This window comes from Pongo abelii, chromosome 23 (assembly GCF_028885655.2).
Source record: "Pongo abelii isolate AG06213 chromosome 23, NHGRI_mPonAbe1-v2.0_pri, whole genome shotgun sequence".
NCBI classification, from domain to species: Eukaryota; Metazoa; Chordata; class Mammalia; order Primates; family Hominidae; genus Pongo; species Pongo abelii.
The window spans coordinates 30758158-30898611 of record NC_085929.1 but is presented as its reverse complement, the minus strand read 5'-3'; the positions used below and the strand labels follow the sequence as shown (position 1 = coordinate 30898611).

The following is a 140454-nucleotide window of genomic DNA, read 5'->3' as shown; positions in this document are numbered from 1 at the left end:
GCTGGGGGAGACCCTGGCCCAGCTCATCCGCCAACAGATCGATGGCCAGGGGGACCACCAGCTCAGCCACTACAGCTTGGCCGAGGCCTGGGGCCACGGGACAGGCACATCCCATGTGTCTGTGCTGGGGGAGGATGGCAGTGCCGTGGCTGCCAACAGCACCATCAACACACTGTGCGTAGGACCTGGGGGAAGGTGGATGGCTTCACTCCTCCTCTCCTAGACCTGCACTCCCCCAGCCCCATGTCCCCTCACTTGTCCCCATGAGGCAGCACCTTGCTTTTGCCCTTTTTCTCCTCTATTTCAAAAGAGGCCCCCACCCCTGACATCTCTGGCTGGAAAGGCTGCTGCTGGGGTGGCCCCGACCCAAGATTTATCTGGGAATGGGAGGCGTTATTCAGAAAGGTACCCTGATGTGGGGGCACAGGTGGGTCTTTGGGGACCCCTCCTGGGTGGTGCCAGGGAGAGAATAGGGGCTCCAGCATGCTTCGGGGCAGCTGTAAAATGAGGGGGTCCTGCAAGGCATGCAGGGCAAGTGGTGTCTGGTGGGAGCCCCGGGTCCTAGCCCAGGCTCTGCCTCCACGGCTGCAGCTTTGGAGCGATGGTGTATTCACCACGGACAGGCATCATCCTCAACAACAAGCTCCTGGATTTATGCGAGCGATGCCCCCGGGGTTTCGGCACCACCCCCTCACCTGGTGAGAACAAGGCTTCCCACCCGGGGTCCACAAGGGCCCCCCGCCAGGGGAGAGGAGGGAGGGGACTGGGCTGGGGCTGCATGCTAACCCCTGGATGGGTCACTGCACTCGCCAAGCCGCTGTTTGCTCAGCAGTGAGTGGAGACAGGGTGGGTGGAGCTCCCAGAAGGTGCTGGCCCCCAGTTCCAGGCGAGCCTTCCCCGTCCTCCGTGGTGCCCTCCATCCTGATCAACAAAGCCCAGGGGTCGAAGCTAGTGATTGGCAGGGCTGGTGGGGAGCTCATCATCTCTGCCGTGGCCCAGGTGAGTCTGGGGGTCTCTTGGCTCGAGTGTCTCCTCTCTGGGCAGCATACTGTCTGACACTCTCTGGAGTGGGGATGTGAGGGCTGATGTGTAGGGTAGCAGGTACCCCCTTTCTCCCTGCAACCCTCATCTCTCCCCCAGGCCATCATGAACAAGCTGTGGCTTGGCTTTGACCTGAGAGCGGCCATCGCAGCCCCCATCCTGCACGTCGACAGCAAGGGCTGTGTGGAGTACAAGCCCAGCTTCAGCCAGGTGAGGCTGAGGTCCGAGCTGGATGCCTAGGGCAGAGCCCAGTCCCCAAGTCCGTGCTGCTCAAAGCTACCTGGGAGGAATTTAGTCACTGAGATTCTTAGGCCAGGTACACTTCAACTTTGGGGGCCATAGGAATTGGGGACCTTGATCGGTGAGGCTGTCAGTGGCCTCCAGATCAGTTCTGTGGCCTCCAAGACAGAGAGCAAGGTGTTGTCTACACTGCTCCCAGGCTGAGGATCTCAGCATCTTGGTCTCTGGTCTGTGGTTGATGCCATTTTTCAGACGTGAGTTTTCCTGGCTGGGGCCTCTCAGACTCTCCCTCATGGTGACTTTTTCCTTGTGTGATTTGTAACTTATATTTGCAACTTTATTTGTGAAAGAGGTTGTTTTTCCTGTGGCAGTCTGTAAAGTGATTTTCTTCTGGGGCACTAGGGCATTGGTGGTAATTTTTACTCTCTCTCTATCTATCTGTGTGTGTGTGTGTGTGTGTATATATATATATATATATATATATAAATATATAATTTTTTTTTTTTGAGACAGCATCTTACTCTGTTGCCCAGGCTGGCGTGCAGTGTGGCGATCACAGCTCACTACAGCCTTGACATCCTGGGCTCAAGTGATCCTTCCTCCTCAGGCTCCCAAGGAGCTAGGACTACAGGTGTGTGCCACCACACCTGGATAGTTTTTATTTTTTTGTTTTTCGTAGAGACAGGGTCTCTCACCATGTTGCCTAGGCTGGTCTTGAACTCCTTAGCTCAAGCAATCTTCCCACCTTGGCCTCCCAAAATGCTGGGATTATAGGCATAAGCCACCATGCCCGGCCTATAAACATTTTTTTGATTCCCCACAGAAGCCCATGGTGCAGCTCCAGGGGCTGAATTCTCCTGGCTGACTCCCTCTCCATCCTTAGACAGAGACTCAGCTTCCTCGGAGCATCTTTGGGTTGATGGATGCCCTTTGTTAGGATCTATTTAAAAGATTGATGGCGGCTGGGCACAGTGGCTCATGCCTGTAATCCCAGCACTTTGGGAGGCAGAGGTGGGTGGATCACGAGGTCAGGAGTTCGAGACCAGCCTGGCCAATATGGTGAAACTTTGTCTCTACTAAAAATACAAAAAAATTGGCTGGGCATGGTGGCGCATGCCTATAGTCCCAGATACTCAGGAGGTTGAGGCAGGAGAATCACTGGAACCCAGGATGCAGAGGGGGCAATGAGCTGAGATTGTGTCACTGACTCTAGCCTGGTCAACAGAACAAGACTCCATCTCAAAAAAAAAAAAAAAAAAAACACAATTTATAAATTGAGAAAGGAGTCTTTTTTTTAATTTCTTCTTTTCTTTCTTTGCTTTTTTTTTTTTTTTTGAGACAGAGTTTGCTCTGTCATTCAGCTGGAGTGCAGTGGTGCAATCACGGCTCACTGCACCCTTAACCTCCTGGGCTCAAGCCATCCTCCTGCCTCAGCCTCCCAAGTAGCTGGGACTACAGGTGTGCAACTTCACACCTGGCCAATTTTTAAAATTTCTTGTAGAGACAGGGTCTCACTATGTTTCCCAGCCTCATCTTGAACTCTTGGTCTCAAGCCATCCTCCCTCCTTGGCCTCCCAAAGTGCTGGGATTACAGGCTTGAGCCACTATCCCTGACAAGATTTATTCATTTTTTTTCCTCCAACTTGTATTTTAAGTTCAGGGGTCCATGTGCAGGATGTGCAGGTTTGTTAAATAGATAAACACGTGCCTTGGTGGTTTGCTGCACAGATTAACCCATCACCTAGGTATTAAGCCCAGTGTCCAGTAGCTATTCTTCCTGAAGCTCTCCCCCATCCCCTGACTTACTTTCCTTCCTTCCTTCCTTCCTTCCTTCCTTTCCTCTCTTTCCTTCCTTCTTTCCTTCTTTTCTTTTCTTCCTTCCTTTCTTTCTTCCTTTCTTTCTTTTCTCTTTTCTTCAGAGTCTCACTCTGTTGCCCAGGCTGCAGTGCAGTGGCATGATCTCAGCTCACTGCAACTTCTGCCTCCCAGATTCAAGCGATTCTCCTGCCTCAGCCTCCCAAGTAGCTAAAATTACAGGGATGTGCCACCACACCTGCCTCATTTTGTGTTTTTAGTAGAGACGGGGTTTCACCGTGTGGCCAGGCTGGTCTTAAAATGCTGACCTCAAGTGATTCGCCTGCCTTGGCCTCCCAAAGTGCTGGGATTACAGGTATGAGCCACAATGGCACTTTTATTTTTTATAAAGGGTTACAGCCTGCAGGGTGGCCATCCGCCACTTTCAAAGGCATAGCTTCTGGCAGAAACCAGAGATAGGCACATCTAAGGAGGAGAGGTTGGGGCAGGAGCTGTATGCTGAAGGGGTTGGCTAAACATAAATATTCAACATATTGCAGAAAGAGCTATGAATATTCATGAAGGCAGAACTGACACATGTATTGAACAAACATGCATGTAACATAGGACCCATGTTCACCCGTAGGTTGGAGACAGTGGAGACTTAACATTAAAATGTATTACAAGGCTGGCCCAGTGGCTCATGCCTGTAATCCCAGCACTCTGGGAGGCCAAGGCAGGTGGATCACCTGTCAGGAGTTCAAGACCAGCCTGGCCAACATGGAGAAACCCCAACCCTACTAAAAATGTAAAAATTAGCCAGGTGCAGTGGTAGGCGCCTGTAATCCCAGCTACTTGGAAAACCAAGGCAGGAGAATTGCTTGAACTCAGGAGGCGGAGGTTGCAGTGAGCCGAGATGGTGCCACTGCACTCTAGCCTGGGTGACAGAGCGAGACTCCATCTAAAAAAAAAAAAAAAACATAAAATAAAATGCATTACAATTAGGCCCCATCTGTCAAAAGATCTTTTCAGGGCCTGAAGGCCTGCAAGTGAGCAGCCTCTGAAAACCAGCCAGAGCCAGTTCATGGTCAATGGTCTCTTATCGGGAGAAAGTTAATTAAATTGGTCTCTTGTCTGGTCAGAGCTGTAGTTATGGCTGGAAGAACAGGGGGTCAATAAGTCGGCATCTGTGAGCTGGATGAGCTGCAAAGTGTATTAATGTTGCTTCAGGCCGGTGCTTGTTCCTGCTGGAGAAAAAGGAAAGCCTCATTGCTGTTAGAACATAGTTTATTCTTTAAGTGCAGGGTGCATGATTAACTCTTGCCTGGCTTGGCCTTGGGTCCTCTTTATAATTTGGTATCTTATTGCTACAGAGTCTGTTCTGTCATTTTTTTGAGACAGGGTCTGGCTCTGTCACCCAGGCTGGAATGCAGTGGCACGATCTTGGCTCACTGCAGCCTTCGCCTCCCTGGCTTAAGCCATCTTCTCAACTCAGCTTCTCAAGTAGCTGGGACTACAGGCACAAACCACCATGCACGCTGCCATGCTCAGCTAATTTTTTTTTTTTTTTTTTTGAGACAGGATCTCAGTTTATCACCCAGGCTGGTGTGAAGTGGTGCAGTCTCAGCCCACTGCAGCCTCAGTCTCCTGGGCTCAAGCAATCCTCCCACCTCAGGCCCCCAAGTAGCTGGAGTACAGGTGTGCGTCACGTCGCCTGGCTGATTTTTTGCTTTTTTTGTAAAGATGGGGTTTCACCATGTTGCCCAGGCTGGTCTCAAACTTCTGGCTTCAAGCAATCCTCCTGCTTCGGCCTCCCAAAGTGCTGGGATTACAGGTGTGAGTCACTGCGCTTGGCCCTCATCCACGTTTTGAATGAAATGATTCTTTGTTTTGCGGGGCTGTCCCCACACTGCAGGATGTTGAGCGGCATCCCGTGCCTCAGCCTGTGTGATGCAGTAGCACTCCCCACCACACACACCCACTCATGACAACCAAAACTGTCTCAAGACAATGCAACCTCCCCCTGGTTGAGAATGGCCGCTCTAAACCAACAGGCCCCTAACTTCCATAAACAGCTTTGCCCCTAACTTCCATAAACAGCTTTGCCAGCTGCAGGGCGGGTACATGGCGCTCTCTGGGGATCTCACTAGAGGGATCTGGAACTTCTGCCCCTCAGCTGGTTCCTGGGAACATCGGCTGTTCCTCCATCACCCCAAATGTGCCACAGAGGTTGTTTTAGTCTGCCTGGGCTGCCGTAACAAAAATACTGGAAAGTGGGGGGCTTATAGCATTTTCCAGAAATTTATTGCTCACAGCTCTGGAGGCTGGGAAGTCCAAGATGAAGGTGCTGGCAGATTTGATGTCCTGTGAGGGCCCGTGTCCTCATATATGGCACCTTCTAACTGACACAGTGGAAGAAGGTAGGAGCTATCTGGGGTCTCTTTTATTTAATTACTTTAGACACAGGGTCTCACTCTGTCACCAAGGCTGTAGTACAATGGCGTGATCATAGCTCACTCCTGTACCCAAGAGATCTTCCTGCCTCAGCCTCCTCAGTAGCTGGGACTATAGGTGCAGCCCACTATGCCTGGCTTCTGGGGTCTCTTTTATAGGGAGCCAATCCCATTCATGAGGGCTCTACCCTCATGACGTAACCACATCCCAAAGGCCTCACCTGCTAATAGTATCACATTGGTGATTAGCTTTCAACCTGTGAATTTTGGGAGCATAGTAGGTCCACCTGGATAGTCCAGGATAATCTCCCCATCTCAAAATCTTTTATTGAATCACATCTTCAAAGTCACTTTTGCCACATAAGGTCTAATCTTGGGTTCCAGGGATTGGGATGTGGATATATTTGGAGGTTGTATGTGGGAGAGGGGCTGGATGGGGCTAATTCCTAATCTGGGCTTGACTGCGTGGCTGGAAGAGGTGGTCTGGCAGACTAGGAGGAAGGTCTGGGAGCAAAACCTGGCTCACTTTGAGATGAGGGGGCCAAGCCGGCCCACCACTTGGGCAGACCTGCCATCATCACCGACTCTCGTGGGCCGCTGCCAGAATCCAGGCAGATTCGAGACCACCAGCTTCTCCTGGGATCTGGCTTTGGGAGGCAGTGGAAAACAGATCTTTGAAAGCAGCAGGGCTGGGTCAGGGGTCCAGGGAGCAGAACTGGTGGGTTTAGAGGGAAAGGAGTCTCTGGAGTACTTCAGTGTGGTGGGATCCAGAGGCCGAACTCACACTGTCAGGGCCCTCCACGTGGTAGCCTCCCGCTAGATAGGCTCCCAGGCCATGATCCCAATGGCTTCAGCTGAACTTCATGCTCTGCAGGGTAACAAAGCTTCTCCCCCTGCAGTTTAACCAAAGTCCCAGATCCAGCTCTCAATGGGGCCCCTCTGAGCAGTCTTCATGGGCAGGGGAGGGCTGAGGAGAAGTGATTGGCTCAGGTCTGTGGGGCCACCTTGAGAGCTGTTGGCAGCAGCCACCTATCCCAAACCTTGTGGGCCAAAAAGGAAAAGGGAACCAAAGGAGGGGGAGGCTGCTAGGCACAAACCTCAGGTGCCCCATGGTGGGAACCTGGCTCTGTGCTCCCAGACCACACCTGCGCCTGGGCTGGGGTGCTGGGACGCTGCCCGGAGCTTGCTTTGGAAGGCCTGGCCAGTCTCTCCCATCAGTGCCTCCCAGCGGCACCCACAGAGCATGATAACTTTGTCCCTGCGTATCGGAGAGAGGAAAAGGGGCTCCTGTTCCCCCCAGCAGGGATGCAACCGTGGCTCCATGGTGACTGATTCTGACTCACCTGCAGAGTGAGGGTGCACTCCCTGGACCCTTGGCCACCTTGGGACTGCCACCCACCCGAGAAGGCTCATTCACCACTTGTGAACTGATGGATCTCCATGTCGGCTTTGGCCCAGCTGTTTGGAGTCTCAGACCCACATACCCGAGCAACCACCTCCAGAGCATCTGGACAAGGTGCACAGGCACCTTGGACTCAACATGCCAAATGGAAGTCAGCCCTGAGGCAGCTGGAAGCTCTGTGGTGCCCGCCTCACCTCCTTCCTGTGCTACTTGTAGAACCCTGCCTCTCCCCTCCAGCTGTATAGTTCAGCCCTGGCTCCACCTCCTTCTCTCCTTCCATCTTTTTGCTGCTGGCACCACCACAGTCTACTCCCCACTCCTAATGCAATAAGCTTTGGAAAATGCACATCTGACCTGCCCGGAGGTAGTGCGGAGACTTCCTTGGTTCCTGGGGTCCTGGAGGAAGCCCATTCCTCTCCCTCCCTGCTCATCCCACCCTGGGGGACTTGCCCAGGCCCTGCCCCCACATCCATTCTGCACCACCAGCAGTGCCAGCCAGTGTGCATTCCCAGCCCAGCCAGAGACTCTTACAGCTGGCTCTTGAAACATCTTGTTACACAGAGGAAATCAACACCAAAAGGGTGGCATCGTCAAGTAACACTAATCAGCACAGGTCAGACCCTACAGGGTACAGCTAATGAAGGGCTCAGAGGAAAATTCATCGCTTAAATAGTTACATAGGAAATAAGAATCAAGGCCGGGCACGGTGGCTCATGCCTGTAATCCCAACACTTTGGGAGGCAGAGGCAGGCAGATCACCTGAGGTCGGGAGTTCGAGACCAGCCTGACCAATATGGAGAAACTATATCTCTACTAAAAATACAAAATTAGCCGGACGTGGTGGTGCGTGCCTGTAATCCCAGCTACTCAGGAGGCTGAGGCAGGAGAATTGCTTGAATCCGGGAGGCAGAGGTTGCAGTGAGCCGAGATCGCACCATTGCACTCCAGCCTAGGCAACAAGAGTGAAACTCTGTCTCAAGAAAAAAAAAAAGAAAAGAAGTATCCAAATAAATAGGCCAGGCACAGTGGCTCACACCTGCAATCCTGCAATCCCAGCACTTTGGGAGGCCAAGGTAGGTGGATTACTTGAGGTCAGGAATTCAAGAGCAGCCTGGCCAACATGGTGAAACCTTGTCTCTACTAAAAATACAAAAAAATTAGCCAGGTGTGGTGGCAGGCGTCTGTGATCTCAGCTGATTGGGAGGCTGAGGCAGGAGAATTGCTTGAACCTGGAAGGCAGAGGTTGTATTGAGCTGAGATCGCACTACTGCACGCCAGCCTGGGTGACAGAGCAAGACTCCATCTCAAAAACAAACAGGCCGGGCGTGGTGGCTCACGCCTGTAATCCTAGCACTTTGGGAGGCTGAGGAAGGCAGATCATGAGGTCAGGAGTTCGAGATCAGTCTGGCCAGCATGGTTAAATCCTGTCTCTACTAAAAATACAGCAACCGAGTGATCAGTTGAGCCAAGGAGTTCGAAACCAACCTGGGCAACATAGTGAGACTCCATCTCCAAAAATAAATAAATAAATAATCAAATAAAATATTAAGCAGTGTTTACAAAAAGAAAGAATATCTTTGTGACTTTAGAGTAGGCAAATGCTTCTCTTTTTTTAATTGTTTTTTTATTTTGTTGCATACCAAAAATTTTTCTTAAACAGGACACAAAAACTACTATAGAAGAAAAAAAATGATAAATTGGACTATATGAAAATTAAGAAATTCTATTCAACAAAAGACATCACTGAAACAGTGAAAAGGCAATTCAGAATGGGTGAATATTTGCAGAATCGCTTGATCCCAGCAGAGGTTTCAGTGAGCTGAGATTGCACCATTACAACTCTAAGACAGAAAATTCTTGTGCCATTTGACCAGCCAATCTACTTGTGTGAATTTCTCCTCCAGGTTAACCTGAATTTATTTACACAGTACAGCAGTGTTTAAAGAAGCAAAAGGCTGAGCACAGCTTCAATGTCCCCCAGCCAGGGGCTAGTTCCCTGAATTGTTTAGATTTTTTTTACCTTGCACACACAGTATTTATTTTCCACACTAATGAAAAAGGTAAGGCCATCTTTTTCTACCTATGCCTCTGTTGTATTGTTACAGGGACTGTCGACCTAAAGAAAGAAACTGAGGCAAAATTAACATAGTTTATTTGGGCCAAGGTTGAGAACAGTTGCCCCAAACACACTTCCAAGTTGCTTGGGGAGTGCTTCATGTGACCTTTGTTACAAGCAGTTTTTTTTTTTTTTTTTTTTTTTTTTAGAGAGATGGTGTTGCCCCATCTCTATGTTGCCCAGTCTGGCCTCCAGTTTCTGAACTCGAGTGATCCTCTCAACTCAGCCTCCTAAAATGCTGGGATTACAGGCATGAGCCACCGTGCCTGGCCCAGAAGCAGGTTTTTTTTTTTCTTTTTTTTTTTTTTTGACATGGAGTTTTGCTCTGTCGCCCAGGCTGGAGTGCAGTGGCGTGATCTCGGCTCACTGCAACCTCTGCCTCTCGGGTTCTAGCAGTTCTCTGCCTCAGCCCCCCGAGTAGGTTACAGGTGCCCACCACCACGTCCAGCTAATTTTTTGTATTTTTTAGTAGAGATGGGGTTTCACCATCTTGGCCAGGCTGATCTTGATCTTCTGACCTTGTGATCCACCTACCTTGGGCTCCCAAACTGCTGGGATTACAGACGTGAGCCACCATGTCCGGCCCCAAAAGCAGTTTTTTTAAAGGCAAAAGAGGATAAGGAGGACGGGCATGGTGGCACACACCTGTAATCCCAGCACTTTAGGAGGCCGAGGCAGGTGGATCACCTGAGGTTGGGAGTTCGAGACCAGCCTGGCCAACATAGTGAAACCCCCAACTCTACTGACATACAAAATCAGTTGAGTGTGGTGGCTCAGCTCTCAGCCTGTCCCCATCAGCTCTCTCCAATTTCCTGCCTGAATGCTGGAGGTGGACTTGTCTACTCATGACTTCTCCAATTTTCTCTCCAAAAATACCACATCTCTCCCTCTGTATCTTTATGAGTTATCTTGTGATACATTTACCATCAAGCCTCTCCTCTTCCCTGGGTACAAGTCAAATAACATGGCCTCCCTCACCACTTCTGGGCTGAAGCCTGGGGACTGTGCTGATGTGTATTGTTTATCACAGGACGGGAACCTTGAGGACTGCATTGTGTGGGGGCCCACGGGGAAATGAGATACAAACCTGTGAGCTCCTCCAACCTATTCACTGCGCTGAGGAATTGCCCAGTGGACCTCTAGGAAGGCATGATGTGGGCTCCTTGTGGACACTATTGGACGTTTGAAGGGGCTCTTAACTAAAGGACCTTTTTAAAGTTGGGAGTACTAACAATGCCCACAAATTCAGTTAAGACTGTTTAGAATTTCTCATTCAACTAATATTGACGTGCAGCCCAATTCTAAAGTATTTTAGGATCTGTTTAATGATAAGCATTACATAGATTGTTAATAGTGAATATAAAGAACAGAGAGTCTAGATATGTTTACTTAACCTCTGATTTCATTTCATAGAGAAACTGATAAAAAGAAGGATGCCTGGAGTAGCTAAAAGATGGTTCACTTACTCATCTTTTCTGCCAACAATCTTTCAAGTCTATGTGGTGATCAGTTAAGGGGACTTTGCACCATTACAGTGTGCATTGACCCCTTGCTGTCATTTCTAGCACAGGAACAGTAATGCCACAACACAACTTCCTTCTGTAGTTTTCCAAAGGCCAACTTTCTCAATGCTGCCTCTAGAGCTCCATCTCCTCCTGTTTCTGCCACTCACCATCATCAGATGTGTGAGGAGAATTAAAAGTTGCATGGGGACACCTATGGAGTTTACTCCCCAGACAGGGTTTGTGATGGGAAAGCTTTAGGTCACAGACGCCTGACCTTAGAGGCCTAATAAGAGATCTAATATGATATCTTTAGTATTAATGGAGGTGAGCTATAAGGAGGAGCGATGATAGAATATTGCAGGTGTTGGTAATAGCATTTGCCAAGAATAGGGACAAAACAGCTGTTCATTTAACTAACTAATATGACTTGTGTTTGGCTTGGGTATGGCAGATCTCAGCGGGGACAGAATTAGGGGAAGTGATTCTAGATGTGTCCAGACGACAGAAACGTATAATGTAAACAGATCATGAAGAGGACAGATCCTGAGAAGTGTGCACATGGCCACAGAGGCCACATGGAGTCACTGTAGATAGTAAATCCTTAGCTGGTATTTATGAGCTCTTCAGGTGCAGAATGGAGAATGGATTGCAAGGTAAACTGAGGCAACACCAGAGACAGGCACACTACTTATGTTTCAGAGGAAATAATTCAGGATGAGATGATGGTGTCTTTTTATAGATTCCTAAGTGAAAAAAAGCAAAAGGAGCAATTTTAGATACAAAATGAAGAAGTAATTGGTAAAAAACGAATGAGATTGAGAGGTTTTTGGGGGCCAGAAAAAGATGAACACCTAAGATGAGCACCACACGTCTGGTTGGGGCTTTGGAAGGATTCTTATCCACCATCTAAAAGATGGGCCCTGGAGTCATAGATTTATGACAAAATATATGCCACTTATGTTTGTGATTTCCTCAGTGTTTCGCATTGGTTCTGTGCTGATTTTTACCATTTAGCACAGGACAGGAACCTTGAGGACTGCATTGTGTGGGAGCCCATAGGGAAACAAGATACAAACCTGTGAACTTCCTCCAACCTATTCAGTGTACTGAGGGACGGTCCAATGGACCTATAGGAAGACATGGTGTGGGCTCCTTGTAGACACTATTAGATGTTGGGGAGGAAAAGTAACTTTGGAGAGTTCTTTCAGGGTAGAAGATGAAAAAAGGAATGTAAAGTTTTTTAAAATTATATGTACTTTTGTGTTATATGGAGTCTTAAAATAACCATGCACTTATAAACTGTAGATAGTAAATTATATATGTATATTTCACCTCAATGAAAATAGATTAAAACATAAAAAATAAAATAAGTATGTACTTGTGCTGTGAAGCTGGTTTTGAAAGGGCAGCCAAGATGGACCAGGCCAGGTGGAGAATCACTCAAGGTTCTCTAGGGCACTGGAGAAAGTGACTGATCACTGCTACGGCACATTCATGAAGCCGTCAACATGTCATTACTGCCCTGTGACCGCACATGTTGCAGCAGAGCCACTGAAATGAGATCCTGGGAGACAGACTCCACAGCACCTTTCCTGTGGCCTGGTTTCATTCTCTCTCACTGTGTCATCTACATAAGCAGGTGGCTGCTGCTGAGGGTGAGCAACGGAGCCATAGCGGGGAACTCCTGATCGAATTTCCCTATTGGTGTGGACAGCTGACTCATTCTCCCTGTCTGGGGCCTTTGTTCAGAAGGTCACTCTGTCTCGCACTGAAGGAATTAGTGTGGATTATTATTATGTTGATGCTTACATCAGTGTCCATCAATGAGAAAACACAAAATCATGCTGAGAAATAAAATGTGACCGTCACGGGACTGAGACCCATCTTAGCCTTCAAGTTCTGTCCATGTGGCCTCTCTCAGGCTCCCCGGGCTGCTGCTTGACTATTACTGTCTCTCATGGTGCAGCAGCATGCTTCTCCCATGTGGATGTAGATCACACCTCTTTCCTTCCTGCCCAGTTCACTGCTCCCCACCATTGCCGTCTCATAGACACTTTTGCCATTGCCCTTGAGGAACTTGGGGGCTTCTCAGATCCACGGACTTCTCCACTAAGTCTCCAAGTTAAGCCAATGCTAATAGAAGCTTTCAGACTGGTTATCTCTGCACAGGACATGCAGATAGTACTGGCTTAGCAGGGACACTCTCTCCAGGGTAAGTGGTGGTGAGAGGAGATTTTGGTTTGTGCTGGAAAGACAATGGTGACTTACAGAGCTATGGGGAGCTGGGAGCCTGCAGTCCTTCCTTTTCGCTTCAATTCAGACATCTGCTCCCCTCCAATTCCCCAATTCTACTTGTCTAAGTACCTCCAACGTTTACACATAACCAGTCCTTCGGTCCCGTCTCAAGCTGATGAAGCCAGGCTTTGTCCAGGGAGGGCAGGATGGTCCCTCCTGTTCCTCAGAGTGGAACACCCACAAGATGAACTGGGATCTTTCCCTATTGATGAGTGCTTCTCCCTCAACACCTCCCTATTGCTGGATCATTATCCCATAATGAACTGGCATCTCTCCCTATTGCTCGATCGTCATGACGAAGGTGGATGAAGGAGGGTTGAGGCCAGGAGCACCTGGCCTCATGGTAGAACGTTGGCAGAAGAGAGGAAAGCCAGGATTCTAGACCAGTTCAACTAAGAGCTCTTGGCTGGCTGTCACTGTTCCTTCCTTCCTTCCTTCCTTCCTTCTTCCTTTTCTTTTCTTTTCTTTCTTTTTCTCTTTCTTTCTTTCTCTCTCTCTCTCTTTTTCTTACTTTTCTTCTTTTTCTTCTTAGTGTGGAGCCAATGAGAAGCAGATGACAAGAGGGGATTACATACAGAAGTTATTTTGGGGGAGACAAAGTATACTGGTGAAAGACACATGGGAAAGGAACTGGCATAGGAAGGGTGCTTCACAGCTCTGACCCCTGTGCAAGCAGAGGGTGGGGGAAGGGTGGGTATGAAGAGCCCCAGACCACAGGCAGGTCAGAAAAAGCCTCAGCAGACTGAGTAGATCTTCACATGGGGGTGCCCATTAGAGCATCCCTGCTTCCTGTGGGAAGACCTGGCTGTGGCCACCCCTTGGCTCCTCATTGCCTGGATCCAGCCTAGGGGCAGGAGGACATCAGTCACCTCTGCTCCTCCTGCAGGTTCTCCTGGAGGGGCATCTGATTGGGAAACTTCCATGACCACCATCACCAGCTGCTGTATCCTCAACTGGGACAGGGGCTGTGCCCTTCTCCCCAGTGCCTGCTCTTCCACCTGGGACCCATGTGAGGTCAGAACCAAGGTGTCTTGGAGCTTTTGCCACCCATAGGCCCTGCAGCCACTGAGATGCCCCTTCAGCCCAAGCTGCATGCTGGGGAGGGAAAGATCTTTGAATAACTCTTACTCTAAATTAGAGTCAATTCTTCTAGGGGACATTAGAAACTTTTCAATCCTGGGGTGTGCTCTGGGGTCATCTCCATTCCCATTCCGTGCCCAGCTCCTCCTGCTCCAGTGACCAGGGCTTTGTCCCCAAACCTCTGTTACATCCCCAGTGTCTGAAATGTCAGGCCTTCCTTAAATAAGTGTTTAAAGAATGAATGAATGACTTTTCCAAGTCCTCTGTCTGGTGGGTGACACCTGCATTACACTTTTAGAGACAAAAACAAGCCTGTGGCCCTGATTGTCTCTAAATTGTGCTAACCTGTTTCCACACTGTTGTGTCATGACCACAATGTGACAAAAGTACAACCAGACCCACTGCAGCCCCTCAGATATGCTCTCCACCTGCCTCATCCCTGTCAGCGGTAGCTTCACAGCCTCTCTCAAAGTCACCCTCCACCTACCACACACTCTGGGCCATCTCCTCCTCTGCCACAGCCTGCGGTTCAGTTGTCCCTGTCCCTGTCTGCCACCTCTGAGACACGTACCACTCCATTCCTTCCCTAATTCCTCTGCTGTCGTCTTCCTCCAGGTGCCCAGGAATGTCCCTTGCAAGGGCTCCTGTCTCAAGTTCTAGAAGTTGTCCTGGAACTTTGCCAGAGCTGAGTCTCTCATAGGAGAACTGAGAATAGACACAGCATCTCCCTAGCAGATGGAGGAGGATCACCCGAGGGCCCCGTACATCCTCCCTGAGGGAGGCCTGGGACACACACCCACCTCTACACCTGCAGCTGCCACTTCAGTGCCCACAATCTCAATGCCTTGCCCTGGAAGGGGCTGAGCATCCCCATGGCCTGTTTTCCCTTGTATGAAGATCTGTTTCACTCTCGGTGAACTCCTAGTCACACTAAGCAGCCTGAGCAAGCGCCTCCTCCTCTGAGCTGTCCCTGTGGAGAGAGCCCGTCTGCACTCAGCTCAGGCACTGTGTGCCCAGTTTGCAGCAGATCAAGCTTTCTCCTGGGGGTTTTGTAGCCTATAATATCAGTGGACCTGATATTATAATGCCCACTTCCTATGATGAAAAGGAACTGAATGAGTGTGGAATCTCTAGGACCACGCTGGCATATAATGGGCCCTTGGGGTTTAGTTTAGTAGCAAATTAAAAGGTGCCCATTCCTCAAAACCTTCTATAGACAGCTTTCAGGAAACTGCCATGGATAAATATCTGCAAATCAAAGCAAAACTTTAGGGACAAACTACATCAGTCTTCACCCGTGAATTTTGCATCTGTGATGCAAATGACACCCCTCTAAGGTGTTACCCTTCTGCAGTGCACTACCTGTGCAACTGTCCTCAGCAAAGAGGGAGTAATCTGCAGTAACTGAGTGGTGGCTGCCCCCTTTACAGAGGCATAAGTTCTCAACTTGCCACAGTCTGCACCATTCCGCTTTGTGCTGTGCCTGGTCCATTTTACTGACTGATATTACCCAACCTCTGAAGGTGTTTAAGTTTGACCATTGACCTCTCATTTCACAGTGAACCTCAGAGAGGTGAAAGGATTCACCCAAGATCACTCAGCAAGTGTGCAGTGTCAGCAAGTTAGCAGTAAGTCAACACTAGGCCTTAAGGCTCTTGTCATTTCAGAGCAGGACTCTTACTGCCATGCAGCTACCTCTCTCACCAGATGGTCCAAGGCATTTGGTTGTCTCTGGCTTTGGTGGTTGTGGGAGGGGTGGATCAGAGATGCCCTGGGCCATGTTATGGCTCTAGGCCACACGCAAGCAAGCTGGAAACTGAATTGCCTCTGCAGCTGCAGAAGACTAATTTCTATATTGATATTTGGAAAAACTAACAGCTAGAAAACACCATTCTACTCATTTTTAAAAGTAAGATCATATTAAATGACGTTACATGCATCATTTATATATTGCTCACAGCACCAGCATCCTCAAATATGGTTTTAATTTTGGTAGATATCTTGCTAGGGGGAGCACATTTCTAAGTTATCCAGATATAGGGCCCTCTTTCCTTCTCTTTCTGTCCACATGCAACCAGATATTTTGTGGAGTTAAAGTTGACATTTATTTAAATGCTACTTGGTGTCTGTTTTTTTCACCTTTAATTTAGGGTTTTCTATCTGGGATGTAAAAGAATCACTTGGAGGGATTTTTCAAAATACCAATGGCCAGGCCACTAGCCAGTCAATCAGAAGCAAAATCTCCTTGGGTGGGACCTAGAAGTCTTTACAGTTTTCCAGCATTTTAATGAACATCCCTGATTAAGAACCACTGGGTCTTAAGAGTGTGGTATATGTATTTTTCAAGTTCCTAGAGGCTCTCCAAAACAGAAAAAAAAAAGAAATCTGCTTTATTCTCTGCTTGGTGTTGATGGATCAGTCTCTTTAGCTGTTAGTCTGATCCTGGAAATTTATGGTCATAATTTGATGAGCAACGTTGGGAATGGCTTCTTCTTTTTCTTTTTTCGTTTTGAGACAGAGTCTCACTCTGTCGACCAGGCTGCAGTGTAGTGGCGCGATCTCCGCTCACTGCAACCTCCACCCCAATACTTTCATTTTTAAATATTATTTATGGAATCCAGGTTTGCATAAGATGGACTGGGTCAATGGCCATGCCCTTTATAAATCAATATTCTTAAGTTCTGCAAATTCAGTTTCCTAAAGAGCCAAATCACATCCTACTCATCAGCAAGGCAGGTAGACATCATCTTCACAATCACTTCTAATTTTTGACCATTGTAAAAAAAAAAGAAATATGTAATCACTTTCTTATTGTAAAATAAACAATTTACTTTTGCAGGACCTACTGCCTCCCTGCTCCCTTTTTTTTTATTTCAAACAATCTTGAACCCTTTGTCATGGGTCAGTTGGCAAGAGAAGCCTGTTTGTGGGTTTGAGAGCAGTTCATGCAGACACAGACCACTTCCTCTGAGAATTCATTTGCTTCCCCAGGATGGAATCCGGCTGGGCCCCTGACCTTGCTGGTCACGTGGGCCGGGGCCTCCATCAGTCATACCCTGGACTCCTATCTGTGTCTAAACACCACGCCCCACCCCCAACTGCATGGCAGCCACTTGCATAGCACTCTGGGAGGGCTCTGGGCATGAGCAGCGAGGACTCCATCAGCAGCTCCTCCAAATAAGCCCTGCTAATGAGGGTGGCTTGAGAAGCGGCTTTGATGTGCTCCTAAATCCAGTTGCAAAACAGAACTAAAGTTAAGGCCTCAGCACAGCACTAACTTTGAAGTATTCTTACTCTAGTGTCCTGTGTGGTGGTATTGGAATTGTCCATTGCTAAGACTCAGAGGAGAAAAGCACTTAGCATCACAGGACTTGGAGCACTGGTGCTGAGGCAACCCTTCATTCATTCGTCAGATGTTTGTTAAGGCCTAGGCCTAGGGCAGGGGTCAGGGATTCTCCTCTCACACAGCACATAGGTGGCAGGACCAATACTGGGTCTGATCTCCCAGCTGGGGGCACAGGCTGCTAACCTCAGGCCTGGAATCTGTCAGATGCCCTTCCTGTGCTGACTTGACTTAGACAGGCCTCCTGACCTTCCCGCAAAGATCATGTGTGATTCACAGGGGTTCTGGCCGCTTGAAAGGTTCCTGAGAAAGTACATGCAATGAGGACAGAGCTTGCAGAGGGAGGACAGGCATGCAGAAGGCTCTGTGTGCAGCCCCAGACCTGGGTACCTTCGTCACCGTCCTCACCCCGCCTCCGGGTGTGCAGATAGGGAGCAGGTCTCCTGTGTTATGGCCCAAGCAGGGCTGTTGGGATACTGAGAACATTCCCTCCTCCCACAGGAGAGAGAGGTCCAAGGTGCCCTACATCACGCGCCAGTGTGTGGAGGAGATCGAGCGCCGAGGCATGGAGGAGGTGGGCATCTACCGCGTGTCCGGAGTGGCCGCAGACATCCAGGCACTGAAGGCAGCCTTCGACGTCAGTGAGTGTCGGCCTGCGCAGGACGGGATGGAGGTGTGGGCAGTGGTGTCCGCGATGAGACCTCAGAGCGCTCCATGGCCCAGGCATGTCACATCCTTCTCTTGTCTTTTCTTCATTTACTGTTTTATTATTTTTAAAAAAGAGAAAACAAGAGTTGTACAAACAGCTTCTACAGAAGGCAGTTTTTCCGCCTCCATCTCACCAACCCTCACAGGCTTTGAAGGACCCGGATGTGCCTCAAATGCCAGGGGAGGGCACTGAGACCCCAGAGGGTCCTTCCCAGCATCTTCAAAGCAACAGGATTTTGTGCCTGCAGACCCTTCTTTGCAGCACACACCACCCACCCTGACCAGGACCCCTAGAATGCCCAGCATCCCTGGGAGGGCCCTGTGGTAGTTTCAGCTCCCTCTGGGGGCCCAGAATGGACCTGGCCTGTGGTAGGGAGGTAAGTACCAATGGCCAATTGGGTCCAAAGGAAGACACCGGTTCAAACACTGAAACCAGTCAGATTCTCCCCCGGCCTTCCTGCTATGGGAAGACACTGGTGCAGGGGTGGTTGCTGTGTACAGGGCAGAGCCACCCAATCCCCACACAGGCGCTGTGTCCTGCCACACTGGCCTCCTCCTGGCCATCACATCGGGCCAAGCAGGGGAGAGGAATGGGAATGCCCACGCACCCCTATCAATTCTGCAGACACAGAACCATGCACAGCTCTTGGGAGGAGTCACGTGAGCTGCTCAAAGCCTGGGAGGGACCACACAGTGGTCAGCGTGGCAGGGACGGTGCTTTAGCCAAGGCAGGGATGGCGGGCGACTCACTCGGGATCCTCAAGGAGGCCGCAGCATTTCCCTGCTCTTTCCACATAACGAGGACGTGTCGGTGATGATGAGCGAGATGGACGTGAACGCCATTGCAGGCACGCTGAAGCTATACTTCCGTGAGCTGCCCGGGCCCCTCTTCACTGACGAGTTCTACCCCAACTTCGCAGAGGGCATCGGTGAGCACTAGAGGCCTTGGCCTCGTGGGAGACGTCTCCTCCACGTGCACTGCTGCCCTTGGAGGCTGTGAAAAGTGAGGTGTGGGAAACCGAGCTATGCCCCCTCTGGCATGGTCGGGTACCCTGCTGCTGCTGACCCCTGCGAGGTAGAGAAAAGGTGATCAGGTGGTTCACACCTCACACAGGTGCCCCTCACAGGGTCCTCACTGGTGGCCAGAGCTGTGGGTGTGATGATGATGACGAGCCTAAACTGCGCAAGGACTCGTGTCCCGGGCGCTCCATGTGACCACCTCGGGAGAGGTCTCCGGCTTGTTGTAACCCAGAGGAGTAACCCACTGCCTCCTGCAGCTCTTTCAGACCCAGTTGCAAAGAAGAGCTGCATGCTCAACCTGCTGTTGTCCCTGCCGGAGGCCAACCTGCTCACCTTCCTTTTCCTTCTAGACCACCTGGAAAGGTAGCCCAGCTCTCTTGTGGCTGCCCAGGACTCCAGGTCTCCAGGCTGTGGGGTGCCCCTCTGCTCCCACCAGACCCCCAGCACCAAGGACCTTTTCCCCCGACCCCCATCTGCAATAACTCACTGCTTCTAAGGACTAGCACCGCTGCCACCCCCACCCCTGCCTCTCCTCTTTGCCACCCTCCTCCCTCTGCACTGTGGCCTTAACAAAGAGCTCAGAGCTTTGGCCATGGCCAGCAGTGCACTTGGACCCCCCTCTTCCCTCCCAGTCACATCAAGGTGGAGACCTCCCCACCAGCCCAGAGTTGGCCCCTTGTCCTGGGCCACTGAGATGCAGAAGTACCAAGGCTGGAGTCAGCTTGCAGCACAGCCAGGGTCGAGGTCACTCCCTCCCTGAGGACTCTAGCACAGCACAGCCCCTCTGCCTCTCTCCTGGTGGTGGTGTTGAAACAGCACCCTCTGCTTCAGTCCTCTACAGGGTGGCAGAGAAGGAGGCAGTCAATGAGGTGTCCCTGCACAACCTTGCCACTGTCTTTGGCCCCACGCTGCTCCAGCCCTCCGAGAAAGAGAGCAAGCTCCCTGCCAATCCAAGCCATCACCATGACTGACAGCAGGTCCTTGGAGGTCATGTCCCAGGTATGGGAAGAGAGTCTCTAGCCAATGCCACCCCAGCCTGACAGAGGTGGCCTCTGCCTGCCCCACCCCCAGTCCTGCCCATCTTTCCAACTTGCATTGTATGTGGTGGTGGCTGAGATTCAGAGAGAGGGACTTGCCTAGGTTTTCATGGATGGGAGTGATAGGGGGTGCACAGGCCACCTCCTGGTTCTGCTGGTGCACCTTGCTGGGGGCTTAAGATCACCCCAAGTGTTCGGGTGTGGTGGCTCATGCCTGTAATCGCAGCACTTTGGGAGGCCGAGGCAGGACAACCGAACCCAGGGGTTTGAGACCAGTCTGGGCAATGTAGCAAACCCCATCTCTAGAAAAAAATACAAAGCAAAATTAGTCAGGCATTGTGGCACACACCTGTAATCCTAGGTATCTGGGAGGCTGACACAGGAGGATTGCTTGAGCCCAGGAGTTAGAGGCTGCAGTGATCCATGATGGAGCCACTGTACTCCAGCCTGGGGGACAGAGCAAGGCCCTGGGCATCTCTAAAATAAATAACCACCCCCCACCCAACAAGTCATGCCTTGTCAGGACCCCACCCCACCCCCATCTCCCTGTAAGGGGTTCATGACACTAGCAGGGGTTTCTAGCACCTGAGGTGGACTTGGGGGCTTGGGCCCCAAAGACCTCCCCACCAGCAGCTGTGAGCCCCCCTCTGAGCCACTCTCCTCTTCCCCACTCTGCCCAGGCAGGTCCAGGTGCTTCCTGTGGCTGGAGGCCATCCCTGCCCTGGACAGCAAGAGACAGAGTATCCTGTTCTCCACCAATGTCTAAAGGTCCCAGTCCATCTCCTGGAGGCGGACAGGCAGCCTGGAAACCTCTGGCTAATCGGGCCATCTGTAGAGTGGGAATCAAGATTTTCTGAGGCATCCTTGGCCACTCCCAAGTGTCAGGCCATCTGCCAAGAGACAGCGGCCCAAAGCAGAAGGACAGGTGGCCTGGGCAGATCCCGCCCAGGTCTGAAAGCCCCAGGCTGGCCTCAGACTGTGGGTTTTTATGTGGCCACCTGAGGGCGCCCCAAGCCAGTTCATCTCGGAGTCCAGGCCTGGCCCTGGGAGACAGGGTGAAAGGAGTGGTTTTTATGAACTGAATTTATAGAGTCTAAAAGATTTCTACTGAATGGCTTGTCAAGAAGCGCCCTCTCTGGGGAGAAGGGAACGTGACCTGATTCCCTCACTGTTGTATCTTGAATAAACGCTGCTGCTTCATCCTGTGGGGGCCATGGCCTGTGTGGGTGGGGCCTCTTCCCTTTCCCTGACTTAGAAACCACACTCCACTTAGAACAGGGTTTGAGAGGCTTAGTCAGCACTGGGTAGCATTTTGACTCCATTCTTGGCTTTCTTCTTTTTCTTTCCAGAAGGATTTTTGTGCAGAAATGGGTCTTTTGTTGCCGTGTTTGTCCTCCTTGGAAGGCAGCTCAGAAGGCCTGTGAAATGTCGGGGGACAGGACCCCCAGGGAGGGAATCCCAGGCTACACACTTTAGGGTTCCTTCTCTAGGGAGAGCGACCTCGTCCCCCGATCCTGACCGCCCTTCCAGCCCACGCTCTCCTGTTTGGCTTCCACAGGCCTGGACTTCTCTGGCTTCTCTGCCCACACACTCCCTGCCCCAAGTGTCCCTGCCCCTGCCGCAGCACAGGTGACTTCATTTCTGTCCTCTCAGCTCAGTGGACTTGCTCAGCTTTTGTGTAAGTCTCCACTTGGTGGTAGCAGCTTGCTGATGACTTGTTTTAAAACTTTCATCCTAAATAACCTTTTGATACTTGAATATTTTTAAGTTTTATACATACTTTCTAATTTTTTTCCCAACAGATCCAGATACCTAATAAGATGCTGGAATGTAATCCCTGGACAATCCGTGTCCTGGCAGCATTTGGTCTTCCTCTAAGCACCTGGCTCCGCTGTTCTCAGGAGTGGGTTCCGAGGTCTCTGGAGAACAGGATACGTGGAGGGTTAGGAAGGCGCCAGGCCTAGAGACGGGAGACTCCCTCCCAGAGCAGGTGGAGGCACAGGACCATTTGCTACCCCATCTGCTGGCACCTGCGGGGGAGCCCAGGCATTCTTTGTAAACCATCCTGACCACCTGGCTCAAAGAAAACAGAAGCGTGGAGGCCGCCAAGTATTTTCAAGAAATAACCCCATGAACATTGCATCACTTTTTTAGAAAGAGGGGCTTGGGGCAGGCAGAGGAGAGAAGGGAGAGCAAACTGAGAGCCAAGTTTCCAGACGGTCCTGCAGGAGGAGATGATGCAGCTGCCCAGAGGGAAGCAGGATCACATTTATGGAAGTGTGTGGGGTCCCTGGATGACACCAGCACCCAGTGCGGCTCTGTCTGGCAACCGCTCCCAAGGTGGGAAGAGTGGGTTTCCCCTGTGTGTCAGTGGGCAGCTCCTGCTGAGCCCTCAGCTCACTGGGGAGCGTGACAGCGGGGCCATGCGCCTGACACTCCTCTCTGCTTGTGGACCTGGTGAGGCGGGGAGCAGAAAACAGAGCCACTTGAAGGCTTTCTGTCTGCGTCTGTGTGTGGTGTGGATTTAGTTGTGCTTTTTTCTTGCTGGGAGAGCAGAGCCACCATTTACAAGCAGTGTCACCCTCATGGGTGGCGAGGACAGAACAGGAGCCTCTGCTCTCTGTACCTATCTGGGCCAGGTGGGCTCCCATGCCCTGGCTTCCATCTCTGTCTCAGCGACCATTCAGCCCTGCGCAGGAACACATGTTGCTTAGAAAAGCCAAATCCAGCCCTTGTCTCGGTCTCCTCTGGTCTCATGATGTGCATCTGTTACCTGGAAACTGGAAACCAGTCTATCAATGTCTGTGCCAATTTTTTATTCCCTCCCCAACCTCCTTCCCCATACGACTTTTTATTTATGTAGGATGTGTGCTGTCTAATGATGGGATGACCACACTTTTCCATGTTCTAAAAGTGCTCCTCTCCCACAGGGTCCCAGGGCTGATGGTTGCTTTGGGCCTACAGCTACGTCTTACCCGCCTCCTGCCTCAAAAGCCTGTGTGGTGGCAAAGCCGGTGTGGGGCTGGGGAATGCAGCGTTCTCCAGGAGGGGGACCCAGCTCTCCTTCTGCAATGCAGGCGAAGGCCTAGATGCCAGTGTGACCTCCCACAAGGCATGGCTTCCAGACTCCCCGACCAGAAATGATGCTTTTTTGCCTCGGGCCCGGGGTTTGAAGCAGCCTGGCTTTCTCTCGGTAAGTGGCTGGTGTCTTAGCAGCTGCAATCTGAGCTCAGCCACTTACACACCACCGTGGGGGAAAGAACTGCTGAGACTTTCATTAAAAAGTTTCCTGAGACGACTTGCGTGCGTGTTGATTTCATGATCAGCGCCACTGGGAAGAACCCCTGAGCCGGTGAGGTGGGGCTAGAAGCAGCAGGTGCAGTGATGGGGCTGGGTGCCCAGGAGGCCTCAGTGCTCAATCAGGCCAAGGTGGCCAAGCCCAGGCTGCAGGGAAGGCCGGCCTGGGGGGTGTGGGTGAGCACAGGCAGGCGCCAGCTGGGCAGTGTTAGGATGCTGGAGCAGCATCCATAACTCCACTGAGTCGGGTAGTCTGGTTGGGGCAGGGACCACTGTTGCTTTGGCAGAGAGAGATGATCCCCACTGGGGAGAGGCTGTTCTGACTCTGCAGGTGGGACAGGGACAGATGGCCACCAGGGTGACCCGGCTGGTCTTCCTTTGCTATGCTAAGCCCTGGGACATGGAGGATTCCCTCCACACACAGCCTGGGCCCGGGTTCTTACCTGTGGCCACCGCTCTGGCACGAGCCCCTCAGTCTTGGGTGGTTTCTGTCTGGTCCGGGATTTGGTGTTGCTGCTGAGTCCAGCCTTTCCATCACCTCCGCATGGGCCGTGGGTGTGGTCAGCCGCCTCCCGCCTTGGCTTCAGTAGCTCACCCAGCTTACAGGGGAGCTGCCCTGGGCTGGAGATGGGCGTGCACCCTGGGTCCTAGTTGAATGAATGCAGCTTGAGGAGACCCAGCCATATCCACTGGGCCACAGGTTACCCTCGGCAATGCCCACATCAGCCGTCAGCCTGAGCTTCCCCAGGAGAGCAAGGCTCACACGACAAAGGCTGCCCGTGGCCAGTGAGGTGGCCGAGCCCAGCCGGGACCTTTCTCGGACTTCCAGGATGTGGCTCTGCTCATGAGCTGCCTGGTCAGCTCTCTCGGGGTGAGAGGGGCTTGTCACACGGGCCCCTGCCTGCAGTGTGACTCTTCTCAGCTTCTCTCAGCAGCCCTGCCTGCGGAGTGTCACCGTCACCATGATCATTTCCCTGACACTGCGAGGGTGTTGGGACGTCCTGGGTAGAGACAGGGCCCATGGCAACAGCAGGCTCAGGGGTGCCCTGCACTGGTGGGCTGGGGACCTGGTGGAGACCACGCCAAGGGCTGGACAAGGGGACGAGCCTCCATCCTGGCCTCCGCAGGCCTCAGCAGCCCCTCCCACAGGCAGAAGGGTTCATGCTGGGTTCTGCCCTCACTGCAAGAGCTGCCAGTGCCACGTGCTGTTCTGCCCAATCTGGTGTCTGCAGGTGAGGAAAGGGCTGCCGCTGGCCCATTTCTGAGTGTTCAGCACCTAAGGGTGACAGCACTGTCTGTCCCTACCCTCCGGGTCCTGTTTGAAAATCAAACCCATGCTTGCAGGCCGATTTTTTTTTTTTCTTTTAGAGACAGGGTCTCACTTTGTCACCCAAGCTGGAGTGCCGTTGTGCAGACCCGGGGCAGGGGTGTTGGAGCCTGGTTGGCCTCACTGGAACAGAAGAGAGCTGCTTCATGATGCTCAGCTGACAGGCAGAGCCTCACATAACCCAAGTTCTCACAGTTCAGAGAGGCCAGCCAGCGCGGGGACAAAGACAGGCACGCACTGAAATGGTTTCCTGGAAGACAGGGCCCAGTTGCATCTCTCAAATGGGGCCAGATTGGAAGGGAAACCAGCTGCTTTGGGCAAATGAGGCCACTTCTGAATAAGCTCCCAAATTAGATGGTGCCGAGGGCCCTGGACCTGGCAGCTGGGCTGGACATCGCATGGCCCTGTATTCCAGGAAATGGCATCTCAGTGCTTGTCTGGCCATTTCTCCAAAAGAACCATCCACAGGCCATTTTTCCATTCCCCTCCTATGCACAGACGGGGCCGGGCCTGACCAGAAACTCTCCCTTAGCGTTTTCAGTCACTGCCAAAACTTGAGCGCAGCAGTGAGGATGTGATGTTAAAATGTGACTCTGGGCCAGGCAGTGGCTCGTGCTCGTCAACCCAGTGCTTTTGGGAGGCTGAGTTGGGAGGATCAGTTGAGATCAACAGTTCAAGGCCAACCTGAGGAACATAGATCTTTACAAAAAATAAAAACTAGCCAACTCTGGTGACATGCACTGGTAGTCTCAGCTACTCAGAAGGCTGAAGTGGCTTCAGCCCAGGAGTTCAAAGCTGCAGCTATGATCTTGCCACTGTATTCCAACACGAAATAGAGTGAGACCATGTCTTGAAAAAAGGAACAAATAAACTAGGTATAGAAGAAACATACCTGAAAATGGCAGGGCTGTCTGCAGTGGCTCATGCGTGTAATCCCAGCACTTTGGGAAGCTGAGGTGGGTGGATCACTTGATGTCAGGAGTTCGAGACCAGCCTGGCCAACATGGTGAAACCCTATCTCTACTAAAAGTACAAAAATTAGCCAGGTGTGGCGGCAGGCACCTGTAATCCCAGCTACTCAGGAGGCTGAGGCAGGAGAATCGCTTGAACCCAGGAGGCGGAGGTAGCAGTGAGCCAAGATCACAACATTGCACTCCAGCCTGGGTGGCAAGAGCAAGACTCTCTCTCAAAAAACACAAACAAACAAAACAACATTACTGAAAATAATAAAAGCTGATACAACAAAGCCATAGCTAACCTATTATAGAATAGGGGAAAGTTGAAAGCATTTCCTCTGTAAACAGGAACAAGACGAGGATGCCCATTCTCACCACTCCTATTCCACATCACACAATCAGGCAAGAGAAAACAATAAAAGGCATCCACACTGGAAAAGAGGACATCAAATTATCCTTGTCTGATGAAGATGTGATCTTGGATCTAGAAACATGTCAAGGCTCCACCAGAAAACCCCTAGATTTGATAAATAAATCAATACAGTCATTTGCAGGATACAGAATCAAAAACAACAACAAAAAAAATCAGCAGCATTTCTATACGCCAATAATGGTCTGGTTGGGAAAGAAATTAAGAAGGCAATCCCATTTACAATAGCAACAACATGGAAAGATGTATGCCACAGAAGAAATTTTACCAAGGAGGTGAAAGATTTCTACAAGGAAAACTACAAAACACTGATGAAAATGTTTAAGAGGACAGAAAGAAATGGACAATCATTTCATGCTCGTGGAAGGAATTCATAGCATTAAAATGACCATACTGCCCGAAGCAGTCTAGAGATTCAATACAACCCCTACCAAAATACCAATGTCATCACTCACAGAACTGGAAAGTCCTAAAATTCATAAAAAAGAACCAAAAAAGAGCTCAAAGGCCCAAAGTCATGCTCAGCAAAAACAACAAAACTAGAGGCATCCCATTTCACTGCAAATTAGACTACAAAATTTTTGACAAGTGCATAGTAACCAAAATAGTATAATCCTAGCATAAAACTAGACACTTAGATCAATGGGACAGATGAGAGAACCCAGAAAGACAGACACATATTCACAGCCAATTGGTCTTTGACAGAGCCGACAGAAACACACACTGGGGAAAGGACACCCTCTTCAATGAATGGTACTGGGAGGGTTGGATAGCCACATGCAGAAGAATGAAACTGGACCCTTATCTCTCAGCATATAGAAAAATCACCTCGAGATAGATTCAAGACGGAAATGTGAATGTTAAGATACGAAACTACAAAAATATTGGAAGGAAACATAGACACAACTCTTCTGGACCTCACTCTAGGAATTTATGATGGGCTCAAAAGCCCGACGTGGAGAAGGATGAGCTGGAGGATGGCGCATTGGACTTGTGTCCAGCAGAACTCCTGACAGCGCATGAGGGAGCCTTAGAAGCCAGGTTCCTCCTTGCTGTGCCCACGCGAGAAGTGGAGTTGCTAGGGTCAGAGGCCGGCCCAGACTTGCAAGTGAAGCCTGCCTTGTTTGCAGTGGCACTGGATCCCCGACTTGCAATTGCAGGCATCGGTTTAAATGGTCCCCCAGGGATGTGATGGAAAGTAAAGACAGAGGTGCCACCCAACAGAGTTGCTCCCCATGCCAGGTCCCATGGTCACCATGGAAGTGCTCTGCCTTGGGGGGCCCCCTGGGTGTTCAGGCCCCCTCATGCCCTATTTCCTTTGGTCCTTTCTCTTAAAAGATTTTCTTCTGACGGAATGCAGACGTGGATCCGACTCTACTCCGAATTACCGTGGGTGCAGCTGTAGGGCTAGAACTGGCTCCAGAAGTGCCAGGCTGTGGGCTTCTCATGCTTCTGTCGATGCTTGCAGCTGGGAAGGGGGCAGGAATCTGCCACATGACCTGGGCTGAGTACCAGAAGTACCATTAGTAGGAAAAGGTGGTAGGAGGGTGATCTGAGGAGGAGAATGTGAGGGGGCCTGGTGGTCTGTGCTCCGTGCCAAACACGGGAGCTGTAGAGGGGGCCCCTGCAGCAGAAGCCCGGGGGGCCACTGGGCCCAGGCGGTCTTGGGACTTGTGTCTCTCCTGCTGTGCATCCATACTGGGTGCTTTACAGACAGCAGGCACACCAGAAGCCCCTGTTGCAAGTGAGGACAAAGTGTGGGAAGGCCATGAGGGTGTACAGTCCGAGATGGCCTTGGCCTCAGCCCGCAGTTCACTGTTGATGCGCTGGAATGCCGCCTCTTTCTCCAGGTCCAGGTCTTCAGCAGTGACCCGGAACCCCAGCTCCAAAGGAGGTGGCAGCATCAAAGTCTCCCCTCGCCTGCGTGGCAGCAGGGGAAACTTGCGTCTACGGGGCCTATTGGCCTGGGATCTGGGGGAGCCATTCCTGGGGGCGAGTGTCTGCCCTGGTGCTATACCTGCCGTCTTTTCACACTGGGTGTGACCCGAAGAGACAGCCTGAGGTCTGTCCTCACTCACTGTCTTTGAGGAACTGAGGGTCAGCTGGCACTGGGAGGAAGCTGGCCCCCTTCTCCGCTTTAGCCCCGGGAGACCTCCCGTAGAGCTGTAGGAACTCGAGATGGCATTTCGCTTGGTGCACGAGCTCGTCCAGGAGGTCTGGGATCTCTGGTTATATCTGACTTCTGACCTCTGGGCACCTGCTGCAGCTGTGGCTGCGGCCCAGAAATGTGAAGGGCCTCCATCCACTCCATTCAGTAGTGACCCCGACGTGGGGTTCAATGTGGAGGGGGGAGGGGCTGCTGAGGCAGCTGCAGGAGCAGAAGTGCCAGGCCTTGTTCTTCTGATGCCCGCATCCATCCTTGCAGCTGGGAAGGGGGCAGGAATCAGTGAGGTGACCTGGGCTGAGTCCCGGGAGTGGGAAGAGGTGGCAGGAAGGGGATCTGAGGAGGAGAACAGGGGGCCTGGTTGTCTGGGCTTCTTCCCAGACACAGGAGCTGTAGAGGGGACCTCTGCAGCAGAAGCTAGAGGGGCCACTGGGCCCAGGCAGTCTTGGGACTTGTGTCTCTCCTGCTGTGCATCCATACTGGGTGCTTTAGAGAGAGCGGGCACACCAGAAGCCCCTGTTGCAAGTGAGGACACAGTGTGGGAAGGCCGTGAGGGTGTACAGTACGAGATGGCCTTGGCCTCAGCCCGCACTTCACTGTTGATGCGCTGGAATGCCGCCTCCTTCTCCAGGTCCAGGTCTTCGGCAGTGACCCGGAACCCCAGCTCTAAGGGAGGTGGCAGCATCAGAGGATCCCCTTGCCTGTGTGGCAGCAGGGGAAGCTTGCGTTTACGGGGCCTAGAGGCCTGGGATCTGGGGGAGCCATTCCTGAGGGCCAGTGTCTGCGCTGGTGCTATATCTGCCATCTTTTCACACTGGGTGTGACCCGAAGAGACAGCCTGAGGTCTGTCCTCACTCACTGTCTTTGAGGAACTGAGGGTCAACTGACAGTGGGATGAGGTTGGCCCCCACCTCCGCTTTCGCCCCGGGAGGCCTCCCGTAGAGCTGTAGGAGCTCGAGATGGCATTTTGTTCGGGGCACGAACTCATCCAGGAGGTCTGGGATCTCTGGTTATATCTGACTTCTGACCTCTGGGCACCTGCTGCAGCTGTGGCTGCGGCCCAGAAATGTGAAGGGCCTCCATCCACTCCATTCAGTAGTGACCCCGACGTGGGGTTCAATGTGGAGGGGGGAGGGGCTGCTGCGGCAGCTGCAGGAGCAGAAGTGCCAGGCCTTGTTCTTCTGATGCCCGCATCCATGCTTGCAGCTGGGAAGGGGGCAGGAATCAGCGAGGTGACCTGGGCTGAGTCCCGGGAGTGGGAAGAGGTGGCAGGAAGGGGATCTGAGGAGGAGAACAGGGGGCCTGGTTGTCTGGGCTTCTTCCCAGACACAGGAGCTGTAGAGGGGACCTCTGCAGCAGAAGCTAGGGGCGCCAATGGGCCCAGGCAGTCTTGGGACTTGTGTCTCTCCTGCTGTGCATCCATACTGGGTGCTTTAGAGACAGCGGGAACACCAGAAGTCCCTGTTGCAAGTGAGGACAAAATGTGGGAAGGCCGTGAGGGTGTACAGTCTGAGATGGCCTTGGCCTCAGCCCGCAGTTCACTGTTGATGCGCTGGAATGCCGCCTCCTTCTCCAGGTCCAGGTCTTTGGCAGTGACCCGGAACCCCAGCTCTAAGGGAGGTGGCAGCATCAGAGGATCCCCTTGCCTGTGTGGCAGCAGGGGAAGCTTGCGTTTACGGGGCCTAGAGGCCTGGGATCTGGGGGAGCCATTCCTGAGGGCCAGTGTCTGCCCTGGTGCTATATCTGCTGTCTTTTCACACTGGGTGTGACCCGAAGAGACAGTCTGAGGTCCGTCCTCACTCACTGTCTTTGAGGAACTGAAGGTCAGCTGGCAGTGGGATGAGGCTGGCCCCCTCCTCTGCTTTATCCCCAGGAGGCCTCCCGTAGAGCTCTGGGAGCTCGAGATGGCATTTTGTTCGGGGCACGAGCTCGTCCAGGAGGTCTGGGATCTCTGGTTATATCTGACTGCTGACCTCTGGGCACCTGCTGCAGCTGTGGCTGTGGCCCAGAAATGTGAAGGGCCTCCATCCACTCCATTCAGTAGTGACCCCGACGTGGGGTTCAATGTGGAGGGGGGAGGGGCTGCTGAGGCAGCTGCAGGAGCAGAAGTGCCAGGCCTTGTTCTTCTGATGCCCGCATCCATGCTTGCAGCTGGGAAGGGGGCAGGAATCAGTGAGGTGACCTGGGCTGAGTCCCAGGAGTGGGAAGAAGTGGCAGGATGGGGATCTGAGGAGTACAACAGGGGGCCTGGTGGTCTGTGCTTCTTCCCAGACACAGGAGCTGTAGAGGGGACCTCTGCAGCAGAAGCTAGGGGGGCCACTGGGCCCAGGCAGTCTTGGAACTTGTGTCTCTCCTGCTGTGCATCCATACTGGGTGCTTTAGAGAGAGCGGGCACACCAGAAGCCCCTGTTGCAAGTGAGGACACAGTGTGGGAAGGCCGTGACAGTGTACAGTCCGAGATGGCCTTGGCCTCAGCCCGCAGTTCACTGTTGATGCGCTGGAATGCCGCCTCCTTCTCCAGGTCCAGGTCTTTGGCAGTGACCCGGAACCCCAGCTCTAAGGGAGGTGGCAGCATCAGAGGATCCCCTTGCCTGTGTGGCGGCAGGGGAAGCTTGCGTTTACGGGGCCTAGAGGCCTGGGATCTGGGGGAGCCATTCCTGAGGGCCAGTGTCTGCCCTGGTGCTATATCTGCCATCTTTTCACACTGGGTGTGACCCAAAGAGACAGCCTGAGGTCTGTCCTCACTCACTGTCTTTGAGGAACTGAGGGTCAACTGACAGTGGGATGAGGCTGGCCCCCACCTCCGCTTTCACCCCGGGAGGCCTCCCGTAGAGCTGTAGGAGCTCGAGATGGCATTTTGTTCGGGGCACGAGCTCATCCAGGAGGTCTGGGATCTCTGGTTATACCTGACTTCTGACCTCTGGGCATGGAGGTCTCTCTGCAGAGTCCCGGGACTGGGCACAAAGGGAGAGAGTCCTCCGTTGTCCCGCAGGGGCCGAAATGCAGACCGTGCATCCCCGGTGACCTTGGGGACCCTTCTCTGATCATCAAGATTCTCTTGGACTCTAGGGTCTTTGTCCTGCTCAGGCATCCCTGCCCCACTCTCCTTGAGAGCGCTCAATACTATCTTCCCTGGCCACAAGTCTGGGGACCGCCGGCTGTTGTGGTCCTCAAAGGGGTGACTACCTGCTCCTGGGTCCCACAGAGAGTCCTTGTGTTCAGTGGAGTGGCTGAGCTGGAGGACCCCCTGGAATTCGGCGCACACAGCACTGGCTTGCTGTGGTACCTGTGCAATCAAATTGAAGGCAGAATCACCGGGAAGGAACACAGGTCTTGCAGGATCACAGAAAACCTTCTTAGAGTTGTCTTGACACCACTGATGCCAAGTGTCCGGGTGCTTGTAGGATGGCCTGCCACTCAGTCCAGGGGCAGGAGCAACGGGGAGATCCCACAAGCAAAGTGAACTGGGGGATGGGCTGAACGGACTCCAGGCAACTGAGCCCTACTAGCAGGTCCTCAGCCTGGGCCCCGACAGGAATGAGGGGCACAGAGTGCCCAGGTAACCGCTCCTGGGAGGAGTGGGGAACCGTCAGATGCTTGAACGCTGGAGAGCTGGACTCTGAGCGTCCTCGTGGAGCTGCCAACTCAGCCAAAGTCTAAGCCAGCAGTTCCTTCTGTTGCCAGGCAACGCACCTTCTAAACCTGAGGGAGTGGGTGCGTGAGCTCATAATGGCCCCAGTGACGGAACGACCTTAAGGGTTCCGTTGAGATGGAGTTTCGCTCTTGTCCCCCAGGCTGGAGTGCAATGGCGCGATCTCAGCACGTGCTGAGACCCGGGCACAAAGGTCGCGGGAAGAACAGGTGCCCACAATGGCTGCAGATCTGCCCGTGGATCACTGAAGATTCCTGCTCTCCCGCAGAGGTGGAGATTGCAGTGAGCTGAGATCGCACCATTGCACTCCAGCCAGGGCAAGAAGACGAAAACTCCGTCTCAAAATAAAAAAAAAAGAAAAAGAAAAAAAAGCGGCCGGGCGTGGTGGCTTATGCCTATAATCCTAGCACTTTGGGAGGTCGGGGCGGACGGATCAGGAGATCAGGGGTTGGAGACCAGCCTGGCCAACATAGCAAAACCCCGTCTCTACTAAAACTACAAAAAATTAGCCGGGTGTGGTGGCGGGCGCCTGTAGTCCCAGCTACTCCGGAGGCTGAGGCAGGAGAATGGCGTGAACTTGGGAGGTGAAGCTTGCAGTGACCCGAGATCTCGCCACTGCACTCCAGCTGGGGTGACAGTGCGAACCTCCATCTCAAGAAGAGAGAGAAAGAGAGAGAGAGACAGAGAGAAAAGATTTATTAATTTAATGCACTTTTATGCCCGTGTTCTTCAATTTGCTTAGGAAACACCCACAAGTGAGCTGGGACTGTGGCCCTGATTGTGGACATGAAATATATGGTTTCTTGCGAAAAATAGACACTGAATAATTACGATTTAGTTGAGCTAGAAATCCATTTGGTTTCTTCCATATATTTCCAAAATTTTCATCCTTTTCTTTTAATTTTGAGATGGAGTTTCGCTCTTGTCCCCCAGGCTGGAGTGCAATGGCGCGATCACAGCACCTGCTGGCAATGGCGGGAGGCTGGGGGACGCTCGCGGGATAGGTACTGGAAGGATAGGCACCCACACAAAAGTCATGGGAAGACCAGGAGCCCACAATGGCTGCAGATCCGCCAGTGGATCGCTGAAGATTTCTGCTCTCCTGCTGAGGCAGGGGTTGTAGTGAACTGAGATCGCACCATTGCACTCTAGCCTGGGCAACAAGAGCGAAACTCCATCTCACACACACACACACCAAAAAAAACCACACACACACAAAGAAAAGGAAAAGTAGTGGCCAGGCGTGGGGGCTCACGCATCCCAGCACTTTGGGAGGTCGGGGCAGGCGAATCACGAGATCAGGAGCTGGAGACCAGCCTGGCCAACATAGTGAAATCCTGTCTGTACTAAAAATACAAAAATTAGCCAGATATGGTGGCTCACGCCTGTAGTCCCAGCTACTCGTGTGGCCGAGGCAGGAGAATCACTTGAACCCAGGAGGCGGCGGTTGTGGTGGGCCGAGATGGCACCACTGCACTCCAGACTGGGCAACAGAGTGAGACTCTGTCTTAAAACAAATTTTAAAAAAGAGGGTTATTAATTTAATGCACTTTTATGACTGTGTCTTCAATTTGCTTAGGAACTAGAAATCCATTTGGTTTCTTCCATATTTTTCCAAGTTTTTCATCTTTTTTTCTTTTTTTGAGACAGAGTTTCCCTCTTCTCCCCCAGGCTGGAGTGCAATGGCACGATCTCAGCTCACTGCAACCTCCGCCTCCTGGGTTCAAGTGATTCTCCTGCCTCAGCCTCCTTAGTAGCTGGGATTTCAGGCATGAGCCACCAGGTCTGGCTAATTTTTGTGTTTTTAATACAGACAGGGTTTCGCCATCTTGCACAGGCTGGCCTCGGACTCCTAACGTCAAGACGGAGTTTAGTAGAAACTCCGTCTCTACTACAAATACAAAAATGGCCAGGTGTGGTGGCTCACCTCTGTAATCCCAGCACTTTGGGAGGCTGAGGCAGGTGGATCACCTGAGGTCGGGAGTTCGAGACCAGCGTGACCAACATGGAGAAACCCCATCTCTACTAAAAATACAAAATCAGCCTGGCCTAGTGGTGCATGCCTGTAATCCCAGCCACTCAGGAGGCTGAGGCAGGAGAATTGCTTGAACCCAGGAGTTGGAAGTTGTGCTGAGCTGAGATTGCGCCATTGTACTCCAAGCTGGGCAACAAGAGTGGAACTCCGTCTCAAAACAAAACAAAACAAAAATTAGCTGGGTGTGGTGGCAGGTGCCTGTAATCCCAGCTATTGGGGAGGCTGAGGCATGAGAATCGCTTGAACCCGGGATGTGGAGGTCACAGTGAGCCAAGATCAGGCCACTGTACTCCAGCCTGGGCGACAGAGTGAGACTCAATCTCAATAAATAAATAAATACACAATATTAAGACAAAAATCACAAGGACACTACATAAACCATGTTATGCCAGTGATTTTTTAAAATATCAAAACAGTTTTATAGAAAAATATAACTCAGGCCAGGTGGGGTGGCTATCGCCTATAATCCCAGCACTTTGGGAGGCCGAGGTTGGCAAATCACCTGACGTCAGGAGTTCGAGACCAGCCTGGCCAATATAGTAAAACCCCAACTCTACTAAAAATACGAAAATTAGCTGGGTGTGGTGGCACACGCCTGTAAACCCAGCTGCTCGGGAGCCTGAGGCGGGAGAATCACTTGAACCTGGGAGGCGGAGATTGCGGTGAGCCGAGATGGGGTGACTGCAGTCTAGCCTGGGCAACAGAAATTTCGTCTCAAAAGAAAAATATAACTTCATAAAAACGAAGTAGGAAGAAAGAGAAAAGTTTGTCTAGATCTAGAACCGTTAAAGGAATTGAATGTTTATTTTAAAATCTGTATCCCATCCCGTCAAAAATCTCACAAAAAACAAAACCAAAGAAAATGGCCCAGATGGCCCATGCATCTGGCCCAGATGATTTTATAGATAAGTCCAGGAAACATTAAAAAGATCAGAAAGTCTTTATCTTCTACAGAATTTTTTAAATATAATTTATTTATTTATTTATTTTTGAGAGGAAGTCTCCCTCTGTAGCCCAGACTGGAGCGCAGTGGTGTGATCTCTGCTCACCGCAACCTCCGCCTCCCAGGTTCAAGCAGTTCTCCTGCCTCAGCCTCCACAGTAGCTAGGATTACAGGTGTGCCTGGCTAATTTTTTGTATTTTTAGTAGAGACGGGATTTCACCACGTTAGCCAGGGTGTTCTCGTACTCCTGACCTCAGGTAATCTGCCCGCCTCGGCCTCCCAATGTGCTAGGATTACAAGCACGACCCACAGTACCTGGCCTACATAATCTTTTTTTTTGGTGATGGAGTCTCGCTCTGTCGTCCAGGCTGGAGTGCAGTGGCGCGATCTCGGCTCACTGCAAGCTCCGCCTCCCGAGTTCACGCCATTCTGCTGCCTCAGCCTCCCGAGTAGCTGAGACTACAGGCACCCGCCACCACGCTCAGCTAATTTTTTGTATTTTTAGTAGAGACGGGGTTTCACCGTGTTAGCCAGGGTGGTCTCAACCCCTGTCCTCATGATTCGCCCACCTTGGCCTCCTAAAGTGCTGGGATTACAGACATAAGGCACCACACACGACCCCAGCCTACATAATCTTCCAGAAAAAGAAGCAAATGGAATTCTCCCCAACTCACTGTGAATTTAGTATAGGCTTAAAACCAAACCAGACATAAATAGTACAAGGAGGCAAAAGTATAGACTAACTTCTTATGGACATATATGCAAAAATGCTAAATAAAATATTAGCAAATAATCCAGCAATGGATTAAATATGTATCATGACCAAGTTGGGGTTTTCCTAGGAGACTAAGATGATGTAATAAAAGAAAAAACTATTAAAGTAGTACAAACTATCAAAGGAAAAAACCTGTATGATCATTGCAACGGGTTCATTTGTGACATAATACAATTTTTTTCTTTTTTTTAAAGTCTTTTTGGCTGTAAGTTCATTTAATGCAAAATAATCCTCTCCAATTTTACTGAGGTTGCTGACGGCGTCCACGACCACATCTGCCTCTAAACTGGAATTCGGTTGCTGACCCAGCCCCAGCCTCGGCTTTCTTGTCGGCACCAGGGGGCACAGCACTCCCTCTGTAGGTATCTCTGTCGGCTTCCCCTCTTGTGAGTCTTGCAGGTCGCTCACCCTCCAGAACTTTAGACCGAGGCCTGCCAGTCCCTGGACGGCTGTGGCGTAGAGTGGCAGGCACAATCTCCAGGGGCAGATGAAGGTAATCATGGAGATACTGGATACCCTCATTGGTAAGGTACCAGTGGAAAAGTCTCCAGGCAAACTGTTCCTTCACGTAGTAGCCTCGGGACTACACGACATGAAGGCGGGGCACATTCTTTTTTTTTTTTTTTTTGAGATGAGTCTCACTCTGTCACCCAGACTGGAGTGCAGGGGCGCGATCTCGTCTCACTGCAACCTCCGCCCCCTGGGTTCAAGCAATTCTCCTGCCTTGGCCTCCCGACTAGCTGGGATTACAGGTGTCTGCCACCGCGCCTGGCTAATATTTTTGTATTTTTAGTAGACACGGGGTTTCACCATCTTGGCCAGGCTGGTCTTGAACTCCTGACCTCGTGATCCGCCCGCCTCGGCCTCCCAAAGTGCTGGGATTACAGGCGTAAGCCACCGCGCCTGGCCCGGCACATTCTTGTCTGCCAGCTCCAGGTGCTTAGGCATGTGGACATCCTTCTTGACCACTGTGACTTCCTCTTTAAAACGGAGTTCATAAATGGCAATCCGGTTTTTCTTGGGCATCAGCATTCTGGGGAGGAGCAGCCACTAAGGCGGCAGGGTGGCCCGGATGGGGGCCGATGGAACTCGAACTCCACCAGAATTTCTTTAATATTTTATATATATACATATATACACACACAGATATCTATATACACACATATGTATATATGTATATACATCTACATATGTGTACATAGGTGTGTATATACATCTACATATGTGTACATAGGTGTGTATATACATCTACATATGTGTACATAGGTGTGTATATACATCTACATATGTGTACATAGGTGTGTATATACATCTACATATGTGTACATAGGTGTGTATCTACATCTACATATGTGTACATAGGTGTGTATATACATCTACATATGTGTATATAGGTGTGTATATACATATACATATACGTATATGTATATACGTGTGTATACATATACGTATACGTACATACGTGTGCATACATATACATATATGTATATGTGTGTGTATACACATACACATATGTGTATATATGTGTATGTATATACATACACATATGTGTATATATGTGTGTATATACGTATACATATGTGTATATATGTATATACGTATACATATGTGTATATATGTATATACGTATACATATGTGTATATATGTATATACGTATACATATGTGTATATATGTATATACGTATACATATGTGTATATATGTATATACGTATACATATGTGTATATATGTATATATGTATATACGTATACATATGTGTATATATGTGTATATACATATACATATGTGTATATACATATACATAGGTGTATATATGTGTATATACATATACATAGGTGTATATATGTGTATATACACATATGTATATGTGTATATACACATGTGTATATGTGTATATACACATGTGTATATGTGTATATACATATGTGTATATGTGTATATACATATGTATATGTGTATATACATATGTATATGTGTATATACATATGTATATGTGTATATACACATATGTATGTGTACATACATATGTTTATGTGTATATACACATATGTATATGTGTACATACATATGTATATGTGTATATACACATATGTATATGTGTACATATGTATATATGTATATACACATATGTATATGTGTACATATGTATATATGTATATACACATATGTATATGTGTACATATGTATATATGTATATACACATATGTATATGTGTACATATGTATATATACATATGTATATGTGTACATATGTATATATGTATATACACATATGTATGTGTATACACACATATGTGTATATACGTGTATACACACACGTGTGTGTACACGTGTATATACATACATGTATATATGTGTACATACATATACATATGTGTGTATATACATATACATATATGTATACGTGTGTATATACATATACATATATGTATACGTGTGTGTATACAGATACATATATGTATGTGTGTATATACATATGCATATATATGTATTTGTGTGTATATATACATATATGTATATGTGTGCATATACATATACATATATGTGTGTATATACATATATGTATATCTGTGTATATACTTATATATGTATATCTGTGTATATACATATACGTATATATGTATTTGTGTGTATATGCATATACGTATATATGTATATGTGTGTATATGCATATACGTATATATGTATATGTGTGTATATGCATATACGTATATATGTATATGTGTGTATATGCATATACGTATATTCGTATATGTGCATACGCATATACGTACGTGCGTATGTGTGCATACGCATATACGTACGTGCGTATGTGTGCATACGCATATACGTACGTGCGTATGTGTGCATACGCATATACGTACGTGCGTATGTGTGCATACGCATATACGTACGTGCGTATGTGTGCATACGCATATACGTACGTGCGTATGTGTGCATACGCATATACGTACGTGCGTATGTGTGCATACGCATATACGTACGTGCGTATGTGTGCATACGCATATACGTACGTGCGTATGTGTGCATACGCATATACGTACGTGCGTATGTGTGCATATGCATATACGTACGTGCGTATGTGTGCATATGCATATACGTACGTGCGTATGTGTGTATATGCATATACGTACGTGCGTATGTGTGTATATGCATATACGTACGTGTGTATGTGTGTATATGCATATACGTACGTGTGTATATGTGTGTATATGCATATACATATATGTATGTTGCTCGCCTATTTTTTTGTCTGTTCCCTTATGCACCGGGAGTGCCAGGAGGACAGGGCTTTGTGTTTTCCTCACCACTGTCTGGCTCATGCAGAGCACAGTCCTTGGCACACGGTAAACACGCTGAGGAGAACCTTTGGGACTAGCGGACTCTGAGCATCATTCCGCTGGGCCCAGTGGGGCCTCTGAATGGACCCGCCTTGCCAGGCTCCAGCCCAAGGCCTAACGCATGCGCACCGGCTGGCCGGCTACTTTTTTCTTGACCGGCCAAGTGGCACGGCGCCTGCGCGACCCAGTGCCCAGACGGACGCGAGCTGGAGATGGGGGAAGGGGAGGGGGTGGGGGTTGGGGGGGGACAGCGGCGCCTGCGCAGTGAAGGAATATAGGCGGGGCCTCCACGGCGCCTGCGCAGACGGCCGCAGCCCTGCTGGGCGCGAAGGGGCTGGCCAAGGGCGGGGGCCGCCAGGGAGGCAGGGCGGGCCCGGCAAGCAGCGCTGCGGGGTTGGCTGCTTCCTGAGGCCGGACTCAACGGGTCTCGGCTGAGCCACCGGGTGAGCTTACTGCCCAGCTCAAACCAGGAGATTGCGAGGGAGCGATGCGGTGCCGCGCGGTAAGAGCCACCGCCGGGTTCCCGCAGTGTTCGCTGGCGGGTTGGTTTATCGCCTCAGCGCCGCCCGCGCGCCGCGCCCGGGCATCCCCGCAGACCCCGGCAGGCCCGGCGCCTGTGCCGTCCCTGCTCCTGGGCCCCTCCAGTGTGTCCCGCGCCTGCGCCTTTCCCTTCCCGCGCCGTCCTCGTTCTGGGCTTCGGGGCTCCTGGGACAACCCGCAGGCTTCGCCGCCGAGACCCACGGGCCTTCGTCCGTTGTTGTTGGGGTTCAGCTGGTTTTGGGATCCCGCTTGCGGCTTGTCTGTGTGCAGACAGGCCGGGTGCGACCCTCGTGCTTGCCTTTCCCGCGCTCCGGTAGAGGCTGGGGCTACCGCCCCATCGTCCGGGTCCGTTGCCTGGGGCGGGGACAGCGTTGTTCGGTGGCCCCGAGGGCGCAGCGCGGAGGAGCAGGGGCCACAGGCGGCTGACCCCGGGCCTGCTGCAGGTGCTGCTTCTGCTGTGGCCGGCGGCCGAGGCCGACGGAACGTCCTTTCTTCTTGAGACGTGGTTAATTGCATCAGGTTGGATGTGAATAATCCGGTACCTGTCTGAGGACGTTTTGCGTTTCCAGGAATTTGGTAATTATGTTACCTTAAGTAGTTAAGTCTAAGACATCATAATCACGGCACGTTGGGCAAGCTGCCCTGGAGATGATGAAAAGAAATCAGTTTCCAGTAGTTTTAGCCCATTTACAGAACACGCAAAAATTCTGTGATCATTCAAATGCAGGGAACAGTGATTTGTTGATGTCCTTGATCATTTGTCCGAAGTACCCGAAGGGCGAGGAAAAGATTCCCGTGAATACAGCCCAGGTGATTTCAGGGAACAGTGTTTTCTTTTGTCAAAAGAGCCTCTTAAGCCATTGATAATATTTCCCAAGGTTATAACAGATACAAGCCTTTAAAAAATGACATTTGCTGTCACCCAGTAGGACACATCTTGAGATGAAATCGGAGCTGTAGGCTTTGTAGACAACAGCAGTCATTTCTGGTGGCTTCAGGGAGTGGAGGGGGACTGCAATTTTGCCAATGTGGGTGATACCAAAGGGACTATAGTAATTTTTTCTTCGTAATTAAAAACCAGGCCAGGCGCGGTGCCTCATGCCTGTAATCCCAGCACTTTGGGAGGCCAGGGCGGGCGGATCACCTGAAGTCAGGAGTTCAAGACCAGTCTGACCAACATGGTGACATCCTGTCTCTACTAAAAATACAAAAAGCACGCTCCTGTAATCCCAGCTACTCAGGAGGGTGAGGATGTCCTTTCTGTTTGCTAGTTTTCCTTCTAACAGTCAGGACCCTCAGCTGCAGGTCTGTTGGAGTTTGCTGGAGGTCCGCTCCAGACCCTGTTTGCCTGGGTATCAGCAGCAGTCGCTGCAGAACAGCGGATATTGGTGAACCGCAAATGCTGCTGCCTGATGATTCTGCTGGAAGTTTTGTCTCAGAGGAGTACCCGGCTGTGTGAGGTGTCAGTCTGCCCCTACTGGGGGCTGCCTCCCAGTTAGGCTACTCGGGGGTCATGGACCCACTTGAGGAGGCAGTCTGCCGGTTCTCAGATCTCAAGCTGCGTGCTGGGAGAACCACTACTCTCTTCAAAGCTGTCAGACAGGGACATTTAAGTCTGCAGAGGTTACTCCTGCCTTTTGTTTGTCTGTGCCCTGCCCCCAGAGGTGGAGCCTACAGAGGCAGGCAGGCCTCCTTGAGCTGTGGTGGGCCTCACCCAGGTAGAGCTTCCCAGCTGCTTTGTTTACCTACTCAAGCCTCTGCAATGGTGGGCGCCCCTCCCCCAGCCTCACTGCCACCTTGCAGTTTGATCTCAGACTGCTGTGCTAGCAGTGAGCGAGGCTCCGTGGGCATAGGACCCTCCGAGCCAGGTGTGGGATATAATCTCCTGGTGTGCCATTTGTTAAGCCCGTTGGAAAAGCACAGTATTAGGGTGGGAGTGACCCGATTTTCCAGGTGCTGTCTGTCACCCCTTTCTTTGACTAGGAAAGGGAATTCCCTGACCCCTTGCACTTCCCGGGTGAGGCGATGCCTCGCCCTGCTTCAGCTCACACACGGTGCACTGCACCCACTGTCCTGCACCCTCTGTCCGGCACTCCTCAGTGAGATGAACCTGGTACCTCAGTTGGAAATGCAGAAATCACCATCTTCTGCGTCGCTCATGCTGGGAGCTGTAGACTGGAGCTGTTCCTATTCAGCCATCTTGGCTCCGGACCCTTTTTTTTTTTTTTTTTTTTTTTTTTTTTTTGAGATGGAGTTTTGCTCTTGTCATTCAGGCTGGAGTGGAGTGCAATGCTGCAGTCTTGGCTCACTGCAACCTCCACTTCCCGGTTCAAGAGGTTCTCCTGCCTCAGCCTCCCGAGTAGCTGGGACTACCCACGTGTGCCACCATGCCCGGCTGATTTTTGTGTTATTAGTAGAGATGGGTTTCACCATGTTCTCCAGACTGGTCTCAAACTCCTGACCTTAGGTGATCCACCCACCTCAGCCTCCCAAAGTGCTGGGATTACAGGCATGAGCCACCGTGCCTGGCCCATTATATCATTCTTATGTGTTTGCTTCCTCATAGCTTAGCTTTGGTATATAACTGTTTTGAAATAATCATCCTACTAGGATCAGTGATAAGGGTGACACTAGTCTGAGGCTGGACAGGCCACTCCTGGGCAGATGTCTTTGCAGAAGTATTTTTTGTGTAAGGTTGTGATGGCCTTTGTGTAATGTGAGTTGTTTTTTTTGAGGCAGGGTCTTGCTCTATCACCTGGGCTGGAGTGCAGTGGCACTGTCAAGGCTCACTGTAGCCTCAGCCTCCTGGACTGAAGCAGTCCTCTCACGTCAATCCTCTCACCTCAGCCTCCCAAAGTGCTGGGATTACAGGCATGAGCCACTGCACCCAGCCGAGAATGGGGCACTTGTGCACGAGAGTCCTCTCTTCATGGCCTTTTCCTGGCTCTATTTTTCAGAGTTGTTTTTTGTTTTTTTGTTTTGTTTTGAGATGGAGTCTTGCTCTGTTGCACAGGCTGGAGTGCAGTGGTGGAATCTCGGCTCACTGCAACCTCCACCTCCTGGGTTCAAGCAATTCTCCTGCCTCAGCCTCCCTAGTAGCTGGGATTACAGGCACCCGCCATCATGCCCGGATAACTTTTGTATTTTTGTAGAGATGGGGTTTCACCATGTTAGTCAGGCTGGTCTCGAACTCCTGACCTCAGGTAATCCACCCACCTCGGCCTCCCAAAGTGCTGGGACTACAGGTGTGAGCCACTGTGCCTGGCCGCAGCTGTATTTTGACAATTTTCACAGCCTCTTCCCACTTCCAGTGGCTGCCAGCATTCCTTGGCTTGTGGCTGCCTCACACCAGTCTCTGTCTCCATAGTCATACTGGTTTCTCCTCTGCTCTGTGTGTCCTCTCCTCTGTGTGTCAGTCTTACAAGGACACTGTGATCACATTCAGGGCACATCTAGATAATCCAGGATCATCTCCTCCTCTCAAAATCTTTAACATACTTTAGGCCGGGTGCAGTGGCTCATGCCTGTAATCCCAGCACTTTGGGAGGCTAAGGAGGGTGGATCACTTGAGGTCAGGAGTTGGAGACCGGCCTGGCCAACACAGTAAAACACCATCTCTACTAAAAATACAAAAATTAGCCGGGCATGGTGGCGCATGCCTGTAGTCCTAGCTATTCAGGAGGCTGAGGCAGGAGAATCGCTTCAACCTGGAAGGTGGAGATTGCAGTGAGCCAAGATCGCGCCACACACTCCAGCCTGGGTGATAGAGCAAGACTCCCTCTCAAAAAAAAAAAAAAAAAAAAAAAAAAAAATGCAAATAAGGCCAGGCATGGTGGCTCACACCTGTGATCCCAGCACTTTGGGAGGCCAAGGCAGGCAGATCACTTGAGGCCAGGAATTCAAGGCCAGCCTGAACAACACGGTGAAACCTTGTCCCTACTAAAAGTACAAAAAAATTAGATGGGCAGGGTGGCGAACGCCTGTAGTCTCAGGAGACTGAGGCACAAGAATCACTGGAACCTGGGAGGCAGAGGTTGCAGTGAGCTGAGACCATGCCATTGCACTCCAGCCTGGGCAACAGAGTGAGACTCTGTCTCAAAAAAAAAAAAAAAATCTTTAACATACTTTTCCACTTAAGGTATTAGTCACTCTTGTGTTGTATAAGGTAATATCCACAGGTTTTGGGAATTAGGTTTTATCCACAGGTTTTGGGAACATGTGGCTATTGAGGTCTTGACATATGACTAGGATAACTTAATGTATTTAGTTTAATTAAAAAAAAATTTTTTTTGAGACAGCCTCACTCTGTTGCCCAGGCTGGAGTGCAGTGGTGTAATCACAGCTCACTGCTCAACCTCCTGGGCTCAAACCATCCTCCCTCCTCAGCCCCGCAAGTAGCTGGAACCACAGGCATGCGCCACCACACGTGGCTAATATTTAGACTTTTTGTAGAGACTGGGTCTCACTGGTTGTCTAGGGTGGTCTTCAACTCCTGGGCTCAAGTGATCCTCCTGCCTCAACCTCCCAAAGTGCTGGGATTACAGACCTGAGCTGCCATGCGCAGCCTGGTTTAATTTAATTTTACATACATACATTTATTTATTTATTTAAGATAGGGTCTCACTCTGTCACCCAAGCTGGAGTGCTGTGGTGCAAACACAGCTCACTGCAGCTTCGACCTCCAGGGCTCAAGCAGTCCTCCCACCTCAGCCTCCCAAGTAGCTGGGAGCACAGGTGTGTTCCACCATGCTTGGCTAATTTTTGTACTTTTTGTAGAGATGGGGTCTTGCTATGTTTCCCAGGCTGGTCTTGAACTCCTAGGCTCAAGCAGTCCTCCCACTTCAGTTTCCCAAAGTGCTGGGATGACAGGCATGAGCCAGTGCGCCTGGCCCAAAGTCATATTTTTACTTCTAACGTAGTTTAGCCTTAAGACTGTACCAGCAGATAGAGACGGAAAAGTAAGAAAAATTGAATATCAGATTACATTTATAAATAAAGCAGTTACTAATTAATATGTTGTTTTTTTAAACCTCCTTTTTAATTCTGGGTTATGTCATTCCCTGGCTGTCTTTACCCTAGCATCAGTGAGTCCTGCAGTCACTATAACCCCCTGCGAGGATAGATATTTTGGTCACCATCAAGTGGATCTTTATTTTTTATCTAACATTTACAATTCTGCCAGTTCTGACTCTTAAATTCTCTTTGCCTTGAATCCCAGGATCCACCTCTGATGTTCAGTGAAGACTACCAGAAAAGTCTGCTAGAGCAGTACCATCTGGGTCTGGATCAAAAACGCAGAAAATACGTGGTTGGAGAGCTCATCTGGAACTTTGCCGATTTCGTGACTAACCAGTGTAAGCGGCAGTTTGGCTCATGGGATAATGTACCCGTCCTCATTTTTTCAGGTTGCCTTGCCCATTCTGGACACTTTGGTTGTAAGAATATTGGAAACAAAGCAAGGAGCTGGTTTAATCCATGTAGGTTGCGTTGAGGATTTCCTAGGAAAAGTAAGTTGTGCTTAGGAAGTAGGAAAGCAGTCAGGCCCCCGCTTCCCAAATACGGTCAAAAAGCAAACAGGAGAGTCTGCTATAGTGAGATGGAAATGGCTAGCTTGCCTTTTTCTTGTCTATTTCATAGCCAAGGAGGAAGGAAAAACTGGACCTCATTATGAATGTGCTTTTGGGATACACTCTATTCCAAAGGAGGGTACAAAGCCTGAGAAGCTTAAGGTATTTCAGTCTGTTTTATATTACTCATTTGCGAAAAGCAGGCTCATCGAATACTGGTGAGTTTCAACGTGTCTTGAATATGGCAGCATTTAAAAGTCTTCCGACCAGGCACGGTGGCTCATGCCTGTAATCCCAGCACTTTGGGAGGCCAAGGTGGGAGGATCACTTGAGGCCAGGAGTTCGAGACCAGCCTGTTCAGCGTAGCAGGACACCCATCTCTACAAAAACTAAACAGATTAGCTAGGTGTGGTGGTGTGTGCCTGTAGTCCTAGCTGCTTGGGAGTCTGAGGCAGGCGGATAGCCTGAACACAGGAGTTGGAGGCTGCAGTGAGCTATGATTACACCACTGCACTTGAGCCTGGGCAACAGAGTGAGACCTGTCTTTAAAAAAAAAAAAAGGAGCTGGGCACGGTGGCTCACGCCTGTAATCCCAGCACTTTGGGAGGCTGAGGCGGGCGGATCATGAGGTCAGGAGATTAAGACCATCCTGGCTAACACAGTGAAACCCTGTCTCTACTGAAAATACAAAAAAAATTAGCTGGGTGTGGTGGCAGGTGCCTGTAGTCCCAGCTGCTCAGGAGGCTGAGGCAGGAGAATGGTGTGAACCTGGGAGTTGGAGCTTGCAGTGAGCCGAGATTGCGCCACTGCACTCCAGCCTGGGCGACAGAGTGAGACTGCTTCTCAAAAAAAAAACAAAAACAAAGAAACAAGAAAAGGGTCTTCAAAGGCAATAAGATCTGTGCTCTCACATAGAATGGATGAGGGGCTGCCAAGTTAGCAATGAATGTTTCCCATTTCTTCTTAGTTTATGGACTTATCGTAAACTCAGGATGGCAGTTTGGTGGGTTGGAGAAGGATATGGTGATAGCGGGAGTTAAAATACATTACTTATAGGGGAAGACAGGCTTTTGAAAGGTTAAGGCTTAAAAGTGAGAATGGAAAAGGGATGAATGAATGAACATGATGAGGTGAGAGGGAAGAGGTAAAGGGAAAAGGAGAACAAGAAACTCTTCTCTGCGTGGCACCTGGGATGAATGGTTTCTGGGGACATCCCTGATGGCAGTTTTGTGGAGAGGTGCAAAGCTTTATGTGGTAAGAAATGAGCTGTAGGCCCAGCGCAGTGGCTCACACCTGTAATCCCAGCACTTTGGGAGGCCGAGGCAGGCAGATCACCTGAGGTCAGGAGTTCAAGACCAGCCTGGCCAACATGCTGAAACCTTGTCGCTACTAAAAATACATAAATTAGGCGGGCGTGGTGGCTAGTGCCTGTAATCCCAGCTGCTCGGGAGGCTAAGGCATGAGAATCGCTTGAACCTGGGAGGCGGAGGTTGCAGTGAGTGAAAATTGCACCACTGCACTCCAGCCTGGGCAACAAGAGCGAAACTCCATTTTGAGAGAAAAAAAGAAAAAAAAGAAAAAATGAGCCAGGTGCGGTGGCTCACCCCTGTAATCCCAGCACTTTGGGAGGCCGAGGTGGGTGGATCATGAGGTCAGGAGTTTGAGACCAGCCTGGCCAACATAGCAAAACTCTGTCTCTACTAACAGTACAAAAATTGGCTGGGCGTGGTGGCAGACACCTGTAACCCCAGATACTTGGGAGGCTGAGGCAGAATTGCTTGAACCTAGGAGGTGGAGGTTGCAGTGAGCCCAAATTGCACCACTGCACTCCAGCCTGGGTGACAGAGCGAGACTCCATATCAAAAAAATATAAAATTAAGGAGGAGGAGGAGAGGAGAGGAGGAAGAAAAGGAGCAGGAAGAAGAAGAAACAGCCAGGTGTAGTGGCTCATGCCTGTAATCCCAGCAATTTGGGAGGCGGAGGAGGAGGAAAGGAAGGAGGAGGAAACAGAAACAGCCAGGCCAGGGCTCTTGCCGAGGAGGAGGGTTGGGAGGGGGAAAGGGAGGAGGAGGGGGAGGGAAACAAATGGAGGAGGAGGAGTAGGAGGAAAAAGAAACAGCCGGGCCAGACACGGTGGCTCACACCTGTACTCACAGCTATTTGGGAGGCTGAGGCAGAAGAATCGCTTCAACCCGGGAGGTGGAGGTTGCGGTGAGCCGAGATTGTGCCACTACACTCCAGCCTGGGTGACAGAGCGAGACTGCGTCTCAAAAAAAAAAAAAAAGAAAAGAAAGAAACAGCAGTGGCTTACGCCTGTAATCCCAGCAATTTGGGAGGCTGAGGTGAGAAGACTGCTCGAAACCCAGGTGTCTGAGACAATCCTGGGCAACATAGTGAGATCCCGTTTCTAAAAAAAAAAATTAAAAATTAGCCAGGAATGCTGGCACAAGCCAGTCATCCTAGCTACTCAGAAGGCTGAGGCAGGGGCGGGCACAGTAGCTCATGACTGTAATCCCAGCAAAATGGGAGGCCAAGGTGGGCGGATCACGAGGACAGGAGTTTGAAACCTGCCTGACCAACATGGTGAAACCGTGTCTCTACTAAAAATACCAAAGTTAGCCAGGCGTGGTGGCGCATGCCTGTAATCTCAGCTACTGGGGAGGCTGAGGCAGGAGAATCACTTGAACCCAGGAGGCGGAGGTTGCAGTGAGCCGAGATTGTGCCATTGCACTCCAGCCTGGGCGACAGAGTGAGACTTCGTCTGGACAAAAAAATATAAATAAAAATAGGCCAGGCGCGGTGGCTGATGCCTGTAATCCCAGCACTTTGGGAGGCCGAGGCAGGCGGATCATGAGGTCAGGAGATCGAGACCATCCTGGCTAACAGGGTGAAACCCCATTTCTACTAAAAAATACAAAAAATTAGCCAGGCGTGGTGATGGGCGCCTATAGTACCAGCTACTCGGGAGGCTGAGGCAGGAGAATGGCGTGAACCTGGGAGGCAGAGCTTGCAGTGAGCCGAGATCGCACCACTGCACTCCAGCCTGGGCGACAGAGCGAGACTCCGTCTCAAAAAAAAACAAAGAAGGCTGAGGCAGGAGGATCACTTGAGCCGAGGAGGTTGCAGTGAGCTATGGTGGAGCCACTGCACTCGTGCCTGGGCAGTGGAGTAAGACTTCATCTCAAAAATATATTATTATAAGAATTACCGAATGTGTGGCCGGGCATGGAGGCTCACGCCTGTAATCCCAGCACTTTGGGAGGCTGAGGCGGGGAGATAACGAGGTCAGGAGTTCAAGACTAGCCTGACCAATATGGTGAAACCCCGTCTCTACTAAAAATACAAAAATTAGCCGGGCATGGTGGTGTGCGCCTGTAGTCCCAGCTTACTTGGAGGCTGAAGCAGGAGAATTGCTTGAACCCAGGAGGTGGAGATTGCAGTGAGCCAAGATGCTGCCACTGCACTTCAGCCTGGGTTAATGAACAAGACTCCATCTCAAAAAAAAAAAAAAAAAAAAAAAAAACTTTTTTTTTTTTTTTTTTTTAAATAATAAAGGCCACGCGCAGTGGCTTACACCTGTAATCTCAGCACTTTGGGAGGCTGAGGTGGGTGGATCACGAGATCAGGAGTTCAAGACCATAATGGCCAACATGGTGAAACCCTGTCTCTACTAAAAATACAAAAATAATTGGGTGTGGTGATGCGTGCCTGTAGTCCCAGCTACTTGGAGGCTGAGGTGTGAGGATCGCTTGAGCCCAGGAGATCAAGGCTCCAGTGAGCTGTGATGGCGCCACTTCACTCCAGTCTGGGCATCAGAGCGAGACCCTGTCTCAACAAATAAATAATCAAGTAAACAAAAGAAAATCTTATATTTACATCACAAAACCAATCACCAATTACTAGACCAGCTTCTAAGGTAGAAACACTCTGGTCTGAACCTGTGGCAGGGAACTTGCACCCAATAAGCCCCAGTTGAACACTACATCCTTGTACCAAAGAGAGTTTGAGATTAAAATCCAGAAAAGCAAAGTTCATGCTTCTTGTGGTTTTGGAGTCTCAGAAGGTGGTTTTATTGTTTATTAATCATGTTGAGCCTTCTTTTAGCTTTAAAAGAAGTGTCACCAGGTGTGGTGGCTCATGCCTCTAATCCCAGCACTTTCGGAGGCTAATGCGGGTGTATCACCTGAGGTCAGGAGTTCGAGACCATCCTGGCCAACATGGTGAAACCCAGTCTCTACTAAAAATACAAAATTAATTGGGTTTGGTGGCACATGCCTGTAATCCCAGCTACTCTGGAGGCTGAGACAGGAGAATTGGCTAGAACCTGGGAAGCAGAGGTTGCAGTGAGCCGAGATCATGCCAGCCTGGGCAACAGAGCGAGACTCTGTCTCAAAGGAAAAAAAAAAAAGGAATGTCTAGATGCAGTAGCTAAGTATGCAGAAGCCATTTCAGTGTGGGAGGCGAGGTGACTGAGTCCAGGGACTCCACGTTTCTGGCTGAGGGGTTGAGACCGCCCATGGTCATTGTGATGAGATGAAGACGGAAAATGAGCTGGGCTAGGGGAAGGTGGTCATCTCCTCTGGATGGGATTAGTTTGAGACTCCTGTTGGGTAGCCCACTGGGCATGGTCAGTAGGCAGTTGAGGGGCTGAGAGGGTTTGGAGCTGGGATAGGCTCCAGCCTCACCGTGTGGGCAATAGTGGGTGACAGAGTGTGAAGATGGCCAAGAAAGAGGTCTGGGTGGGGGTCTGGGGAGTCAGCAGCCAGGCATGGGCCGTGGAGAAACAGATTCCAGGGGAAGAGGCAAGGGGAGTCAGACCCCAAGGGGAAAAGAGTCACTGAAAAGAGAGGCCAGCCCCATGTCACATCCAGCGGAGACACCAGGTACAGCAGAAGGACCTTGGACGTGACCATGAGGAAGGCCTTGTTGGCCATGACCTGGGAGATATGGGGGTGAGAGCCTGGGGGACCACACCATGTCCCCAGCACACGAAACAGTGCCTGGTAGACAGGATGAATTTATGGATGGACGGACAGGTCGATGGATGGACGAATGGACAGATGATAGATGGATGCAAAGACAGATGGATAGATGGACAGATGGATGGATGGACAGATGGAATGAATGATCAGAAAAGGCTTCATGAACAAAGTGAGACTGAGCTGCATCTCCATGGGTAGATATAAAAGCAGAGGACTCTCCTCTTGAGTCAAGAATGACCCAGTGTCCTGGTCCAGGGAGGAAGTCAGCCTGGCTTGACTGGGGACACTTGTGGCGGATTTTAGAGGCCCTTAAAATGAGGCCAAGTGAGATTGGGCCGGTCTGAGCCACCTGAGGGACTCCTCAGCCACACTGCACAGCTGCCTGAAGGGATGTGTCACTCAGGGAGTTGCTGGGACCTACTGGGCCAGCGTTACCATCAGCACCAACAGCTTCAGAGAGAGGGACAGACATTAGGGTGACTCCAAGGCTGTGGGGGCACCTGCCTCAGACAGTACAGGCACAGAGACACTACTGGGGGACACTACTGGGGGACTGGCCACCCCCCTGCCCTGTGCCTGGGTCAGAGCCTACACACTGAAGCCCTGTGCCCCTCATCCCCAGCAGGTTCCTGCTGCAGCGCGGCTCTTGGACTGGCCCCAGGTGCTGGCCCCGGGGGTTTCAATCCAAGCATACTTCACTGAAGCATGTGTTTGGCAGCGGGACCCTGCTCACCGTTTTAGGTACGTGGCTCTCACAACTTTCCCCAGCCTGTCCCCCACTCCCTGTCTCTGGAAAAATCTGTTTTCCCTCTCTGGGGCTTCTTCCCCTCTGCCCTCCAAGCCTTAAGCACAGAACCCTTCCTTTCTCCATGGGGTCTGGGGGAAGCGGGCTAGTCTCAGGTTAATGGGCAGGAAGGGCCCCCACAGTGGGAGCAGCCGCCTTCAGGTTCCAACAGCGGGACACAGCCTGGTCCCGGGGCCTGGGCTGGGATTGGGTGGGGTCAGGGCTCCTCCCTTCTCCCAGGGCACATGTCTGACTGAGAGACAGAGGCCGGTTCTGATGAGGGGCCCTGCAGTGGCCTTAGAGACAGTCCCCGGGACCCCAGGGTCTAGGCTGAGGGCTGGATGCCCATCCAGCCTGGGAGGGCCACACGGGGGCCTGGGGACGCAGGGGTCACCTCGAGGGGAGGCCAGTGGAGGGCACAGAGAGGGCTCTGGGTCTAGGCTGCAGCTCTGTGGCCTGTGCTGGGTCGTGAGCACATGGGATCACAGAGGGACAGATGAGACTGGGTGAGGTCCCAGAGCCCAGTCCTCCCAGGACATTCACCAGAAAGGAGAGGGTCTCTTAGTGCAGAGATGTGTCTGTCTCTGGAGCCCCATCACCTTTGGGGCCTGGTGTCTCTCTGTTCATGGGTCAATCTCCCGCCTTCATTTGGGGAAGGGCACCTTAGACTCAGGAGGTGACTAGCAGGGAGTAAACGGGGGTGCAGAGAAGTCCACGGCCGCCAGGTGAAGTCCAGGGGCATCAGAGGCTGCTGGGGTGGGCATGGGGGCTGCGGTGCCCCGAAGTCTGGGGGAGCAGCCCCAAGAACCCAGCTGCTGTGAAGGGCCCTATGGTTGGGCTGGTGGGGACGGGGCAACAGCAGAGCCCCAGGGTGTGCCTGGGTGGAGCCCACGCTTCACTGGGAGAGCTGAGTGGGCCAGACTGGGGCACAGCCTGGTGCCCCAGGGGACGGGAAGCTCCAGGCCATGCCAGGCTTGGGCCTCCCCACACCCTGCCAGGATGGTTTTGTGTGCTGTGGGGGGACCCCTAGATTCCAAACTCAGACTCCAGAAACCAGGAAGGAGGGAGCACAGCCTGCCCTGGGTACACACGGGGAAACCGAGGCTGCAGAGGAAAGAGCTGGGCCAGGACACATGGGAAAGGTGACAGGAAGGGCTTCTAAGAACGCATGGGGCTGTCTGCTCTCCAGAGGGCTCCAGTGGAAAGGGGGGAATGAGGAGGGAAGGAGAGGCCCTGGGTGGACCAGAAGGTCACACCATGAACCTTCCCAGAGACTTTAGACAGAGAGAGGCACTCCTCAACACCCCACACGCCCTCTGCCATCTCTCACCCCCTCCTCTCTCCACACAGGTCAGCCTGAGGCCGCCCCCTCGGTCACTCTGTTCCCGCTGTCCTCTGAGGAGCCCCAAGCCAACAAGGCCACACTGGTGTGTCTCATGAATGACTTCTATCCGGGAAGCTTGACGGTGACCTGGAAGGCAGATGGTAACCCCGTCACCCAGGGCGTGGAGATGACCACGCCCTCCAAACAGAGCAGCAGCAAGTATGCGGCCAGCAGCTACCTGAGCCTGACGCCCGAGAAGTGGAGGTCCCGCAGAAGCTACAGCTGCCAGGTCACGCATGAAGGGAGCACCGTGGAGAAGACAGTGGCCCCTGCAGAATGTTCATAGGTTCCCAGCCCCCACCCCACCCACAGGGGCCTTGAGCTGCAGGATCCCAGGGTAGGGGTCTCTCTCTGCATCCCAAGCCATCCAGCCCTTCTGCCTGTACCCAGTAAACCCTCAATAAATATCCTTTGTCAACCAGAAATCCTGCCCCCCTCTTCATTTCTTATCTCCCATAATTTGATGCTTCTCCTGATGTTCTCAGTGTGGCGCCGGGGGAATCCTGGCACCAGTGGGAAAGTAGCCTGGAGGAGAGGATCACAGTCTCCCACAGGTGTCCCCTAGGGATAGGCCAGGATAGGAGGAGTCGGCTCACTGAACACCAATCCCTCCATTCTCTCCCTCCTCCCCTTCCTCCTTGCAGCTCAACCCCCGACTCCCTGCCTGCTTTCTGGAGGGAGCTATTTCTGGCTGAGCCTCCAGATACACCCTGTGTCCCTGTCCTGGTCTGGACTGTCTACCCACCCACGGCCTCTCTTTCCTCAGCCTGGAAATCCTACTCTGGCCCCTGGAATGCCCTCCTTCCTCTCTGCCCAACTCCCCACCCCTGAGGGCTGGACTGTCCGGGACACTCCAACACCATCAAATTCATGAGCTCTTACATTTTGGGCCCACCTTGATTTTTCACCTGACAGCAGGTTCAGAGGTGTGAGAAAAATAGGAGGAAGCCAGGAAGGAAACACATGAAAGGCCTGCAAGAGGCTCAGGACACTTGCAAAAGATAGGCTCTGAGCTCCCCAGGAACCAGTGCAAGAAGGGTAATAGGTGCTCCATTCTTTCTTTTTTTTCAGATGGAGTCTTGCTCTGTCACCCAGGCTGGAGTGCAATGGTGCAATCTCAGGTCACCGTAACCTCCACCTCCCAGGTTCAACTGATTCTCCTGCCTCAGCCTTCTGAGTAGCTGAGATTACAGGTACGTGCCACGATGCCTGGCTAATTTTTGTATTTTTATTGGAGATGGGGTTTTACCATGTTCTTCAGGCTGGTGTGCTCCATCATTTCTAAGAGATTAAAGAGCTCTTTGCTCGAGGGAAGTTGGTTTTCTCAATGCTGAGGCCAGGCATCTCCTCATAAATAAAAGTGGGGATGTGTTTTACCCAAGGCCTCACTATTGATGGGATTTGGGCTCCGACATGTGCACAGGTGACTGCCTGGCAGCCCTGGGACATGGAGAGTTTCTCAGATGCTTGGCACAGAGTGTCACTGGCCATTTTTGGAGGAAGCATCATTTTGGGGAAACTCTTCTCCATTGGATCCTGAGCCTCAAGTAGAAAACCAGGTCCTGTGTTGGGAATTTCTCTGTGAAGGTCCCTGGGTCTGGGGCTCCAGCTGCTTTCTGAGAAGATGTCAGGGGAGAAAATATGGCCCAGCCACACCCAGCCCCTCTTGCATGGTTCCTGCTGAGCAGGGTGTTAGAGGGGTGGGGGGCACCGGCAGTGGTCAGGCCTGTGTTTCTGTGGGTGGGGTCAGAGAGGGACCCTCGGGGCATCCTAGGGAGTCTCTCCCATGGCTGCTGTGTGACTTGCCTGTGGCTGCTGTCACAAGTGACCCCTAATTTAGAGGCTTAAAACATCACACGTTGATTCTCTCCCTGGTCTGGAGATCAGACGTCCAAAATGAATCATAGCATGCTAAAATCAGGGTGCCAGCTGGGCCAGGCTCCTTCTGAGGGCTCTGGGGAGAATCCGTTTCCAGGATTTTTCCAGCTTCTAGAGGATGCCCTGGGCTCCTGGCCCCTTCCTCCAACTTCAAAGCCAGAGCTGAGCATCTTCAAATCTCTCTCCCACTCTTCTCTCTTTCTCCCTCTCTCCCCACCATCTTTTCTCACCCTCCCCCCTCTTCTCCCTTTCTTTTCCTCCACCCCCACACCTGCTCTCCGACCCTCCTGCCTCCTTCTTTCCCTTATAAAGACCCCACCTTGGACAGAGCAACACTCCATCACAAAAAATAAAAAAGTAAATAAATTTCTGAGTACCCCTGCCATGGAAAGAAGAAACAGAGGGAGAAAAGGGAGTTGGTAGGTCCTAGCATTACAGAACTGGGAAGCATGTGTTCAGTCCCTATTTTATAGACGAGGAGGGAAGTGTGATGTGTCCCAGGGTTTCATTGAGGATACACAGCCATAACTCTCTATTGAGAGTGGGACCAGCGCCCTGTGGGTAGCTATGGTCAAGTTGCAGACAAGAACTAACACTTGTAAGACAGGAGAGAAGCATTTAGTTAGAAAAGCAGTCAAAAATTTGTGTATAACTACATTTGGTGAGCAAATGAAAGCTGTCAGACTCAGAAAAACAGAAATGTTTGTGGAACTGACTTTAGTAACTGGGGTCTTCTTTCTTTTGTTCCTTTTTTTTTTAAGACAGTTTCACCTTTGTCACCCAGGATGGAGTGCAACGGTGTGATCTTGGCTCAGTGTGCAACCTCCACCTTCTGGATTCAAGTGATTCTCCTGCCTCAGCCTCCTGAGTAGCTGGGATTACAGGTGCCCGCCACCACGCCGAGCTAATGTTTTGTATTTTTAGTAGAGATGGGGTTTCACCATGTTGACCAAGCTGGTCTCGAACTCCTGACCTTGGGTGATCCACCCCCCTCAGCCTCCCAAAGTGCTAGGATTACAGGCATGAGCCACCGCACCTGGCTGTACCAGGGTTTTCTATTGAGTTTCTTGCCAAGGGTGACTTCCAATAACAACCTCCCCTTGCACTTTGCTTAGGACTGGAAAGCTCAGGCAGCCCAGGGTGAATAAAAGCCTGAGTAGTGCAGTCCCCATGGAGGGGCGGGGGGGCCACAAGGTGGGCAGCAGCAGGGATGGGTATTGTGAGGCGTTGGGGGGGTGCTGTGGGGCTGGACATTGTGAGACACTAGCCTGAACTGGCTGTTTCCTGGTAACCAGGTGACATAGGAAGCTTTGTGGATTATAGGCATCAGCCAGGGCCAGCAACCCTCAGTCGGTAGCTGGCAGTGGAGGGAGGAGGAGCTCCGACTGTGCTGTTTGACAGCAGTTTTTGTGCCTCTCGGCACTTGTGTTCGTTTATTTTTCAAAGAAGACAGCAGGTCCCCGACCTCGTAGACCAGCTAGTTTGGGAGGTGGTGGCAGAATAAGGGCTGAGGCCCCAGATCTGCCTGGGGTCAGGCTGCTTCTAAAAGTGCAGGGCCACCCTCAGTAGTATGGCTGCTAGGGCAACATAGTTACAATTTCATTGAAGGCTGAGGCAGGAGTGGAGAGGCGTGGAGAGGCCCCATGGGGAATATACTGACCTGTTGTATCAACTCCAACTGTGGCTGGTGCAGGGGGAAGGAGGCACCCTGTTATGAATCTGATATTTATGAGGCTGTGGCTGTTGCAACATCAGAATCCACTACTGTAGAGCCTGGCAAGCTGGATGAGGGAGCCACGGAGGGCCAAGACCTGCAGCACATCAGCAACCAAAAGACGCCCACAGGTAAAAAAGGCACGGGTGCCGTTTAACCTCTGGCACACCTCTGGCCACCCCCACCCCCTTCCAATAGCCTCATCCCCAGAGATATCCTCAGCTTCCAGTTCCCTCCTGCCCATAGCCAGCTTTCCCAGGTCTGGGGCATGGGAGACAAAGGCTGACTCTGCCTCTTATCTCTGTCGTTGAGGCTTTTTGATCTAGAAACGGGAGAGCCCTTTTCTCAATGAAAATTCAAATACCCCAATTTTGGAGTCCTCATCCCATTCTCTCGCCTCACCTATCCAGCCGGTTTGGTAAGAGTCAGATTGTTTGTTTTCTTCCATCATTCAAGGTAGCTTATTTTTTGTAAATTTTATTTATTTATTCATTCATTCATTCATTCATTCATTTATTTTAGATGGAGTCTCGCTCTGTTGCCCAGGCTGGAGCGCAGTGGTGTGATCTCAGCTCACTGCAACCTCTGCCTCCTGGGTTCAAGTGATTCTTAGCCTCAGCCTCCTGAGTAGGGACTACAGGTGCCCGCCACCACGCCCGGCTAATTTTTTGTATTTTTAATAGAGACGGGGTTTCACCATGTTACCCAGGTTGGTCTCGGTCTCCTGACCTGGTGATCTGCCCGCCTCAGCCTCCCAAAGTGCTGTGATTACAGGTGTGAGGGTCCGCGCCCAGCTCCTAATTTAATTTTTTTCAAGTTCCGAGATACATGTGCAGGATGTACAGGTTTGTTACATAGGTAAAAGTGTGTCATGGTGGTTTGCTGCACCTGTCAACCCATCACCTAGGTATTAAGCCCTGCATGCATTCGCTGTTTATCCAGATGCTGTCCCTTCCCCTTCCCCCTGACAGGCCTGAGTATGTGTTGTTCTCTTTAACACTGTATATATTCTAAGACCACTCCCTTGCTGATGACAAATCTAAGTGTTGGGTTGTGGGGGGCTCTCTTGCCTGCTTTTGTCTGGAGAGCCTGCCTGGCTTCAGGTTCCTGATAGGAGTGAGGACCTGGAGTGCAGTGTGAGAAACAGATGGCTCAGTGAAGAACTGTGATCATCCACTAGAGTCCCTGGAAACAGCCGTATCATTTAGATGGTGTGGGTTTGTGTGCAGGAGGGTTGGGAGGTAGCTAGGGGTGAATTAATGTGTAGTGATTGTGAGTGTGTTTGTAAATGTATGTTTTCCCCCAAAAATGTGGATCCACATGCCCAGCACAGTAGAAGTGTCACTTTTCTTGAATTCCTGGCCTATGGTGGTCCTCTCATCTCAGCCTCCTGAGTCATGTCATTCTTCTAATAAAAAGGAAGAAAAACTTCAACACCACCATACACTTTACATAAATGACTCCCTCACCACAGCTGTACCTGAAGGTCAGTTTAATATCCGTACTCCTTAGAGAGAGTGCAGAAAGGAGTGAACCCAGATTTTTATCTCCTGAATGGAAGAGGCAAAAATGAACCTAGAAATGGGTCCCAATGTTGATGGTCTGCATTACTCAACTGTGTCATCACTCAGGATTGGTGATATGACCCCATACCAGGGAGTTCCAGCACCTATGTGTGCCCCTGGTAGTGGTATTGGATGGCCTATAAGCATGCCAAACATTGCCCATCATCAAATGGGGCCCCATTGGTCACATAACCCTGGGTAGCAAAAGGTACACGGAACAACAGACGTTGGCATGAACATTACTGTGAAATACACATAGAAAGCCCACAGGCTTCTGGGTCAGCTCACAGATTCTGAGAAGTATAAGAGTTCACATGGAACAGTGCATGTCAACATCTGTCAGTACTGGCATCATTCCTCAGCACTTGATCAAACCAGGGAAGGATCAGGAAGATACTGCATGATCAGGAAGAGGAACATGACTACCTCAAGCCTTAGAAATGCTCCAATCCATGGCTGGGCACAGTGCCTCACACCTGTAATCCCAGCACTTTGGGAGGCTGAGGTGGGTGGATTGCCTGAGGTTAGGAGTTCGAGACCAGCCTGGCCAACCTGGTGAAACCCCGTCTCTACTGAAAATATAAAAATTAGCTGGGTGTGGTGGCAGGCACCTGTAATCCCAGCTACTAGGGAGGCTGAGGCAGGAGAATTACTTGAACCTGGGAGGCAGAGGTTACAGTGAGCCAAGATCGAGCCATTGCACTCCAGCCTGGGTGACTGAGAGAGACTCTGTCTCAAAAAAAAAAAGAAAAAAAGAGAAGAGCAGAGGAGAAATATCACAGGGTTAGTACTCAGCAGAAATTGGTGAGGGGGCAGAACAGGAATCAGGTCCCCACTTCCCTGACACGGAGCAGACAGACACAAGTCAGCAGGGATGGACTTTAGGGTCAGGACAGACACAGACAGGTCCCAGGCCTGATCTTCCTGGGGCTAGGACAGATGACTTTTTCTTTTTCGCCTCTTCTGGAAGTCACTTGAGGAATGGTCCTTGAGGAGACACTGTTGGCCAAGGGTTGTTTGGCCCAGAAATGTGTGTGTGTGGTTTTTTTTGTTTTGTTTGTTTATTTTGAGACGGAATCTCACTCTGTCACCCTGGCTGGAGTGCAGTCGTGCGATCTCAGCTGTCTGCATCCTCCAACTCCCAGGTTCAAGTGATTCTCCTGCCTCAGCCTGCTGAGTAGCTGGAATTACAGACATGCACCACCACACCCAGCTAATTTTTGTATTTGTAGTAAAGTCGGGGTTTCTCCGTGTTGGCCAGGCTGGTCTCGATCTCCTGACATGAGATGATCCACCCGCCTCAGCCTCCAAAAGTGCTGGGATTACAGGCATGAGCCATCATGCCTGGCTGAAATGTGTTTCAACTGGACAGAGCCCCCTAGCACTGGGCCTGTAGCTGCAGCACTCCCGAGTAGCAGGGGAGGTGGGGAGGGACACGAGTGCCCATGCAGCAGGAGCTCAGCAAAGTGATGGGGACTGATTCCAGAGTCCAGCTCATCCTTGCAACTCTTCTGTGGAATCCAGAACATACCACTTTCCACTTAGTTTATAGAAGGTTTGGAATCTTCATTGTCAAACTCTTATCTGTGTTGTGTCTTCCCACAGGGTGGGTAGAGGAGCCCTGGCTATGGGTGTTTTCTGCCAGGGCAGTGACTGTGTCTTCCTCATTAGTCCTTATCCCAGAGCTCAATCCTGGGGAGAACATGTTAGGCCCCATGGGCATCGTAATGAACACATCCCTTGGATGAGTTCTAGGTCACTCCTGGGCTGGGATCTAGCGCAGGTGTGGAAATGTTCCCTTCTCAGGCTGTCCAGCCTGTTGAGCTCTACACCAATCCTGGAGGCTGTCCCAGCTTCTGAGTCAGGGTCCCTGGAAATGAAGTTGAGCTCCTGAGGACAGTGAGGTGCCTCTGCCCCTCGGCTGCTGCTGCTCTGATCCTGTCTAGACAGGGTGTGATGGGCCACGCTCTTCCACTGTGTGCACGTGTGCCCCCTGCTGGAATCCCTCTAGACCTGGATGTTGTCCTCATTGTTGTCATATCCCCATCTCCACACAGTGACCGGCCCTTGTGCAGATGCCCAGGAAGTAACCATAAATATACAGTAGGAGCAGAGCTGCAAACTATTTCACAAGAAAACACCAGGGGAGGGGAGTCACATCTTCCTCATGCCTGGATCTCCTGTGCCATCTAGTGTGGTTCTCAGTCATATATGTGCCTCCTCATATTTAAATACATTTAAATATTTACAATTAAAATTTCAGGACCGGGCGTGGTGGCTCACACCTGTAATTTCAGCACTTTGGGAGGCCAGGGCGGGTGGATCACCTGAGGTCGAGTTCAAGACCAGTCTGGCCAACATGGTGAAATCCCGTCTCTACTAAAAATGCAAAAAGTAGCCGGGTGTGGTGGCACATGCCTGTAATCCCAGCTACTTGGGAGACTGAGGCAGGAGAATCACCTAAACCCGGGAGGTGGAGGTTGCAGTGAGCCAAGATCATGCCATTGTACTCCAGCCTCGGCAGCAAGAGTGGAACTCCGTCTTGAAAAAAAAAAATCAGAACCTCATCACAACAGCCACCATGCAATGGCCCAGCAGCCTTCTTTTCATGCAGCAGAGAGCATTTCCATCCCCACAGAATGCTCTTTCACATCTGCTGTGAGCCTGGCTGAGGGACCAATTGTTGAACTCCTCTAACTCCAAGCATGCACATCAAAGTGGGAATCTCAGGGCTGCGAGGTTGGAGGTGAGACCTGTAATGGGCCAGTGGAAGGAAACAGTTGAAAGGTGGTTCCTTCAGTTCCTCTTTCTCACTTGAAGGCTGACAGGTGTGAGCAATGTCTTTTTAGAGACCTCTGACTCCACAGAGACCAGCGAGACTGGCAACACTGAGGAAAGGGCAGAGTGATCTCGTGTAACCCAGTGTGGCCTCACCTGGAGTAGGAGAATGGGCAAGTTGCTCTCTGGAATAACTTCTTGCAGAGTTTTTGTCTCTAATGATTGGCCAATGGACAGCATCCATGAGGGCAGCTGCAATGAGGCAGATCTGCAGCTAGAGAATGATACTCCAGGAGGATCTCTGGGAGCAGTTGGGTGATACCTGTTGCTTTGGAACCTAGGAAAAGGGTGAAGAAGTCAGAACCAAAGGAAGTATGTGTAGAAGTCTGACTTGTGCCTTTTGTATTTCAATAAAGTAGAGATGAGACAATTTGTATTCATGGGCTTTGTGTGCTGTGTTTGTAACCATTTTTTTTTTCTTGCTCTGATATTTAATGATTATCTTTCCCAGAAGACCAGTTTTTCCTGTGTCACAGCAAACATCAAAGCCCTGATTTTTGATTCGTTAGTATCTTCTGGGACTTGGGAATGCAAGAGTCTTATTAGGTCTGGGCACTGGCTAAGATGTAAGGTATCTGGTGAGACTCCCTCATGCTCACTACTTGAACACAGTTGTTTCTCTGAGATGTCTCCGAATCTTCAGTCCCACGCTCCATATGCCGCATCCAGCAAAGCTCCCTGAGGGACTCCCAGTCTCCAACCACCAGGGCACTGACATTAACTCTGTGTCCTTTTAGGTCCCCCTGAGGACCGCCTGAGTTTAAAATTTCTACCACCAAGTGAGGAAGACGATGATGCCAAGGTAAGATCCCCTTTCTTTGCCTTCTAAAGAAATGTTGCTTTCCTGATGTCAGAAACAAACTCACCCATCCACACCCAAAAAATGGACTCAGAGGCCTGCAGAACAGCAAAAGTGAGACTTTTAATGATGGTCTTGCAAGATCTGGGTGCAGACACACCCAGAATGGTTTCAACAAGCAATTTATCCCCGAGTGTGCAGGTCCCTCCTCTGGTTCCTCATAGGCTGAGTACTATGGGGTCACAATCTTCCCAGGTGTCCCATATTGATTGTTGGGTAGGGGCTTTAGGAATTTTTTTTTTTTATGGTTGTCTTACTGCATTTTGTTGCAGCCCACAATGCATTGCCATGCTAGTCAGCTCAGGGGCTCTTCAAGTGTCTGACTTATGACCTAAGTAGCTGGGCAGGCTGATGAGAACAGACAAAGCAAGCTATTTTGCAGGCTAGTAAACTTTCAACTTAGACTAAACTTCTTTGGTTCCAGTGAGGGCAACTAAATGGGGAGGAGAGAGGGCCCAAAAAACAGGCATTTCCTATCCTAGCATATCCTATTTCTTCTGTGTTCTGCTGACCTAGACCGGTTCAAGACACTTTGTGTTAAAAATGGACCATGGTATACATTATTTCCTTCACCTGATTTCTTTCCTTCTCAATTAATTTTGATATAAAAATATGAGAAGGCACATTATGTACAACATACACAATTCTCTTTGTGGGGATGGAGTTCAGTGGGAGTTTCTTTTCATCTAATACATGACACACTAGGATGTTTTCAAATGATAGCATCCATCATCAACTGTAATGCAGAGGCATTTTCCTCCACACCAGTTTTCCTCTGTATTAGGCATTGTGTGTTTACCAACTTAAATCAACCTCAAAGAAATTCTGTGGGAAAAGCTCTTGTCTTTTCCACACGTGTCTTCTATGCTAGAGTGTTTTGTCTTTGACATGGACTCACCACTGTTTCAAAAGTAGTTTTCTGAAGTTATCAAGAGAATAACTGATCTGTGTAAGGGGTGTGACAGAATTGATCTGATCCTCATGGCATCTGCTTTTGTCTCGTTGCAGATTTTACCATCACCTGTCCAGGGTATGTACCTTGAACTAACTCACTTTCTGAGAAACAAACTTGCTGGCTTTAATATATAGAAACCTTAATCTGGATTCCTGTTTAAAATATTGGGGGTGTGGTGAGAGCAAATGATTCTGCAAGTGTATAACTATGAGCAGAGGGGATGTAGAAATGTGTGTGAACCCAGAGGACCAATCAGGAGATTTTGTGTGAGCCAGTGTGTCTTCACATGGAGTAGAAGTGAGTGTACCTCTCACTGACTTATCCTGATGTTGATGATTCTAAAGAGTGGATTCTGGAGAATCTCAGCAGGGAAGAGGATGCTTTTTCAGGTAGGTAAAAGACTTCAGATGGAGTCTAATAAAACAGCATTTACCAGAAATTTCATGTTATACCTGCTGCTTGGGAGGCTGAGGGAGGGTGTAGAAAGAAAAAGAAAAAGTAAATATAAGCCGAGTTTGTTATTTTCAGAGTTTAATGTCATCATGGTGAGGAGTACTATGTTTATGGGCTTTTGAATATCCTGTGTTTTCGATCACCTCTTCTTGCTTTATTATTTAAAGATGATTTTTCTGAGAACACCTGCTCTTTTCTGCCTCTGCCACTGCAAAATCTCAGAGCCTGTGGTTTGGGACACAGTTCTGTCATAGGCAGTTACTTAATCCTGGAGACAGAATTCTTCTGCAGTGTGCCCAGATGCATAGGAGAAATGGATCCTCACCTTATGAACTGTTAGGTTTCATGGCAGCACATTCATTTGTCTGTGCTTGCTGTTTACCTCTGGTATCAAGACATCTCCCTGGGCGTGGAGTACAGAATGAAAATTCACTCTGGGCTCACTGCAAAAGGTCCAGTGTCTTGGAAATGGAGGGAGAAGCACAACCTTGAGCACACTGTCAGCATTCCATTTCTTCATGTGAATGAGAATATGCAGTTTTACCATCATTTGTGGAAGAGGCTGTCCTTTCCCCATCGTGTATTTTTGGCACCTTTGTTGAAGATCAGCTGACTCTGTATGTGTGCATTTAATTCTGGGCTCTTGATTCTATATCTGTGATATTTATGGGTGCCCCGATGCTAGAAGCATGCTGTGTGAATTTCTGTGTTTTTTGTAGATTTCAATGTCATGAATGTGCGTCCTCCAACACTATTCTTTTTCAACATTACCATGGTTATTTGAGGCACATAAAAATTCATTAAAGTCTGAGAATTAACTTTTCCATTTCTGCACGCATGGCTGTTACCAGTTTAATAGCAGTTGTTGTTAATCTGTAGATCACGTGTGTAGTATTGTGTGTTAGTCAGGCTTAGTCTTCCTATCCATGAATATGGGAAGGCTTTCAACTTATTTGTACGTTCTTTACTTTCGAGAATCTTTATGTTGACAGCTGATTAGTTAGATTTAACATGACTGATATAAATTTGTGATTTCTTTTTTTTCTTTTTCTTTTTTTTTGACATGGAGTCTCACTCTGTCACCATACTGGGGTGCAGTGATGTGATCTCCGCTCACTGCCACCTCCACCTCCCAGGTTCAAGTGATTCTCCTGCCTTATCCTCCTGAGTAGCTGGGACTACAGGCATCTGCGTCCATGCTCAGCTAACTTTTGTATTTTTAGTAGAGACGTGGTTTTACCATGTTGGCCGGGATGGTCTCCATCTCTTGACCTCGAGATCCACCTGCCTCAGCCTCCCAAAAGTTCTGAGATCACAGGCATGAGCCACCATGCCCAGCCAAATTTGTGATATCTTATACCAATATCTTGTATGTCTGAATTAATAGGCATCAAATACAAAGAAAAAAAAAAAAAAAAACTATGTAACCTAGTTAACCAAAAAATCATGCTTTTCCTCATGGACATTTTTTCCTGAATTGGTTCATTTGTATTGGTAAACATTTCCTCATTTCAGTAGATCCTGTATATTTGAACCTGGAAACTTATCCTCATGGCAGAAAGTGTTCAGAGTCACGTCTCTCAGCTTCACTGGTACAGGTAGAGCAGGCTCTGTGAGCTTGGCCTGTTTGAATGAAGCCTGATCTTTAGGGAATCTGCTAAGGGAGAGTGACACAGAGCTGATGAAGCCCTTGATTACACGGGCCCAAAAGGTTGTGGGCACACACCATTATTCCAGAAGAAGTCTTACAAAGAGGAAATCATGACTATTTTTAACTGTAGCATTTTAATATTATTTTTTAAATGGTATCTATGAAAAAGAATGTGTGATTAATAGAACAGAGTAATTTGGGTAAAATTGAGTCGATTTCACCAATAAAATAGACTTTTAATTAAATAATAAATCCTTTAAAACAGATGCTAAATGTAGTACCAGCATAATTGGATGCTAGTGTACTGACACGATCTTGAATACATTAATACTGTTTGTTTAGAAGAGTTTCAAAACATTTGAGAGGGAGGAAGGCACTCTTCCATTAACCCTTAGTGTGCATTTTAGTTCCATTTTGGGTTGACTGTTTTGTGTTGCTGCCTGATGCCTCTAGTACAAGGCCAAGGCCTCCATGTCTCCTGTCTTTCCTGCTCCCCTCCTCTGCCATCCCTCTTCCACTCAGGGGAATAGCCCAGCATTAACTCAGTCCATGTTTGTTAATCAACCACCTCCATACACCACATCCAGCAAAGCTCCCTGAGTGACACAGTCACAAACAACCAGGGCACAGATCTTTCCTCTGTGTCCTTCCAGGTTCTTCTGAGGACAACCTGAATTTAGTATGCCCACCACGAAGTGAAGATTATGATGGTGATGATATTGAGGCCCAGGTAAGACCACCTTTCTTTGTCTTCGAAGGAAATGTTGGTTTTCTGAGTGAGAAACAAACTCACCAGTCCAAACCCAAAGAATGGACTCAGGGAGCTGAAAAAGAGCAAAAGTGAAATTTTCTTTCCTTTTTTTTCCTTCTTTTTTCTTTTCTTTTCTTTTTCTTTTTTTTCCCCGAGACAGGGTCTCAGTTGGCCAGGCTGGAGTGCAGTGATGCAATCTCGGCTCCATCTCCTGGGCTCAATGAATTCTCCTGCCTCAGCCTCCCAAGTAGCTGGGATTACAGGCATGTGTCTTCATGCCCAGATAATTTTTGTATTCTTAGTAGAGATGCTGTTTCGCCATGTTGGCCAGGCTGGTCTCGAACTCCTGACCTCAGGTAATCCGCCCACCTCGGCTTCCGAAAGTGCTGGGATTACAGGCGTGAGCCATGCCTCCTGGCCAAAAGTGAGACTTTTAATGACAGTCTTGCAAGATCCAGTACCTTATGGGCAGACACACCCAGCACAATTTCAAAAGCAATTTATCCCCTAGTGTGCTGGTCTCTCCCCTGGTTCCTTATACACTGAGTACTGTGGGGTCACAATCTTCCCAGGTGTTGCCTATCGATTTTTGGGGAGAGGCTTTAGGTATTTTTCTAGGGTTGTCTTACTGCATTTTGTTGCAGCCCACAACTCATTGCCATCCTAGTCAGCTCAGGGGCTCTTCAAGTACTTATCACCTAAGTAGCTGGGCAGGCTGATAAGAACAGACAAAGCAAGCTATTTTGCAGGCTAGTAAACTTTTATCTTAGACTAAACTTCTTTGGTTCAAGTGAGGGCAACTAAGTGGGGAGGAGAGGGGGCCCAATGAGCAGGCATTGCTTATCCAAGGAGGAGCCTAGCATATTCTATTTCTTCTGTTTTTTGCTGACCTAAACCGGTTCAAGGCACTTTGTGTTAAAAATGGACCACTGTATACATTATTTCCTTTACCTGATTTCTTTCCTTCTCAATTAATTTTGATATAAAAATATGAGAAAGCACATTATGTACAACATACACAATTCTGTTTGTGAGGATGGAGTTCAGTGGGAGTTTCTTTTCATCTAATACATGACACATTAGGATGTTTTTAAAAGACAGCATCCATCATCAACTGGAATGCAGAGGTGTTTTCCTCCACACCAGTTTTTCTCCTTGGATTAGACATTGTGCATTTACCAATCTAAGTCAATCTCAAAGATAAATTCTGTGGGAAAAGCTCTTGTCTTTTCCACAGGTGTCCTCTATGCTAGAATGTTTGGCCTTTGCTCTTGACTCAACAACTGTTTTACAACTAGTTTTCTGAAGTCATCAAGAGAATAACTGATCTGTGTAAGGGGTGCAGCAGAGTTGATCTGATCCTCATAGCATCTTCTTTTTTCTCATTGCAGCTTTTACAGTTACCTGTCCTGGGTACGTACCTTGAACTAACTCACCTTCTGAGAAACAAAGTTGCTGGCTTTAATATATAGAAACCTTAATCTGGGTTCCTGTTAAAAATATTGGGGGTGTGGTGAGAGCAAATGATTTTGCAAGTGTATAGCAACAAGACTTCAGGTGGGATCTAATAAAAGCATTTCCAGGAACCTTCGTGTTATACCTGCTGCTCGGGAGGCTGAGGGAGGGTGTAGAAAGAAAAAGAAAAAGTAAATATAAGCCGAGTTTGTTATTTTCAGAGTTTAATGTCATCATGGTGAGGAGTACTATGTTTATGGGCTTTTGAGTATCCTGTGTTTTCGATCACCTCTTCTTGCTTTATTATTTAAAGATGATTTTTCTGAGAACACCTGCTCTTTTCTGCCTCTGCCACTGCAAAATCTCAGAGCCTGTGGTTTGGGACACAGTTCTGTCATAGGCAGTTACTTAATCCTGGAGACAGAATTCTTCTGCATTGTGCCCAGATGCATAGGAGAAATGGATCCTCACCTTATGAACTGTTAGGTTTCATGGCAGCACATTCATTTGTCTGTGCTTGCTGTTTACCTCTGGTATCAAGACATCTCCCTGAGCGTGGAGTACAGAATGAAAATTCACTCTGGGCTCACTGCAAAAGGTCCAGTGTCTTGGAAATGGAGGGAGAAGCACAACCTTGAGCACACTGTCAGCATTCCATTTCTTCATGTGAATGAGAATATGCAGTTTTACTATCATTTGTGGAAGAGGCTGTCCTTTCCCCATCGTGTATTTTTGGCACCTTTGTTGAAGATCAGCTGACTCTGTATGTGTGCATTTAATTCTGGGCTCCTGATTCTTTATCTGTGATACTTATGGGTGTCCCCACGCTAAAAGCATGCTGTCTGAATTTCTCTGTTTTTTGTAGATTTCAATGTCATGAATGTGCGTCCTCCAACAATATTCTTTTTCAACATTACCATGGTTATTTGAGGCACATAAAAATTCATTAAAGTCTTAGGATTATCTTTTCCATTTCTTCACAGGTGGCTGTTACCAGTTTGATAGCAGTTGTTGTGAGTCTGTATATCATTTGTGTAGTATTGTGTATTAGTCATGCTTAGTCTTCCTGTCCATGAACATGGGAAGCCTTTCAACTTATTTGTACATTTTTTACTTTCTAGAATCTTTATGTTGACAGCTGATTAGTTAGATTTAACATGTCTGATATAAATTTGTGATTTCTTTTTTTTTTTTTGAGACAGAGTCTCACTCTCTCACCATACTGCTTGTGCAGTGATGTGATCTCTCCTCACTGCCACCTCCACCTCCTGGGTTCAAGTGATTCTCCTGCCTTATCCTCCTGAGTATCTGGGACTACAGGTTCATGCCACCACATCCAGCTAATTTTTGTTTTTTTAATAGAGTTGTGGTTTTACCATGTTGGCCGGGATAGTCTTGATCTCTTGACCTCGTGATCCACCCACCTCGGCCTACCAAAATGCTGGGATTACAGGCATGAGCCACTGTGCCTGGCCAAATTTGTGATATCTTATACAAATGTCTTGTATGTCTGAATGAATAGACATCAAACAAAAAAAAAATTATGTAAGCTAGTTAATCACAAATCACCCCCATACTCATGGACATTTTTTCATGAATTTATTCATTTCTATTGGTAAACATTTCCTCATTTCAGTAAATCATGTATATTTGAACCTGAAAACTTATCCTCATGGCAGAAAGTGTTCAGAGTCACATCTCTCAGCTTCACTGGTGGAGGTAGCGCAGGCTCTGTGAGCTTGGCCGGTTTGAATGAAGCCTGATCTTTAGGGAATCTCCTAAGGGAGAGTAACACAGAGCTGCTGAAGCCCTTGATCACAGGGACCCAAAAGATTGTGTGCACACACCATGGTTCCAGAAGAAGACTTACAAAGAGGAAATCATGACTTTTTAATTTTAGTATTTTAATATTTAATTTTTTAAATGACCTCTATGAAAAAGAAATTCTGATCAGCCAGGTGTGGTGGCTCACACCTGTAATCCCAGCACTTTGGAGGCTGAGGTGGGCAGATGATGAGGTCAGGAGATGGAGACCATCCTGGCTAACACAGTGAATCTCTGTCTCTACTAAAAATACAAAAAAATTAGCCAGGCATGGTGGCAGGTGCCTGTAGTCCCAGCTACTTGGGAAGCTAAGGTAGGAGAATGGTGTGAACCTGGGAGACAGAGCTTGCAGTGAGCCGAGATCATGTCACTGCACTCCAACCTGGGGGACAGAGTGAGACTCCATCTTAAAAAAAAAAAAAAAAAAAAAAAACCAAAAGAAACAATGTGTGACCAATAGAATAGAGTAATTTGGGTAAAATTGAATCCATGTCACCAATAAATTAAGTAATTAATCATTTAAAACAGATGCTAGATGTTGTACCAGCATAATTATGTCCTAGTGTACTTACACAGTCTTGAATATTTTAAGAAAATCCTATTTGTTTAGAGGAGTGTCAAAACATTTGAGAGGGAGGAAGGCACTCTTCCATTGACCCTTAGTGTGTGCTTTAGTTCCATTTGGAGTTGACTTTTTGTGTTGCTGCCTGATGCCTCTAGTACAAGGCCAAGGCCTCCATGTCTCCTGTCTTTCCTGCTCCCCTCCTCTGCCATCCCTCTTCCACTCAGTGGAATAGCCCAGCATTAACTCAGTCCATGCTTGTTAATCAACCACCTCCATAAACCACATCCAGCAAAGCTCCCTGAGTGACTCACAGTCACAAACAACCAGGGCACTGATCTTTCCTCTGTGTCCTTCCAGGTTCTTCTGAGGACAAGCTGAGTTTAGTATGCTTACCACCAAGTGACGTTGATGATTTGGATGATGATGTTGCTGAGGCCCAGGTAAGACCACCTTTCTTTGTCTTCTAAGGAAATGTTGGTTTTCTGATGTGAGAAACAAACTCACCAGTCCAAACCCAAAGAATGGACTCAGGGAGCTGAAAAAACAGCAAAAGTGAAATTTTCTTTCCTTTTATTTCTTCTTTTCTTTTCTTTTCTTTTTTTTTTTTTTTTTTTTTTTGAGACAGAGTCTCAGTTGGCCAGGCTGGAGTGCAGTGGTGCAATCTCGGCTCCATGTCCTGGGCTCAATGAATTCTCCTGCCTCAGCCTCCTGAGTAGCTGGGATTACAGGCATGTGTCTTCATGCCCAGCTAATTTTTGTATTATTAATAGAGAGAGTGTTTCGCCATGTTGGCCAGGCTGGTCTTGAACTCCTAACCTCAGGTAATCCGCCCACCTCGGCTTCCAAAATTGCTGGGATTACAGGTGTGAGCCACCCCGCCTGGCTGAAAGTGAGACTTTTTAATGACAGTCTTGCAAGATCTGGTACCTTATGGGCAGACACACCCAGCACAGTTTCAACAAGCAATTTATCCCCTAGTGTGCAGGTCCCTCCCCTGGTTCCTCATAGGCTGAGTACTGTGGGGTCACAATCTTCCCAGGTATTGCCTATTGATTTTTGAGGAGAGGCTTTAGGTATTTTTCTAGGGTTGTCTTACTGCATTTTGTTGCAACCCACAATGCATTGCCATCCTGGTCAGCTCAGAGGCTCTTCAAGTATTTGATTTATGACCTAAGTAGCTGGGCAGGCTGATAAGGACAGACAAAGCAAGCTATTTTGCAGGCTAGTAAACTTTTATCTTAGACTAAACTTCTTTGGTTCAAGTGAGGGCACCTAAGTGGGGAGGATGAGGTGCCCAACAAGCAGGCATTGCCCATCCAAGCAGGAGCCTAGCATATCCTATTTCTTCCGTTTTTTTGCTGACCTAAACCGATTCAAGGCACTTTGTGTTAAAAATGGACCACTGTATACATTATTTCCTTGAGCTGATTTCTTCCCTTCTCAGTTAATTTTGATATAAAAATATGAGAAAGCACATTATGTACAACATACACAATTCTGTTTGTGAGGATGGAGTTCAGTGGGAGTTTCTTTTCATCTGATATGTGACACACTAGGATGTTTTTAAATGACAGCATCCATCATCAACTGCAATGCAGAGGCATTTTCCTCCACACCAGTTTTTCTCCTTGGATTAGGCATGTGCATTTACCAACCTAAATCAACCTCAAAGATAAATTCTGTGGGAAAAGCTCTTGTCTTTTCCACATGTGTCCTCTATGCTAGAATGTTTGGTCTTTGACCTTGACTCACCACTGTTTTACAAGTAGTTTTCTGAAGTCATCAAGAGAATAACAGATCTGTGTAAGGGGTGTGATGGAATTGATCTGATCCTCATTGCATCTTTTTTTATCTCATTGCAGATTTTACCATCACCTGTCCAGGGTATGTACCTTGAACTAACTCACTTTCTGAGAAACAAACTTGCTGGCTTTAATATATAGAAACCTTAATCTGGGTTCCTGTTAAAAAATATTGGGGGTCTGGTGAGAGCAAATGATTTTGCAAGTGTATAACTATGACTAGAGGAGCTGTAGAAATGTATGTGAACCCAGAGGACCAACCAGGAGATTTTGTGTGAGCCAGTGTGTCTTCACCTGGAGTAGGAGAAGTGAGTGCACCTCTCACTGATTTATCCTGATGTTGGTGATTCTAAAGAGTGGATTCTGGAGAATCTCAGCAGGGAAGAGGATGCCTTTCCAAGTAGGTAGGAAGATTTCAGGTGGTGTCTAATAATACAACGTTTCCAGGAACCTTCATGTTATACCTGCTGCTTGGCAAGGTTAGGGAGGGTGTAGAAAGAGAAAAAGAAAAAGTAAATATAAGTCAAGTTTGTGATTTTTAGAATTTAGTGTCATCATGGTGAGAAGTACTATGTTTATAGGCTTTTGAGTATCCTGTGTTTTCGATCACCTCTTCTTATTTAAAGATGATCTTTCTAGAACACCTGCTCTTTTCTGCCTGTGCCACTGCAAAATCTGAAAGCCTTTGGTTTAGGACAGAGTTCTGTCACAGGCAGTTACTTAATTTTGGAGACAGAATTCTTCTGCGGTGTGCCCAGATGCATAGGAGAAATGGATCCTCACCTTATGAACTGTTAGGTTTCATGGCAGCACATTCATTTGTCTGTCCTTGCTTTTTACCTCTGGTATCAAGACATCTCCCTGAGCATGGAGGAGAGAATGAAAATTCACTCTGGGCTCACTGCAAAAGGTCCAGTGTCTTGGAAATGGAGGGAGCAGCACAACCTTGAGCACACTGTCAGCATTTCGTTTCTTCACGTGAATGAGAATATGCAGTTTTACCATCATTTGTGGAAGAGGCTTTCCTTTCCCCATTGTGTATTCTTGGCACCTTTGTTGAAGATCAGCTGACTCTGTATGTGTGCATTTAACTCTGGGCTCTCTATTCTATATCTGTGATACTTATGGGTGCCCCCACGCTAGGAGCATGCTGTCTGAACTTCTCTGTTTTTTGTAGATTTCAGTCTCATGAATGTGCGTCCGTCAACACTATTCTTTTTCAACGTTACTATGGTTATTTGAGGCACATAAAAGTTCATTAAAGTCTTAGATTAGCTTTTCCATTTCTGCACAGATGGCTGTTACCATTTTGATAGCAGTTGTTGTGAGTCTGTAGGTCATTTGTGTAGTATTGTGTGTTAGTCATGTTTAGTCTTCCTATCCATGAATACGGGATGCCTTTCAACTTATTTGCACCTTCTTTACTTTCTAGAATCTTTATGTTGACAACTCATAAGGTAGATTTAACATGAGTAATAAAAATTAGTGATTTTTTTTTTTGGACGGAGTCTTACTCTGTCATTAGACAGGGTTGCAGTAATGTGATCTCTGCTCATTGCAACCTCCACGTTGTTCGTTCAACTGATTCTCCTGCCTTAGCCTCCCGAGTAGCTGGGGCTACAGGTGCGTGCCATCACCCCCAGCTATTTCTTTTTATTTTTAGTAGAGACATGATTTTACCGTGTTGGCCAGAATGATCTCTATGTCTTGACCTCGTGATCTGACCCCCTCGGCCTCCCAAAGTGCTGGAATAACAGGCATGAGCCACCATGCCCAGGCAAATTTGTGATTTTTTTATAGCAATATTTTGTTTATCTGACTGAAAAGGGATCAAATAAAAATTTTTTGTAAGCTACTTAAGCAAAAAATCACCCCTGTACTCATGGAAATTTTTTCCTGAATTTGTTCATTTTTATCATTATACATTTCCTCATTTCAGTAGATAATGTATATTTGAACCTGGAAACTTATCCTCATGGCAGAAAGTGTTCAGAGTCACGTCTCTCAGCTTCACTGGTGTAGGTAGAGGAGGCTCTGTGGGCTTGGCCTGTTTGAATGAAGCCTGATCTTTAGGGAATCTCCTCAGGGAGAGTGACACAGGAGCTGCTGAAGCCCCTGATCACAGGGGCCCAGTAGGTTTTGTGCACACACCCTGGTTCCAGAAGACGACTTACAAAGAGGAAATTATGACTCTTTTTAATTGTAGCATTTTAATATTTAATTTTTTAAATGATTTCTATTAAAAACTGCGTGCTTAATAGAATAATTTGGGTAAAATTGAGTCCATTTCATTGATAAAATAGGCTTTTGATGAAATAACAATTTTTTTAAACAGATGCTAAATGAAGTACTATCATAATTGGAACGCAGTGTACTGACACGGTGTTGAATACGTTAAGAAAATGCTGTTTGTTTAGAAGACTTTTAAAACATTTGAGAGGGAGAAAGGCACTCTTCCATTAACCCTTATTGTGCCTTTTAGTTCCATTTTGGGTTGACTGTTTTGTGTTGCTGCATGATGCCTCTAGTACAAGGCCAAGATCTCCATGTCTCATGTCTTTCCTGCTCCCCTTTTCTGCCAGCCCTCTTCCACTCAGGGGAATAGCCCAGCATCCACTCAGTTTAGGCTTGTTAATCAACTGCCTCTGTACAGCACATCCAGCAAAGCTCCCTGAGTGACTCACAGTCTCAAACCAGGGCACTGATCTTTCCTCTGTGTCCTTCCAGCTTGGCCGGAGGACCGCCTGTTTTTAAGATGCTCACCACAATGCAAAGATGAAGAAGATGATGATGATGATCTTGATGCCCACGTAAGACCCCTGTTTTTTTGTCTTCTACAGCAATGTCGCTTTCCTGATTCCTTTACTTCTCAATTAATTTTGATATGAAAATCCGGCAATGCACATTATGTACACTGAACACTATTCTCTTTGTGGGGCTGGAATTCAGTAGGAGTGTCTTCCCAACTGATACGTGGTATGCTAGGGTGCTTTTAAATGACAGCATCCATTATCAACTGGAATACTGAGGGATTTTCCACAACACCAGCTTTCCTCCTTGGATTAAGCATTGTGCATTTGCATATAAAGTTAAACTTAATGGTAAATTCTGCAAATAGAGGTCTTGTTTTTCTATAGTTATCCTCTGTGCTAGTCTTTGGGGACTTTGACCTATGGCTCAATCACTATACTGCCTTCTGGTTTTTTATGGTTGTCCAGAGAATAACAGATCTGTGTGAAGCACAGAACGTAATCTGATTCTCATAATGTTTTCTCTTATATAATTGCAGATAACAGCTCAGAAAGAAAACGGTAGGTACCATGAGATAACTCACTTCCCGAGGGAAAAACTTGCTAGCTTCAGTGTATAGAAACCTGATTCTGGGTTCCTGCTGGGAAAGAGGCTTGGGGTTCTCATGAAAGTGATTCTGCCAGTATAGAACTCTGACCCGAGAAGCTGTAGGAAGGTTTGTTGACCCAGAAGAAAGATGAGGGGATCATGCATGAAGCAGTGTGGGGTGGGAGAATAGCCCATCACTCAGCTTCAGCTGAAGTAGGAGGAGTGGGTGAGTCACTCTCTCTAATGACTTATCCTTGTGTTTTTGTTTCTAAAGACTTGACGCTGGAGAGTCTAAGTGATGAGGAGATTCATCCAGGTAGGCAACTACGTGCCAGGAAAAACCCAATGGGAAAAGGTTCCCAGGAGCCTCCAGGTTATCCCTGCTGCTTGTGAGGAGGGGCTGAAGGAGGGGGTATGAAATCAGAAAGAAAATGGAAACGTGTGAGGTCTGGCTTGTTGTAGGATCATCTTTTCCATTTCTGCACAGATGGCTGTTACCAGTTTGATAGCAGTTGTGAGTCTGTAGACCATTTGTGTAGTATTGTGTGTTAGTCAGGTTTAGTCTTCCTATCCGTGAATACAGGATGCCTTTCCACTTATTTGTACCTTCTTTACTTCCTAGGATCTGCATGTTGACAGCTGATAAGTTAGATTTAACACGACTGATAAAAAATTTTTGATTTCTGACACCAATATTTTATAAGTCTGAATGAATAGGCATCAAATATACATATATATATTTAGAGATGGAGTTTCGCTGTTCTTGCCCAGGCTGGAGTGCAATGGCATGATCTCAGCTCACTGCAACCTCTGACCCCCAGATTCAAGTGATTCTCCTGCCTCAGCCTCCTGAGTAGCTGGGATTAGAGGCACTCACCACCATGCCTGGCTAATTTTTTGTATTTTTTAGTAGAGATGGGGTTTCACCATGTTGGCGAGGCTGGTCGTGAACTGCTGACCTCAGGCCATCCACCCACCTCAGCCTCCCAAACTGCTGGGATTACAGGTGTGATCCAGAGTGCTCAGCCAAAAAAAATAATTTTTACATAAGCTGGTTCACTAAAAATTACCCCCGTACTCGTGGACTTTTTTTCATGAATTTGTTCATTTATATTGGTATACATTTCCCCAGTTCAGTAGATAATGTATATTTGAACCTGGAAACTTATCCTGATGGCAGAAACTGTTTAGAGTCACGTCTCTCAGCTTCGCTGGTGTAGTTAGAGCAGGCTGTGTGAGCTTGGCCTGTTTGAATGAAGCCTGATTTTTAGAGAATCTCCTCAGGGAGAGTGACACAGGAGCTGCTGAAGCCCCTGATCACAGGGGTCCAAAAGGGTATGTAGAAGTTGTTCCAGAAGAAGACTTACAAAGAGGAAATCATGACTATTTTTAATTGTAGCGTTCTAATACTGAATTTTTAAAATGATCTCCATGAAAAAGAAAGTGTCATTAATACAATAGAGTAATTTGGGTAAAATTGAGTCCATTTCAGCAATAAAATAGACTTAATTAAGTAATAAATCCTTTAAAACAGATGCTAAATGTAGTATCAGCATAATTAGATCGTAGTGTACTGACATGGTCTTGAATACATTAAGAAAAGAATACATTAAGAAAATGCTATTTGTTTCGAAGAGTTTCAAAACATTTGAGAGGGAGGAAGGCACTCTTCCATTGACCCTTAGTGTGCATTTTAGTTCCATTTGGGGGTGACTGTTTTGTGTTGCTGCCTGATGCCTCTAGTACAAGGCTGGGGCCTGCATGTCTCATGTCTTTCATGCTTCACTTCTTTGCCATCCCTCTTCCACTCAGGGGAATAGCCCAGCATCAACTCAGTCCATGCTTGTTAATCAACCACCTCCATACACCACATCCAGCAAAGCTCCCCGAGTGACTAACAGTCACCAACCTCCAGTGCACTGATGTTTCATCTGTGTCCTTCCAGCTTGTCCTGAAGATGGCCTGTTTTTTTTTTGTTTGTTTGTTTGTTTGTTTTTTTGAGACAGAGTCTCACTCAGTCGCCCAGGCTAGAGTGCAGTGGCTCTGTCTCTGCCCAATGCAAACTCCATCTCCTGGGTTCATGCCATTCTCCTGCCTCAGCCTCCTGAGTAGCTGGGACTACAGGCGCCTGCCACCACGCCTAGCTAATTGTTTTGTATTTTTTTAGTAGAGACAAGGTCTAAAGATGGCCCGTTTTTAAGATGCTCACCACGATGCAAAGATGAAGAAGATGATGATGATGATCTTGATGCCCACGTAAGACCCCCGTTTTTTTTGTCTTCTACAGCAATGTTGCTTTCCTGATTCCTTTACTTCTCAACTAATTTAGATATGAAAATCTGGCAATGCACATTATGTACACTGAACACTATTCTCTTTGTGGGGCTGGAATTCAGTAGGAGTGTCTTCCCAACTGATACGTGGTATGCTAGGGTGCTTTTAAATGACAGCATCCATTATCAACTGGAATACTGAGGGATTTTCCACGACACCAGTTTTCCTCCTTGGATTAAGCATTGTGCATTTGCATATAAAGTTAAACTTAGTGGTAAATTCTGCAAATAGAGGTCTTGTTTTTCTATAGTTATCCTCTGTGCTGGTCTTTGGGGACTTTGACCTACGGCTCAATCACTATACTGCCTTCTGGTTTTTTATGGTTGTCCAGAGAATAACAGATCTGTGTGAAGCGCACAGCGTAATCTGATTCTCATAATGTTTTCTCTTATATTATTGCAGATAACAGCTCAGAAAGAAAACGGTAGGTACCATGAGATAACTCACTTCCCGAGGGAAAAACTTGCTAGCTTCAGTGTATAGAAACCTGATTCTGGGTTCCTACTGGGAAAGAGGCTTGGGGTTCTCGTGAAAGTGATTCTGCCAGTGTAGAACTCTGACCCGAGAAGCTGTAGGAAGGTTTGTCGACCCAGAAGAAAGATGAGGGGATCATGCATGAAGCAGCGTGGGGTGGGAGAATAGCCCATCACTCAGCTTCAGCTGAAGTAGGAGGAGTGGGTGAGTCACTCTCTCTAATGACTTATCCTTGTGTTTTTGTTTCTAAAGACTTGACGCTGGAGAGTCTAAGTGATGAGGAGATTCCTCCAGGTAGGCAACTACGTGCCAGGAAAAACCCAATGGGAAAAGGTTCCCAGGAGCCTCCAGGTTATCCCTGCTGCTTGTGAGGAGGGGCTGAAGGAGGGGGTATGAAATCAGAAAGAAAATGGAAACGTGTGAGGTCTGGCTTGTTGTAGGATTATCTTTTCCATTTCTGCACAGATGGCTGTTACCAGTTTGATAGCAGTTGTTGTGAGTCTGTAGATCATTTGTGTAGTATTGTGTGTTAGTCAGGTTTAGTCTTCCTATCCGTGAATACAGGATGCCTTTCCACTTATTTGTACCTTCTTTACTTCCTAGGATCTGCATGTTGACAGCTGATAAGTTAGATTTAACACGACTGATAAAAAATTTTTGATTTCTGACACCAATATTTTATAAGTCTGAATGAATAGGCATCAAATATACATATATATATTTAGAGATGGAGTTTCGCTGTTCTTGCCCAGGCTGGAGTGCAATGTCATGATCTCAGCTCACTGCAACCTCTGCCCCCCAGATTCAAGTGATTCTCCTGCCTCAGCCTCCTGAGTAGCTGGGATTAGAGGCACTCACCACCACGCCTGGCTAATTTTTTGTATTGTTTAGTAGAGATGGGGTTTCACCATGTTGGCCAGGCTGGTCGTGAACTGCTGACCTCAGGCCATCCACCCACCTCAGCCTCCCAAACTGCTGGGATTACAGGTGTGATCCAGAGTGCTCGGCCAAAAAAAATAATTTTTACTTAAGCTGGTTAACTAAAATTCACCCCTGTACTCATGGACTTTTTTTCATGAATTTGTTCATTTATATTGGTATACATTTCCCCAGTTCAGTAGATAATGTATATTTGAACCTGGAAACTTATCCTGATGGCAGAAAGTGTTCAGAGTCACGTCTCTCAGCTTCGCTGGTGTAGTTAGAGCAGGCTGTGTGAGCCTGGCCTGTTTGAATGAAGCCTGATTTTTAGGGAATCTCCTCAGGGAGTGTGACACAGGAGCTGCTGAAGCCCCTGATCACAGGGGTCCAAAAGGGTATGTAGAAGTTGTTCCAGAAGAAGACTTGCAAAGAGGAAATCATGACTATTTTTAATTGTAGCGTTCTAATACTGAATTTTTAAAATGATCTCTATGAAAAAGAAAGTGTCATTAATACAATAGAGTAATTTGGGTAAAATTGAGTCCATTTCACCAATAAAATAGACTTGATTAACTAATAAATCCTTTAAAACAGATGCTAAATGTAGTATCAGCATAATTAGATCATAGTGTACTGACACGGTCTTGAATATGTTAAGAAAAGAATACATTAAGAAAATGCTATTTGTTTCGAAGAGTTTCAAAACATTTGAGAGGGAGGAAGGCACTCTTCCATTGACCCTTAGTGTGCATTTTAGTTCCATTTGGGGGTGACTGTTTTGTGTTGCTGCCTGATGCCTCTAGTACAAGGCCGGGGCCTGCATGTCTCAGGTCTTTCATGCTTCACTTCTTTGCCATCCCTCTTCCACTCAGGGGAATAGCCCAGCATCAACTCAGTCCATGCTTGTTAATCAACCACCTCCATACACCACATCCAGCAAAGCTCCCCGAGTGACTAACAGTCACCAACCTCCAGTGCACTGATGTTTCGTCTGTGTCCTTCCAGCTTGTCCTGAAGATGGCCTGTTTTTTTTTTTGTTTGTTTGTTTTTTCCAGTCGCCCAGGCTGGAGTGCAGTGGCTCTGTCTCTGCCCATTGCAAACTCCATCTCCTGGGTTCATGCCATTCTCCTGCCTCAGCCTCCTGAGTAGCTGGGACTACAGGCGCCTGCCACCATGCCTAGCTAATTGTTTTGTATTTTTTTTAGTAGAGACAAGGTCTAAAGATGGCCCGTTTTTAAGATGCTCACCACGATGCAAAGATGAAGAAGATGATGATGATGATCTTGATGCCCACGTAAGACTCCCGTTTTTTTGTCTTCTACAGCAGTGTTGCTTTCCTGATTACTTTACTTCTCAATTAATTTTGATATGAAAATCTGGCAATGCACATTATGTACACTGAACACTATTCTCTTTGTGGGGCTGGAATTCAGTAGGAGTGTCTTGGTATGCTAGGGTGCTTTTAAATGACAGCATCCATTATCAACTGGAATACTGAGGGATTTTCCACAACACCAGTTTTCCTCCTTGGATTAAGCATTGTGCATTTGCATATAAAGTTAAACTTAATGGTAAATTCTGCAAATAGAGGTCTTGCTTTTCTATAGTTATCCTCTGTGCTAGTCTTTGGGGACTTTGACCTACGGCTCAATCACTATACTGCCTTCTGGTTTTTTATGGTTGTCCAGAGAATAACAGATCTGTGTGAAGCGCATAGAGTAATCTGATTTTGATAATGTTTTCTCTTATATAATTGCAGATAACAGCTCAGAAAGAAAATGGTAGGTACCATGAAATAACTCACTTCCCGAGGGAAAAACTTGCTAGCTTCAGTGTATAGAAACCTGATTCTGGGTTCCTGCTGGGAAAGAGGCTTGGGGTTCTCGTGAAAGTGATTCTGCCAGTATAGAACTCTGACCCGAGAAGCTGTAGGAAGGTTTGTCGACCCAGAAGAAAGATGAGGGGATCATGCATGAAGCAGCGTGGGGTGGGAGAATAGCCCATCACTCAGCTTCAGCTGAAGTAGGAGGAGTGGGTGAGTCACTCTCTCTAATGACTTATCCTTGTGTTTTTGTTTCTAAAGACTTGACGCTGGAGAGTCTAAGTGACGAGGAGATTCATCCAGGTAGGCAACTACGTGCCAGGAAAAACCCAATGGGAAAAGGTTCCCAGGAGCCTCCAGGTTATCCCTGCTGCTTGTGAGGAGGGGCTGAAGGAGGGGGTATGAAATCAGAAAGAAAATGGAAACATGTGTGAGGTCTGGCTTGTTGTTTTCAGAGTTTCTTGGCATCATGGTAAGAACTGTCTCTATGGGCTATGAGGGTGCTGCGTTCATGAGAGATTATCTTTGCAATGCACCTGCTCTTTTCTGCCTGTGGAACATCAGAGCCTTTGGTTTGGATTAGTCAACACTCCTTGGGATTGTGCCCAAGGGGTGTAGGCTTAAGCACTGGGTGTCATCTGTGATGAAGGGAATCTGGGGGATGCAACTCTCTCACAGGTATTTCCTGGAACCTAAAGAAACAGTCCTTGTGCTGTGTGCCAAGGGGAAATCGAGAATCACCCTCTGAACTTTCAGGACTTGTTAGTGCACATTCATGTTTCTGTCCTCACTGTGCGCTCTTGGTTTAAAGGGGTCTCCCGGGGTGGATGGTGGAGTGAATATTCCCTCTGGGCTCACTGGTAAAACTCCAGTCTCCTTGGAAGGGAGGAGGAAAGTTTGACCTTGAGCACATTTCCAGGCTCCACTTCCCAACTCACTCACAGATTCTGAGATGAGGCTTCTTTCTCCCCAGTTCTCTACTTTCTGGGGAAGCCAGGAGTTCCTTCCCACAAAAGATAGTATCACACTGTTTCCTGTCTTCAAAAATTTGGCTTTGGTTTTGTTCTTTAAGTTGATATTGATCACTTAAGTTCTAGACTTTTCTTTTTCATTCTTTTTTTTTTTTTGAGACGGAGTCTTGCTCTATCACCCAGCCTGGAGTGCAGTGGCGTGATCTCGGCTCACTGCAAGCTCCACCTCTGGGGTTCTCGCCATTCTCCTGCCTCAGCCTCCTGAGTAACTGGGACTACAGGTGCCCGTCACCACGCTTGGCTAATTTTTTGTATTTTTGGTAGAGATAGGGTTTCACCATGTTGACCAGGCTGGTGATGCACTCCTGACCTCAGGCGATCTGCCCACCTCAGCCTCACAATGTGCTTGGATTATAGGCATGAGCACTGTGTCTGACCAGGGTTATTTTTAATATAATTGTAGCTATGTCAAGTAATGGTGGTTTGAGTATTTTTGTCAGTGGTTTTGGAATAATACCAGCACTCACTTCTGTGGAGTAGAATGTTAGAAGGGGCATATCTTTCACTATCATAAATAATGCCAAACTTTTTCCAAAATGATAACACCAATTCATGCTCCTCTAACAGCATATGTGAGTAGCCATTTCTCCAAATCCTCGTGGGCTCTTAGTTTTGTCTCTTTCTAAAAATTCCATCACTGTGGTTAGGCTTTCATTTGTATAACATATTACTTAAGATGTTTACCAAAAAGAAATGTTGTTTTACTCTAATGATGCAGCACAGTAGATTTGTTTACACCCGCCTCACCACAGACACGTAATGCATTGCGCCGGCATTCCAACAGTTACGACTGGCAAAAGGAAATTTTCAGCTTTGTTATAATCTTACGGGACCACTGTCATACATGTGGTGTGTCATTGACCAAAATGCCATTCTGCCACATATGACTGTAGTTAATAAGCAGGTGCTTAAGAATGAAAATAATAACAGCTATAAATTGAGTATATGGGCACTTCTGTATGTTGCCTCCTTGAAGTGTCACAATCACTTTGAGACTGAATTAGTTTTTTTATAGTCATTATACACATGAGGAACGTGGGTCTCAGTTAAGTAAATTACTCAGGATAGACACCAAGAGCTGGATCTCTTTAACACCAAAGGCTACTCTATAAATTAACATGCTACACCGCCTGTACTGGCAAAGTAGACTTACCATAAAATGAAATTTCCTTCCACAGCTGGGCGTGTGAGCTCAGTGAGGCTGCTGTTACCCATTGCTCCATGGGTCAGAAATTGGTCTTGCTGAAACTTGGCTGGAGAAGCTCTTGGCTCAGGGAGTGAAAAGTTACTGACAGGTTATATGAGTGCAATTGAAGGATTATGCTTCCGTAGAGCATGTGGTGGAATGAGAACAGAGACAATCAAAGAGAATCACCCAGAGCAGGACACTGTCTCAAAAAAAAAAAAAATTGCCCATCTAATAGGTTAAAAATTAGATGTAGTCAACCGCACTGGGTCTTACTGTATTAAAAGAAATGTGCTTTTAAATAGAATTTTGTATGAAGTTCTTTAGGCAATAAGTAAAAATGGAAGGGAAACCTAACAGCAGAGAGCAGCCAGGACCACAGTTGCCTGTGGATGCAGAGACTGTGGTGGAGCCTGGAATGCACCAAAGACCACGAGTCCCCGCGGGCAGTGAGTTCAGTGACAGCATCGCCAATTGTCTGATCGGCAGGCACCCCAGTAGCACATGGACAGAACGGGGAGGCCTAAGATGAGTCCAGGCCATGGAAGGTCTCCAGTGAGGGGATCTTGAAAGTTGTGAAAAGCATCCTGGAGGGGGAGGTAGTCCTGCAGCTTAGCGGTCCAGTTTCCCTCACTGGTCTTACTTGGTATGGCATAGAGGTGCTCACACAGCAGCCCCCAGTATCCTCCCACTTCCCTAAAAGCTTAAACATACCACGATGTGTATCAGTTGCTTAAAGAGCACAATAGCACATTACTGAACAACCAAAATTGCAGAGAAGTGGCCTCATTTCCTGGAAATGTTTCAGGGAGGGGGAGGTGGTGAGGCTCCACTGGGGAAATCCTCATGATCAAAGAAAGATGAGGCCTGAGGACTGGTGGTTAGGCTCAGCCACATGGAGTCCACGTCATGCCCTGCAAGAGCAATCTGGTGGTGTGGTGCTGGGGAGGGGAGAGGGCCAGGGCCACAGAGCCTGTGCAGGGATTCAGAACCAGAGGGCTCCTCAGAACGGGCATAGGAGATGGTCTGTAAGGACCTGTCCCACTCCAGTGATGGCATGAGGGACAGGGAGGGAGGAAAGCAGCCCCACATAGGAGGACGCCCAGGGTGGGGAAGCAGGTCTCAGGAGAGCTAGGTTTCAGTCCAAGCAAGAAAGGAAAGAATGTTCCAGGGAGAGGCTGAGGCCCTGGGGCCTCCAGAGGGCTTGGAAAAAAGGTTTCAGCAGATGGAATCAGAAAAGGAGTATTCAGGGCCATGAAGGGGTGGTGAGCTGAGCTTCTTGCAGCCCCTGATGCAAACAGGGATGAAGGACATAATGAGATTAGTCCTGAGTCTGAGGCAGAGAGCGGTGAGGAGGCTGTGAGTTTGGGAAGGGAGGGAAGGGCCTGGCTGAGAGAAGGCAGGGTTCTCGGCCCTCTACAGTCCTGCCAGAGAAGGTCAGAGCCCAGAGAGGCCCAGGGCTCCCTCCTTGCACCTGCACAAACAGGTGTACCCCTGGTCAGGGGATGCTCTGTAGACTGCTGTGGAGTGAGGGAGCAGCTTCTCCTGGGCATAGGACCCCAGGCACCTGCAGGATGCAGGACTCCAGGCTCCCTCAGATGCCTGCTGATGGGTCTCTTCTGAGGGGCCATAAACTGGCTTCCTGGGTACCCACAATGTACAAGGCACTTATTTTCAGTATGATGCCCCGGCACTGCCAAAATCATACCCATTTAAGATAGGCACAATTACTAGCCCCACTTTAGACCTAGGAAAACTGAGGCACTGAGCAGTTAATCAACTTGCCCCAGGCTCCATAGATAAACAGTCAGTGTAGAGGTGGGGTCTCAACACAGCAGGCTCCCTCCATAGTGTGGGCTTATAGCCACTGGCTGTCCCTCTGCCCTTGTCCAGCCTCAGCTGTCTGGGGTGGCAGTTTGTGCCTTTGGGCTACAGTTGAATGACCAGTTGCCTCTTCCAGGCTGGCTCCCATACCTCTCCCGGCAGCAGCTTCTTAAATCCCAGAAGCTGATAATGGTGTGGTAAATGGGCCTTGGAGAATGGGGGCAAGGGTATGGTGCTGAGGACTTCTAGGTCCCAACATAGGCTGTGTTCCTGGCCCTCCCCTTGTAACAGAGGCACCTCTGTCCCTGGTCATTGGAGATGAGTTCCCGCATCTCTAATTTCTCCTCAGCCTGGACTGCAGAGGCGGGAGCCCAGGAGATCCTTGTGTGGAGGCTGCTTAGTGGGATGATGTCATAGTGCACAAAGCTGGGAGCCTGCCCTCACTGAAAAGGGATTGTCTCTTCTTCATCCAGGGTGAAGCCCTTCTGTGGAGCCGACCAGGGTGCTGACCCAAAGGGCAGGCCCGTGTGTGCTGCAGGGTCCCCAGCTTTGCCCCTGGAGGTCTCAGTCCTTTCAACGTTCTGAGGAAAACTGTTGGCCCCAACAGAGAGCAGAACTCCAAGGCCACCTCCAGCCCATCCCCAGCACTGGGTTTGGCCTGTACCATCCAGGACCTGGTGCTTCTGGGCCTGGCATTTCGCCTTTGGCAGGAGAGTGAGAAGAGACGTGACTGTGGTCCAGGAATGGAAAGTGCCATTCCAACTTGAAATAAAGAGACTGAGCACATTTATTCAGATGCAGAGGTGGCTGATCAGGTCTGACCCAATGAGGGGCTCAGGGTTTCCACTCAATGACATCGATGGTGATCTGAGTCACCTTCTATAAGGCCTCGCCCTCGTAAGCCTTGCTGTCAGAGTCCTCCTCCAGGACACGGAAGGTGTGCACGTGTGCCTGCAGGACCTTGCAGCCCTCAGGGGCCTCTGGCAGCATGGTGAGGGCCTTGGTGGCCTTCAGGCACACCCTGCCCATGGGTGAGTGTAGCAGCTTCAGGAGCAGGCTGATGGCTTGTGCGTCCAGGGCCACGTACTTCTCGGCAGGCCACCAACACAGGGAATTTCTAACAGCCTATGGGGGCCTCTTCTCACTCTCTGTCACCCTAGCCCTCTTTTGACCCTCGTGCCTGCAGAGTCTCAAGGGGAGGTGCCACCCTGTCCCCCTGCTGCAGGGATTCCCTGATTCATTCACGCAACGAGACGCTGAGGCAAGAGCTGGGTTTCCCCCTCTCAGCACTCTTTTGGGCCAGGTAATTCTCAACTTGGGGCCAAAGCTCCGCTGCTGTGACCTTTGGGTCTGGAGCAGCAAACTGAGCAAAGCCTTGTCCTCAGGAGCTCCCCTTGGGGATGACACAGAAAGTGATGGCAACCATGGTGATCACTCACAGTGGACACAGGAGGATGCAGGGAGGCTGGGGAGGCTGCAGTTTCAGAGAGAAAGTTCTCTCCTGGAAAGCCAGTCTCCTGGTCCCACGGAAAGGGACCTCTGTGCAAACCTAAGAATGATGGGGCTGGGACGGGGCCTGGGAACATGCATTTCCACAGACCACCCAGGGTCTGGTTCAGGGGCCACACTTGGAGAAATACTCATCCAGGCCTCTAATGAGATTCTCAGAAGAAAAAGAAGCCTGGACGTAGGGAAGGCAAGAGGCCCCCCCCAGCAAGGGGACATGGCCACAGCCAAGGCAGGGACTCGGGGTCAGTGACTGGCCCATCCTCACGATGAAGGGCCCAGTGTGGTAACAGCCCCCAACCATCACAAGCTCCAAGTCTTTGTGCTCCCCCAGTTTTGAGGCCAGGATGTAGATTGTGATCCTACGTGACCTGGGGCACTGTGCCTCCATTTCCTCACCTGTGAAGGCAGACATCACCTCCCTGGAGGGTTGTCTAAATGTGAGGTTTGGAGACAATGCCTGGTGCACAGGAGCCACTCAGTGACCAATGGGTATCAGGATCGTCACCAGTGCTTCTCTTGTTCTTGCCTTCCTCATGGGGTGGAGGTGCCAGACCCTCTCCTGCATCCTCCTGCAGGCAGGGGCCAGCGGGTCCAGGATGAGCTCCTGGAGCTGCTCCTCCCTCTGCAGCTTCCATATCAGTGAGTGGATCAGACACGACAGGAAAGGGCACTGAGGGTGGACCGGCCACACCCCCTCCCATGCTGGTTGGCCTGCAGGGCTCAGGAAGGATTTTGCAGAGCAACTGGGTGGGTTTGAAAAAAGAACTTGCAAGTTCCCCATCACCCCCCGAAGCTGCCTGGCCAGGGGCCTGAGAAGTCAGCAGGAGGCTGTGGGTGGAGCCATGTCAGGGGCTGAGTGAGAGGGCAGGCGCAGAGGACCCGGGGAGGGCCAGCATTTGGTCGCTGGCATCTCAGGGGGCATCTGCCATAGCAGGGCACAGTGGCCTGAGAGGCAGCAGCCACCCCTGGGAGATCCGGCAGCTCACTGCTGTGGGGCCCAGGCACACCAGGAGACCCTCCGCTCTTCCCTACCACTGTCCCAGACTAGGGGAGCCCAGAAATTCCCCCCTTCCCACCCAAAATATTTCAAAGGAGTTGGAGACTCGCCTGGTCAGACCAGCCCTTGAGCTTGGGTTCAACTCTGAGATGGAAGACCTCTCAGAGTTGTAGGACAGTGTTTCACACACCAAAAAGAGCTGTGCCCCAACTAAAGCCGATGGGAAGCCATAGGCTCTGGCCAAGGGGTCTTGAAGGGACCTCAGGCTCTGTGGGAGGGGGGGCTCCACATGGTACAGCTGGGTTGCAGGTACTGGCAGAAGTACAATGAGGCAAGTTTCCCCCATAAACAGGCCCCACCTGGCTCCTCCCAGCTGGAGCTGGAGCTGGAAGCCTGGAGGGGAAGTGGTTGGTCCAGCCCCGAGAGTTCTGTGGGGCAGGTAAGGGTTGAGAGATTTTATGGAATGTGGAGGAGACAATCCAAAGGGGTGAGGAGGAACATCAACCCCTAGAGGGGCCTGGGCAGACACTAGCTTTCGCTAAAGATTTACTATTTTGTCTATCATGAACTTGTTTGAGTTAAATTTTCGTTTATTTTTTCTTTTTTGAGGTGGGGTCTCACTCTGTCACCGAGGCTGGAGTGCAGTGGCATGAACTCAGCTCACTGTAAACTCTGCCTCCCAGGTTCAAGTGGTTCTCCTACCTCAGCCTCCCAAGTAGCTGGGATTAAAGGTGCACACCACAATGCCCAGCTAATTTTTTTATTTGTAAAGATGGCATTTCGCCATGTTGGCCAGGCTGATCTTGAACTCCTGACCTCAAGTGATCCACCTGCCCCAGCCTCCCAAAGTGCTTGGATTACAGGCATGAGCCCATAATTAGCCCGTGCTTGGCCTAATTTTTATTTTTAAATATCATATCAAAATATTATTTACCTTGATTACTGAGCTTTCTGGCCCCTCTTAAATTTGGCACCAAGGCCAGCATCTCACTGGCCTCCCCCCAGCCCTCTGCATAGGGCAGGAATGGAGGCAGGGGCGGGAATGGAGGCAGGGGCAGGATGTCCACAGGGGATGCAGCCGCTGTCCCCACAGGGCACCCAGGCGCCTCCTTTCTCCTCTCCTCTCTCCCTCCTCCTCCCACTATGTATGTGCCACCTCCACGCCCTTTCCCCCACTGGGCAGGGGCCACCTCCCCGAGCACCAGGTGGTGGGATCCAGCTGATGTTGTGGGGGCCTTCCCTGGGCTCTCTTGGTCACTAGACCTCAGCCAGGGTCACCTCCTAGGACTGACTCCTAGGAAACCCAAGCCCACACAGGGTGCAGGTGCCTCTGAGGGAAAGGCCCTGGGAAGGGCCTGTGGGGGGACATGGTGCAGCCCCTCTCCCCGTGTGACCCCAGTCCTTGCCCTCTGTGTGTGGTGGGAGGTCCCCAGACAAAGCACTGAGCATCTGGGTTCATTTACAACCTTCTGGATCACAATGGTGTGTTCATCACTGGTGAACTTTATACCTCAGGTGATAATTTCAGGGACAGAACCTCCATCTTGGTGGCCTCATAGTCAGGTCCTGCTGTGATCCCCATTGTACAAATAGGGATAGAGGCCAGAGAGGTGAGGCGACCCGCCCAAGTCACTCAGCTCATATCACAGAGCTGGCAGAGTTCATGAGTACCTTGGACAATTGCACCAAATGCAATGGATTGGGACAACTAGATCAAGATGTAATTTCGCAGAAATAAAGGGAAGGCCATCTACTTTATTCCAAATATCAACTCTGAAAGGAACCAGGTAATAAAGATAGTGTCAGCTTAGCAGCACTAGTGATTAAGAAAGACATAGGGTTTTAGTTAGTCCAACTCCAGCTCTTCCCTGTCCCTGTCCCCTGAGCTGATGGAGCTGACGTGCACCTCTGCAACCTCAGTTTCCCCTTCTGCAAAGTGAGGGTTCCTGATTGGTGAGGGCCTTGCAGCCTGATGCCCACTCCTGCAGTAGCTGTGGTGAGGGCTTCCATGAGGAAAGCTGACCCTGTGCAACACCAGCAGTCCAGCAGTCCCTCTGTCAGGGGAGGGTTAAAACTAGTGGGTGCCAGGCTGGGACCGGGGTCTCAGTGTCCTGCAGGGACTTCTAGGCAAGGAGTCCCCATCAGGGTTAGGCTTTGTGCCAGGGCTGAGGTCCTGGAGGAACCAGACTTAACCCAACTCAAGTCCACAAAAGGAGGGGTCATGTGAGGTGACAGCCATATGCAGTGTGATGCTTGCAGGACAGAGACTGGGACAGGGAAAGCCCGAGGGGTCTCCACAGAGGATGAGTGACAGGTGCAGGGGACACCTGGCAGGGGACTCCCAGGCATAGAGCCTCGAGAAGCTCCAGGCGGCCCACAGGGCTGGAGCAAGTGAGTCCTGGGGCCAAGGCGGTCTGAGAGCAGACTAGACAGATGCCAGGCCCAGACCCAGAGAACTCATCCCTGGAGGACAGACTCATCTGGGGAGTCCTGGAGGCTGTTTGCAGGGAATTGACGAGACCAGAGTTGGATGGGTGGACAGAGGTGCGAATCCAGTACTAGAGACACCCCACGGAGTGTGTTGTGGTGACCCAGGCAGTTCGACTGATATGAGGACAGACTCAGGAGAAGGGGGAACAGGAGAGGGAGGAGCAAGGACAGCCCTGGGCTTTGTTGATGAACAGTTAAGAGAACACTGATCATGTCAGCACATTCTGTATTTTAAACAAAATGCCCAAGGGAAGTGGTGGTCTGCAAAGCGTCCCCAGAAGGCAGCAAGGGCTTGGCTTGGTCTCCCACAAGGCCATCCACTCATCGACTTGCTCATAAAGGCTTACTGGAGGCCAGGCCGGGGGACACAGGGAGGGTGGGCCAAATGGAAGGGGACTGTGCAGTCAGGAGGACAGATCATGGCCCATTTTTGGAGCAATAAAGGGGGAGGGGGTTCCCCCCGTGCAGTGGGGGGATGCCAATACTGGTCTCACAGATCAAGCAGCACTGGCTGGTGATGGGCACCCCTCAAAGGCAGCAGTGCCAGTGGAGAGGAGACCAAGGGCTGTGGCGGGGAGCTCCCGGGGGACACGGAGGGAGAGGCTGACAGACCACAGGGTCCTTGTGGCCCGCCTTTATCCTCAGATCCAGGAGGAGTCTTTGGAGGGATTTGGGTAGGAGACTGATCATCAGATTTGTGTGTTTCTGATGAGAGGCTGGTGCAGACCAGATTAGAGGAGGGAGGCCCGGGGCGGAGAGTGGGGTTAGCCAGGTCCGGGGGAGGTGAGGAGCTTGGAAAAGGCACAGGTTTAAGCCACCCAGGGGCCCAGATTGCTGTGAAATGGGAGGGTGAAGCTGAATTGGGGGCACCAGAGGTTGATGGGGAGTAGCGGGCATTCTCGGCGGCTGCCCGAGGGTGATGGGGAGTAGCGGGCATTCTCGGCGGCTGCCCGAGGGAGACTGGATTTCAGAAACATGTATGAAAAACCATAAAAATGTACATTCCTTTTAATCAAGTCATTCCACTTCTAGAAATTTGTCTTGGGGAGATAAAACTTCAGCTAAAAATTATTAATGTGTGGGAGGCTGAGGTAGGAGGATCGCTTGAACCTGGGAGGCGGAGGTTGCAGTGAGCCAAGATTCTGCCACTGCACTCCAGCCTGGGCGACACAGCGAGAGTGTCTCAAAAAAAAAAAAAAAAAGTAAATGTGTTCATGGAGGGAAAAGTGGAAACAGCCTTAATGTCAAACAGTAGGGGGAGGTAAAATAAACTTACATCTATGGTAGGAAACATTAAACATTTAAGATAAATAGTTTTTGACAACTGTAATGACATAATAAACATTTTAAAACATTTAAACATTTGAAACATTCCTACTTTAATTTACAGTAAAGTTTACTCTTTTTGGTGCAGCTAATAAAACAGTATAATTTTTTAAAAATCATTGACTCATGTAACTATCACAATTGAAATACAGAATATTTCCACCCCCCCCAAATTTCTTTAAGCACCCCTTTTTTAGAGACACAGTCTCACTCTGTCACCCAGGCTGGTGTGCAAAGGTGAATCTCAGCTCACTGCAACCTCTGCCTCCTGGATTCAAGTGATTCTCTTGCCTCAGCCTCTCAAGTAGCTGGAATTACAAGTGTGGTCACCACACCTGGGTAATTTTTGTATTTTTAGTAGAGATAGGGTTTCGCCATGTTGACCAGGCTGGTCTCAAATTCCTGGCCCCTGTTCTCAGCCCTTATGTTCCTTTTATAGTCAAACCCTTTCTGGACCCCAACCATGGCAATCACTGATCTCTTTCTGACCCTATACTTTTGCTTTTTGCAGAATATCATAGAAATGCAAACGTTAAGGATGTGACCGTTTTTTAAACTTTTTATTTTGAGATAATCGTAGTTTTTCATGCAGTTGTGAGGGATCATACAGAGGGATCCTAGGCACTCGGGCCAGTTCCCTCAAGGGTAGCACCTTGCAGCTACAGTAACAGATCACAGCCAGGAGACTGACATTGATACAGCAAGAATAGAATGGCTCCCTCCCAAACATCCCTCATGTTGGCCTTTCACAGGAACACTCACTTCCCACTGTCCCAAACCCCTCCTTAGCCCCTGGCAACTGCTAATTTGGTCTCCACTTGTATAATTTTGTTATTTCAAGAATGTTCTGCACATGGAATTATACAGTATATGACTTCTGGGGACTGGCTTTCTCCCACTCAGTATAGTTTTCTGGGTGTTCCTCCAGGTGGCTCGGTTGCAACATAGTTTTTTCCTTTTTAATGCTGAGTAGGAGTCTAAGTATGTGACCCTCTGAGTCTGGCTTCCTGAGTTCAGTGTAACAATGTTGCAATTCATCCCAGTTGCCTTATGGATCAATAGTTTGTTCTCTATTATTGCTGAGTATGATTCCATTTTTGAAGGTTATCACAATGTGTTTAGCCATTCACCAGTTGAATGACAGTTGGGCTATTTCCGTGTGTGTGTGTGTGTGTGTGTTGTGTGTTGCGTGTGTGTTGTGTTGCGTGTGTGTTGTGTGTGCACGTGTGTGCGCGTGTTGCGTGTGTGTTGCATGTGTTGCGTGTGCTGCGTGTGTTGCGTGTGTTGCATGTTTGTGTGTGCGTGTGTGGTGTGTTGCGTGTGTGTTGTGTGTGCGTGTGTGCGTGTGTTGCGTGTGTGCGTGTTGCGTGTGTGCGTGTTGCGTGTGTTGCGTGTTGCGTGTGTTGCGTGTGTTGCGTTGTGTTGCGTGTGTTGTGTGTGAGTTTGTGTGTGTGTGGTGTGTGTGGTTTGTGTGTGTTTGTGTGTGTGTGGTGTGTGTGTGTGTGTGTGGTGAGTCAAACCAGATGTTTCTGCTTCTTGCCAATGGTGAATAAAACCAGTATAAATATTTGCATACAAATTTTTGTTTGAACGTAAGTTTTCATTCCATTTAGATAAAAACCTAGGAGTAGGGTTTGCTTGATATGCATAAACACATGTTTATTAGAAATTGTCAAATGGTTTTTAGAGGGGAGGCTGCTGGGGGTGGGGACATTGGGGTATAGGAGAGTTCTGCTAATGAAGCTTCCACCAACCCAGCTGGAAAATGGGCCTGTGTCCTGGCACTGAGGTGCCCAAGCCCCGTGCCCAGACCTGAGCTAGACAGGGTCTCAAGATCACAGTCAGTCAAGGGTAAGAAGCGGCATCTTCTGCTCCAGAAGCTTCTGTTCCTGCAGGCCCTGCCCCCTCCTCAGGGCTCCGCAGGAACTGTTCAAAATGCTGGGTGCTGTGCAAACTGTAGGGCACAGCCAGACACTTGGAACTCAGAGGGACCCAGGGTGGGCAGGATTGGCCGAAGCTAGAAGTGGGTCCCTACAGGTCACACCCCACCTGCTGCCTCCAGACCCTGGACATTTCGGGGGGGGCTGGGCCAGTTACAGGAAGGGAAAAGGAAATGGGGACCCTTTGAATTGCTGCGCTGGGACCCTAAGGTCTTGGGTAGTAACAAGGAACCTGGAAGCATAGCTGTCCCCAAGAGGCCTTCCTGGGTCCCTCCTCCATGGACAGGACTTAAAGACTGGACAGTTACTCATCCATTTTTCCATCGGTCTGTCCATCCATATATCTGCCCATGCACACACACACAGCCATCCTTCCACAAGCCCTTTGAGGCCTCCTATATAGGAGGACCTATATAGGATCCTCAGCTCCTGATGTCCCAGGCAAGGCAGGATCAGCCTAGCCCAGCCCCAGGTGAGACCTGAAGTGTGCCTGCTCATGCACCGTGGGAGAAGGGGGCTGTGGCACTGGGGTCCCTTGGGAGTACCTGTCCCTGCTCAGTCCAGAGCTCAGGCTGCAGATGAGACCCTCTGTGAAGAAGACAAGGGGCAGGGGATACTGGGGATTCCATGTCAGCAAAGGTGGCCTGGTGGCCACGGCAACCTCAGACAGGCCTGGGAGCTTGAACCAGGGCTGGAGGGCAGAGGGAGGAAGGGCACGCTTGAAGATGGGTGTGAGCAAAGGCACAGGAGTGACCTTAGCACCCCTTCTCTCAACAGGGATATGGCAGGTACACATGGGCCCCCACGGAACCACCCTGAAGGATCATCTCAGAGACCCTAGAACCTGTCTGCCATGCCACCTGCCCTGCCACCCTGCTCACCACCTAGAAATTCCTTCCATTCTGCCATACGGCTGGGCGCTGCACTGGGCCAGGCCTTCATGGGGGCAGGGGACAAGGGAGAGAAGGGGTCTGGGCCGTGAATTGGACACAGACAGTGACCACCTGGTAAAGAAAACTGAATGAGCAGAGGATGCAGGGAGGCAGGTCCAGGGCAGGGCCCTGCGGGGTGCACAGGAGTTTTCTGGGGTGGACGGTAGACCAGGGCTGTGAACACGCACACTGGGCTGGGCCAGCAGGCTGACATGTCCTAAGCCCCAGAGCCCTGCAGAGGGGCAGGAACAGGGCCCAGAGGGAGCAACGCTGAGAATAAAGGCCCTGAACGCCTCAGATCTGGCTAGATCTGCAACTCCTGAAGGCAGCTGCATCCTGTGTTGAGACGCTATTGAGTGGCCTTATTGTCCCTGTACATTTATAAAATATGAGACACGTCTTGTCTGTCTGAGCCACTCAGGGATTCTGTGGGGCCCACAGACAGGATCATGGTCCCATTTCACAGGTAGGATAACAGGCTCAGAGCGGTTAAATCCCAAAGGGGGCAGCAGAGCCAGCTCAAGGGTGCCCTGACTTTCAGCCCAGGGCTTCCCATCTGACAAATGGGGAAACCAAGATCAGGAGAGGAAGGGGCCTGCCCAAGCTCACGTTGGAGCACACCTGTACGGAGCACACCTGTATGGAACACACTTGTATGGAGGGCAACTGTATGGAGCACTGCCCTCTGCCAGGCACCAGATATGCTCAGGTGGGGTGCCCTCCCTTTACCATTCCCCAGCTCTGACCCCATTTCAGGAATGCAGAAAAGAGACCTCAGAGCAGAGTAAGGCCGAGTCAGGGCTACAGAGCCCGATGGCCACCCCTCCCCTGAACGGCTAGGAGGAAGGAGGGCAGCTGGTGAAGGTCTGCAGGAGCCCAGAGCATGTTCTTCCAAGTGGAGCCTCTGCTGTGGGAGCCCCAACCACAGGGTCAGACAGAAAAGGGGTCCCACCCAAGCTCAGCCCTCAGCAGCCCTTGACCTTGGGTGGTTTGACTCCCTTCAATGGGCCTCAGTTTCCTCCTCTGTACAGGGGGTGATAACAACAGTCTCCCCACAGGTTGGTTTTGGGGATTAAATGAGAATGCCTAGGGAGTACCAGGCCCATGGGGACCCTCACCTACCCCCAGCCATTGCTGTTATCTCCTGGGTTCTTGCCCGGGCCTGTGGGTGACACACTGTGTGATCCTGGGCAAGTGAGTGCCTTTCCCTCCCTGGGCCCAGCCTTCGCTCTGGTCAAGGAGAAGCTGGGTCAGGGACCCTGAGGGCCAGTCATTTAGGAAACCAGTAGATTCCTGGGTGAAGGGGTTGGCCGGGGAGGCCTGGAGGGGCAGCGAGGTCTGAGGCGAGAGTAGGGTGGGGGCCAGGCCAAGGGATGGGGGTGGGGGATTCACCTTCCCAGCTCTGGTGGCCCTGCCTGCAGCTGGCTGACCCTGGGAATCCCCAGGCTAAGGTTAATCTTAACATTGACCTAAACCAGAACTCAGGGTGACAAGGGAAAAAAGTAAGGCAAGAAGCAGCCAAGGCTGCCACCTGGGATGTGGGACAGAGAAAAACAAGACAGATGTGGCCAGGGAGAGGGGGAGCATATTTCAGGGCTGCACTGGGTGTTCATGCAGCTCACAGGTGAGGGTGGAACAGCCCTCTCCCTACATCCCTCCCGCTCCCAGCCCCAGCCCCCCACCAGGCCTGATGCTGCCCCCTGGCTGCCTTCCCACACCCTGAGCTCCACCTTGGGTCCTGCTTCCCACACCCTGAGCTCCACCTTGGGTCCTGCTTCCCACACCCTGAGCTCCACCTTGGGTCCTGGAGCTCTGGAGGACCCGACTTCACGGGATCTTACCTCCCCTTCCTCTTTGACTAAGGAGAAGCAAGAGGTGCAGCCTTTTCCCAAGTCTCCAGACTCTTTATCCCATCTCATCCCCTAGCTTAGTGCCTGGTGCATACATGGTTCCCAATAAACAGTTAAGTTTATTTATGTACTTTTCTTTTCTTTTTTTTATCTTTTTTTTTTTTTTTTTTTTTGAAACACGGTCTCTTTCTGTCACCCAGGCTGGAGTGCAGTGGTGTGATCATAGCTCACTGCAGCCTTGACCCCAGGGCTATATAGATGCACTGACCTTAGCTTCCTGAGTAGCTGCATAGCTGGGTCTATAGGTGCCCGGCTAACTTTAGGTTTTGTTTTGTTGTGCTGTGTTGTAGAGACTTGGTTTCGCCATGTTGCCCAGGCTGGTCTCAAACTTCTGGGTTCAAGCACTTCACCCGCCTTGGCCTCCCAAATTCTGGAATTAGAGATGTAAGCCACTGTGTCCAGCCAACAGTTTAAATGAGGGAGGGAGGGAAGGAAGGAGGGAGGGAGGGAAGGAGGGAGGGAGGGAAGGAAGGAGGGAGGAAGGAAGGAAGGAAGGAAGGAAGGAAAAGAGAGATGGGTCGGGTCGGTCAATGAAAATTATTACAAGAGACAAAGAAGGACATTATATATTGACAAATAAGTTACTTCATCAAGAAGATTTAACAGGCCGGGCGCTGTGGCTCACACCTGTAATCCCAGCACTTTGGGAGGCCAAGACGGGCAGATCACGAGGTCAGGAGATCAAGACCATCCTGGCTAACACGGTGAAACCCCTTCTCTACTAAAAACACAAAAATTAGCCAGGCGTGGTGGCAGGCACCTGTAGCTCCAGCTACTCAGGAGTCTGAGGCAGGAGAATGGCATGAACCCGGGAGGTGGAGCTTGCAATGAGCAGAGATTGCGCCACTGCACTCCAGCCTGGGCAAGAGAGTTAGACTCTGTCTCAAAAAAAAAAAAAAAAAAAAAGATGTAACAATTAGTACATGTGCATCTAACTGCAGAGCCTCCAAGTATAGGAAGTAATGACTGATGGAATTGAAGAGAGAAACAGACAGCTTCGCAGTAATAGTTGCAGTACTATACTGTGAATACTGGCTAGAACAATGAGACATAATATCAATACGGAAGTGGAGGACTTGAAAAACTATAAATCAGCTAGACCTGACAACATCTACAACAGACTCACAGAATACAGATTCTTCCCAAGCACACATGGAATGTTCTCTGGAATACACCATGTATTAGGCCATGAAACAAATCTCATTAATTTAAAAGGACTAAAATCGAAATATCTTCTCTGCAGTAGAATGAAAGTAGAAATCAATAACAAAGGAAATCTGAATTCAGGAATACATAAAAATTAAACAACACACTCCTAAACAATCAATGAATCAAAGCAGAAATTACAAATGATGTTCGAAAATTCTTTGAGATAAACGAAAATGGAAACAAAACACACCAAACTTGTAGGAGGCCGTGAGACCAGTGCTCAGAAGAAAATGTAGAGCTGGGAGGCCAAGTTGGGAAGATGGCATGAGGCCAGGAATTTGAAACCAGCCTGGGCGACAAAATGAGACCCCATTTGCACAAATAAAAATAAAAACAAACAAGTGGGTGGCACGTACCTGTGGTCACAACTACTTGCGAAGCTGAGGTGGAAGGGTCCTTGAGTCCAGTAGATGAAGGCTACAGTAAGCTGTGATCGTGTCACTGCACTCCAGCCTGGATGCGAGACCCTGTCAAAAGTAGAAAAGAAAGAGAGACAGAGAAAGAGAGAGAGGAAGGAGGGAAGGAAAGAAGGAGGGCAGGAGGGAGGGAGAAAGAAAAAGGAAGGGGAAGGGGAAGGGGAAGGGGAAGGGGAAGGGGAAGGGGAACGGGAAGGGGATGACCTCTGAACTGCAGCCCTGAGGCTGGACCTGGGGAGAACTGGCCTCACAGGAAAGAGAAGAGGTGTTAGGGCTGGGCGCGGTGGCTCACGCCTGTAATCCCAGCACTTTGGGGGGCCGAGGTGGGTGGATCACGAGGTCAGGAGATCAAGACCTTCCTGGCTAACACGGTGAAACCTCGTCTCTACTAAAAATACAAAAAATTAGCCAAGTGCGGTGGCGGGTGCGTGTAGTCCCAGCTACTCGGGAGGCTGAGGCAGGAGAATCACTTGAACCCGGGAGGTGGAGTTTGCAGTGAGCTGAGATGGTGCGCATGCACTCCAGCAGCCTGGGTGATAGAGTGAGACTCCATCTCAAAAAAAAAAAGAGAGGTGTTAGATGGAATCAGACTCTCAGAAAAGACAGAAAGGAGATGAAGAGAAACAGGGAGAAATGACTAGGACCCACTGTGGAAGACTCTGTGTCCAGCAAAAATGACGTAATGGGATAATGAAGGGACAGTTTCTATCTCCTACAGAGCAGGAGTACCCCTGAGAGCTCTGGTGAGAGGACAGGCTATGGGTTCCTGGGATTTCAGACATTTGGAGCGGGAATGCAGGGATGTAAGATGGTGTGTTTTCCAGTCCCCTGGCCAGCAATGATGCTTCTCAGTTATGAACGTACCCCATGGAGAGTCCTAGGGTCTTCCTGTCTGAGTTAACTTGTCCTCTCAGTTCTTCCTCCCTAGATCTCTTTAGGATTATTTCCTGGCTTAGGGTTTCCTGAGAGTGGAGGAGAAGGAGCTATGGATGCCCCCCTTCCTCCCTCACCATGGTCAGAAGTCTGGCCAAGGCCACTTCATTAAGGGACAGGGGACCTTTCCTGTCTCCTCAAGGGCAGCCTCCTGAGTTGATCTGACCCCCAGGTTTAACCGGAACACACTAGAACCTTCCACACCATCTGCACATGGAAAATGTGTGTCTGTTTATTGATTTATGAAGCCACCTAGAAAGATTAGCTATAAACAATGTGTTCATTTAATTTTAGGATATATCTGTTAGAGGCAACTAGGCAGAAAGGTGAACTTTTCCATCACTTAGACCTCAAGTCAGCAGCTCATGCAGCAGTGATTGCTCGGGTGACTCTGAGTGACCTGTTCTACCTCTAGAACCAACGTTTCTGGTTAGGCTAAATGGAGAAAATAAAAATTCTCCAACCATTTAATTAAGATTCACTGGGAGGCCAGGCATGGTGGCTCACGCCTGTAATCCCAGCACTTTGGGAGGCCGAGGTGGGTGGGTCATGAGGTCAGGAGATCAAGACCATCCTGGCTAACACGGTGAAACCCTATCTCTACTAAAAATACAAAAAATTAGCCAGGCATGGTGGCACTCCCCTTTAGTCCCAGCTACTCAGGGAGGCTGAGGCAGGAGAATCACTCAAACTCAGGAGGCAGAGGTTACAGTGAGCCAAGATCATGTCACTGCACTCCAACCTGGGCAACAGCGGGAGACTCTGCCAAAAAAAAAAAAAAAAAAAAAAGCATCATCCTGCTTTGACAAGAGATGTAAGTCTGTTCTTCAGGATTTCTAGGAGTAGGAATCTTATTGTGTTGTGTAAAACTCCACTGGGGCAGGCATCAGAATCGAGGAGTGACCTTCTCGAACCCCAGGACTCTTTTTGACTATGTGAGCTAAAACATGGTAAGAAGCTGTCATTTTTTTTTGAGAAAAAAAAAAAATTCAAAATTTATTTTCCAACAGGCAGACAGCATCAGCAGGTACAACTACAGGGGTTTCTCCATAGATCATACATTCACAAGGCATTATTAGCTCAACAGTGAGAAAGCCACTGGTGTGTTTTCTGTAACAATATCCACTTCACAGCGTAAACAGGTACTATTATCGTGTTCACTTACAATTCCAGAAGGAAAGGCACAACTTGGCAAAAAGAAAAAAAGAGGGGGCGGAACCCTAAAGTCAGGTGCAACGATGAAGGGACAACACTTTGGCTAATCGTCTTGGATGTGTATTTCCATCAGGACCTTCCACATACAGAGGAAAGACTTTTCTCCCAGAAGTTAAGAGTTTTTTTCTTTCTTTCTTGTTAAACCAAGAGCAATGTTTCATTTGCTCAATATCACATATACAAAAGGAAACGACAAAAAAAAAAAGGCATCACAAAATCATCTTGAATGTTCACCTCTTCCCACCAATACATCAACTTTAGGTTTTAGACAGGGCCTGGGAATACTTCAGCGGTCTTGAAATAGGAAAATAGACAATGTGGCTACAAAAAATAAAAAATAAATGAGGTAGATAAATTAAAGCTTTCACACCCAGGACGTGCCTGTTCTAACTTCGTAGCCTTCATGAAATATTCAGCAAAAAATCAAAACAGAAAATCTTCATAATTACCTGGCATAAGTCGCACAAGGAAATTCCACAAAAACAATCAGTATGTGAACCTGTGATGGGAAACACGCCCTGCCACGAGTTTCTTCTCGAGCATGAAAACCCAGTTCTTCAATAGAGTAGGCACTGGCAAACTAAGTCACCTGAGATTCCCCGCTCAGGTGCCCACCTCTTCTGGGGTTTGGGAAGCGGAAGGCATCTAAGAGGTGTGGGGAAAACATTGGCACTCTCTGGGCTCCAGCTGAACTGTAAATAAGCAGCAACACACACATTGACTCCCTAAGGACTAACGTTAAGTCCATTTGAGGGCCTCTTACTTAAGATTCTAAGGTTGAAGCAATTTTATAATTCTACAACCCTAGTTTTTTGTTGTTCCTATTTTAAGTACATTCAAAAAAAAAAAAAAAAGATGGGGACAGGGTTGGGGCATATAAAACAGGTCCCTAAAGAGATGACAGCCCTTGTCCTTTTACCCGCGTCCAGTTACCAATAAGTATACAGTACCCCTCTCCCCTCAATTAGGCTATGTAGTTGTCTTTTCCACTGTTGTTCAGTAAGTTCCAATGATTCTACCTTGAAACAGGTAACAGTCTTTGGAAAAAGTCATTCTAGGTTTTACAAAGGTTCTATGTGTACATCTGTTACAAGTAACAAAGCTACTTTGCAAGGCCCAAAGAAGCTGTCATTTTTAACCCCCACAGTGACAGTTTCCCCACAACTGAATTCTAATCTTGAGTGTTGCACTTCCCAGAATGTTCTGGACAAGGCCTGGTGCTGTCCCTGCTGCAGTCCCTGGAGGGAGAGCAGGGGGTCTCCTTGGGGCCACTGTGGAGTCTCTGGGGCAAGAGGGAGCCTCCCCGGGGAAGGATGACAGGTCTGCTCACTTGCGGACTGGACACAATTCCTTATAGGCTGCCCTCTGGATGTGAATTATAGAGCCACAGGTAATGGAGCAGCAGAAATTCCTCTGAGATTATGTCTGTGTATAGTTGTGTTGGTTTGAAAAGTGTTTTGGTCATTTGAGTCTTCATACTTAGTAAACAAACAAAAATAAACTGGAAAAAAATTCTGAATTTGTAAAGCGTATCAGTTGTGTAGATACATTTTTTTTTTAATTGAGATGGAGTCTCGCTCTGTTGCCCAGGCTGGAGTGCAGTGGCGCGATCTCCGCTCACTGCAAGCTCCGCTTCCTGGGTTCACGCCATTCTCCTGCCTCAGCCTTCTGAGTAGCTGGGACTATACAGGCGCCCACCACCAGGATGGCTAATTTTTTGTATTTTTAGTAGAGACGGAGTTTCACCGTGTTAGCCAGATGGTCTCGATCTCCTGACCTTGTGATCCGCCTGTCTCGACCTCCCAAAGTGCTGGGATTACAGGCATAAGCCACCACGCCTGGCCTAGTGTAGATACACTTTAACATCAACAAAGAGACGGGCCAGCATCTGGGGGGCCAGCAGGTTTTGTCCCACTTCCCCGCCTGCCTGTGTTGCTGTGAGAAGCATCACTGGTCCAGGCATACAGTAATAGCCTTGTCCTCTAGCTGGGCCCAGAGACGTGAAGAATCCCTGTGTTTTCAGGGGCATATTTGGTTCCAAAGAAGCGGCTGGGGACGCTGGAGCCCTGGGGCTTATTTGAATGCGAGTGGTAGCTCAGGAGATGCTGGGGAGGGCTCCCTGGCTTCTGCCATCTCCCATGTATCCCACAGTCACCAACACTGAAGCCACTGCTCAGGGTGCAGGGGAGTCTGGCAGATGCTCCCGGGGTTGCAGAGAGGGAGGGCAGCTGAGTCAGCACAGGCTGGAGAGGGAACCTGCAGACACAGATAGTCACTGGTGCTGCGTCAAGGACCAGGGTAAAGATTCTCAGGGCCAGACCCAGAAGAGATGAAAACAAACTGGGGGCTGCCCTGGGTCTCTGAGGCCTGTCCCTACCTGTGCAGAGAGAGAGGGACATGAGGAGGGAGGAATCCAGGCTGTGGTGAACACAGCCCCTGACCCTCACAATGGGGCTGGGCTGTCCCAGGCTTGTTTAATTTCCCTCCTGCTCCCAGGGAAAAGAAGGGGCTCTTCATGCAAATTCACTCCCTTCCCTCCTGGATCACTCAGACCCTACCTGATCACTGATTCAGGAGCCTGAGAGGGGACTTGAGGACAGAGGAGGCTGAGGGAGGGGCTGCTCTGAATGCAGGCTCAGCAGCGTTGTGCAGGGAGCAGCTGTTGGGAACACACACAGGACCCTGCCAGGCCTTGAGAGCACCAGGCCATCGGGTCACATTCTGAGCACAGGGGACAGCTCTAAATCTGCCAGCTGGAGGCCAGTGGAGCTCACCCAGTTGTGAGCAATCCCCAGACAGGGCCTGGGACAGGGCACAGCACTCCTTACTGGTCACAGGCCCATCTTCAGTGTCCTCAGGGTCCTGGTACTTAATGCCCCAGGACGTCCCACCATCATTCAACACACAGTCCCCCAGGTCTCTGTGTAAGCAGTATGCTTAGGTCTCATTTCACAAATATTGATGAGCTGTGTGTGATTTCAGAGGCTTGCAATACAGAGAGAGAACTTCTCAATCCACAGACAATCCTGTGAATATTAGGGGCTCAACAAAACATATAAAGCAGTGGGGCTCTCTGGCCTGGCGCGGTGGCTCACGCCTGTAATCCCAGGACTTTGGGAGGCCAAGGCGGGTGTATCACCTGAGGTCAGGAGTTCGAGACCAGCCTGACATACATGGGGAAACCCATCTCTACTAAATTAAAAAAAAAAAAAATTAGCCTGGCATGGTGGCAGATGCCTATAATCCCAGCTACTAGGGAGGCTGAGACAGGAGAATTGGTTAAACCCGGGAGCTGGAGGTTGCAGTAAGCTGAGATTGCACCATTGCACTCCAGTCTGGGCAACGACAGCGAAACTCCGTCTCAAAATAAATAAATTAAATTAAAAAACAAAAAACCGGGGCTCTCTCAACACTCAGACATTTTGAGAACTACTCAGAGGAGGTGTCCTTGAAATAAAGTTGTAAGAGACAAGTGGGGATGTGCTTCTTCTGGTGAAATAACAGAACACAGAAAACAATGAGCTTTCTTTCTTTTTTCTTTTTTTTTTTGAGACAGAGTCTTGCTCTGTTGCCCAGGCTGGAGTGCAGTGGTGTGATCTCGGCTCACTGCAAGCTCTGCCTCCCGGGTTCACTCCATTCTCCTGCCTCAGCCTCCCCAGTAGCTGGGACTGCAGGGGCTCGCCACCACGCCTGGCTAAGTTTTTCTATTTTTAGTAGAGACGGGGTTTCACTGTGTTAGCCAGGGTGGTCTCGATCTCCTGACCTCGTGATCTGCCCACCTCGGCCTCCCAGTGTGCTGGGATTATAGGCTTGAGCCACCGCGCCCGGCCATATGTTCATTTTTACACAACTTTTGCCATAGTCATGAGTGTGATAATCACAAACACACCCTGATGTTCCTGGTCAGGCTGCAGATTCCAGGAGTTGCCAGGGGCCATGCAGAAAATAGTGGCTCACACCTGAAGCCCAGAACATATAAAATTGTTGATGTATTTTAGCATACTTGTTAGTATCATCACCACAAACGCAGAAATGCTCAAATCCTGTAAGCTAAAACCCCTAGGGAGAGTTACAAATAAGAGCTCAAAGTACTGGCCAGGCACGGTAGCTCATACCTGTAATCCCAGCATTTTGGGAGGTCGAGGTGGGTGGATCACCTGAAGTCAGGAGTTAGAGACCAGCCTGAACAACATGGTGAAACCCCATCTGTACTAAAATGCCAAAATTATCCAGGTGTGGTGGCAGGTAGCTGAGACAAGAGAATCGCCTGAACCCAGGAGGCAGAGGTTGCAGTGAGCAGAGATTGCGCCACTGCACTCCAGCCTGGGCTAAGAGTGAGGCTCTGTCTAAAAAAAAAAAAAAAAACCAGAAATAAAACCCATGCCAAGTCTCTGCTTAATGACAAGCACCATGCCAAATCCTGCAGTGCTATTATCCTCATCTTATCCACTTTATGCAGGAAACTGAGGCAGAAAGAAGAAAAGGGATGGCTAAGGTCACATGGTGATGGAAACACCAGTTTTTTTTAGATGGAGTCTCTCTCTGTTGCCCAGGCTGGAGTGCAGTGGCACGATCTCAGCTCATTGCAACCTCTGCCTCCCGGGTTCAGGTGATTCTCCTGCCTAGTAGTTAGGACTATAGGCACCCCCCACCATGCCTAATAATTTTTTGTATTTTTAGTAGAGATGGGGTTTTACCATGTTGGCCAGCTCTTGAACTCCTGATCTCAGGTGATCCGCCCACCTTGGCCTCCCAAAGTACTGGGATTACAAGCGTGAGCCACCACACCTGGCCATGTTTTCATTTTCCCTATTGTTTTGGGGGTTCACTAGAGACTTCTTCGTCACAAGATCTGAGAGTGGCAGTTCCTTCTGTTGCACTCCCTGTAATTTACAGGGGTCCTGAAGATGGAGTGGTGTGGTGTGGAGGGAGGGAAATGTTTGCAAGTCCTGTGATAAGTCTTCTAGGAGTCCGAGGCCCTGTGCTGTAACCTCCAGGTGTGCCTCTCAGTTTTCCCCTCTTTGGTGAGATTGAAAGGATAGAGATTTGGCAATTTCCTTTTATCCAGGCTCACAATGTTCTGCAAAAACAGTTTTCCTTGAGGGCAGTTTCATCTTTTACTTTTTTAAAAACATTTTTTATTTTCAAGGGTTTTGGGGGAGCAGATGGTGTCTGGTTACATAAGTTTTTGTGAGATTTTGGTGCACCCATCTCCTGAGCAGTATACTGAACCCAATTTGTAGTCTTTTATCCCTCACTCTGTTTCCATCCTTTCCCCCTGAGTCCCCAAAGTCCATGGTGTCATTCTTATGCCTTTGCATCCTCATAGCTTAGCTCTCATTTATGAGTAAGGAGACTAGAATACTCTGGGCATATTTCAGAAGCAGCCCTAGAAGGAATGAAATGTCTCCTGGACCAGGCCAAGGGCCTCACTGCCCAGCGCAGCCGTGGCACACTGCTCCCCCCCACGCTGGCCGCTCTGGCTCCAGCCTCAGCTCAAAGGGTCCCGGGTACAGCTAGAGCCTCCACCTAGATTTCAGGGAATGTATGGGAAAGCCTGAATGTCCAGGTAGAAACCTGCTCAGGGGCAGAGCCTTCACAGAGAACCTCTACTAGGGCAGAGTGGAGGGGAAATGTGGGCTTGGAATCACCACACAAGAGTCCTCATTGGGGTACTGTCTAGCGGTGCTGTGGGAAGGGAGCCACGGTTTTCCAGACCCCTGAATGGTAAAGCCACAGATAGCTTGCACCCTGCTTGCACCTGGAAAACCTGCAGTCACTCAACAACCTGTGAGAACAGCCCAGAAAGCTGAACCCTGCAAAGTAAGGGGGCAGAGCCCAGAAGGACGGCCACATATGCACAGCCAACTCATCTTCAACAGAGCCCACAGAAACACACAGTGGGGAAAGGTCACCCTGTTCAATAGTAGGGGGAAGGTTGGATAACCACATGCAGAAGAGTTACACTGTGCCCCTGTGTTCCACCAAATACAAGTTACCTCAAGATAGATCAAAGATTTGCAGATAAGACCCATAACTCCAAAAATACTACAAGAAAACATGGAGAAAACTCTTCTGGATCTCAGTCTAGGCAAATAATTTATAGCTAAAATTTATAGCTCAAAAGCCTGACATGGGGAAGTTATCCTGTAGGATGAGCTGGAGAATAGCCCAGGGTGCAGGCATAACAAGAAGTCTCAATGTTGGAGTGAAACCAGAGAACCTCAGTTCAGCCAGGCTGGTGGTGTCCTTGGCTGGGGCTGTGCTGTGCTGTCACCATGGGGCATCAAAAGGGCCTGGGTAGATGGAAAGAAGCTTTCACTGGAGCCAGCAGGAGGCCCCAGGAGAAGCTGAGAAAGGGGACTGGTATCCATGGGGGTGACCTCCAAGTCAGTTGTTGGCTAGGGAGCCAGTTTAGCAGATGTGCTGGCTGCAGGGCTGGAACTGGCTCCAGATACAGCGATCCACGGACTATGGCAGAGAGGAGCACTAGAGTCGGGACAACGTGGGCCTGTGTGTGGAGAAGGCAGGAAAATCCACGCACTTTGGGGATGGGGATTCCATCCTGCTGGTGCTGAGAGAGACAGGGAAGGCAAAGCCAGCTCTTGCTGCAGCTGTGGCTGAGGCCCAGGAATGTGAAGGGCCTCTGTCTTCCTCGTTCAGAGGGGACCCCCATGTGGGATTCATTGTGGAGAGGGGAAGGGCTGCTGAAGCAGCTGCAGGAGCAGGAGAGGCAGGGCTTGGGCTTCCCCTGGTGCAGACCATGCTTGGGGCTGGGGAGGGGGCAGGGGTCAGCAAGGTGAATGATGCCGAGGCCTGGGAGTGGGAAGAGGTGGCAGGATGGGGATCTAAGGAGGAAAATGGGGGGCCTGGTGAGCTGTGCTTCTTCCCAGACACAGGAGGCATAGAGGGGGCCCCTACAACAGATGCTATCAGGGCCACTGGGCCCAGGCCGTCCTGGGACCTGTGTCTCTCCTGTTGTGCATCCATGCTGGGTACTAAAGGTGCAGGAGGAAGACGAGCCACCCAGCTGTGGGCGAGGACAAAGCATGGGAAGTCCGTGAGGCTCTGCATTCCCAGATGGCCTTGGCCTCACCCCGCAGTGCACTGTTGATGCACCGGAGTGACACCTCCTTCTCCTCCTCAGATCCCCTTCCTGCCACCTCTTCTCACCAGGCCAGCACATCCATGCATCCATCTGAGAACTGTCCCAGGCCCTCCTTCCCACCACCCTAGTCAATAGCCCCTTTATTAAATTTGCCTCAATGTACTCGGTTTTGGGGAGCCATCTGTTTCCTGTTGCCACCATGACAGTATTCACACAGTCTCAAGTCCAAACACTGCAGAGTGGAGAAGGTTGTCCACTTACAGCTGTGGATCTCAAAACTCAGAGAGGTTAAGCTCCTCTCCTGAGGTCACACAGCTGGGAAGCTGGCTGCAAACCTTTTATCTCGGGAACGGATCTGGAACAGGGTGGTAAGGGTGCATGTAGTTCTCAGCTTGAGGGACGGGCTCTGACAAGTGAGGACCTCTCCCACCTTTGCTACCCAGCTACTGGCTATATCTCCCCAGAAGTTTGATATCCCAGCTACCTGCTAGAATATCTCCCCAGGAGTTAATGACAGGCTGACAGCCCGAGGCCAGGAGATGAAATTGAAAAGGCTGGTAATTAGCAAGGAGGGTAACAGGTTATTACCCTTGAACACTGCAGAAAAGGGCATTGTCTCCATGCAGGAAGAGGAGGCCGCACACTCCTCCGAACCCATCCCGGGGCACAGACCAGACTGTGGACAGGGGAAGAGGGCCAGGCAGCCCTGGAAGGAAGAGCTGGAATTCAGCTCACTCTCTTTCCCCATTCCAGGCTCTCAGATGTGGGCTTGGGCTTGATCCACTTTGAAGGCTGACAGATGGCAGGGAGTGTGGGGTGGTCCAGGGGCAGTGGTGGTCTGGGATCACTGTGGTCTGCGTGTAGGAACTTTATGGTAGTGAAGCTCATTATTCACTTTTTTTGGGCACTCACTATGTTCCAGAACTGTGTATAACCACAACAACCCTGATGACGTAAGTCCCCAAATGACTCCATTTTATAGGTGGGGAAACTGAGGCACAGATTTTTTTTTCCCACATAATCTGCCCTAGGTTACTCAAAGGTGGCAGGAGTCAGATCCAGGGCCCTTGTTCTAATGAATACCTTGTCTCACAGCAGAAGCTGGAGGCTATTTTGAACCAAATGATAAAATAAGAGAATATTTACTTGAAAATGTTCCTTTTAAAGAAAAATAAAAAAAATTTTAAGTTCAAGAGTACATGTACAGATCTGTTATACAGGTAAACTCATGTCACGTGGGTTTCTTGTGCAAATTATTTCACCACCCAGGTACTAAGCCTATTAGCCAATTTATTTTTTCTACTTCCCCCACCTTCCACCCTCCGATAGGCCCCAGTCTCTGTTGCTCCCCTGTGTCCGTTGCTCCCCTCTGTGTCCATGTGTTCTCATCATTTAGCTCCCATTTATAAGTGAAAACAGGTGGTACTTTTCTGTTTTGCATTAGTTTGCTAAGGATAATGGCCTCCATCTCCATCCATGTTCCTGCCAAGGATATGATCTCATTCTTTTTTGTGGCTGCACAGTATTCCATGGTGTGTATGTACCACATTTTCTTTATCCAGGCTACAACTGATGGGCATTTAAGTTGAGTCCATGCCTTTGCTATTGTGAATAGTGCTGCAGTGAACATTGGCGTGCATGTGTCTTTTTTTTTTTTTTTTTTTTTTGAGACAAAGTCTCTCTCTGTCACCCAGGCTAGAGTGCAATGGCATGATCTCGGCTCACTGGAACCTCTGCCTGCCAGGTTCAAGCGATTCTCCTGCCTCAGCCTCCTGAGTAGCTGAAATTACAGGTGTGTGCCAACACACAACAGGTGTGTGCCAGCTAATTTTTGTATTTTTAGTAGAGAACGGGTTTCACCATGTTGGTCAGGCTGGTCTCAGACTCCTGACCTCGTGATCTGCCCACCTCGGCCTCCCAAAGTGCTGGGGTTACAGGCATGAGCCACTGTGCCCAGCCGCATGTCTTTATGACAGAATGAAATTTATAGTCCTTTGGGCATAAACCCAGTAATGGGATTGTTGCATTGAATGGTATTTGTCTTTAGGTCTTTGAGGAATTGTTGCTGTCTTCCACAATGACTGAACTAATTTACACTCCCACCAAAAGTGTGTAAGCATTCCTTTTTCTCTGCAACCTTGCCAGTGTCAGTTATTTTTTGACTTTTTAATAATTAGCCATTCTGACTGGTGTGAGATGGTATCTCACTGTGGTTTTATTTGTATTTCTCTAATCATCAGTGATGTTGAGCTTTTTTTCATATGCTTGTTGGCCGCATGTATGTCTTCTGAGACGTATCTGTTCATGTCATTTGCCCCCTTTTTAATGAGGTTTTTTTCCCTTGTAAATTTAAGTGCCTTACTTGAACATACTTTATGTGCCAGGTGCTTTTATAGAATACTTATTTAATCCTCAAAAGAGAATTATTATCCCCATTTTAAAGGTGTACAAACTGAGGCTCAGGGAGTTTATGCAATTTTCCCAGGGTCACACAGCCAGGAAAGGGCACTGCTGGAACTCGAACCTAGGCCTCTCTGGATGGCCTGCCTTAACGCCCTGCCTCCAGCCCCGCCGAGTACTGGGTCTTCTGAAAATCAAGGTGCTAGGAAACCCGTGAGAAGGGATTCCTCGGCTTCTCCCAACTTGAGGACCAAAAGAAACACCGCACTGGGAGTTAGGAGACCTGGGTTGCCTGCCAAGACAGCACCAATCACACCCAAAAGGGGCCTTTCAGGAGATAGGAGCCCACAAAGGTCCAGGTGGTCAGGAGGCTTTTATCCCTCCCCAGCATCCATTCTAAGGGGTCCTCCAACATCTGCTTGCATTCCTCCAATGATGGGGAGCTCATTCCTTTTGGAACCAGCAAATTAGCATAAAGGACAGGGTGTCAGGAGGCAGCTGAGAGAGAATGAAAGCCCAGAATATGGAGTCACTGACTTGGGGTCGAATCCTCAGCTACTCACTGTATGTGTGATGTTCGGCAAATTTCCAACCTCATGTGGATATCTGTAAAGTGGGGTAGGTGGTAACCAGCACCCTTCCCTCTTAGGGGTAAGGTGAGGAGGCCTGAATGAGATCCTGGAGATGGTGCCTGACGCACAGCAGGGATTCTTCAAATGATAGAGGTGCTTGAGATGACACGGGCTACCCAGGAGGTGCTCATGGGCGTCAGGTGAACGGCCGGCTGCTGAGGCGTCCTTCAGCTCAGTGCCGCCTTCCCTGGGCTTCCTATCTGCTGGCTAGTTGGGACCTAGCTGGCCTCTGAGGCTGCAGCCCAGCCCGGTCCCTCCACATCACGCCTCTGAGCACCTGCCCCACCACGTCCAGCCACACCCTGCAACCATTCAGAAACCAGCCCCGCCCTCCCTCCCTCTCCCCACCCGCAAATATTTAAACAGCATAAGAAGAAGATTAATCTCAGGGGGGACTCAGGGCAAGTGAACACTAATTCTAGGCAGGGAAACCCAGGGCAATCCATGAGGCAGGAAGGGGGATTCTGGGTCTCCTGGGCCTGCCCTGTCTTCTCCAGTCCTCTCACCTGCCACCTGCCCACACCCAGGTACCCTCTGCTGCCCACCTTGAGTCCTGCCAGGTTCCACATTAACTTGCCATTCATCCCTGCCTCCCCACAATGGGCTGGGTTTACTCCACTGAACCCCAGATGAGACTCACATGCCCCAGGGTGCAGAGCTGTCATAAAGATTGCAGAAAATAGAGGCAGAGAGCCTCAAACAGGACCCAGCACACAGCCGGTGCCAGATCAAGGGAGACACTCTAGGGGAGTAAAAACATAAACAGGCCAATCTCCAGCTCTGCCATTTGCTGGGCGACCTCGGGCCTCAGTTTCCTCATCTGTGACATGGAAATGGTACCTGCATCCCCTCATAGGGCTGCTGTGCGAGGATGCCACGAGCAAAACACACACAGCACTTGAACAGGGCCGGGCACACCATGAGGGCTGGAGAAGGGGTAGCCCCCCGAAAGCCACGTCCTCACTCCATTCTGTGGTTGGCTCCAATTATCTCCCCCTCGGAGAGCCTCCCTGATCACCTTGTCTAAAACAGGGCCTCACACCTGCCATCGCTACCCTTTTCCTCTGCTGCGTACTCTTCCTTAGGACTCATGCACTTGACCTCTCTTTATACATCTCTGGGCTCATCTATTTAGCGTCCATCTCTCCCATGAAGAGCTTGAGCCCCTAGGACAGTGTCCGGCCACACAGCAGGTGCTCAGTAAATGCTGACGATCAATCGGACTACATTAGTAACACTAACACCAGCAGCTAATGCTTACTGAGCTTGGTTCCAGGCAGTGTCCTAAGCCCCCTTGACTCTAGGTCCCATTGATATGTGTTTAAAGCTGGGATCAGTTAACTTTTTCTGTAAAGGGTTGGGTAGCAAATATTTTAGAGTTTGAGGCAAGACTGCCTGATAAATTTCAGGATGCTCAGTTAAATCTCAATTTCTGATAAACAAGGAATAATTTGACTATAGGTATGCTCCAAATATTACATGGATTATTGATTGATTCTCTGAAATTAAAATTTAAACAAGGCATTCTGAATTTTTATTTGCCAAATCTGGCAAAGTATTTTTATTTGCTAAATTTCTATTTGCAAAAACTGGCAAACCTATTTTCAGGCACATACAATCCATCTCATAGTATCTTTTGTGAACCACCATCTCCAGCCCTGCCTGGGCCACTGACCCTCAGCCCTGGTCCCCAAAGGTAGCACTACATGCTCGCTTCCATACCATTGCTCATGTGGTGCCTTCTGCCAGATGCTCCTCCCCAAATGCTCTAGCTGGTTAGCTGCAACTCAGGCTTCAAGCTTCAGCCAAGGTGTCACCCCTCCTGGAAGCCTTCCAGGACTCCTCATCCCCTAATCTGGGATAAGTGTGCCTCTCCCATGTCCCATTACCACCTCCTTCCCTGCACATATCACAGGAACCAAAACTGTCATTCACGCACTCAATATTTCTCAAGTGCTCCTACGAGTCAGGCACCAGGGAGCAAGCAGACACGCTCCCTGTCCTCGCAAGCCTTACAGTCCAGGGAGATGGAAAGATATAAACAGAATCACAAAATGGGTAAATCATTACAAAGTAAGACCAGTTCTTTACACCTTCTGACCTCTGTGACAGATCCCACAGCCAACACTCATGCCCCAGCCAGCCCCCAAACCCAACAGCTCCCCAAAACCCTGGATATAAATAGCCTATGTACTGCTAAGCAGATACTTCAGGGAACGATCTGCTGGCTGTGAAGAAGATGCAGCCTCAGCAGGGTTCCACGACCCTTCTGCAAGCAAAATTTTCTTTGCTTGGATGCCCATAAGAAACACTAAGGGAGCTCTTCAAAGAAACAGCGCCAGACACGGTGGCTCACATCTGTCAACTCAGCATTGTGGGAGGCTGAGGCAGGAAAATAGCCTGAGACTAGACCAGCCAGGGTGGAACAGTGAGACCCCACCTCTACAAAAAACATGGCATGGCATGGTGGTGCATGCCCATAGTCCCAGCTACTTGAGAGGCAGAGACGGGAGGATTCCTTGAGCCTGGGAGGTCAAGGCTGCAGTGCTTATGATTGTGCCACTGCGCTACAGCCTGGGCAACACCACAAGATCCCGTTTCAAAAAAGAAACAAAACAAAACATGTCTGTCTCCTGCGCCATCAAATAAATCCAAATATCTGCTGGGTGACACAGGGTATTAACATTTTTAAATATCTCCTCTGCTGAAGTAAATATATAGTAATGGCTGAAAACCATTCATTATGTAAATACACTTCCTTTGACTTATCTGTAGCCCTTTCCTATCTAGCAATTTCTACAGACCCTCTCTGTGGGCTTCGGAAGCCAGAATGGGCAGGGCCAGGTGTGAGGTGTCTTAGGACACTGAGGATAGAGCACAGCTCCCAGCTCAGGGGGACCCATTGCTGAGGCTAAGGCACCCACCTGGGGCTCAGCTTATCTTCACAGGAAAAATCACACCTCGGAACCCCAGAGACCCAAAAGAAAGCTCCAGTTCGGCAGATACCTGCCAATGGGCCCTGGAGTGGCTGCCCCATGGAAAACTGCCATTGCACTGTCAGCTCCCTCCAGCCCTCTCTCGGATCCCAGCAGGAGCAGATTTCTGACTAAGCTCAGAGGTCTCAACAAATGGCAGGTTGAACCTCAGAGGAGTTATTAATAGGCCTATAGTTACCTCAAGACTCCACCTGACCAGGTCCAAAAATGAGTCCTGGGAGGGCAGCCAGGAAGAAAGCAGGGCAGAGAGGAAACACAGGGAGAGGGGGCCCTGGGTCCATGTCAGACATGGAGGGAACCAGAGGAACAAGAGCAGCCCTGATGATTGTGCTCCCCACAGCCCCTGCATGCCTGTCCCCTGAGACTTCAGGGTGAGGAGCTCACTCTTGCCCTTCACCTGTTCCTGGGCTCTGGTAGGCTGGCCTGCTTCCTGCCCCAGCCTCGCCCACTCTCTGCTCTCCTCGCCACTGATGTAGGCAAGCTGATCTCTCTGGTTTGCTGGGCTCTCACTTTCTGCCCAATGGCACCGAGTTAACATCTTTGCATGCTTTATATTCTATGATTAAAAAAGAAAGCTATTCTCACTAACGCCATTTTTCAGAGGAGAAAATAGGCACACGGATGTTCTACGACTTCCTCACGATCACCAAGCTACAAGTGAGAGCTGGGCTTTGAATGGAGGTCTACCCATGCTCCTAAAGTTGAGCCATCCTCCATGGAAAGGACAGCACCTATAAAAGCTCAGTGAATGGGGTGGGAGTGTCCTCACTAGGGCCCTACCATGCTGGTACCCTGATATCCAACTTCCAGCCTCCAGAACTGGGAGAAATACAATTCTGTTTTTTTGATGAGCTCCCCAAGCTATGGCTCTTTGTTGTAATAGCCTAAACTCGCCCAGAAGTGCTATTCCATCATCTGTGTCATATTCCATCATTCAGAAGGGAGTCACTAACCCCTCAGTGCTATCTTCATGGACGCTGCCCACCCTAGGCTGAGATGACGCACAGGGTCTGGGTCTAAATAAAATGGGAAGGCACCGGAAGGTGCAATGTCAGAGGATGTCTGAATTTCATTTAATCTCAGCCTCTACTGGTGCAGCATGAAAGACGAGACCCAGAGCAAAAGTGTCTATTCCTGAGATCACACTGTGGACCCCAGGCCCACTGGAGTTATATTCCATGCTACCTCTTACTCATTCTTGTATTTGTTCCATCTCTAAGTGTGTGCAGTATCTACAGGGAACACCATACCATGAGTTTTTTTAAAGATTTATCTCAAACAGACCTCATGAGTTCCTTAGGAAGGAGATGCTAACATAGCCCCCATTGTGCAAGCTAGGGAGGCCCCAAAACACCAAAGGAGTTCTCTAGGGTCTCACAACTGCTAAGATAAAGGCTGTTTGACCCAGCACTGTCTCCTCAAACCTGGGACCCTGGTTATATCCAGGTCCTCCCAAGGTGCTGAAAGGGCACATTTTTTCATAGTGGTGAACAGGTAAGGAGTTGATGGGGGAAGGTGAGTGGTCAGAAGCCCAGAGGGGCCTTTGAGTAGGACTTATGGAAAGGAAGAGCTTACAGGATGGAACCTATAAGATGTGACCTCACTTCCTTGCTGACAGACACCCAACAGAACTTAGAATTCTGATAACTAGGCACCCATATTCTAGAGACAGCCCCATTTCCAGCTCACTTGGTAGGCGACGCTCGAGAGAACATGTTCTCCTGCTGTATCCTGACATGTTGCCGACCTCCTCATCGCAGAAGAGGCCAACATGAAAGTCTTTCCCGAGAATACAGACATTGGTTCAACTCTAACCCTCGACGCCTCTGGCCCTTTGCCAGAAGGCACCCACAGGTAACACAGGGCCCAGGGCAGGCCCGTCCAGGCTAGGCCTCAGCTGTGCACATCAGGGCAGCCCCAAGCCTCTCCCTATGTGTTTGGGGGAAACAGGAAATGAGGGGCCCTCCCTGGACAGGAGCAGGGAGGTTGTCAGGTGTTTGGAGCCTGGTAGGTGTCAGGTTCACAGCCCAGGCTATGCCTGGCAGAATGGGAAGGTGTCGAGGACACAGTTTGTCTGCTCAAATCTGAATCCCGAGATCTCAAGCTGTCATCTGCCGGAGACCTCAAGCTTCTCTCGCTGGAGGTCTATGCAGATGCTCCTATGTGCCAAATCCTGTTGGGGAAGGGGGGGCCAGGGAGGAGTTCTAATGGGGGTGGTCCCACTGTGGGGTCAGCCAGACAAGCTACTGACACCTCTTGGCCCGGCTCTCGGGCACTCTTTGCAGAGCTCCACAAAGCAGATCAAGCAAGAGCTGTTGGATGGATTCAATTTCTCCATCTTCTTCAAAGGGCAGGTGGACCATGCCACCAACCGTGGCCAGTGCTGGTCTGCAGTGAGACTGGGCACAGAGGAGTCTCCACAGACGGGGACTCAAGAAAATCAGGGTGGGCCCAGGACTCAAACATGAACATGGGGACTCCCTAAGCTCTGTCCTAGGGCTTTCCCACTTGAGTGACCCACTGTCCTCTCCCAAAGGAATCTGGCTGCCATTAGTCCCCACTGGCAACTTGGTTACAGGCAAAGTCCCTTTCACCTATCAGAGGAAGATCAGAAAATCCTTCTGTTTTCACTTTAGGCTATGCCAGGAGTATCTCAGCATGTTGCCACAATAATTGAGTACAATGGTAACATTGTAGCAACATACTCATATTGTTATTTTAACTTCCCACCCTAAGTGGATCTCCAGCAACAGGCAGGCAGCTCTGCTGCCCTGCCAGACCTCCTCCAGGACTTAAAATCCAACACTTTTACACAAACAAGTGGGGGGGTGGGGCGTTGATTACAACAAAAGAAGGTGAAGCGACTCTATGCATTAGTCTTTAAAGTGTCATCTCACAGAACTCATCCCTGCAGCCCCATCAGGCAGGAGTTGTACCCTCACATATCATTGTAATATTCCTTAAGGGAGGCCATTTTCCACAGCGGGTCAGCCTCTCAGTGCTGGTGGAGCCTGTCGTGATAAAATTCCCTTTCGAGGCAGCCTTTCTACAGGGAGCATAATCCTATGTGTGTCCTAATAGGCTGGAGCAGTTTGCCAGGGCTGCCATAACATGGCACACTGACTGACGGGTTTAACCACAGAAATCTGGTTCCTCGCAATTCTGGAGACTGGAAGTCCAACGTCAAGCTGTTAGCCTGGGGTGGTTTCTCTGGGCCTCTCTCCTTGCCTTGGAGATGGCGGACTTCTATCTTGGTCAGCACAGGGTCTTCTCTTGAACTTCTCTGTGCGCTGACCCCCTCTCCTTGTAAGAACCCCAGGCATATTAAATTAGGGCCACCCTAATGAACTCACTTCACCTCAATTACCTCTTGGAGTATTCTGTGTCCAGACACAGTCACATTCTGAGTCTCTGGGGTTGAGAATAGAAACATTTACATTTGGGGGAGGGGACACAATTCAACCCATAAAATATACAAATCCCCTGCAGAAGACAGACACCCAGGAAAGGGATATCTGGGTGAAAGGATATGCAGATATCAACTTTCAACAGCTCTAGCCAGTTGACTTCCAAAAGGGCTCCAGCTGGTCACACGGTCACCAGCAGCCTCTGAAGGTAGCTGCTTCTCTGAACACAGCCTCCCCTGAATGCTAACATGCTTTTAACTTTTTGCCAATCTGCTGTCTGTGTGGCAGAGAAAATCACCTTGTTTCATTTCCAGTTTCAAACATACATTTGCGTAACCTTTCACGGGTTCAATACCTGCCTGCGTTTTCCCCAAGTCGCCTCGCAGATCCTGGGCCTTGGGATGCACTTCTTCCCACCCTGGAGTCTTCCGGCATTTTCCCCTTGGCCAGGGCTGGGATGGCCATAGCTGTTTCTCCAGACTCACGTTCATGTCAAAGGAACACAAACAATCATATCCCTTTAAAGTCAAAGGGTTCTTCTAGAGCGCCTTGTCCTGTGTCCTGTCGCTAAAATGAGGAGGGGACCAGGCCTCTCCAGGCCTTGAGGACTTGCAGGGATGATGCTCTTCATGCAGGTTGCTGACACAGAGGGTGCTGTTGCCCCACAGCTGACAAACACCGTGACAATGCCTTGAAGGCATGAATCGTTTTATCATTCTCCATCCTCACAAGCAATTTTACTTTGAAAGCCTAGAACCCTTTTCACCATGGGCACCCAGGTTCTCCACATGCGCAAGTCCCTGAAGGGTTAGTGCTTCCTGGTGAGTTCCAGATCCCGATCCTCTGGCAGTTCATGGTGTTACCACTGACTCCCATGTCCCTTCTTTTCCCCCTAGTATGAAAATGAGATCTGCAAGATGAGAACTCTCCAGCCCAGCACATGGGAGAAGCTGTTGGAGTCCCTGGTTCCAGCCTTTCTAACTAAACCCATCTCCCCCTATGCCACCTGCCTGGGCCCCTCCTGGGAGTTTATCACTGTGCCACACTTTTTGGAACTACTAGTTAGAAGGTGAGTGTACATCCCCCCACAAGGCACGAAGGTGTTTCTGTCCCCTACTGGCTGTCTTGAAGATGCAGCTCTTAGGGCCTCGGTTGGCTCCTCTGGAACAGGGAGTAGTGAGAAGATGAACCTCACAGGGTTCTTGTAGGGATTGAATGATCTAAGACACGGCAAACAAAGGGGTCCCTAGAGCCTAAAACTCTGGAAAACCTGCTGGGGGTGCTGTGATTCATGTTTATTACTTTTCTCTTCCCCCTCACTGAAGCAGCTCTCAGCATTCTGCCTCAACGGCCCATATCCCTCGCTGTTTGGAAAAACACATAGAAAGCAAGTCTGCGATGCCATTGGTAAAGGATGTCTGAGATTCCTTCCGGCTGGTCTTTCTCCTTGACACAGACAGAAGAGGGGTCCCTTGGTGCTGAAAAAGGAGCCACAGGCCCACTCAGACATCTGGAGGGGCTCACTGGGGTTCTCCAATGGTTGGGATTCACTCATTCAACACATACATTCAGAACACCTCATTTGTGCATCACTCTTCTTGTGGCTTGGCATAATTTCATAAGCAAAGCAGATGACACTCCCTGACTCTGATTCTACTCAGAGTCAGGTGCTCACAGTAGACAAAATAAACAAGTCGTATCTACAGAATGTTACAAGGCCTCCTCTATGTATGGTGGCACCTTCCCAGATTCTGACTAGAATCACGGAGCCCAGCAACAAGTATAAAGTGGGTGGATTTAGGATTCTGAAGGGCCTTTTCACCCACAAAACATGGGGGAAAATATGCAGACTCTGGATGGGGAGAGACTAAGGGAGCCCTGGGGCTCATACTTCTTAAAATTCCCACCAGAAGGCTGACATCTGGGGACTTCCCCCGCAAGAGGAAAATACTGAGTTATGTAAATGGAGACTTAGGTCTACTGCAAAGGAGAGGTGAGGCTGGGGTCACAGCTGGCCACTGAGAGACCCATCCCCAGCACTGTGGATTCCCAGCTCTCCCTGACCTCCTCCACCCCCCTCCCCTCCTAACCCCAGAACCAGGGGACCCAGAGCTGGAACTCTGATGAGCAACCTGCTCACAAATCTGCCTGGAGCTGCAGTCTTGAGTGCTCAGGTGCACAGTGCTGTGCTCCAGGGCCTTTGGGAAGAGAATGTCAGTGGGACGCCGGGGCGCATAAGGGTCTGTACAGCCCTGCTGCATGGTCAGGTCTGCCCCTTCCATGACAGCACTGATGGCTTGGGGTAGGGTGGGGCTGTCCCCTACACAGGCAGCAACAGGCCAGGGACCCAGAACCACACACGGATGCCCTGGAGGGTTGTGTGGGAGAAGGCCAGGCCTCTGACTCAGCTGTCCTCTCCATCACCAGAACCATCAGCTCCACTTTGTTCACCTGGCCCCGTGAAAACACTTCAGTTTGCTATCAGCCCCCGCAACGATCATCTTTCTGGATAAAGCTGGCCTTCAGGAACTTCACCTGGCCTGGACTGGGCTTGGAGGACCATCAGGAAATTGTCCTAGGCCAGTTGGTGCTTCCGGAGCTCAACAAGGCCAAGCCAGATGGTGAGGGGGCTTGCAGTCTGGAAGACTTTCCGGGGGTGGTGTTTTGGGGCTACAATTCCCTTAAATTCCATCTGGTCATTTCTGTGCTTGGAAAGCCCAGTGAAAAGTGACTCGTGTGGTGACCTTTTCTCCTTTTCCAGATCCTGCTCCACCTCCTGGGCAACACACATTAACAATGCTGGCCCTGGAGCCAGCACCACCACTGCTGGTGGACCTGGAGCCTGCTCTGGAGACAGAGTCATGTGCAGCCCTGGGTGCGCCAGGGTATCTACATTCAGCACCAGGGCCAGCACCAGCACCAGGGGAAGGGCCGCCACCAGGGACAGTGCTGGAGCCACAGTCAGCTCCAGAGTCCCCCTGTCCCTGTCCCAGCACTGTAAAGAACCAAACCAGTGAGGAGCTGCCTGACATGACGACCTTCCCTCCCAGGCTGCTGGCAGAGCAGCTGACCCTCATGGATGCGGTGAGCAGCTGGGCTTTGCAGGCTGTGTCTCTGGCACCAGCTGTCTCAGACCAGCCTCTCCCTGAGGAGCGGCCAATGCCCTGGGTCCAATTTCAGCCCTACTTCTTACCAACCATGGGATCTGGATGAGTTTCCTCACCTACAAGCCTTCCCTGTCTGCATGTGGACAGCAGAGATGGGACGTCGCCTGTGGCAGCTGCACAGAGTGACTGTGCAGACTGAATGACAGGGGATAGACAGAAAGCAGGACAGGACAGGTGCTCACCAAGGGGCAGGCAGGGCCACGGGCCACTCATCCAGCTGCTCAGGAGCCTCACTACCCTCAGCGCTTATTAGGTACCTGATGCATACTAGATTCTATGGCAGACACCCAAACAGAGCCCATAGTTGCAGCTGCCACAAGGAAAGTGCACCGGTATGGAGAGAAGGAGTAGAGGGCTGATTGGAATTGGAGGAAGACGAGGCCTCAGGAAGGGCAGGCCTGAGCCACCTTCTAGTTCTTGGAGCGAGGGTGGCCTGGGAGAAAATGTCACTCTCTCTTCCCACCCTTGTTGGGTTCTGGGCCATGATGCATTCAGGTCCCTCGGGGGCAGAAAACCAAACCCAGGGACTCCCACAAGTCTGGAGCCTATTTTAAAGCTTTCTGAGCTCCAGCTTGGTTCCTGCCACAGACCATGGATGACTGTGAGCTCAGTCCCTGCCTGGGACTGTGGGTGACTCTGAGCTCCGGTGTGCTGTGTCCGTGACACTCTCCTCCTCCCCCAAAGGAGCTGTTCAAGAAGGTGGTGCTCTACGAATGCTTGGGCTCCATCTGGGGCCGACGACATAAGAAGGGGAATGAGCACGTGGCACCCACAGTTCGTGCCACCATCGCACACTTCAACAGGCTCACCAACTGTGTCACCACCTCCTGCCTTGGGAACCACGGCATGAGGGCCCGGGACAGGGCCAGGGTGGTGGAGCACTGGATCAAGGTGGCCAGGGTAAGCCATGGTTGGGCCTGGGGATTCCCTCTTTAAAACTGGGGAACTGCCTCTTCTCCTCCATCGGCTTTCAGGATCGGCATTTGTATCTCTGGCCTGAGCCCTGCACATCCCCTAGGCCCTTCTTGCCAGAGCTTCTCTCACCTTCACTCCCACGGCCCAGTGGTGGCTGCTCACTTCCGATCTGGGCTCTGCCTTGGGTTGAACTAAAATCCTCCTAGATGAGTGACATTCACTCAGTCCCAGGTCTGCCCTCCTGAAGCTCCCCAGGCCTCTGCTTCATCCAGGATGGGAGATCTCAGCAGAGGGAGCTGAGGCTGAAGTGGGCCGGACTCCACCTCTGGACCCCACAGCTCACTCTTCCCTCTCCAGGAGTGCCTAAGCCTCAACAACTTCTCGGTGCACGCCATCGTCTCTGCTCTGCACAGCAACCCAATACATCGGCTACACAAGACGTGGGCAGGAGTGTCCAGGTGAGGAGGAATCTCTCCACAGGAGCACCAGGGTTGACCTAGGGACCCATAGGTCTCCTCATGTGCCCTCAATGACTCTGAAAGGTTCTTGGAGACCAGGGACACTAGAGGCAGGGATGGGCCGGTGGGTGTGGTCACTAAGCTGCCCTGGACCCCTAGGCAAGGATTTCCAACTCAGGACTAAGGTTTTTTAACCATCAGGAACAGACTGGAGCCAACTGGAGGCTTTCAGGTGTTTGTACCCAGCAGTGGAACTCTGTGTCCAACTGAAAGCTAACTGTAAACACGCAGTGGCTCATGTGAAGTGGAGATGGGGCCCAGGGGTGGAGCATGAGAGGTCCCACCCTGATCCTCTGGAGCCCTTGTGATCAGAGGACCCCACTGGAAACTCTCACCCAGGAAGTTGGGATTCACTGGGTTTTCAAACGGAAGGGATTGGAACTCACAAATCTCCCCCCTTATTCCCAAATTTACTCTTCTTTCTTTACTCTGTCCATAGCAAAAGCACAAAATATCTAAAAGAACTCTGCAAAAAAGACACTGCAGTGAAGAGGGACCTGCTGATCAAGGTACAGTGGAGTCTGGGAGATGTGGGACAAGTGTTTAAGGGTCAGAGAAAAAAGAGTGAGTTTGGAAGGGCATTGGACCAGGTGTGGAGTGGTTATTTCGTTTTCTTTTGACTTTACCTACTAAAAGCGGACTTGAAAAATTCCCTCCATGCCCACCTTGGGCCAACAAGAAGAGAGGTGTGTGGGTCCATAGGCACGTGGGGGCACGGGCACAGGAGGCCCTGGAAATGGGATGTGGCAGTGGCTGCTGGGCTGCTGGGCTGCTGAGCGGGGGTGATGAGCTGCAGCATTAGCAGGGCTCTGGCTCCCATGCTGGTCCATGCTGCTGGCATGGAGCTTCCACCAGGCTGGGGCGTGATCATGGTAGGTGGAATTTCCTTCCTACCTCAAACTGGCCACCAATTCCTCAGGAAGCCAGGCCTCTGCTGCTGCTGCTGCTATCTGCAGCTGACCTCCATGGGCAGGGGGCCTCGGCCTGCACTGGGGGAGAGGGGGGAACGACAACAGAGGAAGCTCATGTGCCAGGGAGTCCAGTGGACCGCCCAGTTTTGGCTACCAATGGGCATACTCGGGACAGATGTATGTGTGTGCTTGGGACTCCCCACTCTGCTCTTTGCTGACACCCAAAAACATCACAGGACTCTCACCAGTTAGCAGCGACACATGCTCATGATGAGTATCTGGGGGATTCATGCATTCCTAGGGGATCCTCCCTGACCAGATCTCAGAATCTTCCATGCAAATGAGAAGGCAACAAGTCACCCCACCCAGGACTCTGGAAAACCCTGCCATGTCAGTCAGAGATGGCGCCTCAGGCGGCCACTTCCTGAGTGGAGGAAGAGAGAGTTCTGTGCACAGAACTCCCCTGGGGGGTCATTGGCGAGGCGAAGCCTTTGGCATGGCTCAAACCCAGTTTGTGCGGCAGAGACTGCAGTGGGGCTCAGATAGGCAGGTGCCACTTAACCAGGTCTCCTAAAACACCCTGTCCCTCTCTCATCACGACTGTTCCTGGCTGGAGACCTAGACACTCAGAGACTCAAGAGAACACGACCCTGATGGGTAGTGGTGCTGGGATGTGGGGTGAAGGCAGCCAAGATGGAGCCTCCAGGAGCGAAAGGAGGTGCCCTCTCTTTAGGGCCCTGGGGAGTCACTGCCCCCTCGGGCCTCTGTCTCCTCATCTGGAAAATGAAGGGATGCTGAGCCTGTAGTGCAAGCCTCACAGGGTGGAAATGAGGTTCAAGAAAAGAAAGCAATTTGAGGGTGCTCCTGCCTGGTTCTTCCTCAGAGAGATGAGGGTGAGAACAATGGTGACAGCTACAGGAAACTGAGCCCTCAGGAGGCCCTGTGAGGTAGCTGTGGTTTTCATCGCTCTTTACAGAAGAGGAAACAGTCTCAGGGAGGCTCGGCTGCATGACTGGGTGACACACAGAGAGTGTGGAGCTGGGCCAGTGGTATGAGCACTGTGCCAGGTGACTCATGCCAGTCCCTGGGGATCCAAGTGTGGGGTGGCTGGGGTGTAACTGGGGGAGAGGAGGAGAGCCTCACTGTCTCTGTTACTGACACCTGGCAGGCGGGGAGCTTTAAGGTGGCCACCCAGGAGAGGAACCCCCAGAGAGCCCAGATGAGGCTGCAGAGGCAGAAGAAGGTGAGTGAGCCTGTGGTATGGACGGGCCGCAGGGGATCAGAGGACAGGGCTCCTTTCCCTGCCAGCTGGAGGCCTCCTTATCAAGAGAGCAGGGCCTTCCTCCCCAGCCCTGTCCTCCTGTGGCCACTGGGCCTGGAAAACCTCCATTTGAGAGACCAGAGCAAGGGTATGAGAAAGCTGGACTCAAGAGTGTCTGTGGGGAAGGGTAAGGCTGGGACCACAGGCCCTTGTGACTTGTTAAAATCCCACCATAGAGGTAACTAGGAGTGCTTGCTAGACTTGGAGATCAGCTGGGATAGAGGCGGCAGAGAATTGAGAAAGGCAGCTCAGGGTCTGCGGCTGCTCCAACCGGGAGACCTGGGGAGGGGGGTTCTGGGAGACAGGGGCTGATGGGATTTCATGGGACAGGACCTTGGGCAAGCACCTGAGTGCCAATACTCATCACCGCTACCCCTCCCACCTCCCCACCCCTCCTTGGCACAGGGTGTGGTCCCCTTCCTGGGGGATTTTCTGACTGAGTTAAACAGGTTGGATTTGGCCATCCCGGATGATCTGGATGTGAGTGAGCCTGGGGCAGGGTGCTTGGGAACCAGGATCCTGAGGCTTGGGAGGAGAGGGTCCTGGACCCAGCCTTTAGATCTCAGCCCTTGGCAAACCTCCTCTCCTGAGAGCCTCACAGCTGCTCCTGTGGGTGGGGGTGTCAGGCCCATCTCATCACCTCTGAGTGATGGAGGCTCCATGGCAGCCACCAGTCCCTATCCCTGAGTGGTGAAGCTGCAGAGTTGCCTGACTGCAAAGCTGCTGAGGTGTGGGCTGAACTGGACTCAGCCTCTCCCTAGGGTGGTCCTGTAATAGGAGGGTGAAATTGAGCCTCTCCAAGGGCAGGCAGTTGCAGGGTCACTGAGCGCTTTCTTTCTATGAGAGACCTCAGTTTCCCTGTCTGTCATCAGAGAGGGTTGGGGCAGAAGATCCCTGGGCCTCAGCTCCCATGCCCCCTGCTCTAGAGCCCGGAGCCTGAGGCAGGTGCAAGTCCTGTCATGTGCACATCCCCTGACCCTGGTGGCCCTGGCAGTAGTGCAGCGTGGGAAGGGGTGGGGAGGGCTGGTTGTGGGCCAGAGGCCTTTCTGATGGACTCTGTCTGCCTTCCAGGGCAACATCAAGAGGAGGAAAGTGAGCAGCTGGGGCACTCACGTTGGATGAGGGTGGGGATGTGGATGTCACAGTCCACCCTAAGCAGGACACTCCCTGGCTCCATCCTCTACATCTTAGGTTTACTGGGAGGGTTTGACACACAGGAGGAGGGGACCCATCCCAGTGGAGAAAGTGGGAAAGGCATTGGAATCAAAGACCAATTCCTGCAGGAGGGGCTGTTTACATCTAACTCTGAGAACAGGCTGGGGGCGCTGCATGGGGCCCCTTCAGAAAACTGCCCCAGGGACCAGCCCCTTCTCCCTGCCTCCCAAAGGCCCTTGCAGCAACTTCCACCCAGGCCCTATCAGCATCCTGTTTTCTGTCTCTAGGAGGTTTGAGTTCTGCAGGAAATGCAGCTGCTCCACGTGGCTGCCATGAATTACAGGCTTCAGCCTCTTGAGAAATTTGTCACCTATTTCCCAAGAATGGAGCAGCTCAGTGACAAGGAGAGGTGAGGGCCTAGCAGATGTGTAGAGGGTGGGGGAAGACTCTCTCTTTTTTTTTTTTTTAACATAGTCTGGCTCTGTCGCCCAGGCTGCACTGCAGTGTCACCATCTCTGCTCACTGCAACATCTGCCTCCTGGACTAAAGCCCTTCCTCAGCCTCCCAAGGAGCTGGGACTACTGCTGTACACCACCATGTCCGGTTGTTCTGCTGTTGTTCTGGTACAGATGGGGTTTAATGATGTTGTCCAGGCTGGTCTCAAACTCCTGGCCTCAAGCAATCCACCCACCTCAGCCTCCCAAAGTACTGACATTACAGGTGTGAGCCACCCCACCTGGCCTAGAGGAGGCTCTCCCGTGGCCAGCTGCAGAGAGACTATGGCCATGCCTCCACGGCCAAAATCAAGCCCTGTTGCATGGGGACCTCTGGAAACCCAGGATTCCAGCTGAGCAGGCACTGAGAGGGGACCTGATGTGTGGCTCATGGTGGCTTCACAGCTGCCTCTCTGTCTTGCAGCTACAAGCTGTCCTGCCAGCTAGAGCCCAAATCCCACTAGGCCAGCAACATCCTGCAATGACTGGGACCCCACCGGGATGCTGGCCAGAACACCGGCTCTGCACCATCCTTCACCCAGACCGGGGACACCTGGAGAGCAGTGTGGACATTTCTCAAAGAACGTAAAAGAGAACTACCACCCCACGCTGCAGCCCCACTCCTAAGGATCTACCCAAAGGAAAACCCTTCCATCCAAAACACACATGCACTCGTATGTTCGTGGCAGTACTACTCAAAATGGTAAAGACATGGAATCAGCCTTGGTGCCCATCAGCAGTGGATCAGAGAAAGGAAATGTGGCACATACACACCATGGAACACTACACAGCCATAAAAAACAAATCCATGCCCTTAACAGAAACATGGACAGAGCCGTAGGCCATTATGAACAAAAGGCAAGAACAGAAAACCAAAATTTTCAAAACAGCTACAAAGGTCAGTTGTGAATATTCTCTCCACAGAGAAATCATAACTCTGGAGCTCAGAGATGCCAGACACTGCAACTTCATTATGATGCCACGTTTACATAGATCAAATTGTCCCTTGCACCCGCTGGTTATACACACATACGCTACAGCAATGAAATTGCTATCTCATTCCGGTAACATTCATTCTCAGCGGAGTGAGATGATATCTGAGTGTGGTTTTGATTGACTTCTCTTGAGGATCAGTAATGTTGATTAAGAATCTTTTACCTGTGCATCCATGTCAGGTCTTCAGGTCCTTTGCCCAGTCTTACACATTAAATTGAAACAAGTTCACAACAACTTGGCAAACATCACTCACCACAAGCAAAATGTAAATCAAAACCACACTTAGATACAATCTCATTCTAACTGGAATGAGTGTTACAAAAAAAGACAAAAAACAATGAAAGAAAGGCAAATGCTGGTGTGTGTTTCCAGAGAGAGACAGAGAGAGAGAAAGAGGGAGAGAGGGAGAAAGGGAGAGAGGGAGAGAGAGACTCTTCTCCACAGTTCGTGAGATGGTAAACTAGTACACACGCTACAGAAACCACTTGGCGGTTCCTCCAAACCTTGAAAGACTCCAACTAGCATTTCAACCAGCAATTCTACTACTAGGAATACACTCAAAGCCATTGAAATCAGGTCACCAAAGATAGATCTACTCACCCGTGTGGATTCCAGCACTGCTCCCAAGAGCCAGTATAAGCAATCAACCTACCTGCTTATCCAGATGAAGGGATAAAGAAGCTGCTCCACATGTACACACTGGGATACTCTTCAGACAGAAAACCACAATGAAATCATATCGTGGGGAACCACACGGTTGCACCTGGAGGGCATGATGGTAAATTAAATGAGTGAGGGGGAGAGACACAAACCTTGAGTCATCTCACACATGCAGAATCTGAGAAACTCTATCTCAAAGACCTGGCGAGCACAATATTGGTTTACAGAGATTGGGGGAAAAGAGGGGTAATGGGCAGGAATTGTAAATGGGTACAAAGTTACACATAAATGAGAGGAAGAAAATTCTGTTGTTCTATTCCACTGCAGGGTGATCATGGTTAACAGTATCAGCACATCACTTCCAAAGCAGCTTGACAGGAGAATACTAAAGGTTCTCACCATAAAGGAATAAACAATGGGAAAAGGTAACAGAAACACTAAGTACCCTGACTTCATTATTCCACAAAGTATGCATGGACCACAACGCCCCACTCTACCCTCTCATTGTATTGTTCCTTTACTATGCAACACATTTGTTGAAAGAAATAGAAATACATGATGCTAATATTCATGTGGGACCATGAAGCGCCCTGAGTTTCATCCTCAGCAATCCTGAGACATCCAGACTACATCGGATACATCACTCCCTGATTTCAAATTTCATGGAAAAGCTAGGGACCCACATCCACACAGAGCAGTGGAAGGAACACAAGAGAGGACCAAGAAGTAAAACCACACACTGAAAACTATCTGATCTAACACAGAATCCACAAAAGTAAGCAAAGGGAAAAAGAAACCCTATTCAATCAATGGTGCTGAAGTAAGTGGCTATCAATGGTGCAGAAGAATAACACTGGGCCCTCCTTCTCACCAGACACAAAGAGGAACTCAAGATGAATGAAAGATTTAAACGTAAAAACTCAAACTATTAAAACCTTATGAGAAAACTTGTGAAATATCCTTCTCCACCTAGGCTTATGGCAAAGCATTTAGATGGCTAAGTCCTGAAGAGCAATGGCAACAAAAACAAAAATTGACAAGTCAGACCTAACACCTGAAAGAGCTGCTGCACAAAAGAGACTACCAACACAGTAAACAGACAGCGTACAGAATGGGAGAACATGTTCCCAAACTGTGCATCTGACCAATGTCTAATATGCAGAATCTACAAGGCCCTTCAACAAGTCAACCAGGGCAATAAACAGAAAAAGAATATCCCATTAATAAACGGGCAAGGGATGTGAACACACACTGCTCAAAAGTCGATGTACAAGCAACCAACAAATAGGAAAACATGCTCAAACTACTCATTATCAGAGAGCTGCCAATCAAAAGCATGACGAGATGCCATCCCACACAGGTCACAATGCTGAGGACCACGCAGGCAAAGAACACATGGTGGCGAGGCAGCCGAGGAAATGAAACGCTGGTACGCTTTCGGGTGGGATGAAAGCTAGTATAGACACCACTGAAAGCAGATTGGGGATGTCTCAAAAAGCTGAAAACAGAACTACCATCTCACCCAGTAAGCCCACTCCTGTGCATCTACCCAAAGGAAAATCAATCCTTCTATCCAAAAGACACAGGAGCTCGTATGTTCACGGCAGTGTTATTCACAATGTCAAAAACATGGAATCAACCTAGCCATCAACAGTGGATGAGAGGCCGGCACAGCGGCTCACACCTATAATTCTAGTGCTTTGGGAGGCCGAGGCAGGTGGATCGCTTAAGTCCAGAATTTGAGACCAGCCTGGGAAAAATGGTAAAATTCCATCTCTACAATAATACAAAAATTAGCCGGATGTGGTGGTGGGCACCTGTACTCCTATCTAATCTGGAGTCTGAGGTGGGAGGATCACCTGAGCCTGGAACATGGAAACTGCAGGCCACTGTCATAAGTGAACTAAGGCCCAAATAGAAAACCAAATGCCACATGTTCTCACTTATACGTGGGAGCTAAACTTTGAATGTACTCAAACATAAAGAAGAGAACAACAGACACCTGGAATGACCACCAGACCAATGAAAAAACAGGGGAGAGGAAGAGTGTGCTGAAGACCCACCCTGTGGGCCCTCTGCTCACTGCCTGGGTTACGTGGTTGTTGGGACCCCAAGTCTCAATGTTATGCAATGACCAGATGTAACTAACTTGCATATGTACCTTTTAAACTCTAATAATGAAAGTAGAAAGCATTAAAAGAAAAATCCAAGGTTAGAACCCAAGAAAATAATAAATGAAAAACAATCTGTAGTTATCCAAACAATCCATGACCGTCACAAACACAGAACGAGGACCTAAGTGACAGAATGAGGCAGCCAAATACTCTTATCCTACGTGATATGTAGGGAACACATTTTTCAAAACCCTAGAAAGATACAATGGGAAAGGGAGAGCCTGGTTCAACTGATTTTGAGAAAACTGAATATCCACAGGTAAAAGACTGAAATAGGACCCTTACAATGCACGATACACAAAATCAACACAAAATTAATTAAAGACCTAAACTCAATCTTGAAACTGTAAAGGTCCTATAAGAAAACAGAGAGCGGATGTATATTTTAGGAAACCTGTATCTATGCAAACAGGCTGCAAAAGGTGAAAAAGCATCATAACACTAAAAAAAAAACACCCACAGACAATGCAAGGCATGGCTGTGCGTGTGTGTGTGCGTGCACGCACGCATGTTTCTGTGTTTCGTGGAAGTGGGGTGTTAAACACAAAAATCACTGCTAACATATGCAACTATAACCATATGAGACTAGGGACACTTTGCAACTTCTACAGGGAAAAGAAAACAATGAAACAAACAAACAAAAAAGGCATCCTAAAGACGGGGAGAAACTATAAAAAATCCTACCCCTGAAAGAGGTTGTTATCTGCTACATACAGTAAACTGATATGACTAAGTGTAAAACAACAACAACAACAACAAATATCCAAGGTAAGAGGATCTAAATAGACCTGAGTGAAAAGGTGGCAGGAAATTGACTCACAGGTGACAGTTTCTCAATATCACTAATCCTCACAAAAATGTGAATCAAAACCATACTCGGTTACCATCTAATTCCACCTAGAATGAGTATTACATAAGACAAAATTCAAAATTGTTGAAGGCAATGGTCAGTGTAGACTTGCAGGAAAAAAAAAATCTTCTACACACTCTTTGTGGAATGAAAATTACTATACACACTATAAAAAACTTTTGGAAGTTCCTTAAAAAAGTAAAAGGTAGACTGGGCGCGGTGGTGCACACCTGTAATCTCAGCACTTTGGGAGGTCGAGGCAGGTGCATCACCTGAGGTCAGGAGATCGAGACCAGCCTCACCAACACGGTGAAATCCCGTCTCTACTAAAAATACAAAAATTAGCCAGGCGTGATGGCTGGTGCCTGTATTCCCAGCAACTCGGGAGGCTGAGGCGGAAGAATCGCTTGAACGCAGGAGGCAGAGGTTGCATTGAGCCAAAATTGCGCCACTGCACTCCAGCCTGGGTGAAAAGAGCAAGACTCTGTCTTTAAAAAAAAAAAACAAAAAAAAAACTAAAGGTTAAAGTACAACTGCCACTCCAGCTAACAATCCCACCACTGGCTCCATATTTACAGAAAATGAAATCCCTGTGTTATCTGCCTTTTCATGTGTCCTGAAGCACTAGTCACAACAGCCAAGATGTGGAATCAACCTACCTGTGTATCCACAGATGAAGGGATAAAGGAACCCAGTATTTACACACAAGGAAACACACTTCAGCTCTAACACTTTGGGAAATCATGTCATCCGCAACCACTCGGAGAAATCTGGAAGACAATTAGGTGAAATGAAATGAGTCTGCTAGGGAGACCCATACTGCATGACATCAGGCATATGGAATCCAAAAAACATTGTCTCCTAGAAGCAGAACTTCCAGTAGGGGTTACTAGAGGCTGGGGAGAGCAGGGAGCCTGGGCAGGGATTGGTAACGGGTACAGAGTGACAGTCAGATACGAGGAATCCATTCTGGTGTTCTATTGCACAGCTGGGTGACTAGGTGACTAGGGTCAACAGAATCTAGAAAAATTTTTCAAAATCATCTGGAAAATACAGTTCTGAATATTCTCTCCACAGAGAAATAATAATGATGGAAGGTCACAGAGATGCCAGATACGATCATTTGATCATGACGCTACATATGCATATGTCAAAATGTCCCTTGCACTCTTACGGTTGTGTGTGTTTGTATGTGTGTACCACACATACTCTACAGAAACAAAACTGCCATCAAATGTTGGTAGTATTCATTCTAACTGCAGTGAGATGAAATCTTCAGTGTGATTTTCACTTACGCTTTTGGGTGAATCAGTGATGGTGAGAATCTCTCTTCTACCTGTGCATCAACCTCACATGTCTTCAGGTCCTCCATCCAGTCCTACACAACAAATTAAAAACAAATTCACAATAACTTAGCACGTACCACTTACCATACACACACAAAAATCAAAAACACACTCAAGATTCCATCTCACTCTACATGCAATGGATGCTACAAGAAAAAATTTGAAACATATTAAAACACAAAAAAATCAAGGTGTGGATTTCCAGAGGAGGAACTTGTCTCCACAGTTGGTGGGAAACGGTGAACTAGTATGCACACTAAAGAAACCACTTGGGTGTTTCTTGAAATCCTAAAACTACAACTACCGTTTTCTCCAGCGATTCTATTCCTAGGTATATACACAGAGCACATGATCAGGACATGCAAGAGATGATCTGTCATCCCAGGTGGAATTCAGCCCTATGCCCAAAAGCCAAGGTAAGAAATCAGCCTACCTGTCCATCCACAGATGAAGGGATGAAGAATCTCTAGTACACAGACACAGTGGGATACTTTTGGGCCATCAAAATTCGTGGAATCCTATCATTTCCAGCAACATGGCTGCACCTGGAGATATTATGTTCAATCAAATCAGAAAGGCAGACAAAGACCAAGCCTCCATGTTCTCACTCATGTAGGAGCTGAAAAATTTAACTGACCGAAGGTGGAAATACAGCAGTGGTCACCACAGCCTAGGGGGAGGAGAGGACATCAAGGATTAGCAATAGGTACACAATAGGTACACAGAGAGTTACAGGAGAGGAATACATTCTGGTATTCCACTCCAAAGCAGGGCGATGATACTTAACAATATGATCATGCCGTTTTCAAAACAGCTACCAAGGAGGATACTGAATGTTCACACATCGAAGATATAAAACCTATACGTGGTCACAAGCATGGGAAACTCCCTGATTTTATCCATACTCAAGGTATACAAACAAGTATCACAATGTCCCAACGCACCCCTAATTCTGGACGTGAAGTATGAAACAAACGTTTTATGGAATGTTAACGATACATGGCTAAAAATTCACATGGAACCACCAAAGACCCAAAGAACCTAAATATGCAAAGCAATCCTAGGGAATACAAACTCAATCGGAGGCCGCACACTCCCCAATTTCAAAATACAAGTAAAACCTCCATTCATCCAAAGACTACGGTAGTGGCACAAAAATGAATCCATGAACCTAGGGACGTAAGAGAAACTAAACACACACCTGTATGCAGTCAACACATTTTTTTTAAAGACGCCTAGAAGATGCAATGAGGCCGGGTGCTGTGGCTCACACCTGTACTCCCAGTGCTTTCGGAGACCAAGTTGGGTGGATCACTTGAGGTCAGGAGTTTCAGACCAGCTTGGCCAAAATGGTGAAATCCTATCTCTAGTAAAAATACATGCAAAACCAAGTAACCCAGCCAAAGTTGGGCAATGAACCTGAAGAGACATTTCTCCAAAGTCCCAGCTACTTGGGAAGCTGAGGTGGGAGAATCACCTGAGCCCCGGGGGGTCAAGGATGTAGTGAGCCGAGATTGCACCACTGCACTCCAGCTTGAGCAACCAGAGCCAGACGCTATCTCAAAAAAAAAAAAGGAAACAAGGAAAAAGAAATAAACTACACAGAGAAAGACAAACATCGCATTTTCTCTCAGGAGGAATCCACAAAACTTTATCTCATAGAACTAGTAAGCATAACTGTTCTTACCACGGGTGGGGGTTGCAAGGTGGAGCATGGTCAGAGATTGGAAACGGCATAAAGTTACATATTCCGTGAGAGGAATGAAACCTGTAGTTCTATTCCACAGCAGCAGAGTGACTAGGTCTAACATTATCAGAGTGTACTTTTCAAGAAAGCTAGAAAAGAGGATACTGAATGTCTTCATCTCAAAGGAATAATAACTCTATGAGGCAAGAGAGATGCTAAATACCCTGATTTCATCATCACACAATGTATGCATGGACCAAAGTGTCTTGTTCTACCTTCTGGTAGTACCCCTTTACCATAGGGTAAATTTTTGTAAAGAAATTTAAGGAAACAGGCTGAGCATGGTGGCTCATGCCTGCAATCCCAGCACTTTCAGAGGCTGAGGTAGGCGCACCATTTGAGGCCAGGAGTTCGAGACCAGCCTGGCCAACATGGTGAAACCCCATTTCTACTAAAAATACAAAAATTAGCCAGGCATGGTGGCACACGCCTGTAATCCCAGCTACTTTAGGGAGACTGAGGCAGGAGAATTACTTGAACCTGGGAGGCGGAGGTTCCAGTGAGCCAAGATCGTACCACTGCACCACTCCATCCTGGGTGACAGCACAAGACTCTGTCTCAAAAAAAACAAAAAACAAACATAAAAAAAACCATGTTTTTGGCCAGGGGCAGTGGTCATACCTGTAATCCCAACACACCAACACAGGGAGGCTGAAGAGGGAGGATCACTTGAGCCCAGTAGTTCAAGACCAGCCTGGGTAACATAGGGAAACCACATCTTCCCTAAAAATAACAAAAATTAGCTGGGCGGGGTGGTGCATGCCTGCAGTCCCAGCAGCCCCAGGTACTTGGGAGGCTGAAGTGGGAGGACTGCTTGAGCCAGGAGTTTGGGGCTGCAACGAGCTATGATCTTGAGGCAGGGTAGGTAGTCAAGGAATTGACCATGTCCTTCGGATGCACCAACCACGGTGCTGAGACATGTGATGTGTGAACAAGTATGTACAGCTACAGCCCATGTGCACCCAGAGGATGACCCAGAATATGCTTAGAGTAACACCTCTTCCAGCTCCTTAAGAATTCATCATGGAAGACTCCCAGAAAGGGAGTTTCCCCAGTAATAATCAGCGCTCTCTCATCCTTACAAGCAGCCTGCCCTGAATTCTCTCTCAGGGTGAACCGTGTATTTTGGACTTCACGATCTTTTTTGAGATGGGGTCTCGCTCTGTCACCCAGGCTGTCTCAGCCTCCCGAGTACCTGGGATTATATAATGGAGTGTTGCAATCTCAGCTCACTGCAACCTCCACCTCCCGGGTTCAAGCAGTTCTCCCATCTCAACCTCCCTAGTAGCTGGGATTACAGGCATGAGCCACTGCGCCCGGGCTATTCTGAACTTAACTTGCAAAATACTTTTCCATTTACAATAAATTGCTCTATGCTGCATCACCTTTGCTGTGTGATTTCTTATTTAAATTCTTTTTTATTTATTTTAATTATTCATTCTTTTTGAGACAGGGGTCTCACTATGTTGCCCAGGCTGGTCTCGAACTTTTGAGCTCAAGCGGTCTGCCGACCTTGGCCTCCCAAAGTGCTAGGATGACAGGCATTAGCCACCACACCCAGCCTAAATTCTTTGAAACTTACAACCGCGGCCCCACAACAGCTGTCAATCATTGCACCACTGCCATCCAGCCTGGACGACAGTGCAAGGCCTCATCTCACAAAAGGAAAAAGATACATTAAAAAAAAAAAAAAAAATTAAAAAAAAATTTTTTTTTCCAAAAGACAGGGTATTCCAGCCATGCACGGTGGCTCACAGCTGTAATCCTTGTACTTTGGGAGGCCGAGGCGGTGAATCATCTGAGGTCAGGAGTTCAAGACCAACCAGGCCAATATGGTGAAACCCCATCTCTACTAAAAAAAATACAAAAATTAGCTAGATGTGGTGGAAGGTGCCTGTAATCCCAGCTACTCGGGAGGCTGAGGCAGGAGAATCACTTGAACTCGGGAGGTGGAGGTTGCAGTGAGCCCAAGATTGCACCAGTGCCCTCCAGTCTGGGCTCCTACAGAGTGAGACTCCAGCTCAAAAACAAATAAAAATAAAAAAGACAGGGTCTCCCTCTGTTGCCCAGACCAGAGTGCAGTGGCGTGGTCACAGCTCACTGCACCCTTGACCTCCCAGGCTCAACAGATTCTCATGCCTCAGCAGCTGGGACTACTGGCACGCATCACCATGCCTGGCGGTTTTTAATTTTTTGTGGTGATGGTCTCACTATGTTGCCCAGGCTGGTCTTGAACTCCTGGCCTAAAGTGATCCTCCTACCAAGCCCTCCTTACAAAGAGCTGGGATGACAGGCGTTAGCCACCGCACCCGGCCCCTCGAAGCTGCCTGTGCCTTGAGCACGATGTATAGCAAGGGGAGCTAGAGTGAGAGCAGCACTGTGAGGAAGGGACAGGATTGCCACCCTGAGCTGTGCGACATTAGGCCAGACCCCTCTTCTCCAAGCGAGATCTACCACATGGGTGATTTCAGGAGCCTGTGCCAGCTCAGACAGCCTGGATTTTAGCTTCGTAGGTGGAGGGGAACCTATGAAGGTTTAGAGATGCTGGGAGAGCTTTCCAAACAGGGAACAAACAGAACCGCCCTGGGCCCCACTGAGGGAGGATCTTACCAGAAGCCCTCACTACTGTCTCGCTCCACGCCGGTGGTGACGGTGACATTGTCGATGTAGGTGGTGGGTGTCGTGTATAGAAGCAGAGACCACAGCAGTCCCGCGTAGTTGAAGAAGTCAAAGTCTGTGTTCTGGACAAAGTAACCCTTGGGATATCTAGGGTGGGAGAACTGTGGTTTGCTGGGCCCTTGCCATGGGTCTTTTGACCTCAGCTCACATGCCTCCCCAGATCCAGGGCCTCCTCTCTGCGAAGGCCACCCTGTCACTGGCAGGAAGACCACAGGGTGGGGCGGGAAGGTGGGTGCGTGCAGTGGAGGCAGGATGGTCCCCATTTGGAGGTGTCGGTCATGTACAGATGGTCCCTGGTGGCAGGGTTGGGGGGTGAGCGTGTTGTTGATGGCGATAGTGATGCAGAGGCGGGAGGGCAGGGGCTCCACCTGGAACAGGCTGCTGATGTCGGCCTCAAAGGGGAGGCAGCCCCCTTCATGCTCTACCATGTCCACCCCATTTACCCACTGCAAACATAGGAGATATGGGGAGGGGGTGGCAGGTCAGGGCATGAGGAAGGGCACTGCTATCGGGCACTCCCTCACATAATCTGCAGCATGGGGATCGGGCCTGCCAGCCAGACGGGAAGAATGACATTCCAATGGGGTACATCAGGCCACCTATCCCCCTACACAGGGCACAGCCTCCAGGGCAGGGCAGGGCAAGGCCCCCCACCGTCCCACCCCAGGAGACAGGCTGTGGGTGGCAGCTGACGGTCCCACGCTGTTCAGCAGCTCTGCCCACCCACCCGCCCTGCTCCTGGCCGCACTGACCACGATGGCATAGAAGTGGGCACTGCCAATCCTCAGCAACACTCTTGTGCGCAGGTCCTGGATCCATCGCTCCAGCAGGGTCACCTCCCGTTCATACCACACCCAGCTGACAAAATACCGCAGCCGCCAGCCCGGCCGATGTCGTTGAAGCCGGAGGGAACCCGCATGTCCAAGGTGGGGCCTGACTGCGAAGAGAAGGGCTGGGCTCAGCTTCTAGGCCCCCAAAGGGATCCGGGACCAGTGTACTGCATAGCCGCGCCCCCAGTCCTAGCGCAAACACTGACACACAGCGGGGACTCCTGGTGGAACAGACAGATAACTTGCTGATGACAGGTCAACTGCCAGGGCAGTTTGTACACCTGGGCCAGTGGGGCCAGGAGTTCCTCCTTGGAGCGGATGGGACCCAGTATCTCCCAAGACAGGGGTGAGCCCAGGGGCACATCCCAGCACGAGGCAAGAAGGTTCACACCTGTGACTAAGAGGCAGATGGCCCACTGCCTGTCACAGGGAGGAAGGCTGGTTAGCAGGATGGGGGGTGCTTTGCTTAGGACACTGAGTGGGGCACACGCTGGCACCCAGCCCTCTCCTCTCTTTCTCCTGTACTGAATGCCGCAAAATCAGAAAAAGAGGATGTAGGCTGGGTGCAGTGGTTCACACCTGTAATCCCAGCACTTTGGGAGGCAGAGGCAGGCGGATCACAAGATCAGGAGTTTGAGACCAGCCTGGCCAATATGGTGAAACCCCATCTCTACTAAAAATACAAAAATTAGCTGGGTGTGGTGGGCCTGTAGTCCCAGCTACTCAGAAGGCTGAGACAAGAGAACCACTTGAACCCAGGAGGCTGCACTGAGCCAAGATCGTGCCATTGCACTCCAGCCTGGGTAGCAGAGAGAGACTCCCTCTCAACAAAAAAAAAAAAAAAAAGAAAAGAAAAAGAAAAAGAGGATGTACACCAGGCAAATGCGGCCCAGACCTCACTGGATCCCACTTCTCTGCTGACCACATCCAAGTCAGGAGGGGAAGACGGGTGGCATCCTTGGCCTGAGGTCATATTCTGTCCTCTATCTGAACTGTGAAAACCAAGGTACCTTCCCGCCTTGGCAGAACTGACCTCAAAATATCTAAACTGTCCCCTCCTCCCGATCCCCGGGCCCAGCTCTGGGCAGCGCCTGCCGCTTAGGCAGGGTGGCTCATGCCTGTAATCAGCACTTTGAGAGGTCAACGTGGGAGGATGGCTTGAGGCCAGGAGTTCGAGACCAGCCTGGGTAACTCAGTAAGACCCTATATCTTAAAAATACAAACAAAAAAAACAACAACAAAAATTGATTTTGTTTTTGTTTTGAGACGAAGTCTCACTCTGTCTCACAGGCTGGAGTGCAGTGGCATGATCTCGGCTCACTGCAACCTCCGCCTCCCTGGTTCAAGCAATTCTCCTGCCTCAGCCTCCCAAGTAGCTGGGATTACAGGTGCTCACCACCACGCCCGGCTAATTTTTGTATTTTTAGTAGAGATGGGGTTTCACCACGTTGGCCAGGCTGGTCTTGAACTGTTGGCCTCAGGTGATCCGCCTGCCTCGGCCTCCCAAAGTGCTGGGATTACAGGCGTGAGCCACCAGCCCGACCAAGTTTTTTTGTTTGTTTGTTTGTTTTTTTAAATTAGCCAGGCATGGTGGTCCCAGGTAACTGGCAAGGCTGGGGCGGGAGAATCGCTTGAGCTCAGAAATTAGGATTGCGCCACTCCGCTCCCACCTGGGCAGCAGGGCCAAACCCGGTCTCAAAAGCATTTCAAAAATTAAAATTAAACATTAGAAAGAAGGACACTGCCCGGCCTCAGCCTTCGCCTAGGGACGGGGCTCGACAGGAGCGCTTCTTCCTCCTCCCGCCTCCACCGCTCCCGCCCTCGCGGGTCCCCCTGGTACCCCCGTCCTCCAACCCCGCGCCCCCAAGCCCGTTGACCTTTAACCTCCTCCGGGCCCCCAGCTCCGGGGCACTCCGGTGAAGGAGGCTGCAGGGCGCCGGGGCTTACCCCATTCCCACCGCCGGGATTCCGGGCGACTCCCGGCCCTGCCCCGAGTCCGCGCCTCCGACAACAGTCGCCGGTACCTCTGCTCCTCGAAGCCCCGGCGTCGGTTGTCGGAGAAGTCGGCGCGGAAGCTTCAGAGGCCGTCCAGCTACTTGAGCTCCCACGACGGGCTCTCCCGGGGACACAGCATCCCGCCCGGCAGCGCCAACGTGCAGCCATACAACAGCAGCCGGAGAGGCGCCCAGGACACTGCCGCCTCCGAGGCCAGGCTTCCCGCTACCTGTCTCGGCCCCCGTCTGCGGGGATAAGAGCTGCGCTGGAGATGCGCTGCGGCAAGGTCGCGTGACGCGCCGGTAGCGTGACGCGCCTGAGGTCGTCCGCGCCATCTTTGTTGAGGGCGACTGCCAGGCCTGGAGGGGCGGGGCGGCGCCGCGCCGCGCCAGGCGCTGCCCAGTGGGGCCTGTGGCTGGAACCCTGGGCTAGGCCTTTAGGGAAGCGGCACCCCCACCCTCAGCCCCAGCCAAGAAGGGCGTCGTCTGCTCCCCATCGTCGTCTGCTACCCATCCCAGCACAGGCTGGACGATCCAGGGCCACAGGCCAGGACATAACCCCTGAGATTGGTGGAATCCCCGTGTCTTCAAGGGGCACCTCTACTTGCCTTCCCCAGCAGGAACTGGAGCAGGCCCCAGTGGAGCCTCTTCCATGACTGCTGGATGCAGCCTCTTGCAGGGATGTACGTCCTTGGGAGGCGGCGGTAGGCTTGACCCTGGGCCTCTGGGACCTCGACCCTAACCAAGGGGTCAGAAGCTCCCTCTTGGCGTTGAAGACACATGAAGATGCAGGGAGAGAGGCCAAGTGCAGTGGCTCACGCCTGTAATCCCAGCACTTTGGGAGGCTGAGGTGGGCGGATCACTTGAGGCCAGGAGTTCGAGACCAGCCTGGCCAACATGGCGAAACCCCATCTCTGCTAAAAATACTAAAAAAAAAAAAAAAAAAAAAAAAGCCAGGCATGGTAGCAGGTGCCTGTGATCCCAGCTACTTGGGAGGCTGAGGCTGGAGAATCGCTTGAACCCAGGAGACGAAGGTTGCAATGAGCCGAGGTCACACCACTACACTCCAGCCTGGGCAACACAGAAAGAATCTATCTCAAAAAAAAAAAAAAAATTGCACAGAGAGGGTGCCCTGTGGGACCCCACTTTACTCCAGTAGGGAAGGCACCGTGTGGAAGGGTAGAGGAAAAGATCTGGAGACAGTAAAAAAGACAAAGGTTTATTGAGGGGACTTTCACACAGGTGCAGTGGCTATGGCTGGACATGAGAACCACTACATGATTTGTAAAAACCATGCAGCTTCCATAACATTTTCACCTAGCATCCTCGACCAGTTACCGGTGGAAGGTATCCAACTTCCCAGTGGTGAATCTGTACACATCTGTAACAACCTCAATTCTTGCCTCCTCAGAAGCAAGAATTTGACTGAGGGTCATAAGGCAGAAACCAGACAGAGGCAAGTTGCAGAGTAGGAGTAAAAGTTTATTAAAAAGCAGGCCGAGGCCGGGCATGGTGGTTCATGCCTGTAATCCCAGCACTTTGGGAGGCTGAGCCAGGTGGATCGCCTGAGATCAGGAGTTCGAGATCAGCCTGGCCAACATGGTAAAAACATGTCTCTACTAAAAATACAAAAATTAGCTGGGTGTGATGGTGAGCGCTTGTAATCCCAGCTACTCAGGAGGCTGAGGTAGGAGAATCTTTTGAACCTGGGAGGTGGAGGTTGCAGTGAACCGAGATTGAGCTACTGCACTCCAGCCTGGGCTATAGATTGAGATAGTATCTAAAAAAAAAAAAAAAGTTTATTATAAAACTTTAAAACAGGAAATAAAGGAGGAAAGGAAAGAAAGAAAGTACAGCTTGGAAGAGGGCCAAGCAGTCGACCTGAGAAACCAAGTGCCCAGCTTGACCTCTTGACTCAGGGTTTCATAGGTTGGCATCGTTCCAGGATCTTGCCACCCCTGATTCCTTAGCTTGGGGCTCCGAACACACATTCTTCTTAGATCATAAAGTCATTTTTTTTTTAATTTTATTTTTTTGAGAAGGAGTCTTGCTCTTTCGCCCAGGCGGGACTGCAGTGGCACTATCTCGGCTCACTGCAAGCTCCGCCTCCCGGGTTCACGCCATTCTCCTGCCTCAGCCTCCTGAGTAGCTGGGACTACAGGCGCCCGCCACCGCGCCCAGCTAATTTTTTGCACTTTTAGTAGAGACGGGGTTTCACCGTGTTAGCCAACATGTTCTCTATCTCCTGACCTCGTGATCCGCACGCCTCAGCCTCCCAAAGTGCTGGGATTACAGGCGTGAGCCACCGCGCCCGGCCGACCATAAAGTCATTCTAAGGGTACACATCAGTTATGGCTGTCGGGTGCCTCTGCCATACAGAGGGGTCCCTTTGGTCCTAGGAACCTGGACTGGACACAATTGTTTGTACGATTACTCCCCCACCCCTTTATTTCATGCTCGCCAAATCCACCTACTGAGAATGGACCTTAATACTGGAAGGAGTCCCCAGCATAGTGAAAATAAATACATTCTAGGAACTGACAAGGCCTAAAGGCTTTTTCCCAAATGTTCATGCTTGTTTTCTTATTTATTTATTTATTTATTTATTTTATTTTTTGAGACGGAGTCTCGCTCTGTCGCCCAGGCTGGAGTGCAGTGGCACAATCTCACTGCAAGCTCACTGCAAGCTCCACCTCCCGGATTCAGGCCATTCTCCTGCCTCAGCCTTCCGAGTAGCTGGGACTACGGGCGCCCGCCACCAGGCCAGGCTAATTTTTTGTATTTTTAGTAGAGATGGGGTTTCGCTGTGTTAGCCAGGATGGTCTCGATCTCCTGACCTCACGATCCACCCGCTTCTGCCTCCCAAAGTGCTGGGATTACAGACGTGAGCCACCGTGCCCAGCCTATTTTCTTTCTTTAAAATATTACTTGTATATTCCTTTAGTAAAATGATTACATGCTTAAATTAGGATATAGTTCAGTTTATGAGGCAGCTTTAGGCCAAATTTAACACAAATAAGAAAAAGTAGGATGCAGAAGTTTATACAGTATGTAAAAATCAGTAATTCAGGACGGGCTTAGTGGCTCACACCTGTAATCCCAGCACTTTAAGAGGTGGAGGCAGGAGGATGACTTGAGCCCAGGAGTTTGCAACCAGCCTGGACAACATAATGAGACCGCTGTCTCTACAAAAAATACAAAAAAAAAAAAAAAATTAGCTATGTGGAGTGGCACATGCCTATAGTCCCAGCTACATGAGAGGCTGAGGCAGGAGGATTGATAAGGCTGGGGAAGCAGAGGTTGCAGTGAGCCGAGATTGTGCCACTTCCCTCCAGCCAGGTGACAGAGTGAGACCCCATCTCAAAAAAAAAAAAAGACTAAAGGGTGCCAGAGAAGATGCCTTCCTTTTCCTTCTTTCTTTTTTCTTGAGAGTTGTGCTCTGTCGTCTAGGCTGGAGTGCAATGGCCCGATCTCGGCTCACTGCAACCTCTGCTTCCCGAGCTTCATCAATCCTCCTGCCTCAGCCTCTCATGTAGCTGGACTATAGGTGTGTGCCACCTGGTTCAAGCAATTCTCCTGCATCAGCCTCCCGAGTAGCTGGGATTACAGGCGCCCACCACCACGCCCGGCTAATTTTTGTATTTTTAGTAAAGACAGGGTTTCACCATGTTAACCAGGCTGGCCTCGAAGTCCTGACCTCAGGTGATCCGCCCACCTCGGCCTCCCAAAGTGCTATGATTACAGGCATGAGCCATCGCACCTGGTGAATTCAAATATTTTTTATGTTTACAGTTGGCTAAGAAAGCAAAGCTTTATCTAAAACCT

The 140454-nt window shown here is 49.5% G+C and overlaps 5 protein-coding genes, 3 long non-coding RNA genes and 2 pseudogenes across 14 annotated transcripts in view; 5 read left to right on the top strand and 5 right to left on the bottom strand.

The window, feature by feature from the left end:
- The window catches only part of LOC112130663 (glutathione hydrolase 5 proenzyme-like), a 5447-nt gene extending 3763 nt beyond the window's left edge, over positions 1-1684 (top strand). The window contains exons 3-6 of the mRNA XM_054543947.2: positions 1-174; positions 592-698; positions 830-999; positions 1141-1684. The exon at positions 1-174 is cut by the window's left edge and continues 17 nt beyond it. Of these exons, the coding sequence (XP_054399922.2) occupies positions 1-174; positions 592-698; positions 830-999; positions 1141-1281 (592 nt within the window). The 3' untranslated portion in view covers positions 1282-1684. The remainder of the gene's footprint in view (positions 175-591; positions 699-829; positions 1000-1140) is intronic.
- Positions 1685-13315: 11631 nt separating this feature from the next.
- LOC112130611 (uncharacterized) lies at positions 13316-19843 on the bottom strand. The gene is made up of 3 exons (XR_002912851.3): positions 19704-19843; positions 18728-19045; positions 13316-18028 (listed from the first exon to the last, which is right to left on the bottom strand). It is a non-coding gene; the product is annotated as an uncharacterized LOC112130611 (long non-coding RNA).
- LOC129052583 (breakpoint cluster region protein-like) lies at positions 18775-19996 on the top strand. Its single transcript, XM_063722809.1, has 2 exons — positions 18775-18906; positions 19829-19996. Exons 1-2 carry the CDS (start codon positions 18792-18794, stop codon positions 19966-19968), a joined length of 255 nt encoding a protein of 84 aa, XP_063578879.1. The 5' UTR covers positions 18775-18791; the 3' UTR covers positions 19969-19996.
- An 89-nt stretch (positions 19997-20085) lies between these two features.
- Positions 20086-23692, bottom strand: LOC129052587 (uncharacterized). The gene is made up of 3 exons (XR_008517655.2): positions 22661-23692; positions 21847-21953; positions 20086-20336 (listed from the first exon to the last, which is right to left on the bottom strand). It is a non-coding gene; the product is annotated as an uncharacterized LOC129052587 (long non-coding RNA).
- Positions 23693-27567: 3875 nt separating this feature from the next.
- LOC112131930 (putative POM121-like protein 1-like) lies at positions 27568-31936 on the bottom strand (annotated as a pseudogene).
- Positions 31937-34981: 3045 nt separating this feature from the next.
- Positions 34982-36781, bottom strand: LOC129052584 (small ribosomal subunit protein eS10-like; annotated as a pseudogene).
- Positions 36782-49972: 13191 nt separating this feature from the next.
- Positions 49973-52636, top strand: IGLL1 (immunoglobulin lambda like polypeptide 1). The gene is made up of 3 exons (XM_054543945.2): positions 49973-50013; positions 50669-50784; positions 52178-52636. Exons 1-3 carry the CDS (start codon positions 49973-49975, stop codon positions 52495-52497), a joined length of 477 nt encoding a protein of 158 aa, XP_054399920.2. The 3' UTR covers positions 52498-52636.
- Positions 52637-55359: 2723 nt separating this feature from the next.
- DRICH1 (aspartate rich 1) lies at positions 55360-115788 on the top strand. Of its 5 annotated transcripts, none has more exons than XM_054543219.2 (18): positions 55360-55934; positions 60944-61008; positions 62074-62095; positions 64778-64854; positions 66267-66288; positions 67314-67343; positions 69077-69159; positions 70582-70603; positions 73249-73331; positions 73811-73832; positions 74135-74176; positions 76028-76116; positions 76597-76618; positions 76921-76962; positions 78795-78883; positions 79349-79370; positions 79673-79714; positions 115769-115788. In XM_054543219.2, the coding sequence occupies exons 1-18, from the start codon at positions 55733-55735 to the stop codon at positions 115771-115773; spliced, it is 981 nt and encodes a 326-aa protein (XP_054399194.2). In that variant the 5' UTR covers positions 55360-55732; the 3' UTR covers positions 115774-115788. The 5 variants fall into 5 exon arrangements, with proteins under 5 accessions (XP_054399194.2, XP_054399193.2, XP_063578876.1 ...); XM_054543218.2 differs by lacking the exon at positions 115769-115788 and adding an exon at positions 83926-84242; XM_063722806.1 differs by lacking the exons at positions 76921-76962; positions 78795-78883; positions 79349-79370.
- Positions 88570-133830, bottom strand: LOC100435123 (uncharacterized). 3 transcript variants are annotated; one of them, XR_010139444.1, is made up of 7 exons: positions 133737-133830; positions 129813-129924; positions 129329-129411; positions 128693-128803; positions 125002-125112; positions 96122-96232; positions 88570-94948 (listed from the first exon to the last, which is right to left on the bottom strand). It is a non-coding gene; the product is annotated as an uncharacterized LOC100435123 (long non-coding RNA). The 3 variants fall into 3 exon arrangements; XR_010139443.1 differs by having other exon boundaries at positions 88572-94948; positions 96122-100585; XR_010139442.1 differs by having other exon boundaries at positions 88572-94926; positions 96122-100585.
- RGL4 (ral guanine nucleotide dissociation stimulator like 4) lies at positions 113100-132507 on the top strand. Its single transcript, XM_054543215.2, has 9 exons — positions 113100-113319; positions 115769-115941; positions 117300-117493; positions 117634-117956; positions 118724-118939; positions 119312-119412; positions 119912-119981; positions 121552-121626; positions 122110-132507. Exons 1-9 carry the CDS (start codon positions 113179-113181, stop codon positions 122389-122391), a joined length of 1575 nt encoding a protein of 524 aa, XP_054399190.2. The 5' UTR covers positions 113100-113178; the 3' UTR covers positions 122392-132507.
- Positions 133831-140454: the final 6624 nt, after the last annotated feature.

Coding starts and splice junctions, on each gene's coding strand:
- LOC129052583 (XM_063722809.1), top strand. CDS start 18,792: ATGATGAGCGAGATGGACGTGAACGCCATTGCAGGCACGCTGAAGCTA. Junction 18,907..19,828: donor CAACTTCGCAGAGGGCATCG/GTGAGCACTAGA, acceptor CCTCTGCTTCAG/TCCTCTACAGGGTGGCAGAG.
- IGLL1 (XM_054543945.2), top strand. CDS start 49,973: ATGAGGAAGGCCTTGTTGGCCATGACCTGGGAGATATGGGG. Junction 50,014..50,668: donor ATGACCTGGGAGATATGGGG/GTGAGAGCCTGG, acceptor CATCCCCAGCAG/GTTCCTGCTGCAGCGCGGCT. Junction 50,785..52,177: donor GACCCTGCTCACCGTTTTAG/GTACGTGGCTCT, acceptor CTCTCCACACAG/GTCAGCCTGAGGCCGCCCCC.
- DRICH1 (XM_054543219.2), top strand. CDS start 55,733: ATGGGGAATATACTGACCTGTTGTATCAACTCCAACTGTGGCTGGTGC. Junction 73,332..73,810: donor ATGATGATCTTGATGCCCAC/GTAAGACCCCTG, acceptor ATATAATTGCAG/ATAACAGCTCAGAAAGAAAA. Junction 74,177..76,027: donor TGATGAGGAGATTCATCCAG/GTAGGCAACTAC, acceptor GTATTTTTTTAG/TAGAGACAAGGTCTAAAGAT.
- RGL4 (XM_054543215.2), top strand. CDS start 113,179: ATGTTCTCCTGCTGTATCCTGACATGTTGCCGACCTCCTCATCGCAGA. Junction 117,494..117,633: donor CAACAAGGCCAAGCCAGATG/GTGAGGGGGCTT, acceptor CTCCTTTTCCAG/ATCCTGCTCCACCTCCTGGG. Junction 118,940..119,311: donor ACTGGATCAAGGTGGCCAGG/GTAAGCCATGGT, acceptor TTCCCTCTCCAG/GAGTGCCTAAGCCTCAACAA.